This window comes from Carassius gibelio, chromosome A3, assembly GCF_023724105.1.
Source record: "Carassius gibelio isolate Cgi1373 ecotype wild population from Czech Republic chromosome A3, carGib1.2-hapl.c, whole genome shotgun sequence".
Taxonomy (NCBI): domain Eukaryota; kingdom Metazoa; phylum Chordata; class Actinopteri; order Cypriniformes; family Cyprinidae; genus Carassius; species Carassius gibelio.
The window spans coordinates 28,250,752-28,369,989 of record NC_068373.1 but is presented as its reverse complement, the minus strand read 5'-3'; the positions used below and the strand labels follow the sequence as shown (position 1 = coordinate 28,369,989).

Here is a 119,238-nt window from a genome sequence, read left to right as displayed (position 1 = left end):
TAAGTCATACTTCATTATTTTGCATTTCAATAAAACGGGAGCCAATACCAAATTTGTATTTAATACACTCACGCATTTACTCTGTCCGTTGTTTGCCAAGCCAACTCTCTTGCTTTAGCCGATGCAGCTGTATTGCTTCTTTTTAATATTATTGGCTTAAACTCCTCATAAGCATGCATTAAAACTTCCAACTCCGCCTCTGTGAAATACGCCGCTCTCTTTTTTCGCTTTGAGTTTCCATGGTGACTCGTGAGATCGGCGATCCATTGAAAATGTCTTTATACATGCACCGTGCACGCGCATTAACTCTGGGTAACCAGTCAGAGGTTGATTAAACTAACTCTTCTCAGGTGTTTTGGAACCGACATACTCATGGTATGCCTGTTTGGGGTAAATCAACCCAGAGGTTATAGTTTATCAAATGGTAAGTTAACCAAGCTTTCTGGAATACCCCAATGGACTACTATGAATGTAAACATGCGCGCACACACACACACACACTACATGTCTATACATACATTAATCTGCATGTAAATATACTGATTAGAATGTATTACAATGAAAACCAAGAAAAAACTATTAAATAATAAACAAAGAAAATGCAAATTATTTTATCAGGCTTTATTTTAAATATCTAAAGGTATTAATGTATGTGCTTTTTATTATTCTAATAGAAATATCAATGCTTAGGGTACACAATTTCTGCTGTAACTATTTCATGTGCTGGAACATAACACTTTATATATATATATATATATATATATATATATATATATATATATATATATATATATATATATATATATATATATATATTAATTTACACAAATTACCTTGGACCTGTTGGCTTATAGTAGTATTAAGACCACTGATCTACAGTAAATGTGATTTATAAAGACCACTGATCTACAATAAAATAAAATAATAATTGAGACAAAGAACGTTGTGTAGTGATTTATTTTTAATTTTTCTTAACATAATCAAAGGACTTTAAAAATCCTTAGACTGGCTTATATATTCAAATGCAGAGCTCAATGTTAGGGTTCAAAACTGTACTTGCCCAGCCAAAAATAAATACATAAACAAAAATAAAATTGCTATTGTTTTCTTTGTAAATAAACTGCTATCTAATTTCACAATTCCAATTTCAATACCACAATAAACACTAACTATTAAGTTCAAACATTAATGAAGACAAGTGAACAGTCGGTTATAAAATAAGAAAAAATGTTCATTAATAGCACCGTTTTTTCAGGTACAGATATTGCATAATCAAATGTAAAATACTTCACTTAACACACACACACACATACATATACACATATATACAGTACAGAGCAAAAGTTTGGACACACCTTCTCATTCAAAGAGTTTTCTTTATTTTCATGACTATGAAAATTGTAGATTCACACTGAAGGCATCAAGGGCTATTTGATCAAGAAGGAGAGTGATGGGGTGCTGCGCCAGATGACCTGGCCTCCACAGTCACCGGACCTGAACCCAATCCAGATGGTTTAGGGGTGAGCTGGACCGCAGACAGAAAGCAAAAGGGCCAACAAGTGCTAAGCATCTCTCGGGGAACTACTTCAAGACTGTTGAAGACCATTTCAGGTGACTACCTCATGAAGCTCATCAAGAGAATGCCAAGAGTGTGCAAAGCAGTAATCAAAGCAAAAGAAGAACCTACAATATGACATATTTTCAGTTGTTTCACACTTTTTTGTTATGTATATAATTCCATATATAATTCCACATGTGTTAATTCATAGTTTTGATGCCTTCATAGTCATGAACAGTGTTGGGCAAGTTACTTTTAAAAAGTAATTAGTTACAGTTACTAGTTACTTCTTCCAAAAAGTAACTAAATTAGTAACTCAGTTACAAATTTTTAAAGTAACTAGTTACTTAAGAAAGTAACTATTGCGTTACTTTCAAGCAAAATTAAATTTTAAATGCTCAAACGTGACCCCACCTCTACCCCTCTTTAAAGGAACTTAAAATACATGTGCATGTTCAATTATTTATGATAAATCTGAATATTATAATGAAATGGACACTTAATACAATACATTATTAACAGAAACATGAAACATTGTACACACATCTAAAAAAAAAAGTTGCTGTGGGACAAAGTGAGACTAGCCTCCAATCAAATGGCAAGTATGTAGATATTATGTTTATATAGTGGATCAATGCAAATAACACGATAGATTTTTGGGAACTTTTGATATTTCCTTTTATTGTTTCTTTAATTTCTTGAAGGAAAAAGTAATGTATATACTTCTATTTAGAGAAGGCTACTTTTGGATTATTTGGGCTCGTCGCCTTACCTGTCTCTCGTTGACTGACTGGCTTGTGTTGTTCGTTGTGTGTCCAGTCCTGTCCGATGATGGGTCGTTCGCGAATGAGCGTTAGTGATGATGGATCGACTCGTTCGCGAATGAGCTTTTGATGAGTCGTTCGCGATTCGCGAATGAGCCGACTCTAAGAGCCGGCTTTTTTAGTTGAACTTCGGGAGCTGGCTCGCATATCTGAAGAGCCAACTCTATTTTTTCAAATTTAGCCTATAGAAATTAAATAATTATGTAATAAAAATTGAAATATTATAGTCAAAGTCATTTAAAGAGCCGTTTGTGAGCCAAAGAACCGGCTCTTTTCAGTGAGCTGAGTCAAAAGAGCCGAATTCCCATCACTACTATGCGTGCTTTCGAAAACCCGCCCAACTCTACCTCTGATTGGCTTACAATGAAATTTTACTCTACCTCAGCCAATCGTCAGCATTTATGCGCTTGTCTCGTGCTCTGCCCACTAACCAAGGAAGAACAGTAAAAAAAAGTATTTGCCTCTCGCTCAGAGATCTAGTTGGTCTGATGAAAAACAAAAAAACAGCTTCATCATCAGTTATAGTAACGCGCCGCATTTTTTGGCAGTAACGGTAACGGCGTTATTAAGATGAGAAGAGTAATCAATTAGATTACTCGTTACTGGAAAAAGTAATGCCGTTAGTAACGCCGTTATTTATAACGCCGTTATTCCCATCACTGGTCATGAAAATGAAGAAAACTCTTTGAATGAGAAGGTCTGTCCTTTACATACATATATATCCTTGTTAAAGCTGTTATTCAAGAGCAGTGAGTTATTTCTCTTTGTCTTTTGTTCACATTAATGACACAGACCGACAGTAGGTATAAGGCTTCTGCCTGGCACCTTAAGGGATTTTTTTCTCAATTGATTATCCATTGATTATCCAGACCGGCCAAATTGAAATAATATATCTCACATAAATGCTGTAAATATAATGCAGTTTTCATTATAATAACAATTATTTAATGACAGGTGAAAATATAATAAATATGTACTACAGTGCACATATTTAGGAAAATATGGCTATTTTTCTCAACTAACCTGCTATGGTCTTTAAATGGCTTTCTTGAGGTTAATGTAATGTTCTGTGACATAATTGTTCTCCTGCTGTTTTGATTGATGACTGATTGATCGATATTATTTATGAGGCATATATACATTTCCAGGGCTCTCAAGTCTCACGCATTGGGCGTGAGACCCACGCATTTCAATCCGTTCACACGCTCACACGCCACACCTTGTTAGAATTATTAATAGTTGTGCTACCAAATATTATTTTGGAATCTGCGATACTTTTTTCAGGATTCTTCGATGTATAATTTTTTTTTAATGAACAGCGTTTATTCAAAATATAAATCTCTTCTAACAATATTAATCTTTGATATCACTTCTTATCAATTTAACACATCCTGAATAAAAGATTCTAAAATCTAATAAAGAATACAATTTCTTATAAAAAAAAGAAAGGATAAAAATTTACTCACCCCAAACTATTGAACTGTAGTGAATTTTGTTAGAAAATATTTATATTTTAAATAAATGCTCTTCTTTTTAACTTTTTATTCATCAAAGAATCCTGAAAAAAGTATTACAGCTTCCAAAATAATATTTATCAGAAAAACTGTTGATAATTCTAATAATAAATCATCATATTATTCAGATTTCTGAAGGTCATGTGACACTGAAGACTGGAGGAATGATGCTGAAAATACAACTGCACATCACATGAATAAATTACACTTTCATGTATATTAAAAAAGAAAAAATTTAATATTACACGTTTTCCAGTATTTTTGATCAAATAAATGCTGTCTTGATGAGTAAAATAAATTCCTGTAAAAAAAACATTAAAAATCATTCTCATCCCAAACTCTGACCGGTAGTGTGTGTGTGTGTGTGTGTGTGTGTGTGTGTGTGTGTATAAGCCCACTAACACATAGGAAAGGCAAGGCAAGTTTATTTATATAGCACATTTCATACACAATGGTAATTCAAAGTGCTTTACATAAAAGAAGGTAAAATAATCATAAACAGATATTATAACAAAAATAAAACAAGCAATTTTAAAACTTTTAAAATGACTAAAAAATTTACTTAATTACAATGAATTTAAAAACAGTTACAAAATTATTTTACATTAAAAAAAAACAGTGAAAATATAGTGCAATCAGTTCGGACATTGCACAGTGCTCATTCAATAAATGCACAGCTAAACAGATGAGTTTTGAGCCTACACTGTAAAAAAAAAATTTGTTGTTTCAACTTAAAAAAGTAAGTGTTCGTGCTGCCTTAAAATGTTAAGTTGTCTGAACTTAAATTGTGAAGTTGTCTTCACTTACGATTAAGTTGACAGAACTTAAAAAAACAAGTGCAATAGACATAATTTAAGTTGCCTGAACTTAAATTGTGAAGTTGTCTTTACTTACGATTTAGTTGACATGACTTAAAAAAAACAAGTGCAATAAACATCATTTAAGTTGCCTGAACTTAAATTGAGAAGTTGTCTTTACTTACGATTTAGTTGACATGACTTAAAAAAACAAGTGCAATAGACATAATTTAAGTTGCCTGAACTTAAATTGTGAAGTTGTCTTTACTTACGATTTAGTCGACATGACTTAAAAAAACAAGTGCAATAGACATAATTCAAGTTATCTGAACTTAAATTGTAAAGTTGCCTTAACTAAGAATAAAGCTGATAGGACTTTATAATACAAGTGCAATGAACATAAGTTTAGTGGACTTGAATTGTGAAGTTGTCTTAACTATGAAAAGCTGAATAGACTAAAGTGCTTAACATTTAAAATGACAAGTTGTCTTAGTGGAGGATAAATCACTTGGATTTTATTTTTCAATTAAAACCAGTTTATAAACTGTTACTTTAAACATACAGTGATGTACTGCATAAACAAAAAAAGCATAAAATACAGCGTAATGCTCTGCATGAATGACACAGTATTAAGCATAGTGCTGTACTGCATAAAACAGATGTACTGCACAAACATACAGTAATGTACATTAACAATACTGTATAAACAAAACAAGTGTCTAAATTCAAACAAGATATTTTTATAATAAAGGGTTAGTTCACCCAAATAGCAAATTTATGTAATTAATAACTTACCCTCATGTTGTTCCAAACCAGTAAGACATCTGTTTATCTTTGTAACACGGTTTAAGATATTTTATATTTAGTCTGAGAGCTCTCAGTCCCTCCATTGAAGCTGTGTGAACGGTATACTGTCCATGTCCAGAAAGGTAAGAAAAACATCATCAAAGTAGTCCATGTGACATCAGAGGGTCAGTTAGCATCGAAAATACATTTTGGTCCAAAAATAGCAAAAACGACGACTTTATTCAGCATTGTCTTCTCTTCCGTGTCTGTGTGAGAGAGAGAGTTCAAAACAAAGCAGTTTGTCATATCCGGTTTGCGAACGAATCATTCGATGTAACCGGATCTTTTTGAACCAATTCATTGATTCTAAACTGATTCTGTGCTAATTTTATGAGCGCGGGTAAACCGAAGGCTTGAATCAAGTGCAATCATCGCCAATGACGGCATTACGTCGAGCGCAAAAGAACCGGTGAACAATTTTCTTCAACCGGTTTATTGAATTGAACTGTATGAAAGAACTACTGGTGATCCGAAAACTGATGCAACCGGTTCTTCACTCGTGAACGAGTCAGTCTATTGTTCGTTATCTGGCTCGGCTCGGTGTTCATCTTCAGTTCTCTCTTCACAGCAGTTCAGTCAGTGTACTGTTTGAGTAAATGAATTAACACGTTAACAAAGTTGATAGCTTAAGTCATTTGTGGATTAATGCGTATAGGAGACGCAAACTGTTTAAAACGATTTGGTGAATTGGTTCAAAAAGATCCGGTTACATCGAATGATTTGTTCGCGAACCGGATATACACACTGCTTTGTTTTGAACTCTCTCACAACAGAAACGGATGATATTTTTCTTACCTTTCTGGACATGGACAGTAGACTGTACACACAGCTTCAATGGAGGGACTGAGAGCTCTCGGACTAAATCTAAAACATCTTAAACTGTGTCCTGAAGATAAACTGAGGTCTCACGGGTTTGGAACGACATGAGGGTGAGTTATTAATTACATAAATTTTTTATTTGGGTGAACTAACCCTTTAAGTTACATAAATTGTCACTGCATAAAGAACCACATTAAGAAAAAAAATCATTTAACATTCTTTGTTTTAAAACAACCAGAAATTCACCAATAAATCATGACCAAAAACAAAAAGGCACAGAACGTATACCTTTCAGTTAAAATGCTAAACAGTTTTGCGAAAGAGTCTATTTTTCAGTCCATGCACCGTCAAGGAACAGTGATCACCTCCAAGGTCAATTAAAATCTTCTGAATTACCTCAAATGTGTAGCGTAGTTTTTTGGGATAATCAATGTTAAGCGCAAAAATCAGTACGACTAGTTGAGCCACAGCATGAGGGAGGTCTTTGGCATCACTCAGGACAACTTGTTCCTCCACTACCACGTAGTAGTCAAAGGCATCATCTCCATCAGGCATTATGAGAATGCCCACATCCATTCCCACCATCACACCGTCTTCAATGTCAGTTTCCTACAGCAAGTATATTAAAACATTTACTGAGAATGTCAGTTATTTTATTGAAAGTATATAACACAATTTTTAGCCAAAACTTAAGTAATGAAAATATCTTAATTCTGAGACTCGGTCTTGTTTGTATTTTACCGTTATCTACATCAAATCATCCTACATAAATGTACAAAGATTCTATGAAAATATAACCCTGATATCTTTAATACTGACGAAGGCCTGAAATCACAGTGAAATTAATAGCTGAAATTCAACTTTGGCATTTATCTCATAATTACATTACAAAACTATAATACATTTCATAGACAGGGTCCTGATTAAACATACACAGAACATTATTTTAAGCAAAGGTATAATATTAACATGCAAGTCTACCTCAGCTGACTTGAAGAAATCTGATGGATCCTCGCCGAGGTAATGTGGAAGGCCTTGAAGAACAACGGCCCTTTTCATTGACATGGAATTCTTAAATAAAAGAAAAAAATGATTAGATTGATTTAGGGCAAGGCTGACAATGTAACTGCTTTATAACCATTATAGTGGAAAGCAGGGGTGCTGAAGCACCTGCTGGCATGTAGCCCATGAAAAAAAAAAAATGCGGGGTGCTGGTGGTGCAATGTTAAATAAACATTTTGTAACAAATTAATAATTATTGAATAAAATGGTGCTGTTAATTGTTGCCAAAGTGTATTTAAGAAAAACATTTATTATCACTATAACTATGCAGATTAAATACATAGTTTTTTTCTTTTGTCATTTCATTACACATAACTTTATGAACTATAATATGATTTCTTTGTAAGTGTAAATTTCTTCAGTTGTTACCAATTGCATGTCAATTGCTGTTTAATTAAACTGTTGAATTAATTAACGGTTTAATAAAAATAAAATTAAAAAAAGTTGACATGTTCAATTATTTCCCCCATGTTATATGTAAACTTCGATTTAACTCAAAGTTTACATGATGCAGCACGTCACTGATGTGAAAAAAAAATTGCAGCAATGCACAACACTAAAGATCACATTTTTAAAAATCTGTTCTTTTAAGTAAACTGTACATACATAGGCAGAAGAAGAGTAGGAGCCTGTGCACAGCCTTAAAAGCTGATATTTGGACACATTTTGGGTCTTATGATGATGGAGAGAAAAGGGAAAGGAACAGTGGACAGAAAATGACATGTTAGTTGATGCGTGACTCTATAGATCCAAACTTAAATAACCCAAACACATTTTAATTTGAAGCACACAACTAAAATACTCACATCACGGTCAATCTTGCATAGAAGACTTTTCAGTTCTGAAAATGCTGCTCAACTTGGCTCTAAACATCTGAAGGAACCTGGTTACATACTGATCCAACCCTGAGAAAAAAGACTTCATGAGGTCCTTAGATGTTAAGCGAGTGAACTCTGCTTCAATCTGTTAAAAGACATGACATTTACTTTTTTTGCATTTCATAAATTAAAATAGGTATGTGCTACATAAATTAATAGCAATGGCATTGAATAACTGCATTTATATAACTAACAATAATATAATTCCCTTAAAGTGGAGGCAGTGACCAATTTGTAAATGTGACAAATGTATAAACAATAATTCTAAAGTATTTTAGCTTCAGAAAGACTATTGTGACTAAAGAACTTAAGACATAGGGGTCTAAAGGTACACATTAATTTCGAACTGTTTCGGAATGGGCCTTACAGTTCATTGTACATGTGTGCCAAATGCAAACATTAGTTAGCAGTAAGCTTGTGTTGCATGCAGAACATACTTAAATTGTGTTTTCACATGGACATTAAGTAACGGACTGTATGTTTGTTTAGCAAAGATTCTAAAGTAATGGCTCACAAGAAAAAACGTGGAAATGTAGCAGAGTTCTAGGCAAACATGCACTAGATTGAAGTGTTTAACCGTTACACTTGCGTCTCACATCTTTTGCACAGTCTAGCAAGTTGGCATGACAATTTCTGTAAATCCCTCATGTCCCAAAAGCACGTCTTGAAACCATAGTATTTTGCACTATGCTTAGTGCTTTTCTGAACAGTTCCTGCGCGTTGCGCCTCGCCCCACCCATGGGATTCTCTAACGTGCTCGCCTGAAGACCAATCATTAAGGGAACACTTCAAGCATTGTGCATAAATTTATATTTACCAAGTCGCTACTCGTCGCTGCCCGACGCCGGCTCACATTGAAAATGAATGACTTCCGGCCACTTTGACGCTCTCGACGGTGGCGGTGTGGACACAGTTATTGATGAAGTCATATCGCCCTTTTTATATAAATGCTGTTTATCGCCTAGGCCTTCGTTAACATTTTATTACTCACCTTAAACTGCACTTAACAGATAAACAATCCCCAGAGCCAAGACAAGCACACACGAATTACCAAAACATATAGTGAGGCTGCCGCGTTAAATTGAGGAAATATCAGACGTTGCAGGTGCATTTTTAGTTCATCGTCTGTATAAAAAAAATAATAATAATAATAAAAAAAATATCTTTTCTATTCTATCTTTTAATATTGTTCCTATTATTTGTCTCTAATGAATTTAACTTATTTAAACGAAAAAAAAAAAAAATCTTCCCCCAAATTACCGATTGGTATATGTAAGGCGTTAAATGGCTTACAGATAATTTTCATTAAAATGTGTAACATTAGGACTACGTTAGTTGGCCTACTCACCCAAAACTGGTCAGGATGAAGCTCGAAGATTCAGTTAATACATTTAAAAGCAGGTTTCTGCTAACTCTAAAAGACTAACTTAACAGATAAACGCCGTTGACAATCGAGGGAAAAACTCAAGATTGGAGCAAGCACATGGAAGGGTAAACGTGAGAAAATGGCGATGGCTGAAAACAGACGTTCATCTTCTGACGTCATATATATCTTTTTTTTTATTAATTAATTAAATTTCTAACGACAGGAAGAAATGTTTGAAAGGGAATTATTTTGCCACTGTTTAAGAATGCGAACCGCCAAATAAGCACAAAGAAGAAGAAGAAGATTTTGCCAAGGAGTATTACATTTTCAATATGAAAAGCGTTAACGTCCCATGACTGGCTTACAAAGTTCAAATAATTTTTGAGCGCGAAACTGTTTAAGGCGTTGTTTATACTACAGATAGTTGATTACAGTTAATTAAAACAACATCTTAGAAGTGAGTACAGAAGCACTCAAAATAATTAAAAATCTTATAAATCTATTTCATGTAACGTAATCCAATATAAAACGTACCGTTCTGGTATTCACAATTATAAAAGATGATAACGTTACATATTAAACAGATTTTGGAGTAACTTAACATACTCACCTTACACTGACCAATATGAAGGTCCACGGCTCAGTTAACACGATGAAAATCTGGTTTGTACTGTCTGCCAAAACAAATTCGACGGTTAAACGACTCGGGTAACGTTAACGTTGTTTGAGGAGAAACTCCAGCAAGAACATCACAACATAAAATGAGAAAATGGCGGTGCTGCAGAACGACTCTTCTGGCTCATTCAGGAAAAATAATTTAAATTCTTTTTTTTTTCTTCTAATCAATGATACAATAAATTTGATCTAATTTCCACATACAGTATTACATTTTAAATATGAAAGTTGCATTATTTGTCTTATAATGGTCACATGAATTCATGCAAAACTGAAATAAGGCGGTGGTTGTTGTTGGATTATTATCTTTAAATTTATTAAAATCATATATTAGAAGCGCGTACATAAACGTTCAGAATATTTATGTCGATCAATATTCAAATCTATTATGTTAAACATTTTACATAAATTCACAGATATTTGGCATTAATTACCTCAAATTAATCAAGATGATGGTCTGTAGTTCAATTAAAACCAAATAAACAGGTTGCCTGTTTGCAAAACCGATTTTAACTTTAAAAGAGGAAGGTTTTAGATCCTGCAGACTAGAACAAGCATTGTTAAAGTGAGAAAATGGCGTTGCTGCAGAAGGACTTTCATCCTCTGAGGTCATCCGAAAATTATATATATAGAAAGTCATACATTTTAATCTTAAAATAGCTTAAAGATTACATTGATATTTACATTTTGCGGTTTATGGACATTATATTATCAATGGCAAGCATAGAAATATATAAAGTAAATGCATAAAAAATAATAACAATAAATAAAATAAAAAGTTGACAAATACAATTTTAAAATGTATCGATATCAAATATTAGTTAATATTAGTTTCCATTTGCACGTATTTGTATTTAAAGCTCAAATATTGGAAGCAGCTATGTTAACTGATATATCTAAGTTCAGTTGACTCATTATTTTAAGTCTGATAAGTTAAGCCAAGAAAAACTTAAATATTTGAGTCATCTCAATAAGTTCAATCCAAATAAGTTAACTTAACTCGAAATGTTAAGTTATGATAACTAATTGGCGCAATCATTTTTTACAGTGTAGATTTAAATGTGACTAGTGTTTTAGCACATCTGATCTCTTCTGGAATTTACCTGGATTATTTTAATTTAAGCCGTTTTGTAATTAATTCATTTATTTTATTGATTTGATTAACTATAATTTGCTTAAACATTATGATTTTGTATTTTTGTCTGTCTGATTGAATGCTTGTTAAAAAATAAATCAGACGTTACTCAATAGTTACTCAGTACTTGAGTAGTTTTTTCACCAAACACTTTTTTACTCTTACTCAAGTAATTATTTGGATGACTACTTTTTACTTTTACTTAAGTCGTATTAATCTGAAGTAAAAGTACTCCGAAAACGGTCGAATTCCTGGTATAAATCTGCAGCCTCCCAGTCAGTCTTTGGGTGCTCAAATTGTGGGGAAGCCATGTTACACTTCTGACACCATGTAAGACACTGGAGACAATAAAGACAGCGAGTGTAACTGCACGATAGTTGATTTTACTGCAGAGCACGGAACGGCAACTCAAGCTGATCTGTACAAAAATCGCAGGCGCCGACAACGTAACAGCGCGCTCTAGTGGCAACACAATACATTACAATTACATTTTCTTTTCATAATCATCTTTAAGAGTTCATGATCATTTCTGTTCAACTTTATTTCTCAGTTAATAAATCTGAATCAACAGAGTCGCGAACATGCTCCGAATTCCCGATCTGAATCAAAATCAACAATATATCCTAAAAGAGTTCTATTTTTTTTTTACAAAAACAATACATTTTACTGACCACAAACTTTTGAACTCTAGTGTTTATTGTTAGAAAAGTCTTCTATTTTAAATAAATGCTCTTCTTTTTAACTTTTCATTCATCAAAGAATCCTGAAAGAAGTATCACTGTTTCAGCAGCACAACTCTGATAATAAATCATCATTCAATATTATTCTGATTTCTGAAGATCATGTGACACTGAAGACTGGAGAAATGATGCTGGAAATCACAGAAATAAAATAGATTTGAATGTATATTAAAATAAAAATAATGTTGTTTTACTTCATAATAATATTTCACTTTTTTCCTGTATTTTTGATCAAATAAATGCAGTTTTGATGAGTAAACTCCTGTAAGAAAAAATAAATAAAAAAATACATAAAACATAAAAAATCATTCTGATCCCAAACTCTGACCCGTGTGTGTGTGTGTGTATGTGGCACTTAAACACACTAATCCCCATAATAATAAAGATGCTAAATACTCATCTGAGGAGGAAACTATGTTGCATCATAATCAAAGGATGTGTGACGTACACTAATTTCACTGATTTAGGGTAGAGTAAAAATATTTACTGTATTGCGCAAGTTAGTTCATACTTAGATATAATTTTATATGCAATATTACCTTTTCTTTTCATCATCATCTTTAAGAGTTCATGATAATTTATGTTCAACTTCATTTCTCAGTTGATTAATCCATCCAAAATTCATAAAACACAACACATGCAACTGAGGTACAAGAAGTATTGACATCCAAAAGTCATTGAAATCATTTAAAAATCCCATGGACAGGTTAAAAAAAAAAGCATCAGGTCAAATATTCATTTATCACGAATTAACTGTTTCACAAACACTTCCTGCTCCGAAGTGCCGATCTGAATCAACGGAGTCGCGAACAGGCTCCGAAGTGCCGATCTGAATCAACCGAGTCGCGAACAGGCTTTGAAGTGCCGATCTGAATCAACGGAGTCGCGAACAGACTCCGAAGTGCCGACCTGAATCAACCGAGTCTCGAAAAGGCTCAGAAGTACCGATCTGAATCAACGGAGTCGCGAACAGGCTCCGAAGTGCCGATCTGAATCAACCGAGTCGCGAACAAGCTCCGAAGTGCCGATCTGAATCAACCGAGTCTCGAAAAGGCTCAGAAGTACCGATCTGAATCAACGGAGTCGCGAACAGGTTTCGAAGTGCCGATCTGAATCAACGGAGTCGCGAACAGGCTCCGAAGTCCCGATCTGAATCAACAGAGTCGCGAACAGGCTCCGAAGTGCCGATCTGAATCAACAGAGTCGCGAACAGGCTCCGAAGTGCCGATCTGAATCAACCGAGTCGCGAAAAGCCTCCGAAGTGCCGATCTGAATCAAACGAGTCGCGAACATGCTTCGAAGTGCCGATGTGAATCAATGAGTTGCTAACAGGCTCCGAAGTAATAATTAAGAAAAATAAAAATAATTAAGAATGGTCTTTCTCTATATTATATTAACAGCCTAACTTTTAAAGAGCAATGCACCATAAGATCACATTTAAACTATAAAAACACTATGTATTATTATTTCAGCCTATATTAATAACCTCTTTGTATAAAAACAGAATACATTTCTTACCAAATTCATTCAACACGTTATTAAATCATAATTAGTTTTTAAACACTGACAGGAACTTTCAGAGCTGATTTCAAAATTACTGCGTTTATAAAACAACTCTATGAAAGACTCAGATCACGTATCTAAAAATAAATCGCTATAGTAAAAGAGAAATAATAAGAGGAGTGAAGTTTCCTACCGTTCTGCTGTGTTTGGTCATCACGCGCGTCTGCTGTTGACACGCGGCTATTGATAGTGATGCTACAGTCAAAAATCAGAAATAATTCAAACTTATCAAAATAAAATATATAAAATGACGGTTTCTATTATAATATCCTTTAAAATATCATTTATTTCTGTGATGTGCAGCTGTATTTTCAGCATCATTCCTCCAGTCTTCAGTGATCTGATCTTCAGAAATCATGAAAATATGATGATTTATTATTAGGATTATTAATAGTTGTGCTACCAAATATTATTTTGGAATCTTTGATACTTCTTTCAGGATTCTTCGATGTATAACATTTTTTAATGAACAGCGTTTATTCAAAATATAAATCTCTTCTAACAATATTAATCTTTGATATCACTTCTTATCAATTTAACACATCCTGAATAAAAGATTTTAAAATCTAATAAAGAATACAATTTCTTGTAAAAAAAAAAAGGATAAAAATTTACTGACCCCAAACCATTGAACTGTAGTGAAAATTGTTAGAAAATATTTATATTTTAAATAAATGCTCTTCTTTTTAACTTTTTATTCATCAAAGAATCCTGAAAAAGTATTACAGCTTCTAAAATAATATTTATCATAAAAACTGTTGATAATTCTAATAATAAATCATCATATTATTCAGATTTCTGAAGATCATGTGACACTGAAGACTGGAGGAATGATGCCGAAAATACAGCTGCACATCACATGAATAAATTACACTTTCATGTATATTAAAAAAGAAAAAAGTTAATAATATTTCACAATATTACACGTTTTCCAGTATTTTTTATCAAATAAATGCTGTCTTGATGAGTAAAATAAATTCCTGTAAAAAAACATTAAAAATCATTCTGATCCCAAACTCTGACCGGTAGTGTTTGTGTGTGTGTGTGTGTGTGTGTGTGTGTGTTTGTGTGTATAAGCCCACTAACACATAGGCAAGGCAAGGCAAGGCAAGGCAAGTTTATTTATATAGCACATTTCATACACAATGGTAATTCAAAGTGCTTTACATAAAAGAAAGTAAAATAATCATAAAGAAAAATTATAACAAAAATAAAACAAGCAATTTTAAAACTTTTAAAATGACTAAAAAATGTACTTAATTACAATGAATTTAAAAACAGTTACAAAAATATTTTACATTAAAAAAAAAACAGTGAAAATATAGTGCAATCAGTTCGGACATTGCACAGTACTCATTCAATAAATGCACAGCTAAACAGATGAGTTTTGAGCCTAGATTTAAATGTGACTAGTGTTTTAGCACATCTGATCTCTTCTGGAATTTACCTGGATTATTTTAATTTAAGCCGTTTTGTAATTAATTCATTTATTTTATTGATTTGATTAACTATAATTTGCTTAAACATTATGATTTTGTATTTTTGTCTGTCTGATTGAATGCTTGTTAAAAAATAAATCAGACGTTACTCAATAGTTACTCAGTACTTGAGTAGTTTTTTCACCAAACACTTTTTTACTCTTACTCAAGTAATTATTTGGATGACTACTTTTTACTTTTACTTAAGTCGTATTAATCTGAAGTAAAAGTACTCCGAAAACGGTCGAATTCCTGGTATAAATCTGCAGCCTCCCAGTCAGTCTTTGGGTGCTCAAATTGTGGGGAAGCCATGTTACACTTCTGACACCATGTAAGACACTGGAGACAATAAAGACAGCGAGTGTAACTGCACGATAGTTGATTTTACTGCAGAGCACGGAACGGCAACTCAAGCTGATCTGTACAAAAATCGCAGGCGCCGACAACGTAACAGCGCGCTCTAGTGGCAACACAATACATTACAATTACATTTTCTTTTCATAATCATCTTTAAGAGTTCATGATCATTTCTGTTCAACTTTATTTCTCAGTTAATAAATCTGAATCAACAGAGTCGCGAACATGCTCCGAATTCCCGATCTGAATCAAAATCAACAATATATCCTAAAAGAGTTCTATTTTTTTTTTTACAAAAACAATACATTTTACTGACCACAAACTTTTGAACTCTAGTGTTTATTGTTAGAAAAGTCTTCTATTTTAAATAAATGCTCTTCTTTTTAACTTTTCATTCATCAAAGAATCCTGAAAGAAGTATCACTGTTTCAGCAGCACAACTCTGATAATAAATCATCATTCAATATTATTCTGATTTCTGAAGATCATGTGACACTGAAGACTGGAGAAATGATGCTGGAAATCACAGAAATAAAATAGATTTGAATGTATATTAAAATAAAAATAATGTTGTTTTACTTCATAATAATATTTCACTTTTTTCCTGTATTTTTGATCAAATAAATGCAGTTTTGATGAGTAAACTCCTGTAAGAAAAAAAAAAAAAAAAAATACATAAAACATAAAAAATCATTCTGATCCCAAACTCTGACCCGTGTGTGTGTGTGTGTGTAGCACTTATACACACTAATCCCCATAATAATAAAGATGCTAAATACTCATCTGAGGAGGAAACCGTTGCATCATAATCAAAGGATGTGTGACGTACACTAATTTCACTGATTTAGGGTAGAGTAAAAATATTTACTGTATTGCGCAAGTTAGTTCATACTTAGATATAATTTTATATGCAATATTACCTTTTCTTTTCATCATCATCTTTAAGAGTTCATGATAATTTATGTTCAACTTCATTTCTCAGTTGATTAATCCAACCACAATTCATAAAACACAACACATGCAACTGAGGTACAAGAAGTATTGACATCCAAAAGTCATTGAAATCATTTAAAAATCCCATGGACAGGTTAAAAAAAAAGCATCAGGTCAAATATTCATTTATCACGAATTAACTGTTTCACAAACACTTCCTGCTCCGAAGTGCCGATCTGAATCAACGGAGTCGCGAACAGGCTCCGAAGTACCGATCTGAATCAACCGAGTCACGAACAGGCTCCGAAGTGCCGATCTGAATCAACGGAGTCACGAACAGGGTCCGAAGTGCCGATCTGAATCAACGGAGTCGCGAACAGGCTCCGAAGTGCCGATCTGAATCAACCGAGTCGCGAACAGGCTCCGAAGCATAGACAGTAAAAGAAATGGACACAGCGACCCCATTGGAACTCAATTGAGACAAGTGAAGCCCATTTTTAACGTTTTTTAGCACTTCCGTTTCTGACGCGCAGACTCAAACAAAGCTTGACGACGTCAGCAACCTGTCTGACAGATGTAAATCTTCTAGTAGCTGTGCGTGCAAACTGCCATCGTTAATCTTGCAGAGACGCTGAGCTTGAACGGGGAGTACTTTGTCGTGAGTGAGCAAGAGTAAGTATTCTGATTAATTATTTTGTATAGTATTATAAAACGTAACGCCAGTACGCCATATTAAGTTATTGCCTGCGAGCTTCTCCTCCTGTCTGTACGGTAATGCGACAGAGAGCCGAGTGGTTATGACGCAATCGTTAGCCTATTTTTTACAAAAACTGTTTATAAGGGGCCATAATGTAACATAGAAGGTAATGGAGACCTTTATACATTGTCGTGTATCTTTAGAAATAAATAATGGACAAACGGAGTCTTTAAATGCCTCAGATGTAAAGTTATTCGCTGTCAAAGTGACGCCAAAATGAATGGGAGTCAATGGGAATGCTAACGCAAGTGAAGTTCTGCTAAAAGATGGCAGCCCCCACCCGACTTCAACTTCCGGTCGAGTTCCTTGCCCCCTGCTCCGAAGTGCCGATCTGAATCAATGGAGTCGCGAACAGGCTCCGAAGTGCCGATCTGAATTAACCGAGTCACGAACAGGCTCCGAAGTGCCGATCTGAATCAACGGAGTCGCGAACAGGCTCCGAAGTGCCGATCTGAATCAACGGAGTCGCCAACAGGCTCAGAAGTGCCGATCTGAATCAACAGAGTCGCGAACAGGCTCCGAAGTGCCGATCTGAATCAACAGAGTCGCGAAAAGGCTCCGAAGTGCCGATCTGAATCAAACGAGTCGCGAACATGCTTCGAAGTGCCGATGTGAATCAACCGAGTCGCTAACAGGCTCCGAAGTCCCGTTCTGAAAACTTCGAGCAAAGAATTTAAAAAATACATTTATTTTAACATAGTAAAAATAATTAAGAATGGTCTTTCTCTATATTATATTAACAGCCTAACTTTTAACGAGCAATGCACCATAAGATCACATTTAAACTATAAAAAACACTATGTATTATTATTTCAGCCTATATTAATAACCTCTTTGTATAAAAACAGAATACATTTCTTACCAAATTCATTCAACACGTTATTAAATCATAATTAGTTTTTAAACACTGACAGGAACTTTCAGAGCTGATTTCAAAATTACTGCGTTTATAAAATAACTCTATGAAACACTCAGATCACGTATCTAAAAATAAATCGCTATAGTAAAAGAGAAATAATAAGAGGAGTGAAGTTTCCTACCGTTCTGCTGTGTTTGGTCATCACGCGCGTCTGCTGTCGACACGCGGCTATTGATAATGATGCTACAGTCAAAAATCAGTAATAATTCAAACTTATCAAAATAAAATATATAAAATAACGGTTTCTATTTTAATATCCTTTAAAATATCATTTATTTCTGTGATGTGCAGCTGTATTTTCAGCATCATTCCTCCAGTCTTCAGTGATCTGATCTTCAGAAATCATGAAAATATGATGATTTATTATTAGGATTATTAATAGTTGTGCTACCAAATATTATTTTGGAATCTGTGATACTTCTTTAAGGATTCTTCGATGTATAAATTTTTTTAATGAACAGCGTTTATTCAAAATATAAATCTCTTCTAACAATATTAATCTTTGATATCACTTCTTATCAATTTAACACATCCTGAATAAAAGATTTTAAAATCTAATAAAGAATACAATTTCTTGTAAAAAAAAAAAAAAGGATTAAAATTTACTGACCCCAAACCATTGAACTGTAGTGAAAATTGTTAGAAAATATTTATATTTTAAATAAATGCTCTTCTTTTTAACTTTTTATTCATCAAAGAATCCTGAAAAAAGTATTACAGCTTCTAAAATAATATTTATCAGAAAAACTGTTGATAATTCTAATAATAAATCATCATATTATTCAGATTTCTGAAGATCATGTGACACTGAAGACTGGAGGAATGATGCCGAAAATACAGCTGCACATCACATGAATAAATTACACTTTCATGTATATTAAAAAAGAAAAAGATTAATAATATTTCACAATATTACACGTTTTCCAGTATTTTTTATCAAATAAATGCTGTCTTGATGAGTAAAATAAATTCCTGTAAAAAAACATTAAAAATCATTCTGATCCCAAACTCTGACCGGTAGAGTGTGTGTGTGTGTGTGTGTGTGTGTGTGTGTGTGTATAAGCCCACTAACACATAGGCAAGGCAAGGCAAGTTTATTTATATAGCACATTTCATACACAATGGTAATTCAAAGTGCTTTACATAAAAGAAGGTAAAATAATCATAAAGAAAAATTATAACAAAAAATAAAACAAGCAATTTTAAAACTTTTAAAATGACTAAAAAATTTACTTAATTACAATGAATTTAAAAACAGTTACAAAAATATTTTACATAAAAAAAAAACAGTGAAAATATAGTGCAATCAGTTCGGACATTGCACAGTACTCATTCAATAAATGCACAGCTAAACAGATGAGTTTTGAGCCTAGATTTAAATGTGACTAGTGTTTTAGCACATCTGATCTCTTCTGGAATTTACCTGGATTATTTTAATTTAAGCCGTTTTGTAATTAATTCATTTATTTTATTGATTTGATTAACTATAATTTGCTTAAACATTATGATTTTCTATTTTTGTCTGTCTGATTGAATGCTTGTTAAAAAATAAATCAGACGTTACTCAATAGTTACTCAGTACTTGAGTAGTTTTTTCACCAAACACTTTTTTACTCTTACTCAAGTAATTATTTGGATGACTACTTTTTACTTTTACTTGAGTCGTATTATTCTGAAGTAAAAGTACTTTTACTTGAGTACAATTTTTGGCTACTCTACCCACCTCTGTTTCTCACCTTCAGCCCAGTTGAGCGTTTTGTAAATTTCTCTGCCTTGACCGCCTATCCACGTACCCAGCCAGCCGGCTTGCTGCTTTGCAGTTAGTTCGGATAGTGCTCCATCAAAAACAAACGTGACATGGCTCCGAAAACGGTCGAATTCCTGGTATAAATCTGCAGCCTCCCAGTCAGTCTTTGGGTGCTCAAATTGTGGGGAAGCCATGTTACACTTCTGACACCATGTAAGACACTGGAGACAATAAAGACAGCGAGTGTAACTGCACGATAGTTGATTTTACTGCAGAGCACGGAACGGCAACTCAAGCTGATCTGTACAAAAATCGCAGGCGCCGACAACGTAACAGCGCGCTCTAGTGGCAACACAATACATTACACTTACATTTTCTTTTCATCATCATCTTTAAGAGTTCATGATCATTTCTGTTCAACTTTATTTCTCAGTTAATAAATCTGAATCAACAGAGTCGCGAACATGCTCCGAATTCCCGATCTGAATCAAAATCAACAATATATCCTAAAAGAGTTCAATTTTTTTTTACAAAAACAATAAATTTTACTGACCACAAACTTTTGAACTCTAGTGTTTATTGTTAGAAAAGTCTTCTATTTTAAATAAATGCTCTTCTTTTTAACTTTTCATTCATCAAAGAATCCTGAAAGAAGTATCACTGTTTCAGCAGCACAACTCTGATAATAAATCATCATTTAATATTATTCTGATTTCTGAAGATCATGTGACACTGAAGACTGGAGAAATGATGCTGGAAATCACAGAAATAAAATAGATTTTAATGTATATTAAAATAAAAATAATGTTGTTTTACTTCATAATAATATTTCACTTTTTTCCTGTATTTTTGATCAAATAAATGCAGTTTTGATGAGTAAACTCCTGTAAGAAAAATAAAAATAAAAATACATAAAACATAAAAAATCATTCTGATCCCAAACTCTGACCCGTGTGTGTGTGTGTGTGTGTGTGTGTGTAGCACTTATACACACTAATCCCCATAATAATAAAGATGCTAAATACTCATCTGAGGAGGAAACTATGTTGCATCATAATCAAAGGATGTGTGACGTACACTATTCTGTAAACTGAGCCAAAAAAATTTCACTGATTTAGGGTAGAGTAAAAATATTTACTGTGTTGCGCAAGTAAGTTCATACTTAGATATAATTTTATATGCAATATTACCTTTTCTTTTCATCATCATCTTTAAGAGTTCATGATAATTTATGTTCAACTTCATTTCTCAGTTGATTAATCCAACCACAATTCATAAAACACAACACATGCAACTAAGGTACAAGAAGTATTGACATCCAAAAGTCATTGAAATCATTTAAAGATCCCATGGACAGGTTAAAAGAAAAGCATCAGGTCAAATATTCATTTATCACGAATTAACTGTTTCACAAACACTTCCTGCTCCGAAGTGCCGATTTGAATCAACGGAGTCGCGAACAGGCTCCGAAGTGCCGATCTGAATCAACGGAGTCACGAACAGGCTCCGAAGTGCCGATCTGAATCAACGGAGTCGCGAATAGGCTCCGAAGTGCCGATCTGAATCAACCGAGTCGCGAACAGGCTCCGAAGTGCCGATCTGAATCAACGGAGTCGCGAACAGGCTCAGAAGTGCCGATCTTAATCAACCGAGTCGCGAACAGGCTCCGAAGTGCCGATCTGAATCAACGGAGTCGCGAACAGGCTCCGAAGTGCCGATCTGAATCAACCGAGTCGCGAACAGGCTCCGAAGTGCCGATCTGAATCAACGGAGTCGCGAACAGGCTCCGAAGTGCCGATCTGAATCAACCGAGTCGCGAACAGACTCCGAAGTGCCGATCTGAATCAACGGAGTCGCGAACAGGCTCAGAAGTGCCGATCTGAATCAACGGAGTCGCGAACAGGCTCAGAAGTGCCGATCTGAATCAACCGAGTCGCGAACAGGCTCCGAAGTGCCGATCTGAATCAACGGAGTCGCGAACAGGCTCAGAAGTGCCGATCTGAATCAACCGAGTCGCGAACAGGCTCCGAAGTGCCGATCTGAATCAACGGAGTCGCGAACAGGCTCCGAAGTGCCGATCTGAATCAACCGAGTCGCGAACAGGCTCCGAAGTGCCGATCTGAATCAACGGAGTCGCGAACAGGCTCAGAAGTGCCGATCTGAATCAACCGAGTCGCGAACAGGCTCCGAAGTGCCGATCTGAATCAACGGAGTCGCGAACAGGCTCCGAAGTGCCGATCTGAATCAACCGAGTCGCGAACAGGCTCCGAAGTGCCGATCTGAATCAACGGAGTCGCGAACAGGCTCCGAAGTGCCGATCTGAATCAACGGAGTCGCGAACAGGCTCAGAAGTGCCGATCTGAATCAACGGAGTCGCGAACAGGCTCCGAAGTGCCGATCTGAATCAACAGAGTCGCGAAAAGGCTCCGAAGTGCCGATCTGAATCAAACGAGTCGCGAACATGCTTCGAAGTGCCGATGTGAATCAACCGAGTCGCTAACAGGCTCCGAAGTCCCGATTTGAAAACTTCGAGCAAAGAATTTAAAAAATACATTTATTTTAACATAGTAAAAATAATTAAGAATGGTCTTTCTCTATATTATATTAACAGCCTAACTTTTAACGAGCAATGCACCATAAGATCACATTTAAACTATAAAAAACACTATGTATTATTATTTCAGCCTATATTAATAACCTCTTTGTATAAAAACAGAATACATTTCTTACCAAATTCATTCAACACGTTATTAAATCATAATTAGTTTTTAAACACTGACAGGAACTTTCAGAGCTGATTTCAAAATTACTGCGTTTATAAAACAACTCTATGAAAGACTCAGATCACGTATCTAAAAATAAATCGCTATAGTAAAAGAGAAATAATAAGAGGAGTGAAGTTTCCTACCGTTCTGCTGTGTTTGGTCATCACGCGCGTCTGCTGTCGACACGCGGCTATTGATAATGATGCTATAGTCAAAAATCAGAAATAATTCAAACTTATCAAAATAAAATATATAAAATGACGGTTTCTATTATAATATCCTTTAAAATATCATTTATTTCTGTGATGTGCAGCTGTATTTTCAGCATCATTCCTCCAGTCTTCAGTGATCTGATCTTCAGAAATCATGAAAATATGATGATTTATTATTAGGATTATTAATAGTTGTGCTACCAAATATTATTTTGGAATCTGTGATACTTGTTTAAGGATTCTTCGATGTATAACATTTTTTAATGAACAGCGTTTATTCAAAATATAAATCTCTTCTAACAATATTAATCTTTGATATCACTTCTTATCAATTTAACACATCCTGAATAAAATATTTTAAAATCTAATAAAGAATACAATTTATTGTAAAAAAAAAAAAAGGATAAAAATTTACTGACCCCAAACCATTGAACTGTAGTGAAAATTGTTAGAAAATATTTATATTTTAAATAAATGCTCTTCTTTTTAACTTTTTATTCATCAAAGAATCCTGAAAAAAGTATTACAGCTTCCAAAATAGTATTTATCAGAAAAACTGTTGATAATTCTAATAATAAATCATCATATTATTCAGATTTCTGAAGATCATGTGACACTGAAGACTGGAGGAATGATGCCGAAAATACAGCTGCACATCACATGAATAAATTACACTTTCATGTATATTAAAAAAGAAAAAAATTAATAATATTTCACAATATTACACGTTTTCCAGTATTTTTTATCAAATAAATGCTGTCTTGATCAGTAAAATAAATTCCTGTAAAAAAAACATTAAAAATCATTCTGATCCCAAACTCTGACCGGTAGTGTGTGTGTGTGTGTGTGTGTGTGTGTGTGTGTGTGTGTGTGTGTGTGTGTGTATAAGCCCACAAACACATAGGCAAGGCAAGGCAAGTTTATTTATACAGCACATTTCATACACAATGGTAATTCAAAGTGCTTTACATAAAAGAAAGTAAAATAATCATAAAGAAAAATTATAACAAAAATAAAACAAGCAATTTTAAAACTTTTAAAATGACTAAAAAATTTACTTAATTACAATGAATTTAAAAACAGTTACAAAAATATTTGACATTAAATAAATGCACTTTGAGCCTAGATTTAAATGTGACTAGTGTTTTAGCACATCTGATCTCTTCTGGAATTTACCTGGATCATTTTAATTTAAGCTGTTTTGTGATTAATTCATTTATTTTATTGATTTGATTAAACTATAATTTGCTTAAACATTATTATTTTGTATTTTTGCCTGTCTGATTAAATGCTTGTTAAAAAATAAATCAGACGTTACTCAACAGTTACTCAGTACTTGAGTAGTTTTTTCACCAAGCACTTTTTTACTCTTACTCAAGTAATTATTTGGATGACTACTTTTTACTTTTACTTGAGTCGTATTATTCTGAAGTAAAAGTACGTTTACTTGAGTACAATTTTTGGCTACTCTACCCACCTCTGTTTCTCACCTTCAGCCCAGTTGAGCGTTTTGTAAATTTCTCTGCCTTGACCGCCTATCCACGTACCCAGCCAGCCGGCTTGCTGCTTTGCAGTTATTTCGGATAGTGCTCCATCAAAAACAAACGTGACATGGCTCCGAAAACGGTCGAATTCCTGGTATAAATCTGCAGTCTCCCAGTCAGTCTTTGGGTGCTCAAATTGTGGGGAAGCCATGTTACACTTCTGACACCATGTAAGACACTGGAGACAATAAAGACAGCGAGTGTAACTGCACGATAGTTGATTTTACTGCAGAGCACGGAACGGCAACTCAAGCTGATCTGTACAAAAATCGCAGGCGCCGACAACGTAACAGCGCGCTCTAGTGGCAACACAATACATTACAATTACAATTTCTTTTCATCATCATCTTTAAGAGTTCATGATCATTTCTGTTCAACTTCATTTCTCAGTTGATTAATCCATCCACAATTCATAAAAAACAACACATGCAACTGAGGTACAAGAATGACATCCAAAAGTCATTGAAATCATTTAAAAATCACATCGACAGGTTAAAACAAAAAAGCATCAGGTCAAATATTCATTTATCATGAATTAACGGTTTCACAAACACTTTCTGCAGTGGATCAGCATGCTCCGAAGTCCCGGTCTGAATCAAACGAGTCCCGAACGGCCTCCGAAGAGCCGATCTGAATCAATCGAGTCGCGATCAGGCTCCGAAGTGCCGATCTGAATCAATCGAGTCGCGAACATGCTCCGAAGTGCCGATCTGAAACAACGGAGTCGCGAACAGGCTCCGAAGTGCCGATCTGAATCAACCGAGTCGCGAACAGGCTCCGAAGTGCCGATCTGAATCAACGGAGTCGCTAACAGGCTCCGAAGTGCCGATCTGAATCAACCGAGTCGCGACCAGGCTCCGAAGTGCCGATCTGAATCAACCGAGTCGCAAACATCCGAAGTGCCGATCTGAATAAACCGAGTCGCAAACATGCTCCGAAGTGCCGATCTGAATAAACCGAGTCGCAAACATGCTCCGAAGTGCCGATCTGAATAAACCGAGTCGCAAACATGCTCCGAAGTGCAGATCTGAATTAACGGAGTCGCTAACAGGCTCCGAAGTCCCGATCTGAAAACTTCGACCAAAGAAAAAATAAATCCATTTTAATATAGTAAAACTAATTAAGAATGGTCTTTCTCTATATTATATTAACAGCCTAACTTTTAATGAGCAATGCACCATAAGATCACATTTAAACTATATAAAAAAAAACACTATTTATTATTATTTCAGACTATATTAATAACCTCTATGTCAGTTCGGAGTTCGGAGCGCGAATCATTTATGTTAACACATATGAATGTTTGAGTGTGAGTAATATGTGAGGTTTACCTTGCACAACAAAATCTCAAAGTAGCTATAGTTATGTTTATCACAGACCAGAATATGAGATGGTCCCCTCAAAAAACTTTATATTAATCAAAATTAATAATCATTATAACAACATCACAATGAGTTTATCATGATATTGCAGCTGGACTGACTATGAGGTGTTTTTCATTTCTAGGCTATTTACATCATGTAGTCAATGAGGCATCTAGGTATTTATATGTCTATGTCAGAAACAACCACAGTATATGCACCACAGTATGATGGGCAAAACCGGTCTCTCCAGTTATGTGTCCACTGGCACGAAAAAAATAAATAATAATTAGAAACCATCAGGCCTTCCTCTCGGGGGCACGCAGCCATTAACAGCTCATAAGAACAGACATGCATAACAATTACAATTATTAAAACAATCTATTTAAAACCAACCTCAGTTAAACTGTGTAGAGTAGCAGGTTAATTCAGATTATTTGCACCCAAGACACTCGCTGGCCTGATGTAAAATTTACCCTTGGTGTTTTGATTATTGAATTCACATAATTATATTACCTTTTTAATATTTTAATACACATAGGCTACATTTATAAAGTCAGAACACAACCCTGTGGCTTAGTAATCCATCTTTTGCTTTATGTTATTGATTTACGTGATCAGTCCATCTACTGATATAGTTAGGAATGAACATGATTTCCTGCTCATCTCAGATTAGGCAGAATACAGTATATAATATAATATAATATACACTCCCCTTAAGGATTATTATGAACACTATCCCCTAATACTGTGTTTGACCCCCTTTTGCCTTCAAGACTGCCTTAATTCTACATGGCATTGATTCAACATGGTGCTGAAAGCATTCTTTAGAAATGATGGCCTATATTGATAGCATAGCATCTTGAAGTTGATGGAGATTTGTGGGATGCACATCCAGGGGCATGAAGCTCCCGTTCCACCACATCCCAAAGATGCTCTATTGGGTTGAGATCTTGTGACTGTGGGGGCCATTTTAGTACGGTGAACTCAATGTCATGTTCAAGAAACCAATTTGAAATGATTCGAGCTTTGTGACATGGTGCATTATCCTGCTGGAAGTAGCCATCAGAGGATGGGTATATGGTGGTCATAAAGGGATGGACATGGTCAGAAACAATGCTCAGGAAGGCCGTGGCATTTAAACGATGCCCAATTGGCACTAAGGGGCCTAAAGTGTGCCAAGAAAACATCCCCCACACCATTACACCACCACCAGCAGCCTGCACAGTGGTAACAAGGCATGATGGATCCATGTTCTCATTCTGTTTACGCCAAATTCTGACTCTACCATATGAATGTCTCAACAGAAACAGAGACTCATCAGACCAGGCAACATTTTTCCAGTCTTCAACTGTCCAATTTTGGTGAGCTCGTGCAAATTGTAGCCTCTTTTTTCTATTTGTAGTGGAGATGAGTGGTACCCGGTGGGGTCTGCTGCTGTTGTAGCCCATCCGCCTCAAGGTTGTGCGTGTTGTGGCTTCACAAATGCTTTGCTGCATACCTCGGTTGTAACGAGTGGTTATTTCAGTCAAAGTTGCTCTTCTATCAGGATGAATCAGTCGGCCCATTCTCCTCTGACCTCTAGCATCAACAAGGCATTTTCACCCACAGGACTGCCGCATACTGGATGTTTTTCCCTTTTCACACCATTCTTTGTAAACCCTAGAAATGGTTGTGTGTGAAAATACCAGTAACTGAGCAGATTGTGAAAAACTCCGACCAGTCCGTCTGGCACCAAAATCAAAATTGCTTAAATCACCTTTCTTTCCCATTCTGACATTCAGTTTGTTGTTCAGGAGATTGTCTTGACCAGGACAACAACCCTAAATGCATTGAAGCAACTGCCATGTGATTGGTTGATTAGATAATTGCATTAATGAGAAATTGAGAGAATGATCACCTGAGTGCATTCCTCTAGACACACTTTATAATGTCAGTGAATTATTCAGAAATCACAAGTACTCTGCTTGGCATTGTTCATCAGACATTTCATCTTTAAGAAATGAAGATAATTTAAACCAAAGACAAAAAGCAAAACGAGTAGGGTCAGTTGGGAATCCCATTCACATGTTTATTTTCACATATATTTTTAATACTACATGGAATCATGTGCTTGAAGTTGGTACAAAAAAAGTACAAAACACTATAAAATAGATAAATATATAAATATATAACAACATCCTGCTACAGTTGGAAAAAGGTCTACATTTAAGATCATCTCACAAAAGTTTATCAGAAGAATGAGACAGAATATCATTAATCTTGTCATATATACAGTAACACCATCTCAGAAGTCAATGTGCATCAATAAACATCTCACAGAGAATGATAATTCAGATTAGAACATGTTTCATAGAAAAATACCAGTGAAAGAGAAACAAGAGAAGACCACATTAATATTATACATTCAACTCTGGATCCACTTTGGAGCTTATTCTAGCCAGGAACATAACCTGACCTTACAGTTAAAGTGAATATTTATATTTCTCAATACCCGTTTTGGTACTACAGTAAAAAATAATGTGACTTTGAAAGAAAAGTCAGCTATAAATAAAGACAAAGATTACATTAAATGAAATATGTTACATATTACATGGAAATTATTTAAATGCATACAAATATAAAAATAAATTGTATTTTTTGATCACTTCAAGTACCGTACTTGATTCACTTAAGAGTGGATATCAGCATAGTTTGACAACCATAAAAAACATACCACAATATCAATGGCACAACATCACAGATATAAAAATACATCCAGCTCTACCCGTGATAATGTGCACCAGTTTCTGCTGCTAATAGTTACACAGACAAAGAAATGGCCATCAGAAATGATTCATACCATGAAAACCTGCCCAACGAGAAAAGTTGAATCAGATCTTTAAAACAGTGCAGTTCAATGTTAGTTGATCTCTTCTTCTTGATGCTCCTCATTGTTCTCAGCTACGTTTCTCAGAGTTTCCATTTCATGGGATTCTCCAGTCTTCTGGGTCATATCTATTCTTGTATGATTTGTACCAGGAGTCCCATTATCTGTCGACATCTGCAATAAGAAGAAAACATGTATCTGAAACATTATTTATGTTACATCTTTCTATTTCTTTACTTTGTCCAGTTTAAAATGTCAGTGTATTTAAAATGATTGTATTAATAAACCAAATTCATATGTAATCATACAAACTCACCTGAGAAGCCTTCTGAGACTCCGTTCTGGCAGCTTTCCCTGAGATGTGAGAGAGAAAAGGATTTGAGGATCAGTCTCAACTGATCACCCTCACTACAAAACAGCACGATGGATGATTCATACATAGTGATAAAATCCACTTCAGGTCATACTCACAAACAGACAAAACCAGCAGTGTTACAGTAAAGAGCCACTCAGACGGAAGGACAACGATTCTCAAATCTCCCAGCAGACGCACACCATGAACTGTGGAAGGAGATTCGTTTTCAGCAAACAGTATGTTTTGATCCTACATGACTTAATGAATCTCGTTCAAATGTTTTGTTCTCTCACCTGCTTTCATTATCAGTTCTGTCATCAGTGCAGCCGAGTTCACTAAAACAAGACCAGCTGATCCATACAGGAACAATATCTTCCTCATGTGAAGCTCTGTAGGGCAGAGGGAAACATTTTTGTAGTTCATTAAGGAATTGTTTATGAGTGAACAAGCTAACAAATTCAGACTAATTATTCTTAGTTTGTCTGAAACTATTGCTGGGTATAATAAACCCCGGCAGAATCACAACACTCATCCAGACCTTGGGCTTTGTGGATGAGAATGAAACAGGAAGACTGAAAAATCAACAGATTAACAAGAAAGAAGCTGATCGGTACTTTACTCTGATAATTGACTGGAACATCAGAAAATGCAAGCACCCACAAGGCTTGAACAAATCCTGCCACACAGACCGGTCCTGCATCAACTGTAAATCAAAGAAAAGGTCTTTATTAAAAAGAAGCACAGTCTTATTTATTGCTCATTTTTATTTTAATTGTATCATTGTACACAATTTTTGTTTAAACTGTTTACATGTTGTCATATTTTCAATTTTAGAAATATATATTCATACCTTTTTCATTTCTCAAGAGCATAATGTAAAAATACAGCATTACTCCAGTCATCACAATCATCATCAGCCATATAAATTTATACAGACAATGTAGAACTGAAAAGACGAAAGAAACAGTGAAAACATGCTAAGAATAAAAATTATTAATAACTGAGTAAAACCAAAAACTGCTTGTGAAACAGCTGATACAGATGGAAACACTAATTTTCTATTTAATCATTTTTTACTTGTTATTGATGTACATACAAAGACAGAACCAGCTCTGAAACTTTTAGGTGTATATTCATCATTAGAGATTGACCGATATATAGTAGTACTACACTATAGTAGTGGTGCAACGGATCATCATTGATCCGTGATCCGTTCAGATCAATATCTTCGGTTCGGCACAAACGTCACCCGCGGATTGAATTATGAAAAAAAAAAAAAAAAGTTGCGCATGTTCAGTCCACACTCAGTGGTAATGCGAAGCGGTGGAGCTTAAACGCCCCGCGCCATTTTGGCTTCCCTGTCAGAAATAATGATGAAGGAAAGAGGTCAGAGTGAAAAGATTGTGCCAGATCTTTATGAACAGGAGAAGAAAAAAGTGGTGGATGAACTATCCCGAGCATTCGTTCACGTCTCGTTCTGCACATATCCAAATGTTTCCATATTCGCAGTTTATCTGAATGCTAAACTATAATATATATATATATATATATATATATATATATATATATATATATTTTTTTTTTTTATGTAAACTAGACGGAACAAATCATCCTATAAAAGCAGAGTGGACCGGTATAGGTGTATTTAAACTGACCAGTGTAACCTTTTATATGTTTGGTTGACTGGACTTTATTTTAATAATGAACAGACTGCGATTTAAGTTTGAAATTACAATGCACTTTAGATGTTCTGTGTCATTTATACCAAACACAAATGTTGCTAGTGTGTTTGCAGCACTACTGTTATTTATTTTTTATAAATTTATATTTTTATATTTTTCAGTTTAATTGATTTTTATTTCTAAAATTGTATTTATTTAAATTTATATTTAAGTTTACATTTATGTTCCAACACACACACACACACACATATACATATATATATATATATATATATATATATATATATATATATATATTACCCGTTTTGTATTTATTTAAATTTATATTTAAGTTTACATTTATGTTCCAACACATACATATATATATTTTACCCGTTTTATATATTTAATACTTGGTCAGTTTATTAATTTGTTTGGTTAACTTTGGATAATTTTTTTTTTTTTTCGGCTGACCCTGACCTCTAAACATCGGCATCAGCTATAGAAAAATCCATATCGGTCGATCTTACTTGAAAAAAAAAAAATGCATATAATTTATCTTTTATTGTACACCCATCGACAGATTAATTTCTTCAGATATAGAGCAAAATCTAATTTCTCATACTTACAGCGTTGAACTGCACTACGTCCAATACAAAAGAGATGAAGCAACCAATGAAGTACTGGAAGAGCCATAATGCTGAAGACTAAAAAAGAGAGAGTCAGATAGAGGAAAGACTTAAACTGTCACAATAACTGCATGACTGTCATCTTCTTTCATTTCTATTTATGGTGAAGTGTGTGTAAGAAGCAGACAGAGCTGAATCTTCCTCAAGCATGTCAGTTAATTCTCAATCAGTCTTTGCTCAAGTGTAAAGTGATTGCTCACCTGCACCGGAGGCAGAATGAGTGTAGAGCAGGAGGGAGAGCTGTAATGAAGGCAGCACTGAAAAGCCACAAGTATCCACAAACTTTTGAACTATACTGAACATCCTTCTGCACTTCTTTCCAGAGCATGACAGCACCTTCTCATTAGCTAACTCTATTAAAAACAAAATTATAAAAACAAATAAGTGAATTCAATAACTTACTGTATATCACCAATAAGCAAATGTCAAGTGATGCTTGTTTTGAACACATGTAAATAATCTTCCATGGACATACATCATCAAGAACAATTCTGTGAATTCATTTTTTGGTCAAGTAGTTGTGTAAATGATGGCAAAATTAATTTCAAATATTTTAAAAGGGTGAAATATGCAATTTGTACTAAATTGTTCTGAAATTAATTGTGAATAAAAACTCTGTTTTTTTTCTGTTTTCAAGAGTGCATTACTACAAGATGAGGATGATGGTTAATGCTCCATAATGGATGATCACTCACGTTTAATGAAGAGGAGACACATCAGGACAAGCAAACCAAAGCTGGATGAGCTGAAGACTGTGCTGATGTTTGGAAAATGTTCGGCTAAAAGTACTGACACAGATAGATATTGATTTATATAAATATTCAGTTCAACACATTACAATTAGCTTGCAGGATGAACAATAACCAATAACAAATACACTACTTCAGTACTATAACTGACAGACACTCAACACCCTTTGGAGTCATTTCAGAAACAATACAGCAACAAATAAAGGGACTTTATTTAAGAAAACTGCTTTAAATGTTTTGTATATTACTATAGTATATTTTACTGTTCTATGTTATATTTAAACTTAATCAACATGCACTGTAAAAAAAATAAATAATAATAATTAAAAAATAAACATTTTTTTTTCTCCATTGACTTTTTTGTTTTAACTTTTACTTAACCTCAAAAGTTAAGATATATATATTTTCTTCATAATTTGATCAATTCAAATACATTGGATAAATCAATTGGATAAACTAAGGATAAATTAAGTTTAGGTTTTTAGATTATTTACAGTCTAGATTTACCTGAATACATCACTGCCATGAATGCTGCATGATCGACATGTGAAATCATGATATACTTCAAGATTTTATCTGCAAGAAAAGTTGTAAAATCATGTAAAGTACTAAAACAAATAATAATAAAAAAATTGTTTAATCCTTTTAGTTTAATGTATATATATGACAAATCTCAGTAGACACAGGTATTATGTAGTTTCTGATTAGCAGAGTGTTACACAGCATTTTATAAAAAGAAAACCTACCTGGCAAAGCTGTGGCTAATGGTTTCACCCAAAACAACCTCAGAGGCCCCAGAACATAGAGCATACAGCAAGAGATGGTCTCATACAGAGAACCTGAAACACATTGGTTTTAGTGATGAAAAAGATCTCAGAAACGTACAAATATATTTAGTGTAATCATCTTAAATCAATTAATCAGTCTTTTCAATCTTTAGACAGAACTGAATAAAGTTGTACAGTCTATGCTAGATTTGCTGTAGATAAAGTCCTGATGAAATACCTTCAGTAACAGACCATATGATTGAAGCCAACAGCATAGTTATAGCCGGGCAGAGGAAAAGACAATCTTGAAGACACAGACTTCTGTCTACAGTGGAGATACATACAGATTCCAGTTAGAAATTACAATTATGTATAAATAATACTAATAATATTAATAATAACAACTGAATGCTTTTTTGAAGCCTATTTCTCCAAAAAATAAAATAAAATAAAAAAAAATAAAATCATACCTGTATTTCCTGTTGTGGAATAAACGAGCCAGGAGAGAAGTGCAGATCCAGACGCAACAATACAGAGAATCAACACAGTTATGTGTAGCCAAGAGAAACCTGTTAAACACACATCAGTTACACAGTAGTGTATGTAAGTTGACACTGAACGACTAACTGGATCCCAGGCACTGAATTCTGGGTAATATATTTTAAATCTCTGCTGCGGTTACACTTTAGAAAACAAGTTTTGATTAGGGTTCTATGTAGAGTGTTCTCCACTCAACTCAACAGGACATTTTGTGGCAAAAAAGTGCTACAGCAGCAAAGAACCTTTCTAGAGTAAAGAGGTAATTGGAAAAAAAAAATCCCTTGAGGACACTGGTTTACATTGGTCTTTTTGTCCATTTATCAAGTGATACAACGAAGTTTCCAAAATTATTGATTGTACAAAATTATTTTTATCAAAGAAACTTTTTTTCCTACATTATCATAAAATCCCTTTATGATGTATCCCTTTAGATTTAGGAATAAACATTTCTTCAAACAGTAAAGAAAATGTTCAAAGCACAAGCTTGTCTGGTTTACGCTATTTTCATATTTTCATATTCATCAGTTACTCACCCAGTCTCTCCAGTTCTACAGTTGCATTGGCTGAAAGTCCTCCAGCAAACACTTGACACATGTAAACTCCTTTATCCTCAGTTCTGACACTCTTCAGTCTGAGAGAGAAGTTTCCTTTGGGGATTTCAGCAGGGAAGAGCTCAACTCTGTCTCTGTATTGCTCATCTGATGAATCTGGTAAAGTCTTATTGTTTTGGAAGAGCAGAACCAGAATATCTCCATCTCCATCTGTTTTCCTCCATAAAATCTCTTCAATGTGTTCAGGTTTGATGTGAGAGTCTACAGAGCAGTTCAGAGTGACGTCCTCACCATCATGTGCAGATACAGACCGATCTGATCCTGATGCTAGCAAACGCTCTGAAAGAAAAACAGTAGAGATATTACACAATTAATTATAGCCTAGGTTTATTTTAAATTCTGATGTAGGATTGAAATGATTCACTCACCAACATCTTTTATTTCAACTAAAGTTTTGTCAGCGAGCTGCTGACTGTAAACTTTACATCTGTAAACCCCTTTGTCTTCAGCTGTCAGATCATCCAGACGAAGAGAGAAGTTTCCATGTTGAATCTGATCAGTGAAGAAATTAGCTCTGTGTTGATAATCTTTGTGCTGGACCTCTGGTCGACTCTCACCATCTTGATACATATGAACCAGAGCCTCTGAGTCTGTTCTTTTCCACACAACTTTCACTTTCTCTAAAGGCGTCTCAACATAACAAGGTAAAATGGCTGAACCTCTCAGCGAAACAAACAGAGGACCAGAGGGACCTCGAACCTTAAACCCCAGGGTATCTGCATGTTTGAGAGAGAAAAATAAATATAATCATTGTTAAAGATAAAAAAAAACACTATACCTAAATATAATTAGTAACATTAATTGTGTTACAATAGGCTAACAATTTTAGAAATACTGGTGTATATAGTATCAGCGCATTTAAGTCTTTAAGTGGTTAAAGGGGTCTTAATGAATTCTTGAGCCTATAAATTCTATCCCCAAAAGGACAGTGGAAAACATCTGATATCTCAAACGTACGACATCTTTTAACAACAACACAATCACGCGCTAGCAAAACCCGGAAATATGACGCAGAGGCATTTAAAACATTTAAACGTTAAATGGGCTAGTTGCATATCTCCGCCATCTTGGATTTCCGGTCTTGCGAGTGTGTGCGTAGGTATTTCCGGTTGTGCTTAAAGTCAGTGCAGAGAACCGGAGAAGTCCAAAGATTACCTTCTCTATGTTTACAGGATTTATAATATCACTTCATATGAAAATAAGATATACACTGCTATTATCACTACACTATAAATGTTAACTGAGCCAGTGGATTTGAAACCTGTGTATGTTTGGGTCCGGTGAATGAATTAAATACACTAATGTTCACTATTGTTCACGAGATGAAAGTTTACTCATGGTGTGTATACACAGCTATATAAGGCATTTTATCTTACCAAATATGTAAATGTACAAATCACTTATTTCTCGAAGATGTTTGCATTGTTATTATTATTTTTTTATATTAAATATTTACCTGGTTAGACGTGGGCTGCGATTTATCTTCAGAAGTATCCATTTCTCAATTGTACACATACATCAGTCTGTTTCATCGTTATTTTCACAACATATTTTATTATTTTACACAGTAAAAAATACGTGACTAATTTTAATATCTGTTTAATCTGATAATTAATGCAAAACAATTACAATATACATGGCTACTCCTAGACAGATAATGATTTATGCTGCAGATCTTTCACAAAACAAATAAACAGATAAAAACACACATGAATGCAAACAGCGATCTTTTATTTAAGGCAAACCTACCATTATTATATTAGGTTTAATTGTACAGTTAGTTATGTTATCAAATAAAGTTAATAAAACGCTTTATCAGAAATCTCTGTGCATCTTGTTTGACAGTCAGAAACATTTATCTTACATAACAGAACAAAACCAGCTCTTCTAAAATGAAAAGTATTGCATATTTGAGAGGTTTGTGTTTGAAAAAAGAAATCCATGTGGACCTGAACTGACGCTGATCCGCATAATCAACAGAAGAATAAAGCAATCTCCGCGTTGTATCTTGATGAATTTCCACACAGAGGTACGCAAAATATAGGGAGGATGTTTCCCCATGTTTTTGATATACCACTATCGGCTGTTCAATTTGAAAATCTTTAATTATATAAATCTAGCCAAGTTTCTTATGTAAGTTTCCCTTACAGTCAATGCGAGCGTCGCAAGACCGGAAATAAGTACGCACACTCGCGTCGCTGAAGCTCACCGGCGCCATCTTGTTCACCTAGCCCATTGTTCTCTTTAATGTTGAAATGTTAATAAAGGACACGTAATTACCGTGGAAAATGCATTTCGTTTTAAAATGCCATATGACTGTAAAGAGAGTGATGAAAAAATACAATATACATTTTAACAACCTGTTGCAGTGAATAAACAAATTATAGGTAACGTTACATACCGTCAGATATTACGAAGATGAGCATCAAAACACAATGAAAGAACATCTTAAAATGTTTTCTGAAGGAACTCCCATTAGGATAATATTTTGGTGTAAATGATAAAGAAATGACTAACGTTACTTTGGACCTAACTCGACGTAACTATTCTACTTTCTCTTTTGCAATCTGATGCAACCTGAGAAGGAGTGGCATAAAAGAGCAAAACAATGTCGCGTGATCACGAGGAAGTGTGATGTCAAAGAAAAGATCTGTGCAGCTTTTAAAAATGTTTTTAGTAAGATTAAAAAGTATCTTTAAAACTATGGCGTTATATTTTATTAGTCTATTACCACCAAAATAAATATAAACATAATTCTTTATATTGTATATCTGTGATGTTATTATATTGACAAAGTCATTACAATCGGTAACTTATAATATGGAACAACATTCGATTGACTTCAATTTTAGTCCATCTAGTGGTTCTAGTGGTTCCAATGTTATAGTGTTATAGTGGGTCATAAGAATGCCTTGTCTTCAGGAAGATCAGGCCGAGAAGATCTTTATGTTTATGAGGACACAAATGTTTGTATGACACAGGTATTACAATATGAAGGTGGTTTATGAGGACACATTCAAAAGTCTTAAAAAACCTACTAAATTAATTTTTTGATGAAAATCTAAAAATACACAATGTTTTCTGTGAGGGGTAGGTTTAGGTGTAGGGAGATAGAAAATACAGTTTTCAGTACAGTATAAAAACCAGAATGCATATGGAGAGTTCACGTAAACCACCAATCCTAACATGTGTGTGTGTGTGTGTGTGTGTGTGTGCGTGAGTGAGAGAGAGAGAGAGAGAGAGAGAGAGAGAGAGAGAGAGAGAGAGAGAGAGAGAGAGAGATCCTGGTATTCACTACAATAAGGGGACCAAAGTCCCCACAAACATAATAATACCAGTAAATTTTGAGCTCGTGGGGACTTTTAGGAAAACAGCTTATAGAATGAAGTTTTGGGTGAGTTTCAGGGTTAGGGGATAGAAAATACATTTTGTACAGTAGAAAACCCATTAGGCCTGAATGTCCCCATAAAACGTGGACACTAGTGTGTTTGTCTTCTCTACAACAGTATAAAAGCTGAGGAGGTGAGGAGAAATAAGACACAGATTCAGAACTGGATGGAGCTTCTGGCTTTTCATGTCATTCAGCACTTCACAGATCTTTACCATGGTACACCTGAACAGTAGACTATAACTGATAATTGATGCTGTTTGGACTATTGTAATAATTTACTGAAATCTGAAAACACTTTTCAAATAGTTATTTTATATAATCTGTGATGACATAAACAATTTTCCTTTAAATTCAGCAACATGAGTTAAAAAATGAAAGATTTTTTTTTGAAAAAGTATTTATGCAGATGGCAGACGTTTATATCCAAAGTGACTTGCATTACATTCATTGTGTACATATAACAGTTCATGCATCAAATGCTGTTGAGCTACAGAAATGAACACTGTTATGCAATTGCTTTTATTACTTTAGGGAAAATAAATGAAAAAGGGAGTTCTGGGTCCCTCTGTTGACCATCAACATTATTTCAATAAAATAAGCATGATCTTAAGAAGGCAGCATCATTTTTGTGCAGGGGTAGACTGTACCATATAGAAAATCTGGTTTCATTGCAGATTGTATATTATTGCACAGCTTTAATGAAGTTAGATAATATAGCAAATCATGCTGTATTACTAATGCTTTGCTAATGATTGCTTATTTTGTCGTGAGATTTAACTTATCACCCAAGTCTAAACTTGGAGATGTCCACCAAAGCAAAGACTAACTTTCCCATTAAGTTGAATATTCTCTGACTGTTTAAAACACCCAATGTTTTATTTATTTAGTTTTAAAAACATTTAAAATTGTGTGGACATACAGGAGACATTCTTTTAAAACATCTGATATCTCAAACGTACGACATCATTTAACAACAAAGGAGTCACGCGCTACCAAAACCGGAAATGTGACGCAGAAGACATTTAAAACATTTTAACGTTGAATTGTTCTCTTTAATGTTGAAATGTTAATAAAGGATACGTAATTACGGTGGAAAATGCATTTCGTTTTAAAATGTCATATGACTGTAAAGAGAGTGATGAAAAAATACAATATACATTTTAACAACCTGTTGCAGTGAATAAACAAATAATAGGTAACGTTACATACCGTCAGATATTACGAAGATGAGCATCAAAATACACTGAAAGAACATTTTAAAATGTATTCTGAAGAAACTCCCATTAGGAATATGATGATAAAAAAAAACTTCTACAATCGGACCTCACACAATGTGCCTAACTATTTTACTTTCTTTTTTGCAAACTAAAACAATCTGATGCAACCTGGAGAGAAAGAGTGGCATAAAAGAGCAAAACAATGTCGCGTGATCACGAAGGAAGTGTGATGTCAGCGAAAAGATCTGTGCAGTTTAAAAAAAATAAATAAAAATGTTTTTAGTAGGATTAAAAATCTTTCTAAAACTCATTTTAAACTGTGCCGTTAGATTTAAATGACTTTTAAACTATTACCACCAAAAGAAATACAAATATAATTCTTGATATTGTATGTACATCTGTGACATTATTGTATTGATAAGGTCATTACAAACAGTAACTTATTATATGGATTAACTTTTTTATTTTATTAAGGATTTTCAAATAATACAAACACTTAACAATCAAAACAATCAGACAAACACACAGACAAACAAAAAACAACAACAAAGTGCTGAGAATTAAATAACACATAAAAAATATTCATCTCCACCATCTTAATTCAAACAAAAATACGTCAGGAAAGGAAGAGCAAAAGCTCTCTTAAAATAAAAGTTCAGAGTTTTTGTTAAAAAAGAGTGAAGGGGTTCCCAAAGTCTCCTTAATTTGTCTGACTTGTGATTGGGATCATAAGTTATTTTCTCCAGAGGAAGAAAGGCAGACAGCTGGGATATCCACATCAACAGTTGGAAACTGGAGCGTAGACCACTTCAGTAGAATAAATTTTTTAGCCAAAAATAAGAGGACTGTACAAAGGTTTAGAATCAGAGTCAAAAAGATCCATAGGAGTGTCATTCAACAAATAAAGTGAAGGAGATGAAATAAAACATTTCCCTGTTATCTCCTGGGATGCAGAATGAACCCCTTTCCAGAATAGTTGAATGTGATATATGGATTAACATTTGATTGACTTAAATTTTAGTAAACTGAAAAAAGGTGTTGTTATCGAGCCATAGTGTTCTAGTAGTGGGTGATGGGAATGTCTTTAGAAAGATCAGGCCGAGAAGGTCTCCCTTTCGTATTACAGAAAGTCTCAGGCAAGAGAATTGTAAGCCACAAGAAATGGCCAATAGTGATATAATATGTTTAAAAGAAAGGTTCCCTTTGAAATGAACATTTAGCGTGCATTAGTGAAATGCCAATGACTTAGGAAAGTTCAGAGATTCATATATATGAGATGAGCACTTTATCTGAAGTATTATATTAGACAAAGAGCTCCCTCATATAGTTTATCAACATTTGACAAGTGTTTTGCAGGACTTTTTTCAGTTGTTGTGCATTTTAATTACAGTACTGAGCATACTCTTATCAGCAGAAATTGAAGAATAACTGAGGTGTGAGCTTGATGACTGCTATCACACGTACTGTCATAGTAATGTTAAAATTTTTTTTTCTGAATTCATTTAACCAACATTAGCAGCAGCCAGAGTCCAGAGATTGGAATGATGTTAAGAGAAAAGTAGAGCAGTATCCAGTATGTGATAACATAAAAACTCGTAAAAATGTGTGTGTCAACATGGCCAAAAACTTGCCTGTTGTCACATTGGAGTAGATAGTCAGAGAAGAATTGTGCACTGGTTTGGGTGGTTTATAAATTTGCATAATGGCATGAATGGTATGACACAGGTTTATTACAATATGGAGGTGGTTTATGAGGACACATTCAAAAGTCTTAAAAACATATTAAATGTTTTTTTTGAAAATCTAAAAATGCACAATGATTTCTGTGACGGGTAAGTTTAGGTGTAGGGCGATAGAAAATACAGTTAGATACATATAATACATATAATTGCTTTCTATGAATGTTAGTAGAAGAAAGTTGGTGCATAAATTAAAGAAAACCTTGCCAGAATGTTCTGAGAACAATCACTATTATCTGGGTATATAGCAAATTTCAGTTACTTGATAGTTTGCATCACTGCAATGTGAACTATCAGGATGATGTTGGTATGGATCCTCTGTCAGTTTGACCTTTCTCAAAGCCCTGCTTTTCTTCTTCTTCTTCCTGTATCTTCTGCTCAGATCATCCTGCACTTTATTTTACCATCTTTATAATGCCTTTTCTCCATCGATCTGTGGAAACTCATGAGACCGGGCCCTGCATTTCTCCCTCACATCACCAGAGGTCAACATCTCCCGTCCTCCCAGACGCCACACACCTGTCACTTATTACACCATCAGCTGTTCCTCATTGTCATGGACGATTTAAACACCACACTCCCTGGCTGAATTGTAATTGTAAATATAGCTGCAAGCAGCAATTACGGGGTTCAAGCACTTTAAGGACTTTGAGGTGGTCTTGGCCAACCTGGATGGCAGGGTTAGTGGGAGTGTGATGTATAACTAGTCCATGACAATGAGGAACAGATGAGGGTGTAATGAGTGACAGGTGTGTGGAGTCCGGGTGGTGACCTCTGCTGGTGAGAGGGAGAAATGCAGGACCCAGGCTCATGACAGATGTGTTGGCATGTATTTTACAATAATCAAAACATAATCCCTATGCTGACTTATTAGAGAGGATAATAAAAGTAAAATATTACTTTGATAATGCAGCTCTGATAAAAAGGGGTTGTTATTTTTAAACATAAAATTAATTATGCCATAAAAATCCATAATTATAAAATAAGTTGAATTAATGACAGAAAAAGTTGAAATTATGAGATACTAATTCATAAATAATCAAACATTACTTTGTAATAATTGTGACTTTTTTTCTCATAATTATTGAACTTATAAAATGAGTAGGCCTTCAAAATTGGATATGAGGCACCAAAAAAGTGGGCTCCATCAGTGTAAGAAACCAAAATCTTATTTTTTAATCCACATTGTCCAGATGAACACATTCCTGGTGCAAGGAGAGTGTGCATTTTAGATGCACATAACACTGCAAGTTTATGCACATTCATGAACAGTAGTTTGTTTTCATAGGCGTAGGGGTAATAAAAAGACCATAACATTTTGCAATTTATGATCCGTCACTTGGTTCAGCTGGGAATGATACCATGACACATTAATACACTTAAATGGTAATAATTTTGACTATTTATCTCATAAATTATAATTTTTTTCAATCAAATTTTATTTTCTCGTATCTTATGATTTGATAACTATGGCATAATTTAATTGTATTAACTTTTTCATTTTTTTTTTTACTTTAAGGGAAAAAAGTAAATCTAGTACTAATTACATAGTCAGATTTTTGACATTATTTTATAATTTTGACATTCATATCATAATTTAAACTTTTTATCTCATGTTGTCTCATCTCATAAAGTTAACCTCTTAATCTCATAAATAACTTTTTTTAAAATATCATATATGATTTACTAAGGCATCTTATTATGTGGTGGAAATGTACATCCATTCTTGTTGAATGAATAAATACATTTAAAAATAAAAGCAGAAAAGCTGTGTGAGTGATTCTTACGCAAACCAGCACATGGATCTTTCTTAAAAGTCTAAATATACATCCTCAGACGCATCCACTTTAGTCAATCAGCACCTCTGAAAGTCATCATTATGCTGTAAAATGTTCTCTGCCTCACAAATGTTTCTTGCCTTCCGGGGTTTGAGTTCAGTGTGTGACATTTATTAAAGCTACCTGGCCAAGCTACCACTTATGTAATTTGTGCAATTTCGTGTAAGTCTTAAGAAAGTGTCTGCAAGGATCACTGATGAAACTAGGCTTTCAGAGTCTCACAGACACAGAGACATCATAGCGTTCAAATTGAACATTAGTGAACAACATGCTCTCATAAAGCCTGCCAGTCACAAACCACACACATCAACCTGTTCATTACTGAAGAAAGAAACCGTTTTGAACTAAAACCTGACTTACTATCAGTTATCAGAAGAACATTTGCATTTCACTATGTATAAGGCAACCAAAAATGTCCATAGCTGTTTTTACAAAAAAAAGCACATTCTCAATACCAGCCATACAACAGAATCAGATGCATTGTTTTAATTTCGGACTACAGTAATTAAAGATCAAGCTTCTACCTTGAAAATGCTGAAAACCATTCAGAATGGGCACAGATTAAAATAATTACATTGCTTATGATCTTAACTGACATTGGAGCTATGTGAACTAATAAAAGAAAAGATAAAGCATTCCTCTTTAACCTCATTTGCTATAGGACTCTGCAGGTCTATATTGTGCACCTGAAATGCAGGAATACACACCCTTGTCAACCAGTAAAATATGCCTTTAAAGTACACAAGCAATAGAGTTTTTTAGTTTGGCGCACTGGGTCATTCATCCCGGCAGTAAAGATTTACAATTGAGCCATTTGACCCTTTTAAAAAAAGAATCACTGAAGAACTTATACAATGAGTAGGACTTCACAATTGGATATGAGGCACCAAAAAAGTTATTTGGGTTCCAAAGAAACCATAATCTTTTTCTGTAATGCATTAATTTTAGTACAAATTGCAAAGAGAATGTTCATTTTAGATGCACATAACACTGCAAGTTTATGCACATTCATGAACAGTAGTGTGTTTTCAAAGGGGTTATAAAACGACCATAACATTTTACAATTTATGATCTGTCACTTGGTTCAGCTGGGAATGATACCATGACACATTAATACACTTCCATATATCAATAAGTTCACCATCAGGGGCAGATCCATGCATGATTCGAAGCTTAGGTCAGGAAACAGACTTGTAAGTGCGTGTGACGTATATAGTCCTCTGCTTTTATTTGGTCCTGTATGCGCGGACGACCAGCCCAAACCATTTCAGCGCGCGCGCGCGAACAGAGCAACACCTCTCCACCTGAACCCAGCTGCATTAGTCAACCGATTTATGAAGGAAAACACTGCTAGTGTTTTTGGACATTTATTAGATGCTTAAAAACACATAGCTGTTTAAATAGTTGGCCCAATTTGGATGTTTTAGTCATACAAAGTTGTGTTTTCTCAAGAAAAAAGAAAAAAAAAAAGAAAAGAAAAGAGGATTGTTTGCTCACCGCAACATAACGCTTTATAGTGAACCCGTTTAAACAGGAGGATGAAGATGATGTGCTGGCTCCTGATGTTGGATCTTAGACAGAGACATCCAGTCATTCATCACTGAAACGGAGGAGAGTCTGATCAGTTAGTGAACGCGCTCCTGAAACCAGAGGACCATGCACTGCGTTTGAGGTAGGACTGTACACATACTTTCACTAAACAATGAGGGAACATATTCATAGTTTAATCTTGTGGCTTCGCATGACATTGCTGGTGGTCGTGTTATCAACATTGAATCCAGTCGATTTTTTTTTTTTCCTGAAAACTTTAGCTAATGCAACAGCATCATGTGCTTTGGTTGGTGTGACCATCTCAAACAACTGCAAGTAGAATTAGCATTTTGTTAATTTAAATATTGTAAACATTCTGTTAATTTGCGCATAAACTCTGTGAATTACAGTGCCATTTCCATATATTATCATATAATTATATTATTCTACAATTAAATATTTTATTCGATTCAGGCTATATCTCCTAATACAGAATTTCTGTCAGGAATTTCCATGGGCAATTTATTGGGCGCAACGTCTCGTGCATTGGAAGTTGTCATGGAATTATTATAAAGTTTCATATATATTTTGTACTAATTTACTGTGATCAATAATGCATTTATTATATGCAAAACTATAATAAAGTGACAATCCTTGCCATATTTTTGTCGACGTATCGCCGAATACGCGCTCGATAGTTACTCTATAAGCGAACGCGATTCACTGCGTGTCCAGTGAAAATTCGCGCGCTGAATCATTCATAGTTATGGAAGCGTTTGAAACCGTATACCTATAAACAAATTTGACCTTTTGAGAATTATTAGAAGATCAAACCAAATTGCAAAAAGAGATCTGCTCACCGGAGATGATTGATAAGCTGAGCAAGAGAGAACACGGGCTCGTCATTAAATAAACTGTCATATAAGCAATAGAAATAGAAGATGGAAAATTAGTGGATGTTCCGTGCACATCAACACAGCCTGTCACGGGCACGCACTTGTTTAATGAGAGCTCGAGGCGTAGAAGGCAAGTTAAATATTCACCGCAGCGGAGAAAATGCGACTGTTCAATAAGAATCAGTGTCCACTGAACTGTTTGTACTCATAACACTGACATCGTTACCCTTTATTTCGATTTATGGTTGGGCGCATTTCTGAGGGAGCGCTTTATTTGTGCAACACACTGTGTCGTTCTGCTCACTTTGCACGTCTCATAACCAGCGCGAGAACTTAAAGTCAAGGTCATGCAGAACACACACAGTTTAAACAATGATTTCATGCTTCATGGAACGACAATGCGATATGAATATGCATGTTTTTGAAACAATAAAATACCAGTTCACTGGAAAAAAAAAAAAAAAAAAAAAAAAATCCTTTCACTTTTAGTATTGGGAATAAAGGGTACTTGTCCAAAGTAGTATGGTATAAACTCTCTGAAAGGCAAGCCCTACACCAACTATGCACTCTATAAATAAATAAACGTTTTACCCCAAATAACCATTTTTTTATTTATTTATATTAACTATTCTGAATTGGGAAGGTATTGATATTTAATACTTAATATTTAATACAGAGTTGTTTAGTTCATTTTAAATATGACAATCTTGTTTTAAATACATTGTTAAGGCATTTCTATGCACTAAGAAAAATTATTATAAAAATTATAAAATTCCCCAAATTTTTTATATCCATATTGATTTTTGCCATATTTTGAATTCAGCATTGCATTGTGTTAAAGGAATGTCCAATAAACTTAGCAGACAATGTTAGATGAAATCATTATTCTATAGATTTTTATCCTTCAGTATGTGCATAAGAATCAAGCATGCAAGTTTAATTTCACATTTTAAAAGTCATGCTGCTGAGATAAAGCTCTATTTTGCATTCTCATTTTCTTCTTTTTAGGCCTTTGGTGACACAAAAATCAACGGTTCCTTGTCAAATCAGTGCCTGCATCCAAATATGGCGACCCAGGGGCCCACGTGCAACACCTCAATCCCAGACTATACAAACCAGTCCAATGAAACCACAAATTTTTCCCTTCAACAGAATGGGGACTCGATGTCCGAGGAAGACAGCACGAAGGTCCTGGCCGTAATCTACGTCGTGGTGTTCATCGTGGGTTTGACGGGAAACTCTCTGGCCATTTTCGTGGTCCTGCGCTACACCAAAATGAAGACGGTCACCAACATGTACATCTTAAACCTGGCAGTGGCCGACGAGCTGTACATCCTGGGAATTCCATTTCTCACCACCCACAACGTGCTCGGTTACTGGCCCTTTGGCAACTTCCTCTGTCGTATTGTGATGTGGGCAGACTCCATCAGTCAGTTTACCAGCACATTCTGTCTGACAGTAATGAGCATTGATCGCTATTTGGCTGTGGTGCATCCCATCCGCAGCACGAGGTGGCGGCGGCCCAGTGTTGCCAGGGTGATAAATAGCATGGTGTGGGCCCTGTCCTGTCTGCTGACACTGCCAGTCATCATTTACTGTGATGTTCAGCCGGAGCTCAACACCTGCAACCTGAGCTGGCCTGAACCGCGTGACATGTGGTCAACCGCTTTCATCCTCTACACCGCCATACTGGGTTTCTTCTGCCCACTTCTAATCATCTGCCTGTGTTACCTGCTCATTGTGATCAAGGTAAAGTCGGCTGGTGTACGAGCGGGACTCTCCAAACGCCGCAGTTCTGAGAAGAAAGTGACAAGAATGGTGGTGATCATCGTGGTGGTGTTCGCCCTCTGCTGGCTGCCGTTTTTCTTTCTTAACATCTTCAACCTGATCAGCACCCTCCCGGAGAACGGCCTCGTCTCCGGCATCTACTTTCTCACCGTCATCCTGACCTACGTCAACAGCTGCGCCAATCCGCTGCTCTACGGGTTTCTGTCGGACAACTTCAAGCGGAGCTTCAAGCAAGTGCTGTGCATCCACAGGGTCAACGGGGTCAGCGAGGTTCACCCTGTTCACGCCCGACTCAGCAGGTCCCAGCAGAATGAGCCCTTCTTCTCTCCAAGGAGCTCTGATTTCAACGAAAATGTGCAGAGCGGTCATGTAAGGGCCTTTCATTCTATATATTTTCATGACCAGGTTTATGAATCACGTGCTTAATTTGCAAAATACAAGACTGATGCTTAAAAAAGTTATAATAATTGAGGGGAACAATAGCAAGTGCACAGAGCCCAGACGCCACTGTAAACCAACATTTATTCATTTTAACAGTTATTATTGAGAGCATATGACTAAAGAGGGAAGGATGATCATCAGTTATGGTCATAAATGTCAGGCTTATCAGAACAAACAGCAGAGAACACCAGCAGTAGAACATCACTAAATCTTCTCGATTCAAACAGGTCTGACTCATCACACCTTAGTCATCAGATTATGAAACATTATCCTCCAAGAAGAGATACAGAACCATAAACACAAAACAACCAGGTGCATGTTCTTTTCTCAGGCCGCACCAAACACTCCAAGCATTCAGATTAGTGCACAGTTAGACGGCTGGGAAACATGGAAGCTCGAGCCTTTGAATGTTGGTGATTTATAGGGCCTTAATAAACAACATTTCTGAGAAATGGTCAGTATTGCATACGAAGGCATGATTTCACCTGGCTTTTCTGTACATATAAATCACTGTCAAGCTCCAGTATCCCTTACATTTTAAGACAGGTGTTATAGCCCAAATGAAAACACAAAAGGGTATATATCAAGAGTATTTATTTAAAGGCTTATTTGCATATTTTCTGTTAATTTAACATTGCCTGTCTTTACATTTTATTTTCATTCCACACATTATTTTCATTTCATATTGCTTTTCTTTTACAGTTTTTCTTTTCATTTTACATAACTTTTCTTTTACTCTTTTAGTGAGTTGTTGAACAAATTTGTTGCAGACTTTGCATTCTTTAAAAAAGTAAATACGCTGTCCCATTTATCCTGGTATTTACACAAGGGTTTTGGTTTTTTGGTAGGTGTGCCTTCACTCTCTATTGTAGCATCCCTCATCCGTCTCTGTTTTTCCTTGTTGTTGTTGTTTTTCCCGCGTTATAACTCATGTCATCTGACCTCACACACCCCTCGCGACAGGCTACTACAAGTGGCAGTTATCGCGAGACTAGTGATAGAGCTCAGATTGGGAATGTTTTTTTTATTATTATTTTATTAATAATGCAGGTTAAAAAAAAAAAAAAAAAAAAATTACAATACGGGAGATTTACGGGAAAATACTGATACGGGAGGACGGCGGGAAAGAAGGGTAAAATACGTAACTTTCCCGGCCAAAACGGGATACTTGACAGGTATGCATATATGCACATTAAAAGCAGATAAGAAGACAATTGAATACTTCTATTAAATCTGAACTGTTAAGGCTTTATTCTTTCTGTGGTTTTTGGTTTCTGAAATCCTACACCTATACCTCTTCCTTTACAGTCCATTGGTTTGGAGACCGAGGCCAGTGCCAAAACAGAAATCCACCAACTTGGACCAGAAGTGAGCAGCCAGTCCATATAAACGTTGACAGTTGGATGGGTTTCATTTTTATTTTTTACCTTTTTGTTCTGTTTGAGTCAGCTGTCCAATTAAGTCAATACGATTAATGGTAAAAAAATACGGCTTTAAAAAAAGTTCTTCTTGTCTATGCCTAGATCAAACACTCTCTGGAGCAGAAAGACAATACATTTTCATATAAATATCAATCTGTGATGAGAAGATATCAGTGATGTTATATATATATGACTGTAAATATGTATTATAATGGTATTTTGTTCAGCATAACTGAACGAACCTGGGAAACTGTTCATCCACGACCTTTGGACCAATCTGGAGAGAGGAAGTGGTTTCTGCTGTTACATTGTGATTTATCATTGGTCACTTGGTGGTGGTTCTGACTATTTTCACTCTCGAACAAGCTCTCATGGTGGATTTCTGGATTTCAATGCAGAGTGATACACAAAATCCCAGACTTACATTTCACCAGGGATTTGGTGGAAATTCCAAACAGCTGATTTATTACAGGCAGAATGTCTTATGATGGATGAAGATAGCTGCAGCTGAAGCAATGGTCAACACATCCTGAGAGCGGGAAGGAGCTGCACAGGCAGAAATCAACATGTTTTTCTTTAGTCGAGGTTGATATAATGTACCTGTATTATGTTACCTTTGTCTTTATGTTGTTTGTATCATTCCTAATAAACCTGAACTACAGGATTACAATACATTGCAAATCAAAACACGGGAGTCTTGTGATATTACTGTAGTTAAAGACATGCATGTTATTTGATTTATGTATACAGTAAACAATACTTTAAAGTTAATTGCTTTAAATAGAGGTCCAGGCAAAATGGTAGGAGGGGGTTAGTATATAAACAGAGCTAACCTTGCAAGGATAAAAAAGAAACAAACACCTAAATCTTTCTTGGTTTAAACAATAACATCTCATGACTTGTTTGAGCTGTTTTTTTTTTTTAAATCATGGAGAAACTGTTTTATTCTTGACTCACCTCAACATCATCTGATCCTATATTTGTGTCCAGAAGCAAAAGGTCAGACTTTTCCATACTTAATTGGCTTTAGATTTACAGAGACTGTACTCATTAATAGACACTTGTGTATATGGGCCAGTTTAGCCAATTTTCAACTATAGCCCCTGGCAGGTACAGTGAAAAACAGAGAGGCACGCAGAGGGGAGAGAACTCGAAACAAGATCAATATACAGACCGAGTGTTACATGGACAAGACAGAAAAATGATGTTTCTTTATCAGAACAAATTTGGAGTAATTCAGCATCAACGTCATGCAGAGTCCAAACAGCTGATAAAAATATCACAATAATCTACATGTAATCCACATCTCTCCAGTCCATCAATTAACATCTTGCAAAGTGAAAAGTTGCAAGTTTGAAAAAATAATTAAATACATGATTTTAAATTGAAGAAACCGCTTCTTGTTCAGAACTGTTTCCGCATGTAAATAGTGCTTGATCTGTGAATATTCATCTCCTGATTCAGATTTGAGGACACAAATTTTTCAATGAAGAAACAAATATTACAGATAATGTTAAAATGCCTTAAGGATAGATTAGTTTTTTCACTGCAGATGATCCATTGGTGAGCAAGTGATGGCATGCTATTTGACCAAATCTGGTCTGATAAAGTAACAAAGTCACTTTAAAAAGTTTTTTTTGTGTGAACTATTTCTTTAAGAGTGGCTCAGGAGATGTACTTTCTCAGACTAAAGAAATTGATTCCAATTGATACATTGTGTGTTTCTAAAAAAGCACACAGACCAGATCCCTTTCACTGCTTTTATTAAATACTATGCTGAAGTGTTTCAGAAAGAAAGAAAGAAAAAAGAAGGTTCAACAACTGCGAGCCATTTCTATTAAATGATTTCTGTTGCACTTTGGACTCTATGGGCCCTATCTTGCACCCAGCGCAATTGACTTTGTACACCGACGCATGTGTCATTCCTATTTTGCACCCGCGCAAAGCGCGCTTTTCCCTCCACAGAAGCACGTCGCTAAACTAGTGAATGAACTTGCGCTCCCTGGGCGGTTCAGCGCAAAAAAGGAGGCGTGTTCCGGCGCAAACGATCCCTGGTGCTATTTTGTTGTTCCATTAAACAATTGCGCCACTGACCAGAAAAAACCTAGTCTAAAGTCAGTGGCGCGTTGCGCGTTGTTCATTATGCTATTTTAAGGGCGCATGCTTGGCCATAATGTATAGCGTGCACAACGCGCATACACTTTGCTCATGTAATCTACACAGATGCAACAGTTATTTTTGCAAATCATAAATTGTTACACTAAAAAAATATTAACACATGAGATGACGGAAATCATTGTGGTGTGCCACGAAGATGTGAAAAAAATAGGCATAAAACTAGCTCACAAATTATTCAGGCTAATTATTCTCCCATCCCCATACAACACAACTTCTCTGTCTTTCACTGCTCTTACAAGAACATCAGTCTCCTCGGCTGTGAACCGCTCCTGGCGTGCGCCTGGTAAATACGCCATAATAATAGCAATCCATAATGGAACTTGCGCACCTGCTTTTAAAGGGAATGTTGGATGACGCTCTGATTGGTTTATTTCACGTTACGCCCAAACCACACCTATGAATAATGAAGCTACTTCAGACCAACCCACTTTAGATTTGCGCCGGGCGCAAGAGCCATTTATCCCGCCGGGAAAATAGCAACAGCGCCGAGACCCGCCCACAAAGTTACTTGCGCTTCGCGCTTTGACACTTGCGTTTCAGATCGTTAAAATAGGGCCCTATAACTCTACTGAAGGCATGCAAACCTATAAATCATAAAGTCTTTACAAGTGCACATTTTAATCTTCTCTTTTTTTCTTCCCTTCTCTTAAATGTTTCATAATGCCAAACAATGATCCTCAAAATCACTGTTTATTGTTCATATATCATCAACAGGCTCTGGAGGTTAGGTGTTTCTCTTTCTCTCTCTCTCTGGTCATATGCATTCTAGTGTTTGTTTTGAGTTCAGTCACTCATTTGCCACAAGCTTTGGTGGATTGGCTAAGTAAAAAAAAAAGCCAAAGCCTTGCCAAACCAGTTTGTAAGTTTAAACAGCGTGTCATTCCACTCTCTCTCTCTTTGTCAACATGACCCCCCACCACCTTTCTCTCAAATTTGCCGTCTCTACCTGTATTTACATGTTTACTGACAGTCCTTCTATCAGGGTGCAGGAGGTCACCAGTCCTTTTTTATATGTCCAAGCACAGGACAAGGCCCAGCATGCACTGAAAAAAGTGCTTTGAATTGAAACAGTTTACATTAATCCCACAAATCAGTAATTCAACATATTTTCTCCTTTTGGTTTTAGTACAATAAGTTTTCGTTTCCATACACTTCATGTAATTAAATAAATTTTTTGATGTGACCAAGTTAGTGATTTTATGTGTTCATGTGTTCATTTGCACATAACCCCCACAAGCCTGCTAACGTATATCACACAGGTGCATGCTAAATAGGCATTTCCTAACAATTAAATTAGAAAATGTCATACTGTTCATGTCGCCCCTCTCAGAAATACATGACATGACATTTACATTCAACGTTGAATTTACATTCAACATTCACTCTCCCCATTAAGCTGCATGCAAGGCATGCTGGGAGTTATAGATCCCCTGCCCCGGTCAGTTCAAAACCAAAACAATACACATAGTCCCAACACAAATTGATTCCCGTGGATTGAGAAATTAAGTTTAATTTAATTGACAAAAATGAAGAGTCGTGCTATACATTAGCATATTTTTATGGGAAAAAATACAAGTTTTTCAAGTGAGTTCAATTAAATGTTAATGTTTGTTTGTACCAGTGAACACCTGAGAAACACTAATAATAAAATAAAATAAAATAAAATATAAATTTATTTAGATGTAGTAAGAAAAAAGAAGAAGAAAAAAAATCGAAATAGGAGGATTTTCCTCTTACATAATCTCTGTGTGAGGTGTTGTTGTTGGTTAGTCCCATGGTGAGGTAATATGTGAATTAAGACTTGCTGAGTGAAGCAAAACAGTTGTAGACATGCAAACAGCCGAAGTCTAAGACTAAGAGAGACTGTGTTGTTCACACACCTAATGAATAAGTAGTCAATCTATTAGCAATGCACAAGATAAGAAAAGCTAGGAATAGTTTACTCAAAAATGAAAATCTTCAGAAATTTTACTCACCCTCAGGACATCTAAAGCATGTTTGTGAATTTGTTTCTTCATCAGATTTGGAGAAATTTAGCATTGCATCACTTGCTCACCAATGGATCCTCTGCAGTGAATGAGTCCAAACAGCTGATTAAGGTTTGTTTCTAAAAACATGCAGCTTCTTGCTTCACAAGATGGAGTACAACATGGACCGGTGCGGTGTGGGTTACTGTTTTATCTGTTTGGACTCTCATTCTGACGGCACCCATTCACTGCAGAGGATCTATTGGTGAGCAAGTGATGTAATGCTACATTTCTCCAAATCTGATTAAGAAACACATCCACATCTTGGATGGCCTGAAGGTGAGTGAATTTCACCCATTTTTATTTAAATTTTTGTGTGAACTATTCCTTCAAGCATGTTTAGGAATGATGAGTTAATGCAAACATAAAATGCTTGTTTTATTTGTCATGCTTGATTTTTAAGAATTTTTTTTACATGAAGAAAGGAAGAAAAATCTGAAGCTTACAGACACAGTAAGGCTGGTGAATTCAGACTCTCTTTAAAGTGGAGGAGGAAACGCCCTGCAAGAGAAAACTGTTTTGTCACCTGAACCCTCTTGCACACAAAGGCAGGTATGTGAGTGAAACAGCATTGCACAGACTCCTTTAAGTTCAGTTGTATTTAAATTGGCTAATTTGGTGTTAAGCCCCGCTGAAACAGCATTTTCAAGTTCCATTCAACATTTAAGACATTTTACCGTCCCTTCATTTCACTTGAGCAGAAATGGGACTGTAGGTTATTTTGGGAAGCTGTTAGTAAATTGCATTTGCCTGAATGGATTGAATCGGAAAACCAGTTGAGCCGTCTAGCAACTGGCCTTTCCCAAAATCACATTTGGCATTCATTCTCATGCTGGAGAATTCACCGTGAACTTTACCGAAAGGTCAGAAGACCGTATGTGTATGTGTCTCAGGTTTCTGTCTATTGTATACAACGTGATACTGACTCCACTAATCAAAGTAAAAGATCAAAGTGGTTTAAAGACCGTTTATGCAAATTGTTCTGAGAAAACTTAGCTATTTTCCAAGCAGTATTAGTACACATTAATAATAAAGTGGCAAATACCAGAAGGTCATAAATCAATATGCAGGTCCAGTGAGAGCTGTGGCACTTCCTGGAAACAATTTCCCCCTCAAAGGAAATAATCCTATTATACTTTGTCTGAACTATTTGGCCAGTGCATTAAGGTCTACATACAGGTGATTAAATTGTTACGGAAAATGACAGCTATAAATTCAGGGCTGGAAAGGTTTACAACAGAGCATTAGAGAAGCACAAAAAAGAACTAAATGACTGACTGCAGCAAGAGGTGGGCCCGGTTAAAATGATTTAATCCTGGACTGAATGGTCTGATGTGAAAAACAATGAACTGTTGAGTTTCCATCTCAACAAGAACTGAAAGATCATATGCCACTGTTTTTCCTCTCAAAAATGTATTCAAGCAAGCAAATGTGTTAACAAACAAAAGCAATTCTAAATATATGTCTGTTTACCACACTTACTATTTACACTGTAATGGAGTCTATACAAATGTAAGCAGAATAAAAATGTGTTTTATGTAAACATTACTGTCTTTCCATGAACTTGAATATGCAATATCAGTTTCATGTTTGTTTCGCTTGTAAGAAGTGTGATGCATTATAACCATTTTATCAATAATAAAAAAATATTATAATAATTCTGTGGCTTTCCTGTGGGCCTTTATATTATTAATAATTTAATTTAATTTAATTTAATTTAAGCTAAATATTTAATTAATAACTAATGCTTTTTAATTAAATAATTTAATTTAAGAATTTCAAGTATGCATTTAAATTAAATTAAATTAAATTAAATTAAATTAAATTAAATTAAATTAACTTTCTAGTGAACATTGTGAACATAAAAAAAGTAAACCTTGGAGGCTGACAGTAACTATCTGACAGTGACATCTAGTGGCCATCAAAAGATACATATACATAGACATAATGTACATAAACATACATAATACATAAACTGTAAATTAAAATATATTATATTTTGTTGTTTTGTATTGGCAATTTACTGGAAGATAAAGAATTGTAATTGTCAGTTACTGATTTAGTTTCCACAGTTACTCTTTATTTTAAGGACCACTTCTCACTATTAACAAGTTGCTTATTAGTATGCATATTATTAGTTGGCAGTTTATTAGTAAAGCACATAATGCATTATTCTGCATGACCATATTTTAGATCCCTTCATCTACCGCATACCTACATTTAACAACCACCTTACTATTAATAAGCAGCAAATTATGAGTTTGCGAGAAGACAATTAAAAAAAAAGAGTTTTTCAGTCTTATCTCTGACTTCACAACACAAAAATCATTTAAAATCATTCAAAGTGGAAGGGAAACAAAATATCTACATATCTACAAATATAGACTGATTATTCTCATCTGCTCATAGCACAGACATAATATTCATGCACATTATACAATACTGGTATAATACTGGAATAGTTAATGTCAAACAATGTGAATATTGTAAACAATATAAATTCTGTTTCATCTTAGAGTAGGCTTTGTAAAATGCCATGACAAGGCTGGAAAGCATTAATTATAGTAGACTATCTATCTAGATCTATCTATCTATCTAGATCTGCCGGTCGGTCGGTCGGTGAATGTCACTGGATGGTAAATGATATTGACATCAGTTTGGACAGCTGTTCCCCATCAGTTTTCCATCTTCAACAGTTTGTCTAAATTTACTGCTGGAGATCCTCATTTGACAGAAGTCGGTAAAAATTTAATCTGATATTCAGATGAACAACAATCATATGATATAGTTTAAATATTAGAAACATGATGACTGGGAAAGATGAAAGCAGTTCATCCAGGTGTAGCTTTTACTAAATCCTGACTGAAAAGATCCTCAGAGAGGAAGCGGAAAGGAAAGACGGTGTTAGTGAAGGTGGTTGTGAATGTGTGTTAGTTACAGGATCAGAGAATGACACTGTTCCTCTGTCACAGTCCAGATACACTCTCACACACTCAAGCTTCTGTTTAACAGAAACACCAGATGATATCATACAATACATACCTCACACACCAGACATCAGAGTCAAAGAAAATGCATGAACTGACATAGTTAAATGTGTATCTTCTTTTCATAAACTCAACTGAATTAAGTTCAGAGTACTCACAAGTGTTAGTTTTAAAACTTTGTTACCTAAATGGTTTAAGGCAATCAGTTTCCTCAAAAAGTTTGAGTTAACATAATTTGTAGTGTTTTTTAAGTCATTCTGTTAACTCATACGGTTTGAGTTACATGACTTGTTGGGTTTTAAGTTTTATTTAAACCACAGCTTCACCACAAAGGTGCAGGTCGAAGGACATATATATATATATGTTACATATATATATATATATGTTTATATATCATGAACTTGGAGACTCCAGTAGGAAGCACTCTCAACATGTATTATTATTGATCGGCACGGGCACACATGAATGATAGAAATTATGACTTTTCCCACTTCTGGTTCGTTTTGAATGTACATATATATTTTTGTATAGACTTTGGCACACATCTGTTTAACTTCAGCAATATTAGCTGAAACAGAAAATATGTGAACTTCATGCCACAGACTCAAAACATTTACTAAACACAAGATCAGCTCCTTCATATTTAACTAAATACTCACATTTTAATAACACACCACATTTACATAAAAGCTTTCAGTCTGATTATGACAAAAAAAAAATAAGAATCACAACTTTCAATAAACTTATGCTACAAAAATACAGCATGTTTTTACCTTTGAAATGATTTGGCAACAAACACAAAATTATTAAGTTATTTGTAACAGAATGTCACTAGATTTTCTGCTTTACGATCTAGTTTTCAGTCTCTGTTTGTTGGTTTTTACTGAAGAGGAACACTTTTGCAGACAGACAGAGCAGTCCGAGTACAGGATAAATGTTAAAGACTGTTTATCATGTCTGTGTCTGTGAAACATCAGGATCAGCTGCAGACAGATTCTTCATTTCACGAGTCTCTGGTGTATTCTGTTTAAAACAAGACGTTATTTGGTACAAATCATTACTTCACGCTAAAATGTCTAAGCTTATATTGCAGATCAGCCGATAAATAATATATAATTATTACATTACCATGAGCTGAACTCTTTGATGCGAGCTCTTCTGATTGTGTGTAGATCTGTATTTAGACAGAATTACAGATAAATGGATACATACACAGCTGAATGAACTGCATATATACACATACAGTACAAACTGTGTTGAATAAATTACTGAACTTACCCAGTTATACCAATCCTCCCTATGTGAGAGGAGACATTAATAAAATGTTAATAACTGACAATCATAATAATGAATCAAGTCAGAATCACAGCAAATAAATCATACTCTGTAAGTATTTTGTACAGATTCGATGGCTTTTTGGATCAAATGTTCCTAAAAACCTAAAAATGCATACAAATCCTACTAATGTTTCACTATTTGTAAAATAGTGCTCACTGCTGGGAAATTTGAAAGAATTTAATCTTTCTCTGTGACACTATACTGACACTTTTGCCTTGCATCATTGGTTTATTATCACAGTGCAAAAGCAAAATAATAATAAAAAAAATATATATAAATACAATTACAGTAAGCATGCATTTGTAAAATCAGCCAACACAAGACAAAAACACTTTCAGAAGGGAAGACAATGAATCTCATATCCTTCATGACATGCTCACCATTCCCTAAGAATTAAAAGAATAACAGAAGAGAAGAGAAAGAAACAAGACATTTGACAGCAAGTTGGTTAAGCAATATTTAATATTTGTCATATGTTATCCTGCTGTGCTCTGTTCATTTTAAGCATTTGTTTTTGCATTATATAAAATGGTGTGATGTTAAAAGATGTATATGATATATATAAATGACCATACACACATACACAAATGCACATATAAAAATATGGAAATACAAACATAATTATTTGCAGAAATGATAGATATTCACTTACGTGCTTTCAGGATCAGTTCTGCTGTCAGTGTAACAGAGTTCAACAAAACAAGACCAACTGCTCCAAACATGAACATGATTTCATTACAGAGAGGCACTAGAACACACAGATACAAAAAACAAACATCAAACAGAGTGTTTTATTTAACAGTCAATATTTAGTAGAATTTAGCAGTCAATAATTACATGTATTTGTTCCTTGTTGACTCGTCTCAGTCTGTCGTCGTCGTCTCTGAACTCTTGAATGTTCTGCCTCTGTTAAAACAAAACACAAATATGATTTGAAAGTCAAATGGATGAGCAGAGAATACGGATTAAGTAATAAAAAATACAGTGACAACATGTTTCTTATCTAAAAACAAACAAAAATTACCACTGTATTTACAGAAATCATTGCACTTTTAAGGTGATATATGGCAAAAACATTGGAAACACTTTATAATAACTGCGCAATATTAATCATTAGTTAAGCATTAAGAAACAGTTAATTCATCATTTATAAAGCATTAATAGAAATTAATAAGTAGTTTACAAATACAGATAAAAAATGCTTTACTGTTGATTTAAAAGCATATCTATAATGTATTTAATACTTGTTTTTTCATACTTTATTAATGATCAATTTATAATTTCTAAATGAAGTATAGCATTATTTACACACCAGTTATTAAGAAGTTGTCAGTGGTTCATAATATCACTTAGAAATTGTAAGTAAATGATTAATAAACTATTTAAATGTGCATTCATACATCTTATTATTCAGACATATAGTAATAGTTACTTAGAGTGTTAATAAATGGTTTATTAACATGTATTTCTACTGTAATTCAGGGTTAATTCAGGTAGCTATAATACATATGTAGTTGTTGGTTAACTATTTTTGTGAGCTCATCTGAAGTGATGACTAGTTATGCCTTGTAAAGCTTTTAGAAATGAGATTTAAAGGCTATTAATATTTCATATTTAAGACATATCACAGTTTTCAAATTTTTACATCTTAGTACCATATTGTCATGCTCTTTTATAATTATAGTATGGAGTAATAAAATACAATACAAGTCACAAGCATTGTAACGGTGATATGATAATACCTTTCAACATACGTTTCAGCACACGGTTTTCAAAGACCACGGTTATCTTTAGCACTTCGAGAAATAAAATTACAAAGATCCATTCCACGTTATCTGTAAATAAAAACAGCACCTGACATGTCTTACAATGTTTTGACACTTGTCAGTGACTTACAAAACAGCATTTCATATGTAATCATTCCCACAACAAATCTACCAAAAAAAATAAATAAATAATAATAATAATAATAAATAATAAAAAATAAAATAAAATAAAATAAAGATTAAATTAAATTAAATTAAATTAAATTAAATTAAATTAAATTAAATTAAATTAAATTAAATTAAATTAAATTAAATTAAATTAAATTAAATTAAATTAAGACAAAATACCTTTCTCCCAATCAAATATGACTAGATGAGCATAAATCACTAGAATGATATCCAGGAGTGTTATTATTATTGTCCCCAATATTGTCATCCATCTGTGGTGAAGACCTGTGAATGAGAAGATGACCTTCTACTTTAGCTTTCACAAATCACATACAAAAACTGAACTCAGATCTGACACGGATCAATTAAGAAAAGTCAGCATGAAATCAAAATGTAACTTTTATAAATGTTCTTAGTTAATGTTCTGCATGTTATTTTTTTTCACTCTGAACAATTAATTCACTCAGTTTTCACAAGACAACCAACAACCAATAGATAAAATCAAGTCATGTCCAGTATCTATCTATCTATCTATCTATCTATCTATCTATCTATCTATCTATCTATCTATCTATCTATCTATCTATCTATCTATCTATCTATCTATCTATCTATCTATCTATCTATCTATCTAAATATATGCTTTTCTGTCTGTCTATCTGTCTATCTGTCTGTCTGTCTGTCTGTCTGTCTGTCTGTCTATCTGTCTGTACACCCTGCAAACACCCAGAACACAAGCAATATAAATAATTATATCTGAAGTGTATTTTGCAGTACTTTATTTGGTTGTGTTGTGATCATTTGCAGTGCAGTAATTTGCAGGTGTTTTTTTTTCAATTTGCAGTGCATTTCTTTTTTTGGTTGTGTTGCAGCACACATGTTGTCAATTTGATGAAAGTGTTTTTCTTAAATTGCAGGTGTTTTTTCTTTTTGCATCTGTCATGCCACACACCTGGATCACGGAACATAACAACGATCAGAACGTACTTTAAAATGTACTTACATTTAAATCTTGCTTGCGGAAGAGATAAATGTGGTATACAGAACAGCATCGGTTGAACAAATACCACAATAAAAAACACTATCATGAGAAAATAGCAGTCCATTAGTTTCCCATTCAAACAAAACAGTCAATAATCTGTCATCACATCATATTATTGATCTGAATGTTTAAATGTTAAAATCACTGAAATAAGAGTCTCAGATTTGTTTTACTTGGGGATCTCTTATTGACTTAATTTACATAACAATCTACATGTCAAAGAGAAATTTATTAAAAAATATATATATATTTATTTTTTAAAATGTTTATTAATTATAAAGAGATCAATATTCAGGTGTTACCTAAAGAGGGAAATCCAAATATGAACATCAACTGGAAAAATTGGGAAAAGGACAAAAAAAATGACAACAAAAAAAATATAAAATCATCAAAGCCTATAAAAAGAAAGAATGAAAGCAAGTATGAAAAGAAGATTTTGATATACAGGATACAGACTAACATGATGTGGGATAACTGTGATCTGCTGATTGGTCAACTTTAATGTCTGCAGTCTTTTTGGGCTAAGTCACATGATGTTAAACACCATTTCTATTCTCATGACACTGGAAACATTTTTATCAGAGTGGACACGACAATTGTCAACTCAAGGCTAAAATTCATGCATCAAAACTTAACCTGCTGCAGCTTTGAATGCTTTTATAACTCATTTTCATGTTCAAGAAACCAGTCTGAGATGATTTGAGCTTTGTGACATGGTGCATTATCCTGCTGGAAGTAGCCATCAGAGGATGGATACACTGTAGTCATAAAGGGATGGACATGGTCAGAAACAATGCTCAGGTATGCTGTGGAATTTAAACGATGCTCAATTGGTACTAAATGGCCCAAAGTGTGCCAAGAAAATATCCCACACACCATTACACCACCAGCAGCCTGAAGTGTTTAGACGAGGCAATATGGATCCATGCTTTCATGTTCTTTATGCCAAATTCTGACCCTGTCATCTGAATGGCGCAGCAAAAAAAATTGAGTCTCATCAGACCAGGCACTGTTTTTCCAATCTTCTATTGTCCAATTCTGGTGATCCTGTGTGAACTTCCTGTTTCCTGTTCTTATCTGACAGGAGCAGCACCTGGGTTGGTCTTCTGCTGATGAAGCTCATCTGTTTCAGGATTCGACATGTTGTGTGTTCAGAGATGATATTCTGCATACCTTGGTTGTAACGAGTGGTTATTTGAGTTACTGTTCTTTTCTATCATCTCTAACCAGTCTACCCATTCTCCTCTGACATCAACAAGGCATTTTCATCCACACAACTGCTGCTCACTGGATATTTTCTCTTTTTCTGACCATGTAAACCCTAGAGATGGTTGTGTGAGAAAATCCCAGTAGATCAGCAGTTTTTGAAACACTCAGGCCAGCCCGTCTGGCACCAACAACCATTCCTCATTCAAAGTCACTTAAATCCCCTTTCTTCCTCATTCGGATGCTCGGTTTGAACTTCAGCAAGTCGTCTTCACCACATCTAGATGCCTAAATGCATTGAGTTGCTGTCATGTGATTGGCCGATTAGCAATTTGTGTTACCAAACAATTAAACAGGTGTACCTAATAAAGTGGCCAGTGAGTGTATATATTATCTATAGCTAATTTACATTTATCAATGTAATAAATCTGTGCTTACTTAGCCTGCCATTCTAATCAAACACAAACTCTTACCTTCACTCAGGAAGAGACTAGACAGCACAACAAATCCAAAGCATATTCCTGAGGATATACTGCTTTTATTGTTTGTATCATGTTCATGAATTTTCCAGCCATGAGCAAAAAAAACTTTAGAAACAGATAAAAAAAAAAAAAAAAAATGTCACACAAGATACATGATGTCCTGGGCAAGAACAAAACACATGGTGTACACATGGTGAACTGAATAGTGTTTGTCAATCAATTGTCATTGAAGCCATACTAACTTAATCTGAACCAGGGAAAGAGGAGATGACATCATATATACTATAATAATTAATGAAAGTTAGGGCAACATTATACATGCAATAAAGTATAAATTATAGAAGGATGTAATCTGATGATTTTGAAATGAAGAATGTATTAGACACTTGTGAGCTCTGTGTGTCTTTCAGTCAGTTTGAGTAATCAGGGTTGCTTCAGGATTCATGTTTACAGGATTTTAAAGACGGAGTGTGGTAAGATTTAATGACTGGATTCTGGACAAATCTACTGACGTTAGTAAAACAGGTAATATTTCATAAAGCATTTTATGTGTCAGAATAATTAATACGGTTTCTATTGTGTGAAATGTGGATTTACGCACCTGAATAAACAATGACTGTAAGAACAGTAAGTTCATGTGTTATTCTGAAAAACCTGACCCATGATTTATGATTGTCTGTGGAAAGAAAAGTTGATTTTTTTTAAGAGCACTAATGAACTGCAATTTTATTATATTATGTTAGTCCTGTCCTGATTGACTAAATTATGCTGTTTTCTGTTGACAGATATATCACATATTCTTATACGAAAACATGTTTGTGCATCACTGTGCAGATGACAAATGAATCCCACAGATACTTTAGAGCTAAATTGTTTAGACATACTTTCAAAAATAAAATAAATAAAACCATGTTAAATTTAAATACTTCTCAACATACTCACACTTTACACTTTACAAAAGCATATTTTTAGAACCTTGTTATTATTATTATTATTATTATTTTCTAAAAAAACTCATGGCTTTACTGAATGTAGTCTGCCACAAATATTTTCTACTGCTTATACTCTTCATTTTGGGTTAGGTCGGGGGTTGAACAAACTGTTAAAAAACTAAAACAATAATAAATAATTGCTCTTCAGTTGCTCTTTGATCCTTTGATCCTTTACTGTATTTAACTGCAATACAATTTATCACTAAAAATATTTTAATATTGTAATACTAAGACTTAATATGTTGCCAACAATATACATTTACTAATCTTCTTAAAAAAAAAAAAAAAAGAATAAACTTTAAATCCTAACATACCTTGATGATTCTTCAAATAGTGCAAAGCCCACATCAACATAACAGGCCTCAGAATACAAAGAGCACAGCAGGTGACCGTCTCATGCAGAGATCCTGGAACAGAATATTTAATTATGGACTTTAGATGATAAATGACAAAAACTGTGTGATAAAAAGTGTTGAAGAGTGCCATGATTAAATATTACACACAAACACAACACACCGACGTGTGAGTCAAGGATGAGAAAAATCTGTACATTATTATGAACAGAAGACAAACAAAATCTACCATATTATTAAGATTAAATTAATATTATTTAACACATTTACAAACATAACTAAGGACACTAAACTACTGCTCTCACCTTCAGTAAAGCCCCAAAGCATGAAGGCAAAGAACAGACAGATGTTTGGACAAAAGACCAGAGAAACCTGAAGATTCATGATTATGCTGCTGGTGACTGGAGAGCAGAATAAATCACAGTTAAATTAATAAAACACTGAAACATAGAGATTTAAATCATAAAAATAAGAACAATTAATAAGAACGAGCACAGTTCTACCAGTGTTTTTTGATCTGTAGTAGATCAGAGAGCAGAGCAGAAGCACAGCTCCAGATCCAGCAGCAAAACAGAAAAATAACACAGCTATGTGCCAAGAAGAGAAACCTGTGAAACACAAACATCAGGAATAACTGAATCAACTTGCTGTATTTAGTCATTGTTTCTTATAGAGAAATAATCAGGAGGTTTGCAATGTATTCTTTAAATTAATTACTAAAACTATCAGGAGCAGCTACTTTAATGTTAAAAGATATTGGTTCCTTTTAAATAGAAACTCTTTTAAGCTAGTATAAATATCAATAAATAGCAACTTATAAACACTCAAATGCAAATAACTAATGACACACAGGTTCATACCATATCAAAAGCAGAATATTCAAATGATTTTTGGGTAGAGTTAATAAAAATTGTCACAACAAATGTGTACATTTAAATTGAGTGGAAACAGACATAGTTTACTATTGGTTTTGTTTGTCGACTCACCCAGTCTTTCCAGTACCAGAGTTGCATTGGCTGAAAGTCCTCCAGCAAACACCTGACACATGTAAACTCCTTTATCCTCAGTTCTGACACTCTTCAGTCTGAGAGAGAAGTTTCCTTTGGGGATTTCAGCAGTGAAGAGCTCAACTCTGCCTCTGTATCGCTCATGTGATGAATCTGGTATAGTCTTATTGTTTTGGAAGAGCAGAACCAGAATATCTTCATCTCCATCTGTTCTTATCCATGAAACCTCTTCAATGTGTTCAGGTTTGATGTGAGAGTCTACAGAGCAGTTCAGAGTGACATCCTCACCATCACGTGCAGATACAGCCCGATCTGATCCTGATACTAGCAAACACTCTGAGAGAATAAAAATTATTTAAATTCCATTACACTAAATAAATACAATGTAATTTATATTTTCAACAGAATTCAGGTGACTCTCACTCACCATGTTTTATCTGAACCACAGTTTCTCCAGAATCCTGCTGACTGTGAACTCTACATGTGTATCGTCCCTCATCTTCAGCTCTCAGATTGTCCAGACGGAGAGAGAAGTTTCCATGTTGAATCTGATCAGTAAAGAAATGAGCTCTATCATGATAATCTTTGTGCTGGGCCTCTGGTCGACTCTCGCCATCTTGATACAGATGAACCAGAGTCTCTGAGTCTGTTCTTCTCCATTCCACCCTCAGATCCTTCATTAGCAAGTGTTCATCAACATAACAGGGCAAAACCACTGAAGATCCCAGAGGAGCAAACAGAGGAGCAGAGGAACCGTGCACAATGAATGCTGAAAACAGAGAGAGAAATGACAGCTTGTTTTACAATTTCTTTTTAATGTATATGGATGCAAACTTAGAGACTGAGATCATAGTGACATATAAAAGCATCTATGGTGGTGCTCCTTACAAAAAAAGATTATGAGATGATGTCAAATGTACTTTCACTTTCTTTTTGAAAACTTTGTAAAGCTGGTCAAATCATGTAACAAGGAAATACAACCTGAGTAAAACAGAATGCATCGTAGCAAACCAGAGAGGTAGTTTAAATCATTTTCTGTAAAGCTAAAGTACTAGTACAAGAACTTTAATTTCCATAACATACGGGCAATTTATAAGGGGTCTGGAATTGAGAAAGGTCGGAGTCTAATGAAACTTATCTGCTTTCTAACATTTTAGTTTACTAACATCATAAATTGCACATTATGCAAGGAGCAAAAATTCTGAAAATCTTCCACTATATGAAATGAGAAATACACCAGAATAAGAGCTGTGGATACAAATCTAAATCAACTGCTGAAAGCTAAAAACATCAAGCAGAATCATGTAGAAAATCATTAGTTAAACAGGAAAGATTCAGTTTAAGTTGCTCTTAATGTTAACACTACATTACAATTACTACACTAAAGATATCCATATGTAGGCACAAACTCATTTTAAGCACTTCAGCAGAAGCCTCTATAGCAAACAAACAAACAAACAAAAAAAGATCAAAACAAAATACTTTTTATTTCCAAAACATTAAATGATAATGTTGTAGAGATTAAAATGGAACATAATTAGTCATAAGATTTGTATGCTGTGTTATTTGAATAAAATAATCAGAGAAAATAATATACATACCTTCAGCTATTACTGGAATTATACCCACACATATACACATAAACAGGTCCATGTTCGTTTGAAATTAGAAATATTTATTTGGACTGTCAAAAGTTTGCTAGCGATAATGAGCATGAAGGTAATGTTTAAACCTGTATTTTTTTTTTCTTCTTGTGACTGACAAAGATTTTTGAACTGTGAAAATTCAGCTTATCCAGAAAAACCAGTTGGTTTGGAAGTACATCATGGAGAAAAAACAAATATGAAAAGCATCTGTAAAAAGAGCAATCTGAAACTGTACACAATTCGTAGATGATTTTAGAGCAGAAGTTTCACACTACATTAAAGTGTGTTCCTGAATTAGTCACATTCATCTGCTGCTGGATGCTTTACCACAAGTTTAGAACATATTTGCTTCTTAAAACAATCAGACCACTTTCTGTACATACAATATTCTGTACAATATAATTATAGGGGGAAGTGTGTTAAGTCTTCATGTAGGCAGTAGGCAAGAAGCACAAAACTGTATATTCCTCTTAGTAAACCAACCATCATGAACAAGCAGGATAACGTGCATGCACATGCTCTGCATATTTCTTACTCTTCTCACTTATTTCCTATGGATATATCTAACTCAAGAAGCTTGAGTGCCATCTACTGGTGCACTAATGTAAGGACATCACAAAAGGATACAGTTAATTTAAAGGGGTAATTCATTTAGTATCCCATGATGGCCTATAGCAGGGCATGTTGCCTTGACTATATAAGTGGTTAGGTAGGCTAAGACATTAAATAGTCTTTTGGTGTCTTTTCAGCTCAATTGAAACAGTAACAGAGATTCTGAGGTGTGTGTTCGATGAATACTTTACTGCCCATAGGCCTCAGGAAAGGATTGGTAAATAACAAAGTTAAAGAGAATTAACAAATCACAGACTCTAGATTTTATTGCCTTTTACGAAACATCCCAACTTTTTTTTTTTTTTTTTTTTTAGGGTCGTATTAGAATTTTTTTTTTTATGTTTTAATGTTCAGAAATCTTACTTTACTAAGTTTTGATCAATTTATTAAATGAAAACATCCCAATATTTTTCAGGTTTAAATTTACTCGCTAATCTCTCAAGGATAATCTTTGGTATCTGCATTAGTTTTGTTTGTTATCTGGCTCGGCTCTGTGTTTATCTTCAGTTCTCTCTTCACAGCAGTTTAGTCAGTGTACTGTTTGAGTAAATGAATTACTCCGGGATATTGGTTTGTTTGAACTCAGAGGGAGTGTCAAACACATTAAAAGAGTGAACAGCTAAAGTCATTTGTGGATTAATGTGTATTGGAGACGCGAACCGGTTTAAACGATTCAGTTCGATTTGGTGAACTATCTATCTATCTATCTATCTATCTATCTATCTATCTATCTATCTATCTATCTATCTATCTATCTATCTATCTATCTATCTATCTATCTATCTATCTATCTATCTATCTATCTATCTATCTATCTATCTAGACAGAAAGGCACATAAGGTGTGAAAATAGCCATACTAATACATATGAAGGCTATAAAAAATTCAAATTGTAAGATCACTGATCACTTCTTTTAGTAATTCTTTCAGCAACTAGTTTGTGAATGCAAAGAAATTCAAACAACTCTTGCACGCAGCAAATCTAATGGCACGGCAAGGCTCAAGAAAACCAAACGAATGCATATAAGCATGAAAACACAACCTCAGAGCACAAGAAGATCATCTATAGTCAATTTAACAAAAGTCAGTGATGTGAAGAAGCACAAAATAAATGACAAACCAGCCAAAAAGCAGATTACACACACTATGAAGTCATGTGTGATAGAGTCCTTCTGGAGAAAGTTCACTGCTACTATATATGCATTTCAACACTTAACCTAAATCAGGTCTGACTGATTGAATAAGTCTTTTCAGCAACCAAAAAATAATCTCAGAGATAGAAGTCATTATCGGAAGCATATTTGGTTTGAATCTGGTTTAAAATCTCCTCCCTTATTGCTTCCTTTCTTCACCCTCCTTTAGAACTCATTCACACCCATTTCTTCCGTTTCTGAACTCAGTTTCACCGGGTCTCCAAGGAAATACAACACCCAGCCTCAAATCTCACTGACCTCGTGTTTCTGTAGGTAAATTGATCTGGAAGCAGATTTAATCAGTGTGAGAGAGAGAAAGATGAAGCTCCAGAAGAGAGATATCTGTGAAAACTTATGTGGTTTTGAGTCAAGGCAATAAGATATAATCTAATGAGTTCACAGATAAGACAGTTAGGCTATATTCATTTCAATGATTCAGTGGTGCATTGTCAGTTATTCCTCATATAATTATACTCAGTTTTATGTTAAAATTAAAAATGCATTCAGTGGCTGAGATCTTTGTTTGTATATTGTTTGTGTGAATGGCAAAAGACTCATGAAGCTTATTAGTCTATAACATTGCCCTGCATCATATTTGCTGTATAAAATTCAATACATGTTTCTTACTCATTTTGTGGTGCTGATCCATCTAGTGCATCACACGTTTTCACAAAATATGATGCATTTCATAGCATTTGTAAAGAGAGGAAGTATTATAAATATAATAGTTTTGTTATTAGGGTCTCAACAACCTTTCTTAATTGCAAATGTAAACAAGGTAAAAAGTTATACGTCATATGTCTTCAGTTCCTGGTCTAGATGATGCGGTGGAAAATGAAGGTCTGTTTCCATGACCAGAAGGAAAATCAGTGCAAAATACTCCACAAACAGAGCATTTCCATGTTGGAACGACATTTGGATGGACGGTAGAGATTTGAATAAGTCATTTTTTTGCTGCTATTTGCATTGGGACTCAAGTTGTCCACACACCTAATGCGACAGTGAGCCTCATTTTCTGTGTGCTTCAGTTCAGTTTTATTTTTTAAGGAACTAAGAATGGATAACACCGGAGAAGCTGATATGGATGATCTGGAAACGGTTGAATATCTGGAGGATATGGAGGACATGGAGGATATAGAGGCTGTGAAAGCCACTGAAGCTCTTGAATCTGCTCCAGCTTACCCAGGGCATCCAGCAGATTACACAGGAAGAGAAATGACCCACAACCAAGGATACAATTCATCTCCATATCCCAATATTCAAATGGGATACACCTCATACCCAGAGCCGGGAGTTATTACAAACTTTCAGGGAGGTAAGTTTCTTTCGATAAACTGGGTTCATTTCATAACCCCTCATGTAGTACTGCAGTCACTCTGACCCAGAGATGATTTTTTAATAGGAGGATATGACAGCTTCTCCCCAAAAACGATATATATATTTTTTTACATTATGAGTCCCCCCCCCCCACCTTGTTACATTTGAGGTGTTACTGCTGACAAGAAATTGCTTGTAAATGTCTCATAATGCAATGTTTTTACCAGATATTGAATACATTAGACATAATATTTAATATATATTATATTTGTATAATTAAAATCATATATCACGCATTAAAATAATACTAATACAACCATGTCCCCTTATTGAGAAGAAAATAATCTGTGGTGTCTGTGAATAAAAGCCAGTTGTACACATAATAGATCTGAACTGAGTTTAAACACACACATTGTGGTAACTTATTATTATTCATGAGGAGGCGTGGCCATTACATTCTAAAAACAAGCACTTGATTCATCACTTGATCATATCAGACACACAAAAATGTGAACCTTCATGCTCTACTGATGTTAAAGACAAGTTCACACACTAAATCTAAAAACTGCTTTGTAATGTTTGAAATGTTGGCTTTTGTTGCGGAAATAGCTTTTAAGATCTGAATATGAAAGTCATCTTTTTCTTGTTTCTACTCTTACCTTCATACAGTATGTTGATGAGTAATGTCTAGTGAGAACAATATATATGACTTCATTGTTTTCTATGATTATTATAATCATGTCTTTTCACAAATTACCCTGTAATTTAAATTATCATTCTGGGCAGATGATATTCAAGCCCATTTTGACAAATGAGTTTTATTATTGATAAAATTAGGTAAACCAAATTTCATGTACTGTCAGTGACAACTTTGACTTTTTTGAAAATCTGTTTCTAAAGCTCCAAATCAAGGGATGTATCCTCAGGTTAACAGTAAGTTAAAGCTCCTTATGAATACTATATTAATTGCCAATCAGTGCACTGACAATCTTTATAAATGTTTTTCTAAAGGTCCAAACCCTGGGATGTATCCTCAAGCTAACAGTACGTTACAGTTCTTAACTATAAATCTCAAACAGTTATTTCAGTAGATAATATTAAAAATGACTGTCTATTATCAATGACTAATATCGGTGCAATAACACTCTTTATAAATCTTTTTTTTAGCTCCAAACCATGGGATGTATCCTAAAACTACCAGTAAGTTACAATTTTCAACTATTGAGCAAACCCAGTAGACAAGCATTCAAAAACATGATAGGTAAAAATTGATAGCATTGAATGCACTGTAAGTCACATCTGCTAAATGCATAAATTTAATTTTTTTAATTATGAAGTGATTGTATCTCTTCCCGAAGACTTACAGTAGATTAAACCACTTCATTCTGTGTGGAACTTTATGTGCCCTTATGACTTTTTTTTTTTTTTTTTTTTGGATCTTGTTTTGTTTACCTGTTTTTGTTTACATGTTTTGTTATTACTTAGTGTTTTGAAGATCAAAGTCTTATGTGTTTGGAACAACAAGTAAATGATGCCAGAATGTTCATTTTGGGGTGAACTAACCCTTTAATACTAATAAAACACTTCATTGGTTATATGAGGAATTCAACTTTATATCTCAGTCTTCCAAAAGCCATTATTCTGCCTTATATTCAAAAAATGACATATAAGGAAAAAAAATCAGCTTTTCATTTTATCTGGATCATGCATTGTGTTTCTGTGCATTACAGCTGTAACCACCACAGTGATGCACCCCAGCCTGCGTGATTTACCCGCTCAAACCATGTGCCCTCACTGTAAGCACCAGGTGATCACTATTACAGATCACTACTCCGGGCTCATGGCCTGGACGGCCTGTGGCTGCCTCGCCCTCATCGGGTAAAACTCCTCTTTACACCTTGATCATTTCATTGAACTTACTACACACTCTTGAAAATAGAAGATCTTTATTGGCATCAACTGTTCCATGAAGAACCTTTAACATCCATGGAACCTTTTCATTGCACAAAAGGTTCTTTATAGTAGAAAAATGTCTACCAAAATGTCAAGTTTAATTCAGTTGGTTACTTGTTGCTTCTTTGTTAAGTAATTGTAAATTATACTAGTGAGTTAAAAATTCTTCTATGCCAATTAAACATTTTTCAGTGTAGGATAGTTGAGAGTTTCAATGGGACATGTAAATGTACATAGAAAGTGATGCAAATCCTTTCCTTTTGTCTGACACTAATAAGCAGTAAGTGATAGTCTACAGGACAGACAGTGATCGACTGATCCTCATGTCTTCTTCGCAGGTGCTGGCCCTGTTGTCTAGCACCTTTCTGGATGGATTCATGTAAAGACGTGGAGCATCGCTGCCCAAACTGCAACAACATCTTGTCTTTCTACAAGCGTCTGTGATCTGGAATTAAACATGTACCTCTTGGTCTTTGATTTTAATGGGATCTAATAGGTTAATAAATTTTTTATTTTTTTTCAAATAATTATGCCACTATTACGACACATGTAGTAAGAATATATGGTAAGTACATTGTATGAAATATTTATGAATATGAAATATTGTATGAAATAGAATATTTAAAACTGTTGTAAAAACTTCTGTCAGAACTCTAAATGTAGATCACAGTTATGTCAGAGATGTTAGAGTATTAATATTTTAATGTATCTTTAATATGACAGAGTTTTGATGTCAGTCTGATGTTAAGGTCAAAAAATGTTTAACATTTTCAAGCTCTAATGCAACATTATATTACTATGGTAAATCATTCTACTAAACACATTTTATCCTCAACATTTCATAATTAGCCTCACTTAAATGAAGGCTTTCAGGGTTAACAGCTGCCATTATCATTAAATGAAGTTAGCTATGGTTTGAGAAATCAGACTTAGAATTTTGGAACAACTGTTTCAGTGAGGATTCATTTGTAAATCTTAATCTTATTTGTACATCATTTGCTCCTGTTATCTATTGACCGGTGACAATAATATGTCAGCAATGTAGTATCTAAAATCCATACTATAAAATGTAATAATATATAAATTATAATAATCAATCTAAAATATATCAATTATACAGCTGTGTGCCTGCAATCTGTACAAGAACCAATAGAGTGTGTAGTAGGCCACCTTAAAAATAGTTTCTGTCTGTCAAGTAATAAAATCACTAAAACTGAATTAATTATTAATCACTGAAATATGTATCTAATAATCTAAATAAAATTACAAAAGCACATAGCAAAATGACAAAAACTCAAAAAGAAAGCTGCTTGTAAATATTAATATATATGGCAATAGTAAATAACAAAAGCAAAGCAGCAACTCTTATATTAAACTGGGTTTGTACAAATGACACACATGCAAAGCACTGATTTTTCATTTAGCAATGCCATATTAAACCAGGTTTTGCTCAAATTCAGATACTTTAAAGAGTGTCCAAACTTGATCTTGAGACTTTCACATACTGAACTTACTTTCTTTAAAATAGCATGATGAGCCCAAAGTATGTATAGAGGACTACAAGCAAACAAGAATGTATTTCCTTTGCTTTGAAGCATGCAGCACACACAGACCATATATTTAATACAATTAAATAATTAACTTCAGTCTGTTGTGGTTCAAAAATCATAATAGGCAATATTGTGATTTCAGTTCTATTTCAATTAACTGACTGTCAAGAATGTATGTACTATTGCAAAATAAATGATTACGATTTCAATACTGGCTCTGTAGTAGAACTGTGTTAGTCTGGACTTTAAAATGAGCTTCACATCTTCAGCTTTGAATTTAACCTGCTGACTAAAAAGCCTTCAAATAACAAACTACGAGAATGATCAAAAAATCAAATATTGTATTTATTATCATCACTCTTCTATTTTCATTATTGCTCTGCCATTTTGGTAACCCATAAAACCATTATGATGGAAGGAGAAAAATAAAATGGCGGGGAGAGACTGTGGGCCCTATTTTAACGATCTGAAACGCAAGTGTCAAAGCGCGAAGCGCAAGTAACTTTGTGGGCGGGTCTAGGCGCTGTTGCTATTTTCCCGGCGGGATAAATGGCTCTTGCGCCCGGCGCAAATCTAAAATGGGTTGGTCTGAAGTAGCTTCATTATTCATAGGTGTGGTTTGGGCGTAACGTGAAATAAACCAATCAGAGCGTCATCCAACATTCCCTTTAAAAGCAGGTGCGCAAGTTCCATTATGGATTGCTATTATTATGGCGTATTTACCAGGCGCACGCCAGGAGCGGTTCACAGCCGAGGAGACTGATGTTCTTGTAAGAGCAGTGAAAGACAGAGAAGTTGTGTTGTATGGGGATGGGAGAAACCCACCCAAAATAGCGTCGGTTAAACAGGCGTGGGAGGAAATAGCCACAATTGTTTCATCGATTTTTTTTTTCCTGGTTCTTGACGGACAAACCAATTTGTCAGATGTCCTTATATACATATATGTCTTGCCACTATAGGGCAAACAGGTCTGATCCTTAATTACTACAATTAGCCTGAATAATTTGTAAGCAAGATTTCACAGTGATTTCCGTCATCTCATGTGTTAATATTTTTTTAGTGTAACAATTTATGATTTGCAAAAATAACTGTTGCATCTGTGTAGATTACATGAGCAAAGTGTATGCGCGTTGTGCACGCTATACATTATGGTCAAGCTTGCGCCCTTAAAATAGCATAATGAACAACGCGCAACGCGCCACTGACTTTAGACTAGGTTTTTTCTGGTCAGTGGCGCAATTGATTAATGGAACAGCAAAATAGCACCAGGGATTGTTTGCGCCGGAACACGCCTCCTTTTTTGCGCTGAACCGCCCAGGGAGCGCAAGTTCATTCACTAGTTTAGCGACGTGCTTCTGTGGAGGGAAAAGCGCGCTGTGCGCGGGTGCAAAATAGGAATGACACATACGTCGGTGTACAAAGTCAATTGCGCTGGGTGCAAGATAGGGCCCTGTGTGTGTTTGAGCCATAAGGGGAATGGTGGCCACTACTCTGCCGCTTGCAATACTAATTAATCAAACTGTCTCGGGCAGAGAGGTGTAGAAAGGCGTGAGGTGAGAGAGATTATTGTGCCAGCAGACTCACATTGCTAAACCGCATGAACCCAGTGAACCAGACTCACTGCGACTGAAGCCCAACGAGCTGAAGATGGAGCGCAGGTGGCATTAAAGCAGATAAACAGGAACGTTTAATGCCCTAACACACTTAAGAGGTACTGTATCCCAAGTGAGAACAACAAAGACTTCTAAGTTTCCCTATAGAAGATCCTTTCTGAACATATTTAAAATCTATACTTTTAAAAAATAAAAATTTTTCATCCGTATTGATGGTTAAAGATTATTTCTGTAGTTGTAAAGATTATTAGAATATTAAAAAGTTGTTAAAAAATGATTCTTTCAAGAACAGTTAAATGAAAGGTTCTCTGAGGAACAAAGAATGCTTCTTCTCTGGCATCCTTTTAGAACCTTTATTTGTTTTTTTGTTTTTTTTAAGTACACAGACAACAGCAACCTCTCACATTTTCAGAGGCTTTTGCTCTAGAAGTTATTCCTTTCATTTATTTTCTCCACACGGTTTTCAAAAAGTCCTACTTCTCCTGAGAAATATATTCCAGTAATCTGACGTGCCTCTCATAGAGAACAAATCTCCAAATGTGCTCAGATTTGCCATGACGAAATGTCAGAGATCTTAGTATGAACCCAAATACTTCTCATCAAATTTATGCACTATTTAAATTTCTTCAAAGAGTAAGTTGTAGTAACTCAATTAAACTGTCTGGTTAACTGGAATAGGAGAGTTTGTGGTGAACCAAGTAAACAAAATTAGAGGACAGTTACCACGGTACATTACAAAAGAAGTTCAGATTAAATTTTGGATTTGTAGAGGACATCACTAATTTCTGGTCTCATTTCTGATCTTGGTCCACTCTTCTTCCTGTAGTGGATTTCTTAGCCAAAACTTTGCAACCAAGGATTTTCCAGAGATTTTCAGTAGTGTTTAGATCAGGACTCTGGGCACGCCATTTCATTATTTCAGTGTTTTCAGCTTCAAGGAACTGCTTTACCTGTTTTGCATACAGAGACACAACTATACCCTGTTCACTGCTGAACTGATGAGCAATTCCAGCTGCAGTGCTGAACCGATTCCCCATTGAGATTCTCAGCATCATCCTGCCTTCTATTGCATTTGTCTCATGTGGACGACCAGCCTTTTTGGCAGTCTAGAATGGATTAGTGTCATCTTATAGACGCCCGCCATCTGGCAATCTCAGTAAAAAATTAGAGGAATGCTGCCAGTTAAACAGGGCTTGTCATACGATCAAGGAAATTAGTACCAGGTGCCAGATTAAGATTAACACCAATAACTTGGAGGTATCTTCAAAGTTTTTTATACTGCGCTTCGGAATACAATTATTTTATGAAATATGCTGTAAAAAACTGTCCTTCTACTCCTGTTAGGATAACTTAAAATAAGACAGTGTCCTTGAAATTTTTAGATTGTTCTTTAATTTTGATCTCCATATGGACAATGACTGCACTAATGCCAGTGACTTAGTATTCATGCTACTTGTTCATTAAGCGTTAAATAAGTCACATTTAGCCTGTTCTGTGACAGCTGTGGATTTGATTTTAAAAAGATCAAGTTAACTGGTTGCTGGCACACAAATCCACTAGTTTCAGCAACTTCATAATGTTTAATGTGTTTGTTACAAATGATTATAGGGGTCCTATTATGCTTAATCACAAAGAAACAGCAAAAAAAAAAAAAAAAAAAAAAAAAAAAAGGTAGAAAGGCTGATTTGGCATTTTCTTGCAAAACATGCTCAAATAATCTTTTGTTTACTTCTTCTTCTTCAATAAATAAATAAATAAATATTGTGTACTTCTGGCCAGATCTGAGGAAAAACATCTAAGGCAAAAGTACCTCAATCTGAACCGTTAAGTCTCCTAAGCTATGAAAGGTGAACATGTGAGAAATAAATGTTCGTCCAGGCGAGCTCACAGGTGTCCATGCATCTGCTGCAAATGTTCATTCAGACAGGTGCTGAGGGCTCACCACGGGGAACAGAAGGGGAAGGCGACCCTTCTGAATGATATCCCGTCAATGAACATCCATTTGTGTCTCCCGATTCAGAAAATGAATCACAGGAAAAGCTGGAGGGGGAGACATTCAGGGCTCTGTTTCGAGCTCCAAATCTGTCTGACAAACCCCACCGCACTTGTAGGAAAGACAAAAGCAAAAATGGCCCATTTGTCTTTCATTAGTGATGTTTGCCGAGTTAACCATCACTATCAATACTGCTCATAGCAAGAATTTGAACATAGCCAATTCAAGAAATATGCATTTTGCACCAATATACCAAGCTTGATTGGATGTGCAAGCTAAAATGTCAACAACAGAAGACATGTGAGGTGTCAAAACTTTATTATTATAAGTAAAAACATTATTTTTCATGCACTAGTCCATTTTGACAATTTGTGCTGTTTTGCTACCATAACTTGTCGTCTTTTCAGACTAGTGGAAAAATATCTAAAATGCACTTTTAAGTGTTTATTTTATAAAAATGTTTGTGTCTGTAAATTTAAATTACAATACATACCTTTAAAGGTAATTTATCAAATTAAGCTTTTTTAAACTTTAATTAATATATCAACAAAATGTAACACGAATTTTGAACCTGGCTTTATCAAACGTTCCGATTTTTGTTCTGGAATTCTATGCAAATTAGCACACATTAAATGAGATAATGTCATATTTGTGTCTATTGATTTCAAATGTAATACATATCTTTAAAGGAGGAAACTGAGTTTTTTTCTCAAAAATTACCTGTTAAATCTAAAAACTTTTAACTCTGATACAAACAAAATGAAAACAAAAAAGTAAGGATTTATTGAAGGCTTCTGTCCTGAACATTTATGCAAATTAGTGCATATTTACATAGATAATACCCGATTTGCATATTTACACATAACATTTCAGAAAACTTGTAATACAAATCAATTGTTTTAATCTACTGCGATTAAGGAACTGGATAAAGCTGATATCTATTCATTTTTTTATTATTATTTATTTATTTATACCATGTAGGGTCTTGAGTTAAGCATTGATTGGCTTATTTATTTTGCTTATACAACATATAGTTTAATATTTGCATGCAGTGTTGGGTGATAAGAAAGGAAGATAAGAAAGTAAAGTGAGGTGAGACAGAATATGGCATACAGTAAGGAAATGAAAGTGACCTGTCACTGCTCTCTTCCCTTTTTAATAAATAACACGTCCTCTTATTCCTCCATCCCTCACTCTATCTTTGATGTTAAACCGGACCTCGAAAACAAGGATCCTTTTAAAAAAAAAAGCCTTTCATGCCTGGCAAGTGTCAGATATAATCACTCTATAATAAAGCCTTATCATTTCATCCCTCAAAGTGTTGCATTGCTGGGGCCTCGCGTGTGGCCAGAGGGGCCCGTGGCTCAAAGAAAGCCCCCCGGGGGACATGAAACACTGCATACAGAGCTGCACTTTTTTAACTGTAACATCCTCACTTGTGGGAGGCAGTGACCTTTAGCTTGTTCCTTTCATAGAGAGGGATGAGGGGCAACACCGAGGTCTACTGCAACTGAAAACAACCACCACATGAAAACACACACACACACACAATACTAATACCTTCACATACTGTACTGTACTCGTGCTGAGATAATATTATGCATGACGGAAATGACATTCAGATCCAACTATCTATTAGCCTACTGCTTAAGGAGCCAAAGAACAAAGAAACTACAAGTGGTTATAAGACCAGAACTTCAAAATATGAGTCCAAAAACACAACACAAACATTTCAGCAAGCTCAATTCTCTATTTAGGCTCTCTAGTCTAGATGATGGTTTCAGAACCACATTCAATATCAGTCTGTGGGATTTTACACCTGCTACTGAATAACACTAGCAGGTAAATCATCCAGCCATTTCATTCTGAGGCAATCTGACCATCCAAACCGAGAGATATCAAGTTTAAGGGTTTGAAAATAAGATCTAATCAGAGGAGAGCACTGCAAAGTAAATAAAGCTGCTTCTATAACCTTGCGGCTCTGACCTCTTTAATGCCTCATTCTGAACACCATTAAAGCAGACGGTCTGATGTGAAAGACAACGGCAAATAGAAGAAGTGAGAGAAGAGATTAGTCAAAGATGAATGCAAATACAGCTTGTAATTAAGGGATAATGTGGACTTTGAGATAATATTTGCCTGCGATTAGATCTGATTTACAGACTTAAATTACATAAAAGTTTTACCTACTAGAGTTGCTTACGGTTTTCCCGTGTTGGGTTACTTTAACACTATTGCCCAATGTTGTAGTTTTTTAATCTGGGGTTAAAATGAGGGGGATAGGGGCATGATAGCTAGTTTTAATCAGCAATTGGGCTTGTCTTTTTCCGCAGACCTGGCAGCCCTGTTACTAACATTTCACAAATACTAAGCAACAACAGAATTTTCGTCCTTTCACACTGCACATGGCCCTTTTTTATTTTATTATTATTATTTTTTTTACTTCAGATAAAGCAATGTTACACATTTTTTAATTTCTGTTTGTCATAATTTGTCATAATTTTTTAACCCTTGTATTTGGGACATTATTTTGTTTATAGTTTGAAATAATGAGGTATTAGGGGACATTCACACCTAATAATGCTGCTTTGCAAATAAAAACGCGAGACACAGCATTCAAGAATGCTATTTTTTAAAAGAGCACAGAACAGAATGCCTAAAAATTATTTTCAGTGGTACAGTGTGAAACCTGAATACGCAGGATTAACAAACAGAATGAAGCATGGAAAAAAAGAACCCATAACACAGGGTTTAGAATGACTTGGGGTAAACATGCACATAAGAAAGCCTGTCAAATGCACTCGGTTTACTCTTTCTTTGAAGGTTTTGGTGCCCTACGCTCAGGTTCAGTAAATGTCAGCTTTACTCTGTTGTCTTGTTGTTTTGTAGTTTTGTAGATGCATCCTCAGATTAAGCAGTTTTTGTCCAAGGTGTTAAAACACTGTGTTTATTCAGTCACAGCTCTCACAGATCAAGGCTGCAGGGAGAGAGACGAGCAAGACAGATCCCGAGAGAGACAGAATACATTAAATAGTCATTAATATCGCACTAGCTAGCATTAAAGGGAGATGTGAGGAGATAAATGGTTTTATAAACACTTTTGAAGGTTTAGGGATTAAGGTTTGATGCTCCTCCTTTTTAATAAAGGGAAATAAAAGCTGTCAGCCTTCCTGAGGTTTTTGATGCTTTTGAAAGACTGGTATTAATGAGAGAAGCAGATGGGAAAGTGTTTGAAGTGCAAAGCTCGTCGTGATCATGTCACATGGAATCAACAAAACCGAGCTCTTAATTTCTCTCTGCATATTCATGGAGTGTTTTGCTTTTGAAATTGATATGTGAATCAGGAAGAGCCCTGGAAATCCCTAAATATGCACCGGCACAACCATGAGGAGGTTGAGGAATTGGTGTGCAGTTGCTATGTCTGACAAATGCCTAATGTGTCTTTTGAAACAACATCTCTGGTCACTGTCATGATGACGTTGCATTAAAGAAGACAAAGTCCCAACAAATGCAGGCTATGTGCTCAACTCATCATAGATATTCATTAAAATCCCAGTCATCTCACAATGCGAAACAAAAATCAATTCCATGAGTTCACATTATCTATCCATTTCTTTCTTTATTAATCAAGTAGTCCAGCAGGGGCTTGAAAAGCCTTCATTATTTACATTCACATCTATGCATTTGGCAAATGCGTTTATCCAAAGCAGGGATAGGCAACTGGCGGCAGTGTCATTTAGTACGACCCGCTGGATCATATTAGAAACAAATTATCAATTTTAAATCATTTGAAAATCAAGTCACGTTAAGATTGCTTTCAGTTTATGATGTTAATACTACCTCCAACCAGGAGAGGTCACTAGTTTCTAGCTGCTCCCCGTATTATTCTCAGCATAGTAGGACATGCACTGTAAACATACACTAACATTAGCAAATAGTAAATTAAAAACTGACAATGTAAACAGCATTTTCCAGTCAAGATAGTAAACAGATTATCTTTTTGTTTACCAAGTTCAAAGGGGTTTGGATTGTTTGGAAATCTGTATCTTATTTAAATCGCCATCACACCACTTGCCTCAGATTTCGAAGGTATAATTCATAGTCAGCAGAAGCTTTTTGCCAAATGCATTACAGAAACATTTGCACTGAACAATGTTCTTATTATGATTTACGTGGGTCCTTAAAACATTTTCAGTTAAATTGTTTACGTTTAAGGTCATGAAAACTCTTAAATGGTACAAAAATTCTTTGGGGACAGAAAGACAATAATTTGCTAAATGGATTAATATGATGATTAAACTTCAAAAGGCTACGAAACTTGAGTGCTGCGTGTCAGCTTTCTATTAGTCTAAGCCTCAGACTTCACATCCACGGACCATTGGCTGAACATCTGATGCATATGGCACACAAAAGTGGAAACGCTTCAGGAATTTCAGTCGTTATCGGATTGGTTGAATTCTACAGGATTTCCGCAATACGTGTGTGTCGCGTTCTTTAATGTTCCACCTGGAAACAAAGATACCATGGTGCCAAACCCCCTCACGAAAGAAGAAAGCCATTGTGTTTACAACTGTGACAATGAATGCTTATCTGGATAAACTAAATGCTGGATTTTCAAAAGTATGTGAAATATTTTATTTTAGTTCCTATCATAGAATTTTTTAAATATGTTGAAGAGTTTTACACACCGGTCTGTTATTGTGGCGACATTTCCACAGCTCGAAACATGACGATGAATGAAACGACCTGTGATTGGTTGTTTCACATGTCAGTCAAACAGCCTCATGGGTGGGACTTGTATAGACTGCAGTTACCGGGGAAACTTCTATATTTCTAGAGTTCCGAAAGTGAAACCTGCTGACAGAGAATGAATTCGCTTTTTCAATAAGTCCACCTGCTAATTTTGCTACATATTTTTAAATGTGAGCCAGTGGATCGACAAAAAGCTAATGCATTTTTAAAATCTAAAAAAATTATGACACTAATATATATTTATATGTTATTTTATAGAATAATTAATTGATAATAATTGTTTCAATTAATATAATAATTTATACTTTTGATCCCCTTTGCTTAAAAAATGTTTAAAGGCTGAAATGTGAAGTGCAAATCTTTTACATTTGTATCCAAAGTTAGCTTTACTTCCTGCCTCCTGAGATACTTTCATCTGATTGATGTTTGAAGGAAGCATAGATTTATCCTTTGCTGCCTTTAATAGCCCACAATCCTGTGTTCCATTCCATTGTTTGAGCTAAAACAATTAATAAAGATTTCATCCGAAAGTTGCATATGGTGGTCAGTTTGTGTGTAAAGGGTGTAAATGGTGGCTCATTAGGTTTTGCAGCAGAGCACAAGTATCACTCTCATTCTGACAGGTTCAGACACGTGTCTGTTTTTTGAGCGATTAAACTTGAGATATTGAGTGAGAAAGTCTTCACTCTGCTGAATCTTCACACTACTTTAACACAGTAACACTTTTTAGTTCAGATTCACCCACTTTTGTCCTATTCTACATGCAGGAATTCTAGTTTATTTCTATACTGAATCTTTTCAATCCACACCTTTTACTTACAAGGATGAACACAGCTGAAAGAGAGAGATGGCAGGGAACTGAAGCGCTATGTGTGAACTCCTTCACCCCTTTACCAAAATCAAACATCTAATTGAACAGTTATGCTATGCATACCAGGCTGCTATTAAAGCTTGTGATTGATTATTAATAAAAAAATGAACTCGTGCCATAAACGTGAAGCTTCATTAGAGTGATCCAATATGGTCCCATCTAGTGATTAATAGTCAAATCACTGTTAAATTAATAAATTCATACCAGTTATTATTATTTTTAAAGATCTGTTCTGCATTCAAAGAAGCAAGGGACATCAGTAAAGTAGATCACTGAGTGCAGAGCGTTTTGTGTGTGTGTGTGTGTGTGTGCTTTATAGCCTCAGGCCTGTGTGTGAGCTTGAGGAAAGACCTGCCATTCTGTCACTCTCAGTAATCAATGCAAGTCACTGAGCTATATTTTATTAAACCGCCGTATTCTCTCTATCACTTCACACTCATTTACTGGGCTGTAGGAAAATGACTTTACGAGAAGGACGGCATGGAGAAAATCAGGCATTCCCTTCCACGTCACACATATGACTGATCAAGTATGCTAAGTAAACAGGTGCCGCAGAAATGCACCCTGTGACCCATAGCAATGGAGAGCATGTGCTTTCCATCAATGTCATACAATCACTGCTGTGTTTGACTGGTATCTTAATGATTATTTATGCAAAAAGAATCATAGGAAATGAAGGTACTGTGAAATTGCTTTGAGCTTATGTTTTACAACAATAAGGTTATTAATATATGTTGAACATTTAACTTGTTGTTCATATAATTATTGTGTATCATTGATGCTATTACACTGTGCTAAAGACATAAATGAGTCCTCAAATCATGCATCATGTTGAGGAGAGGTGTGATGCAACTTTGTTGTGTGATCAGATTGCTCTTGTTCTAGGTGGACAGTAAAATGTGAAAAATACATATCTAGAAAAAAAGTACAGTAAAAAAATACATATAAAGAAATAAAAGTACAGTAAGGAACCACCCAGAAAACCCTAAAAATGCAAAGCACTGCACTGAAACCATATACTGTAGCATCACTCACACTTAGAAAAAGAAAAACTGAAACCTCAACATAATTCCAACATTATCGTTGTAAATAAACAAGAGGGCACAAACTAGATTTTTAATTTATAATAATAATAATATTTTTGTGAAGAAAAAAAACAATTTACATTTTTTTCAATAATTGCCTATCTCTACCTAATGTTTATTTTATGCAATTAAAATACTGGTATTCATATCGGTAAGAAAAAAATAAATAAAAAAGTAAAAATCTGCAAATTAACACAGCAAGTTAATCATTCTTGAAAAGTGGCATCGGGACATTAATTTGGTGATTACTGTACTGTACTGTGCTGTTCTGTAGCAGCAAATGTGAACTGTATCATTAAAACATAACATTAAATTACATAAAATATACCTGACAATAAAATGAGCAGTGAAAATCTCAAAATCTCTTACAATACATTTTAACATTTATATAATATATATATATATATATATATATATATATATATATATATATATATATATATATATATATATATATATATATATATATATATATATTTTTTTTTTTTTTTATAAAATAATTAAATAATTAATTTACTCATTTATATATATTTATATCTGATATCTGTTTCAGAAAGTACAACATTTTTAAACTGGTATCATACTCGTTTTAAAAAAAAGTGGTATCATTCATAATTATTATAAAAATATAAATTAAAATGAACAACAAAAGCATCCTAGATATTTTGTATTATTAATAATTGTTTAAATTATTGTTACTCGATGATACTGATTACCGATAACTGTATTTTCATTGCACTTGTATATATAAATAACATTGGATAGAAAGCAAAGAGTATGAAAACATCAGCTGGCTCAATTTTTTTAGTAGATAGATTTTCCTTTAGTCATTTTCATGATTTATTAAGCCTATTAAAATGTATTTTATGAGCTTCTGCTACTTTCAATTTTTCCTAATATAATGACAAAATTCACAAGTTGCCAAATGCAACCATGTCCCCCTGGTGCGGTGTGGACGTACTGTATGTGTTACTGGTGTGAACTAGTCGAGTCATGCTAGAGCTCTTATTTACATCTGGGTCGCCGAGTGTGTCAGCTCAGAAATTACCTCTCAGCGGTGTCAACACCAATCGTCTCGTCCTCACTTAACGCCTCTCGCTCTCCCTATATTCCCTTCCTTCACGCCCCCCTCCCCACCGTCACTTACTTTCACCCCTTTTGTGCTCATGTCAACCCCCCAAACACACACACCTCTCTCTCCCTCCCTCTCTCTCTCTCTCTCTCTCTCTCTCTCTCTCTCCATTTCTCCCATACACACTCTTCCTCACATCCTGCCTCTCTTCCCATCACATCGCTGGCTCCATCGCCTTTCATCGTCTGTGTCTCTCTGCTGCGCAGTCATCCTCCGGCTCCCACACGTGTCAGCTGGTTATTCCTCTGAATGTCCAGCGGTTTGGCTGTGGTTTGTCTCCTCTCTGGATCTTGAAGGAGAGCATAGAGGCCATGGAGCACAGTCACATCTTCACCGTGTTGTCCACCAACTCCAGTTCGTGGAGTCCTCGTGGTTGCCCTCTTGGACAGTTTCCCGTCATCTACTACAGTTCCTTGCTGTGCCTCGGCCTGCCTGGTAAGAAATATGCAAGAAAGATTTTCTGTATTAATAGTCTGACAATGCATGTGTTCATGCATGACTTTGTGTATTCATGACGTGCATGGGGTGAGATGAGTGCATTGTCCCTAATATTCACATTCGTACCCGTCAATACAGGTTTTTAACATTGAATCTTAAAATCTAGATTTTTTTTTTTTTTTTTTTTTGGATAAACCATGTTTTTATGCATAAATTTGTCTGTGCATATATGAAGTGCATAGGGGTGAGAGGAGTGCATTGTCCCAAAAATTCACATTTGTGGTTGATCAGTGCAGATTATTCATGCAGATTCTTAAAAGTTGTATTATTTAGTGCACAATGAAGTGCACAGGGCTGAGGCAAATGCATCATCCCCAGAATTCACATCAATGCAAGTTTTTCACTATGATATTATTTTTTTTGGTCCAACGTTATCTGGACTGTTTAGTGCACAATGGATGTTTTTTTATGCATAATTTTGCATATGAATGTGTGAAGAGCAAAGGGGTGAGAGAAGTGCATCACCCTAAAAATTCACACTTGTATCTGTAATGAAGGTTTTTCATCGAGATTCTTAAACTTATGATTATTTAGTGCACAATGCATGTTTTTTATCTGGATTTTTTTTTAATGTGCATTTGTGAAGTACAGTACATAAGATGAATGCATGGTTCCAAAAATGTACATCTGTGGTCAATCAGCACAGGTTTTTCAAGCAGATTCTTAAAATATTGATTAATTAGATACAATACGTTATTGCATGACTTTGTCTGTGTATTTATTATCGCACTTTGCTTTTGCTCCCACTTAATCTTGATTATATAGTAGCATCCTTGACCAAATGGTTTGTAACCTTGTGAGATACAACCATATTGGCATCAGAACTGAGGAAAAACACTGTTTCCAAAGGTCATCGATGACATTCAGTGTCTCACATTAAATATCAGCAAGAACAATTCCTGTTATTCCACAGATGCACAAATTAGATTCGGCTCTAACTGGAGTGACCTGGAGAGCAAGACCGATGATGCATTAGACGTCTTGAGTAGTCTTCATATTAATTGGCCTCAAGCTTAATATTCATCCTCCTGGACACTAAAATTACATTTTGTCCCTGCACAATTGGAGGTTGATTGCTCATTTATGACTAATGGTATTATTTGCAGGTGTGCTGAATGTTTTAGTCGAAGCTTCTCTTTCAGGTCGGACGCCATGTGGCACAGTTTCAGTGGAATGATTCGTAGTCAGATTGAGATAAATCGCCGTGCCCTTGAGCACAGCACTCAGCCTGAGCAGTTTACACAAATATTTTCATTTGCTTTAGAAGGCAGGCAGTCTTCCTGTTACTTGATTGCTAAATAGCAGCTTGAATGTCGACTCCGACACGGGTTGGTGGGACAAATAGGGATGTGATGAGATGAGATGAGATTTGAGTCTTTATTCAACACTGTGTGAAAGTCATCACACCTGGCAGTGATTTGAGTAGATGGAGGAGATAAAACAAGCAGAAACAGAGAGGAGGTGAAGAAGTAAAACCTCTTAAAGGCATTGTACACAGAAAGTGAGAAAAGCATAGATACCATATGGAAAGGGAATGAAAAAAGAGAGAGAGGCTGACTAAAAACAGGTGTGATTAAAGATGAAAGAGATGAAGAGTGATAGTTTTTGTTAGCAGTTGACGGATAACTATATATATACATACACACACACACACACACACACACACACACACACACATATATATATATATATATATATATATATATATAGATGTTGTTTAACAGTAGAAGTATAGCAGTAGGTATGTTGTGTGCAAATAATAAAATTAAATTACTTGTGCAGAGTTGGAACAGCTAAATACAGTAAATAGGCTTTTATGTCAAAAATTTTTCAACAATGTTCAGCTGTCAGTTAGAAGCTATTTAATTAGACACATGCCAACAGGGGCAGGTTGCTTGACATACTTTACCCAAAAAATAAAAAAAATAAAAATAAAGGCCAGATATTAAAACCAAAAAAAAATAAAAAATAATAAAAAACCTTGAATAACATATATAAGACACATTAATTTTAATTTATTACTGTGACATTTCATGTTGAACTTCACAGCTGTGAAGTGCATGGCATCTTGTTAAAATGAAATGTAAAGACTAAAAAAGAAAATAATAGTAGAATCCACATAAACCAGTGCGGCCGGATGAGCTCATGTCTGTTCGATTGATCGCTAGAGGTCGAGGCTCATTAAGGTCACTAATTGGAAGAGGTTGGTCTTATTTCATTGCCTTTTTCACACTGAAGGCTCGACTTTGAAGGACTGTTTGATTTATGTTTTTTGGTTCTGTTGAAGATGAAGGGTTTTCATCCAGAAGCTGACTATAACATCACCTTTGCAGGAAGGTCACAGATCCGCAGTAACGATCCTCTCACCGGCTCTACATCACCCTGGTGGTGTTATACTCCAGTTAAGAGGTAGAGCAAATGATTTTCAATTTAGGTAAATGATCCAGGGCGCTCTGAGAGCTCAACTTCTCGGAAAGGAAAGTGTTTGTGTCAGGACGATCAGCAAGTCAGGCCAAACTTTTAGGGTGAGAGTTTATGAACTCAGGGGAAAACTTTTTGCAAGCTTCACTGCAGTATCTTTTCAGATTTTGAGACACTGCTAAGATCTCTTCGCAAACTCTAGGAGAGACACATGTGAGTTTATTGGGGGCTCAATTCACCAACCATCATTGGTGAAATTGACTGATAAAAAATTTAGAAAATGTTTCAAAACTTCCAAAACAGTAAGGTCATGTGGCAACAATGTAGTATACTGTTTCAAATGGCTACTAAATACTGTATATACTACATTATGAAAAATAGCATGGAGAATGCAGTACTGTAAGCAATACTCTATTATTCTAGTCTGACACAGACGAGCATGTGGATTAAAAGCAAACTGAGCCATTACAATTTTCTGGGCCTCAGAATCCTGTACAAAGAGTCAAGTGAAATCAATATGCTTACGGTGTTGACCACAGCTAAATCGAAATGTCAGGAAATGTACAACCTCCAGGTCGCAAAGGATTCCTTTTGTTTGTCTAAATAAAGTACGTTCTCTGCGGGGCATCGGGAGAGATTAATCCAGTGAAAGAAAAACCACAAACAAAAGCTGAATGGACAGTGGAGATGAAAAAGAAGAATAAAGAGGATAAGGAAAGAAAAAAAAAGGAGCAGAGAGCTGGATTTGGTGAATCTGGATTTTATGTTGGATCGCAGTCTTAGTGACACTCTGATTCACATGAACACACTTAGATAAAGATGTCTGCGAGACTTAAAACTGATTCACACAATCGAGATCAGACACAATTTGTTAGAGACCACCAATAAGTTTAAGGCTCAAAACAAAACAAATGTTCACAATTAAACGAACACTCAACGTTACAATTATTAAGCCCCATTCACACCAAGAACGATAACAGTAAAGATAACGTTATCAGCATCCACACCAGCAAACAATATCATATGTTTATTCTAAGCACCTGTGCGTCTGCCCCTTTAAATTTTCAAGATCGTTATAGCAGGATGGATTCTGATTGGCTGTGATTTTGTCATTTATCAGCTGGAAAGAATTGTTCTGAAAATGATTTCAACTATATTGTTTCTCTGTGCCTTTATCGTTAGAGTTGTACTGTAATGTGGACTCCACTATTCTTTATACTGAGAATGATTTTTAGAAATATATCTTTATAGGCATAAGATCCTGTGGCTCAGTGATAGAGCATTGTGTAGCAGCGCAAAAGGTTGTGGGTTCGATTCCCGGAGAACACACATACATGGTAGAAAAAATATAGTCTGAATCTAAGCCGCTTAAAGTGTCTGCTAAATGTAATGTAAATGTAGTCATCATGGTTGGTGTGAACGGCCTTTGAGACTATTAAAAAAAAAAAAAACTTCTGAGACCAAAACTATTACCTAAAATGTGTAATGTAATAGATTACGAAAATAACTATAATAGTGTCATGTAATTTGGAATCAGTAACTAAAATTTGTAAATAATCTTCCCAACACTGGAAACTAAATTTCAAAAACGACATAATTTGATGCAAATGAGAGAGAAATGAGCTATTGAATTTCATTTAAAAAATATCATTACTATGTCTAGAAACAATCAATAGTAATGTGAAGAAGAAATCAAATAATTCAATTCAGTTGTAATAGAGTTCAGGCTGTTGTCACTGAATTTAGACACAAAAATAACCTTCATTGTCCTGTTTGTGATCCAGAACAAAAAATCATTGAGTTTGATGCTGGAAAGCTTGTTTTGTGCAGCCTGTAGGAAAGACAAATCTAAAATGAGATCTTAGTTGTTTCTTTAAGAAAGCAATGACATCAAAAGCAGACATTTGTCTCCTGAATCTAAGGATTTTCTCTTGCTAAAAAGAGTCCAGGTATCTCACACGAATTTCAGAAGAGCTCTCTCAAATGTGTTCGGATTTGCTAAGATGCCAAAGTTTGAGATTAAAGTCAAAGATCTTAAAATGAACTCAAACCCATCTCTTTAAATTCTCTCACAAAAAAAAAAAAAAAAAAAAAAATCATTTTATAGCTCAATCTAGGTCAAGGTTCTGTAGAATCTAATTTATATACCATTAACAGATAGAAAATCAAATTACAGAAATCAAAACATAATATTGACAAACGTGTACAAAAAAGTACAAAATTAACAGTAATAACCTAAAAGATAATCATTCTGAACCTGGTATATGCGTTCATCTTGTCTTCCTGCGGCGATACTAGGCACACACTTCATTGCAGCTGATTGAATCCTCATGAAACCGTTTTTCTGAGCAAGTGCCATTCACTTCTGCTACTTCTGTCTTTCTACCAGTAGGATGGGAAATGTAATGTGGTTAGAACAAATGTTATCGAAGCCAGACAGTTGAAGGCTCATCTCATTACTAAAATGGCCAATTCAAGGTTGTTTGCCGATCAAAAAACATGGCTGAAAACACATTCATGTGTCAGCTAACCTGCCTTTAAACACAACAGGTGAGGAGAGTTTATTTTTAATTTTGTTAAAACACAAAATAATGACGCTTCTCCTGAATTTGCCAAGTGGAGGATGCAGTTTATCTATGTATAGATTTTAGAATACATATTGTTAACTCATGATAATTAGCTAGCTAACTAGCTACCTGATGCTAACTTGAGGTAATATTTAAATGTAATGTCCAAAAAAAAAAAACACAAGATAGAAAATTCCCAACCACCTAGTTAGAATACATGTAATGGAAAAACTAAGCGGGGACGTATTCCCCACTCTACCCATGCAAAAATCACATTTATAAAAGAAAAAAAGTCAGAAAAAAGTCAAACAATTTAATCTGGATCGATATGAATTTACATAACCTCCACGGAAATAAGACACTCACTTGTGTCTTGATTTCCCTTATGAATTTCGCATGTTTAATCAACCACATTTAGCAGTGGTATTAAATAATGCAGCAAAACAAGATACATTTTCAGATTCACAGCTGTTATCCCTAACTGTTCAGTTCTTACATGGGGTATGGCAAGTCAGATTAGCACATCACATGTAGTAGGTCATTTGGTTATTTCATGCATACAGAAAATGTTAATGTTTCTGTAACTACATACTTCAAAATAAAAACTCCTTTAAGTCTCCTAAGCTATGAAAGACTAACCCCTGTGCACTAAAATGTTTGTGAGTTCAACCAAAAGATAGATGTCTTAGTTTGCATTTTTAATATCTGGGTGTGTGTGTTCTAAATATGTAAAACTTGCAACTTTTATTCAAACATGATGCAAATGAATCAATCAAACCTATCTCTGTCTGTCTCTCCATTTGTGTGTACGTCTTTAAGAGGATGCTGGTGTGCCTGAGATTGCCCGTGTTTATGCAAATGTGTATGTGTGAGTTTGAAGCTGGAGTCTTTGTAATTTGTAATCAGCTGATGTTCTGGAACTGTGAAGTGCGATTCTCCAGACTCCTGACTGGCATATGTAATCCAATTCCATCTTTATTAGCTGCACGAATGACTGTCAGACAGGCAGAGACACACCATGGGTGCAAAGCACTTTGAAGTTTTCAACCAGTATATCATTCCATGCAGCAGCCCATTGGATACAGCTAGGCCATGGTAGGAAATTTGCTGCAACTTTTGGTGAATTACTTTTTTAGGTTAACATATCGCAGAATATTTATTTTTTATAAGGCCTTATCCTCCATGCGTCCCCTACCTCTGTGTGAAATGATTTGGCTTAAATGAAGGCAATGCTTTTGTGTGCACGCTCTTTTTATCACAGTGAGAGGTCATGACAATTGCTGGTCATTTCTTCTGCCCGTACATCTCATGCTGGCTGTGCATGACCCACAAACAAAACTGGTTTGGATGAAAGCAAGGTAGTGAAAAGGTCTAGAAGAGGAAAGGGTGGATGCTAGAGGGTCTCTGCGTATCCTTGGGTCTTTTTTCTGGGTCATTGTGACATGGACGTAGAGCACTGCATAAGCACCAGCGATTGGATGAAGTGAACATGTTGCTGCTGCTTGTTCAGTTTTCACTGAAGGTCACAGTGAGAGCTGTGGAGGAAAACAGGCAGGCAGGAAGAAGAGGGACGACTTGAATGACAAAGTCTCAGAAGGTCAAGTTCTCTCATGCATTTGAATATGTGTTAACTTGAGTGTGCTTGTGTGTCAAAGTGTGAATGTGCATGTGTGTGAATTTGAGTGTGTATGTGTGGATGCATGCACCTGAATGTTAATGTACACATCTTAACACATATGAATGCATGCGTGCAAATGCTTCTGAATTGTGTATGATCTTTTGCATGTGGCTGTATGTGCATGCATGTGAATTTGATTGTGTGAATGTGTTAGTGTGTGTATGCATGTTAATATTTGTGCATGTATGGCAAGCCAAATTAACTTTTATTCATTCGCAGGATATGTATTCTTGATATCAACAATTCAATTTTCACTAGTAACAATGTTAATTCTTGATATCAACAATTACATTTCCACTAGTAACAATTAGAATTTTTGATATCAACAATTACATTTCAACTAGTAACAATGTAAATTCTTGATATCAACAATTACCTTTCCACTAGTAACAATGCTAATTCTTGATATCAGGAATTATATTTCAACTAGTAACAATGTTAATTCTTGATATCAATTATTTTTAACCTGGGAATGCCAATAGGCAAGCCAAATTAACTTTTATTCATTCGCAGGATATGTATTTTTGATATCAACAATTCAATTTTCACTAGTCAAAATGTTAATTCTTGATATCAGGAATTAGATTTCTACTAGTAACAATTGCTATTTTTGATATCAACAATTCAATTTCCACCAGTAACAATGTTAATTTTTGATATCAGGAATTAGATTTCTACTAGTAACAATTGCTATTTTTGATATCAACAATTCAATTTCCACTAGTAACAATGTTAATTCTTGATATCAGGAATTGTATTTTCACTAGTTAAATGTCACCATAGACTTCCATTCAAATTTAATTGTTGATATCAAGAATTGCTTTCTTACTAGTTGAAATTCCGATTTCACATATCAGAAATACAATTCTTACTAGTAAAGACCTTTATTTTTGATATCAGTAATCACATGGTTACTAGTACTAGACGTCGATTCTTGATATCAACAATTTAATTGTTGATATCAACAATTTAATTCTTGATATCAACAATTTAATTGTCACTAGTGACAATGTTCATTTCTGATATCATGAATGTGATTGTTACTAGTAAGAAAGCCATTTTAGATATCAGAAATTATATTGATATCAGAAATTATTTTTCAGATATCAAAAATAACAATTGTAACATGTTGAAATACATTTACTGATATCAAGAATTAACATTTCAACTAGTAACAACTAAATTGTTGATATCAAGAATTCACATTGTTACTAGTAACAAAGTAATTATTGATATCAACAAAGGCAGTTGATATCTGAAATCGTCCTTGCAACTAGTGAAAATAGAATTACTGATATCTTAAATAACATTTTAACTAGTAAAAATACTTTTACAGATATGTAGAAATGCCATTTTTACATGTAAGAATAGCTATGGTAATGAGATCATGAATATTAATGAGATTTTCGACACTCCTCCTTTTTCAGCATTTGCCAAAGATGGCAGAAGAACGTCCACGTGCAGAAACGGCTCCTCTTTTATTTATTTTTGTCAGTGAAACTTGAAAAATTATATTATGGCCGGATTCATTTGTAAAAAAAATTGTTAATTGTAAAAAAAAAAAAAAAAAAAAAAAAAAAACATTTATGCTGTTTCCTTTTATTGGCCACCAAGTCCTTCGGATAATTAAAAGAAAAGTGAACAAGGCATTAATTTAGTTTTATAAATAACTTCATGTCGCTTTTTCAGGTGTTTATTTTTGTTTTTATTACACTTTCTTCTGATACATCAAATAAAAAACAAATCTAAAGGAAAAAATATAACAGATAACAATGCATCATACAAACGGTTTACTGGACTTTTTTTTTTTTTTTTTTTTTTTGAATATCGTTGGCTACATTGAATGAGTCGTGTCCTAAAAGGAATAATTTTTTATATAACATGTTAACCGGTTCTTGAAGCATCGGTGGACAAGAGGAATGGTAAATATATGTATACTGTTATACAAGCTGTATACTCACTACTTTACATTGTAGCAAAGTATCATTTCTTCAGGTATTGTCATATTAAAAGCTATAATAATAATACGAAACGTGAGAGGTGTACTCAAAGCCAGTCAGGCCATCAGTCCCTACAATCTGTAATGCAAGACTCTAGAAAAAGAATAGCACTTATTTTTGTTACACCCACAATCTATACAGGTGTTCCGGTAATTCTTTAAAGTTAAAGTAATGCTCAGAACCGATTAAACAAGGTACAATTCACAATGACGGTGAGAAAAAAAAAAACATGTTTTATTAAAATAATCATTCTAAATAATTCATACATGACAAACAGCTGAAAACGATAATAAATACAAACACAACTGTATAAATAAAAGCGGAAAAAGATTAGAAACATGCACATCAGCACCACACTCTATTTAGCATAACACCGCCTGCAATAGGCTACTGGGTGAACTGGAATGTGGTAACATATTCCTAGTACACAGATTCCACATATTCCACATAGCCATTTCTCTCTAAATTGCTTTCGATATATAATCGAAAAAGTGTCTTAAATAAATGTTAAGTAATGTAACGTCATAAGTCTGATTGCAAATTTTAATCGATGTATTTCTAATGGATGCAATGCACACTAATGCTATTTAATTTGAAATTAAATGCCATCCAAAGGGTAACTTTCCGGAGCTCCTACAACTAGCCCTAACCTTACCCAATATCCATGTTATTTTTCACTTTTCGATAATTTCGTTGAGTTTTATTGAAAATACATGCCTTTCCGATGTGATACGGGACGTGAAAAGGATAAAGAAAGAGCTCGGCAAAAGGCGGAATCGAACCCAGGTCCGTCGCGTCAAAACGTACATGTTTGGCGCTTAACCATCTGCGCCACAGAAAACGATAATATTCCAATGTCTTTTAACACTTTTGACAAACACTACCCTACGTTTGTAGGTGGAGTCAAATCGTCCCTGTCGAAATAAAAACAAAATAATTATTAAAAATAGCCTACAGGAGCGTTTTATTTTCATAAGAGGGCAATCGAATGTGCCCATTCTCTTTTGTGCTCTGTATCTTGAAGTTTATCCGCCATAAACATTCATAAAAGGTTGCACTCGTCATTAAATTATGCACATATCCAAAAAGGAGTTCATTGCTATGCACATATCCAAAAAGGAATTCATGATAACTAAAATAACAATTTTTACTAGTGAAAATGTAATTTTAACATGTAACAATTAAGTTAAAGATATCAAGAATTATGTGTATTACTAGTTGCAATTTCATTTTTGATATGATAAACGCATTTTTGCATTTCTGATGACGTCATTTGTGATATCAAGAATACGTGTCGTTACTAGTGGAAATGTAATTGTTGATATCAACAATTCAATTGTTGATATCAAGAATTGACGTTGGTACTAGTAACGTGTGATTACTGATATCAAAAATAAAGGTCTTTACTAGTAAGAATTGTATTTCTGATATGTGAGATCGGAATTTCAACTAGTAAGAAAGTAATTATTGATATCAACAATTAAATTTGAATGGAAGTCTATGGAGGCATTTAACTAGTGAAAATACAATTCCTGATATCAAGAATTAACATTGTTACTAGTGGAAATTGAATTGTTGATATCAAGAATTAACATTGTTACTAGTGAAAATTGAATTGTTGATATCAAGAATTAACATTGTTACTAGTGGAAATTAAATTGTTGATATCAAAAATAGCAGTTGTTACTAGTAGAAATCTAATTCCTGATATCAAGAATCAACATTTTAACTAGTGAAAATCGAATTGTTGATATCAAGAATTAACATGGTTACTAGTGACAAATAAATTGTTGATATCAAGAATTAAATTGTTGATATCAAGAATTAAATTGTTGATATCAAGAATCGACGTCTGTACTAGTAACCACGTGATTACTGATATCAAAAATAAAGGAGATCATGAATATTAATGAGATTTTCCGACACCCCTCGTTCAAGCGTCAGCATTGGCCAAAGATGGCAGAAGAACGTCCACGTGCAGAAACGGCTCCTCCTTTATTTAATTTATTTTTTCGTTGAAACTTCAAAATTATATTATGGCTGGATTATTATTATTATTATTATTATTATTATAATTTTGTTTGTTAATTGTAAAAAAGTAAGTTGATGCTGTTTATTTTTATTGGCCACCAAGTCCTTCGGATACTTAAAAGGAAAATTGAACAAGGCATTCTTTTAGTTTTAAAAGTGTCTTTATGTCGTTTTTTCAGGCGTTTATTTTTGGTTTTATTACACTTTCCTCTAATACATCAAATAAAAAATAAAAAACAACCAAAAGGAAAAACATTAAAGGGGATAATGCATCATACAAACGTTTTACTGGACCTTTTTTTTTCTTTTCTTTTTTTATAATATCGCTGGCTACCTGAATGAGTCGTGTCCTAATATGCATTATGAAGCAGCGGTGGACAAGAGGAATGATAAAGTCTATTGAACCTCTTTCTCATGTCTGTCTCAGCCATTTCAATGTTATGAAAGCCCATGAAACCTTGGGCTTGGATTTCACCAGAGCATCACATGTTGCCACTGGAGTCCTCTTCCAGATCTTAGAGACCTTGTGCTCTTCCACCTTCCATTTGACGATGCCCATGCTTGACCAATCCATCACCTTTCACCTCAGCTTCTTTAGCAATGCAGTGGTCGTCTTGAAGGTGTGTTTGGGGTCGTTATCATGTTGGAATACTTCCCTGTGGCCCAGTCTCTAAAGGGAGGGGATCATGCTCTGCTTCAGTATTTCACAATACACGTTGGCATTCATGGTTCCCTCAGTGAACTGTATCATCTCCCCAGTACCGGCAGCACTCATGCAGCCCCAGACCATGACACTTCCACCACCATGCTTGACTGAAGGCAAGACACATTGTCTTTGTACTCCTCACCTGGTCGCCGCCACACGCTTGACACTATCTGAAGGGAATACGTTTATTTTGGTCTCATCAGATCACAGGACATGGTTCCAGTAATGTCTTTAGTCTGCTTGTCTTCAGCAGACTGTTTGCAGGCTTTCTTGTGCATCATCTTCAGAAGAGACTTCCTTCTGGGACGACAGCCCTGCAGACCAATCTGATGCAGTCTGAGCACTGACAGGCTGACCCCCCACCCCTTCAACCTCTGCAGCAATGCTGGCAGCACTCATACGTCTATTTCCCAAACACGACATCTGGATATGATGCTGAGCACGTGCACTCAACTTCTTTGGTTGACCATGGCGAGGCCTGTTCTGAGTGAAACCTATCCTGTTAAACCACCGTGCTGCAGCTCAGTTTCAGTGTCTTGGCGATGTTCTTATCGTCCACGTCATCTTTATGTAGAGCAACAATTCTTTTTTTCAGATCCTCAGAGAGTTCTTTGCCATGAGGTGCCGTGTTGAACTTCCAGTGACCAGTATGAGAGAGTGAGAGCTAGATTAACACACCTGCTCCCCATTCACACCTGAGATCTTGAAACACTAACGAGTCACATGACACCAGGGAGAGAAAATGGCTAATGGACCCAATTTGAAAATTTTCACTTAGGAGTGTACTCACTTTTGTGGCCGGCGCTTTAGACATTAATGGGTATGTGTTGAGTTATTTTGAAGGGACAGTAAATTTACACTGTTATGCAAGCTGTACACTCACTACTTTAAATTGTAGCAAAGTGTCATTTCTTCAGTGTTGTCACATGAAAAGGTATAATAAAATGTTTACAAAAATGTGAAGAGTGTACTGCACTTCTGTGAGATACTGTATATTTAATCAAGTTTGTTTTATTGGGGTAAATTATCTACAAGCTTTAAACATATTTCTATGCACACCAATAATATTAAACTACTGTCGCTACACTACGGTTATACACATTTATTGCATTTATTTTCAATTCAGCCAGAAACCTATGAGTTATGATGGATCATCAGTTATACTTCACAGACCACATTGCTACAACGAGCCAGTCCTGCAGATTTGCCTTATACAACATTAGGAAGATTAGACCCTTCCTGTCAGAGTAAGCCACAGAACTTCTTGTCAACTCTCCAGACTGGACTATGGTAATGTCCTCCTGGCTCTTCCTGCATGTACTATCAAGCCTTTGCAAATGATCCAGAATGCAGCAGAAAGGGTTGTCTTTAATGAGTCAAAAAAAGCTGACGTTACTCCTCTCCTCATCAAGTTACACTGGCTACCAGTAGCCGCTCGCATCAGATTCAAGGTACTGATGCTTGCCTACAAGACGACCACTGGCACGACACCAACATACCTAAACTCACTGGTTAAATCATATGTGCCCTCCAGAAGTTTGCACTCTGCAAGTGAACGACGCCTTGTGGTGCCATCCCAAAGAAATTCAAAATCACTCTCACGGACCTTTTCCTGGACTGTGCCCAGCTGGTGGAATGACCTCCCAATCTCAATTCGTACAGCTGAGTTTTTACTCATTTTCATGAAACATCTTAAGACTCATCTTTTTCACAAGCACTTAACCAACTAATACTAGCACTTTTCTTTCTTTTCATATTTAATATAAAAAAAAAAAACCTGGATATGCGTTCTGTACTAGACTAACTGAGACTTGTCATGGCACTTGTATACTGTTGTTGTTCTCTTGTTGACCTGACTGCTTCTATTGTTCTCATTTGTAAGTCGCTTTGGATAAAAGAGTCTGCAAAATTATTAAATGTAAATAAAACTGAAAAAGGCTTAGAAGAATCCTTAGAAATCTGAAAAATTAATACCACAGCCTTAATCTTTCAGTTGAATTGGCTGATAGTTTAGAGTTTGATTTTGCCAGGGGCTATTTGAATACAATGAATTATATTTACACTAAGTGAAAATAGCATATTTTATTAGCAATAGATTCTATTTACACTTTTTAATAAATATGAGTATTTTCTTACAGTAATAGTTTGATGCTGTTCGTGCTACTTAGTGCAAGTAGTGACCAATATGTGCACCTCATTATTGTTGTAGGCCACATTATAAAACAGTATAGGCTACAATAATAACATACTGAGAGTAAATTATAATTGTTATTTACAAATGATTAAATGGAAACCGTCCCTACAACTAGCCCTAGCCTTACACAATCTCCACGTTATTTTTCACTTTTCGATAATTTCGTTGAGTTTTATTGAAAATATATGCCTTTCGATGTGATAGGGGACGTGAAAAGGGTGAAGTAAAAAGCTCGGCAGAAGGCGGGATCGAACCCAGGTCTGTCGCCTCCAATAGCGATTGCTTCGCGCCCTACCACCTGCGCCACAATCATTGATCGCTTTTAGATGTCTTTTTGCAGTTTTGACAAACACTAACACGCGTTGGTAGGCGGAGTTAAATAGTCTCTGTCAAAATAAAATACAAATAATTATAAAAAATAACCTACAGAAGTGTTTAATTTTCATGAGAAGGCAATCGAATGTGCCCATTCTCTTTTGGGCTCTTTATTTTGTCGTTTATCAGCAATAAGCATTCATAAAGGGTTGCACTCGTCATTAAATTATGCACATATCCAAAAAGGAGTTCATTGATATGCACATATCCAAAAAGGAATTCATGATATCTAAAATAAAACTTTTTACAAGTGAAAATGTAATTTTAACATGTAACAATTAAGTGAAAGATATCAATAATTATGTGTATTACTTGTTGTAATTTCATTTTTGATATGATAAACGCATTTCTGCATTTCTGATGACGTCATTTTTGATATCAAGAATACGTGTCCTTACTAGTGAAAATGTAATTGTTGATATCAAGAATTAAATTGTTGATATCAAGAATTAAATTGTTGATATCAAGAATTAAATTGTTGATATCAAGAATCGACGTCAGTACTAGTAACCATGTGATTACTGATATCAAAAATAAAGGTCTTTACTGGTAAGAATTGTATTTCTGATATGTGAAATCGGAATTTCAACTAGTAAGAAAGCAATTCTTGATATCAACAATTAAATTTGAATGGAAGCCTATGGTGACATTTAACTAGTGAAAATACAATTCCTGATATCAAGAATTAACATTGTTACTAGTGGAAATTGAATTGTTGATATCAAAAATAGCAATTGTTACTAGTAGAAATCTAATTCCTGATATCAAAAATTAACATTGTTACTAGTGGAAATTGAATTATTGATATCAAGAATTAACATTTTTACTAGTGAAAATTGAATTGTTGATATCAAAAATAGCAATTATTACTAGTAGAAATCTAGCTCCTGATATCAAGAATCAACATTTTAACTAGTGAAAATCGAATTGTTGATATCAAGAATTAACATTGTTACTAGTGACAATTAAATTGTTGATATCAAGAATTTAATTTTTGATATCAAGAATCGACGTCTGTACTAGTAACCACGTGATTACTGATATCAAAAATAAAGGAGATCATGAATATTAATGAGATTTTCCGACACTCCTCGTTCTAGCATCATCATTGGCCAAAGATGGCAGAAGAACGTCCACTTGCAGAAACGGCTCCTCCTTTATTTATTTGATTTGTTGTTTTGAAACTTGAAAATTATATTGAGGCTGGATTCATTTTTGTAAATCGATGCTGTTTCTTTTTTTTTTGGCCACCAAGTCCTTCGGATAATTAAAAGGAAAAAATGAACAAGGCATTCATTTAGTTTTAAAAATAACTTCATGTCGTTTGTTCAGGGTTTTATTTTTGGTTTTATTACACTTTCTTCTAATAGCCTATATCAAATAAAAAAAATACATCCAAAAATAAAAACAGGTAATAATGCATCATACAAATATTTTACTGGACTTTATTATTATTATTATTTGGAATATCGTTGACATGAATGAGTCGTGTCCTAATAGGAATTATTTTTATATAACATGTTGTCCGGTTCTTGAAGCATCGGTGGACAAGAGGACTGGTAAATAAATTTACACTGTTATACAAGCTGTACACTTGTAGCAAAGTGTCATTTCTTCTGTAGATACTGTATATTTAATCAAGTTTGTTTTATTGGGGTAAATGATCTACAAGCATTTAACATATTTCTATGCACACTAATAACATTAAACTACTATTGCTACACTACAGTTATACACATTTATTGCATTTATTTTCAATAAATAAATCCTTATAATCTTGCTCCCTCTAGTGGATAAACGTAATATCACAGCCATCATCTTCCACTTGAAATTGGCTGATAGTTTAGAATTTGATTTTGGCAGGGGCTATTTGAATACAATGAATTATATTTACACTAAGTGAAAATAGCATATTTTATTAGCAATAGATTGTATTTACCTTATTTGATAATATGAGTATTTTCTTACAGTAATAGTAGTTTGATGCTGTTTGTGTTGCTTATTGCAAGTAGTGACCAATATGTGCACCTCATTATTGTATTAGGCTACATTATAAAACAGTATAGGCTACAATAATAACATATTGAGAGTAAATTATAATTGTTATTTACAAATGATTAAATGGAAACCTTCCCTACAATTAGCCCTAGCCTTACACAATATCCACGTTATTTTCCACTTTTCGATAATTTCGCTGAGTTTTATTGAAAATATATGCCTTTCGATGTGATAGGGGACGTGAAAAGGGTGAAGTAAAAAGCTCGGCAGAAGGCGGGATCGAACCCGGGTCTGTCGCCTCCAAAAGCAATTGCTTCGTGCTTTACCGTCTGCGCCACATTAACCGATAGGATAATGATGTCTTTTTGCACTTTTGACAAACATTAACACGCGTTGGTAGGCGGAGTTGAATATTCTCTGTCAAAATAAAATGAAAATAATTATTAAAAATAGCCTACAGGAGCATTTTATTTTCACGAGAGGGCAATCGAATGTGCCCATTCTCTGTTGGACTCTTTACCTTGTCGTCTATCCTCCATAAACATTCATAAAGGGTTGGACTCGTCATCAAATTATGCACATATCCAAAAAGGGGTTCATTGATATGCACATATCCAAAAAGGAATTAATGATATCTTAAATTACAATTTTTACTAGTGAAAATGCAATTTTAACATGTAAGAATTAAGTTACTGATATCAAGAATTAAGTGTATTACTAGTTGTAATTTCATTGTTGATATGATGAACTTATTTCTGCGAGTGATGACGTCATTGTTGATATCAAGAATACGTGTTGTTACTAGTGGAAATGTAATTGTTGATATCAAGAATTCAATTATTGATATCAACAATTAAATAGTTGTTATCAAGAATTAAATTGTTGATATCAACAATTCACATGTTTAAATGTTAAAACGGCGCCAAAACTATTACAGATATCAAAATGCATTTGTTACTAGTTACAATTCTAAATTCACATATCAGCTTTGTATTTCTTACTAGTAAAAATATAATTTTTGATATCAACAATGACATTTTTACTAGTAAAAATGTGAATTCTTGATATCAACAATTTAGTTGTTACTAGTTGAAATGTTAATTCTTGATATCAAAAATGTAATTGTTACTAGTGACACTGTTCATTTCTGATATCTGAAAATGTATTTCTGATATCAACAATTGGGAGGGTAATTTCTGATATCTAAAATGGCATTCTTACTAGTAACAATCACATTCATGATATCAGAAATGAACATTGGCACTAGTGACAATTAAATTGTTGATATCAAGAATTAAATTGTTGATATCAACAATTAAATTGTTGATATCAAGAATAGACGTCTTTACTAGTAACCATGTGATTACTGATATCAAAAATAAAGGTCTTTACTAGTAAGAATTGTATTTCTGATATGTGAAATCGGAATTTCAACTAGTAAGAAAGCAATTCTTGATATCAACAATTAAATTTGAATGGAAGCCTATGGTGACATTTAACTAGTGAAAATACAATTCCTGATATCAAGAATTAACATTGTTACTAGTGGAAATTGAATTGTTGATATCAAAAATAGCAATTGTTACTAGTAGAAATCTAATTCCTGATATCAAAAATTAACATTGTTACTAGTGAAAATGTAATTGTTGATATCAAAAATTCTAATTGTTACTAGTGGAAATGTAATTGTTGATATCAAGAATTAACATTGTTACTAGTAAAAATTGAATTGTTGATATCAAGAATACATATCCTGCGAATGAATAAAAGTTAATTTGGCTTGCCATAGTGCATGTGTGCAAATGTATCTAAATTGCAGTGCATGTCTGTGAACTTATTAATTTGACTACATGTATTTGCGTTTTTGCATGTGAATACACACGTGAACTTGTCTAAATGCACATGCTTTCAAATATGCTTGCATGTGTGTGAATGTGTGCATGTGAAATGGTGACTGTACATGGATGGTTATTTGAGTGTTTGCATGCGAAAGCATGTGCATGAAAATGAATGCATGTTTTTAATTAGCGCATGCAATGTTGTAAATGCACGTTAACGTGTGTGTGCATGTATGAATGTATGATTTTGCAGTAGGAAATGTGGAGCAGCTTTTGATTTTGCCTTCTCTAAATATTGTTACTATTTGTGGCACTGAAATTCCAGTGCAATATTGTATGACTCATTCTCTACACCCATAAGTTTAACAAAGATGCATTTTATCACCTGTAAGTGCCATTTATCTGCTAAGATTGACTTCAACACTCCCCCCCTCTCTCTCTTTCTTTCTTTTTCTGCTCTCTCCATTTCTTCTCATGTTCCACAGCAAACATCCTCACTGTGATCATCCTTTCTCAGCTGGTGCTGCGGCGACAGAAATCCTCCTATAACTACCTACTGGCCCTGGCTGTAGCCGACATCCTTGTCCTGTTGTTGATCGTGTTCGTGGACTTCTTGTTGGAGGACTTTATTCTCGGAGTGCCTCTGCCCCACTCGCTCAACAAAGCGGTGCAGGTGCTGGAGTTCTCCTCCATCCACACCTCCATCTGGATCACGGTTCCCCTGACTGTGGACCGTTACATCGCTGTGTGCCATCCGCTGCGCTACCACACCGTCTCCTACCCGGCCCGAACTCGCAAAGTGATCTTGGCGGTGTACGTTGGCTGCCTGATCACCAGCATCCCGTATTACTGGTGGCCGGAGCTGTGGCACGGCCTGCCGGGAACAAGTGCCAGTGGTCGCAGCAGCAGCGCAGGCCAGCATGTGTTGGTTTGGGTCCACTGTGCAACGGTTTACCTGCTCCCCTGCTCCGTGTTCTTCTCACTCAATGCCATCATTGTACGCAAGCTCCGTTGCCGCCGTAGCTGCTTCCGTCTGCGTGGCTACTCCACCGGAAAAACCACGGCCATCCTGCTGGCCATCACCTCAGTGTTCGCTGTGCTTTGGGCACCACGCACCCTCATGATCCTTTACCACCTTTACACAGCCCAACCGGCAATGCCTGGACCGGCCAGGCTGCTGCATTTGGTCACAGACGTGGCGAACATGCTGGCGCTGCTCAACACAGGTGTCAACTTCTTCCTGTACTGCTTCATCAGCAAACGTTTCCGCAGGATGGCTGGCATGGTGCTAAAGGCCCTTTTCCGGTGCAGGAAGCAGCAACCACCATTTTACACCAGTCACAATTTCTCCATCACCAGCAGCCCTTGGATCTCACCAGCCAACTCACACTGCATCAAGATGTTGGTGTACCAGTACGACAAGAACGGCAAACCAGTTTGCATATCCTCCTGAACGCCAGCTCGAGTCATGCCATTCCAATATAATGCTGGCTACTAAGTCAGGCGAGCTTGGGAAAAGTCCTTCCCGACTGAGCTGAGCTGAAGGCGGTGATCAGTTTGTTGGAAAGTGCCTCAACGAGAGATCCAGTGTCAGGTTCAGAGACATCTTAAGGCCAAAACATTGTGCTTTTTCTGGCAAAAAAAGAGGAGAGGTCATTAAGCGATAACATGCTAATGCCTTTCAGGATTTTAATGCAAAAAAAGACTCATCTCAAAGTAAAGAGAAATTTTAAAAGGCTCACATTCCAGGAAATGACTGTCCAATTAGACAAATATACATCTTGATGTGATTTAAAGAGTTTGTATCTAGTAGGGCTGGGCAATATATAAATATTTTTATTTTGAATATATATATATATATATATATATATATATATATATATATATATTGCTAAATTTTAAAATCTAATTTACAATGATCTCTTATATACATTGCATTTACACATTTTTAGTTTAATTCATTATGGAAGCCTGGTTCCGCCACAGAACAAAAAAAAATATCACAATTGTGGGATTCTTAATCGTAATCTGAGAAAAATCGCGATTCTGAGACAAAAGTTATTATTTTTTTTACCTCAGAATTGGACTTAAGAAGTCAGAATTGCAATATATAAACTTATATAAGAGAAAAAAAATTGATTTGGCAGATATAAACTTCAGTGGCAGTTCAGTTATTCAGCGGCAGAAATTGACTTTCTTGAGTGGTTACAATGCTCAATGCTGTTAAACATAAAAATTAGAAACCTTTGATATTTTTCACAAAGCACTTACACATGGCCATGGGAGCATTTAAAAGCCCACATAACAGTGGTCTTTTTTGTCTTATACAAACTAAACTTTTAATATTATCACTACATACAATATTCCCTACAATTTATCTTCAGCAGAGACACAGCGATAGTTTCTCCAATATTTGATGTATCGCCCAGCCCTTGTCTTTAGTATGGTTTCATTTGAATGCACACCAAAGCAACATTTTACAAGAAGACAAAGGGGATTCAAAGCTGGTGCCAACGAGATGTTACTGTATGTGACCCATCTTTCCCCGCTCACCTTCTCGGTGCAGAGACAGAGCACTCCCTCCCTTTGTGACATTAAAAAGCCATGCTGGCATTTTCCTTTATTATGCTGTCGGACTCCAAGGGCCGGTCGCAAACAACACAAGCTCTTATTAAAGAATCAAGCCTTTAGATATGATCAGTGCTGCAAACCTGCTTCTTTATTGCTGTCTGATGAAGAAGAATAACAAAAACACAAAGACTTCTGCTTCAGCAAAAAAAGCTTCTGGTGCAACTGACTGTTAAGTGTACAGTGAAAGCAAAAACAAAAAAAAACCTTTAGAGAGGAATCGTTCTTTATTAGTTAAATCAATATTCTAAACAGCGTCGACACTCATTGCTCAGTACATGAACAGATTTTCTATCACAGTGACAAACACTAAATAATTAAGACTTTTCAACGTCTACCATACACGTATACACACTCATTTATCCTTTGCTGGGCAGCCTCAAGAAAGAAAGAAAGCGAAAAAGAGAGCACTTTTCAAATCAAAAAATCAATTTCTGTCTCCAGAATGAGCTATGGGAGGAAACCCCATTCATTTATCTTCACTGCGGGGCGGTGTAACAGGCTGCCATCTGGAGTGCTGTAACTGTGCTGCATATATATTTAAACTATACATCGGGGAACATGTTCATAGATAAGCTAGACGACTTAAAAATGTATGATTTCTGTCTTAGACAAGGCTGTATTCACCTGTCTCATTACAGCAGGGCGAACTGTGAATGCTAAATGCTGTGCTGGTGGTGAAATGTAAAAAAAGTGTACAAATGTATTTATTATAAGACTGAAATGGTCACTTTCCATTACAGCGTCCATTTTCAAAACTGTGGCTTTTTTGTGGCCATGTCTGTAAGCCCTGAGGAGCAGTTTGAGGCACGTACACTTGCATACTCATTAAAGTTGATAGTTAATTTACATATTTAAAACGCTTGATCTTTCAATTCCAGGGTAACGGACAAAAAAATATGAACTTATGTTGTTTGCAAGGTCACACACTCTGTCCAGTAATGCCATTGATAGGAATGAGTGAATCCATTATAAAAAAAAAAAATGAATTTAAGTTTTAACAAACTCTGGCTCACTTCCATACACAGACTTAAACACTCAAATGAAACATGTGACTATTTTTCTATCTTATAAAATGTATAACATGAATGCAAACTGCGGTACTGGGTATATTACATAAAAATTACACGATGAAAACTGTAGTCAGTAATTTTAGATTACCTTTGACCTATCTTGCTTATTTAATTGGGATTATTGTTAAATAATTATTGAGAAATAAAATACGTGACCTATAATCAACATCATAAACAACATGCAAATGTGTTGTTAAATTATTGAAATATTAGCTTTGGGGATTTCAAGTTAATATTTTAGGTCAAAAAAGTTTGGGAATCCCTGCATAACATGAACAAACATTAATAAACATGAAAACAGTGATGACGAGGTCAAAGTCTTGCACATCTCAAATATTTTTTTGCCAATTAAACATCCGCAGTGTTTATTAACTTAAATAATTATTCACCTTATCAATTGTGGAATTGACTGCGAGGTACATAGCCATTCTATATTGTTATTAAAATAAGAATTAGGGAGAATCAATACATTTGTTGGGTAATACATAAAAAAATAATCTGATTATGAGCATTTTAAAACAATATAATTGCAAGTACATACATGTCAGTACATTTGCATTTCATTTCAAGGTTGTTGTTTTTTTTTTAAGTGTAATTATATGAAGTGTGTATAACAGTAATCAAAATGCTCTTAATATGCAGTTATTTTCTGGAGCAGCCTGTAATTATGCATATTGAATGTTCTTGCTGTTGTAATCAGTTACATTAATATGGACCCTGTAATGTAAAGTCTTACCAAATCTTAGTTTTTTTACTTGATGAGTAGAATGTTCTGGAAATAGGAGCCTGTTACTGATTTAGGTTAACCTGTATAACCTGTGAGATCTCTGTCATGTCAGTCAAATATAGGCAAAAGGCGTGTAATATTGAATGTTAGATATGTACAGAATACAAATGAAGCAAAATTATAGACTAGGATGTCAAGGTGCTGCTAAAGTGTCTGTACTGTATATCGTCCAAACTGATATTTCTTATTTCTTATTTGTTTCTACCATATTTGCCTCTGTCTTTTTCCACCTAGATTTTCTGCACGGATCATTCACTTTACAACATGAATTGCAAAAAATGACAAACTATAGATTCTGGAGTGGCAAATGTATCGTGACTCATGTCTGAATGTCACTGCATTAGATGGTTTGGTATTTTGTATAATGCAAAGAGGTTTGTACATTTTTAAGTGTGTCTTTTGTGTTCATATACTTTGTGAGGCCACTTGATGAAGGGCCAAACAGAAACCAATAATACGTGTTTTTATTTCCGGTATTCTTCTCTGAACAATCATAAAGCTGATGTCTTTTACTGCCAATGTATTGATATGACAGATCATTTAAAGCCACGATCAGACTTCATGCAAAAAAAATAACAAATAAAAGGGTAAGAAATATGTTTCCTGACTCTTTAATCAATTTGATAAGATCATGTCTGCATATGCAGCCTATTTTTGAGCACATATTTGAATGAGGATATTGTACATATTTAATTTGAGGCTGATAAGCTTTGATGTGTGTACTAGAATCAATGTATGTGATCAAATATGGAGCATATTTGCATTGTTTCCTGTACACAGCCATCTATTTTACAGTTTCTTTAAGATGTTTGGCTGATCAGCAGTGAATCTTAGGGCAAGTGAATGTATTGCGTATTTTCAGTGAATGTACTGTATGTTATGGAAAATAGCATGCAAGTTATTCCGATGTATATTTTCTCAATCAATAATGATAATACTGTTGGGCATGACAATTAAGCAGCTTGAAGTAGTTAATCCATCACTTTACATTAAACCTCATCTGCAGCTGAAAAGGCCCTCTTTTTTTTTGTCCGGGCACAATTCTCACTAGCGCTTTCTGTTGATTGTGCCTGACAGCCACAAGCTTGTGACCCAACATGCCTCATTACCCTTGACACATACGAGTCAATCTCCAGCAGGCCACAGATACAGAAGCTCATTTCCAAACGCGAGCGTCTGGGCTTGTCCGCCCCGGGGATCAGCTGCTGATAAAGTGCTGTTTTAATGTCCATGTTAATGGCTGAATAAAATGAAGAGGCACAGAAGTCCAGCTGAGCAGGTTTGGCTGTTTAGCTTCAGCACTTATAGCATGAACGTCACTGTATTTTATGTTTTCACCGGTGACCAATTACTCTGGAAGGCTCCTCAGAGCGTGAAACTGGCATATTTCCCCCCCCCAAGTATAAATCTTAATTAGACTTATGCATACCGATTCATATTAATGACCAACGCATCAAGTTTTGCCATGTTTGGGCTTCACATAAATGCCATGTGAGCAATGTTGCCTTCACATGCTATCAGAATGATCATAAATAAAGAGTTTTCGAAGCAGAAATTGGACATTAAATGGTCTCTAAAGTCATATTTACAACTGGTGAACATTTAAACCCTATTTTATCATATTTGATATGCACATTTCAAAGGCTGCTAAATGCTCAACATGAGCAAAACTGCTAAAAAACCTATTGCACAGTCTATTATATGCCTTGTGTTGTCTGAGTCTGATTGATGCTTTTTTAGTAGTAAAAGGCCTATTAGTATAGTAAAAATGTGCACGTTCAGATCATGCTTCACATATATTTTTTGCTAAAATATTTACAGATTTTTATAAAATTAACACAAGAATAACATTTATATTGATGAACATCAATACTTGATTGTCCATACAACAATTTTACATGGTAAACTGCATCAAATACGTCCATCAGGCTTTTGAGGAACATTTATTTGTTCATCCCACAATCTTTCTTGAATTGCATGGTTTTAAAACTACAAAGCTTTGATCATAAAACTAGCATTTAAATATCTTACAAAGACATGTTGGGAGATCTAGAGTTACGACTGATATTATCTGCTATACTGTTATAAAGATTGACTTACATTACAAGCTACAAGGATTTCATTTACAATTTTAGTGTAAATTATATATAAAATAAAATTTTCTATTTCAAATTTGAAATTAAATTACAGCTATATACAGCATCTGTACCAAACTGCATATTTTTGAGCCTCTGGTTATTTTTTTCCTCATTTTTCTGTATCATAATACAAGCCTGATGTATCAAATATAATAAACAAAAAGCATTTATATTTTCTAGAAAAGGTTCATTAAGGTATTCGGTTCATAAATATTTATTTTTCTGACTATGATGTCAGGCTTTAGAAGGTTACATTTCTTTTTACTTTAAGGAATAAAGACAAAGGTTTGAAACAACGTAAGGGTGAGAAAAATGACAGCCTGAGGATTTCAGTTGTTAAACTGGTTTATTGATTTTCCATTTTCAATCTTACATATCATCAGATTTTACAGGATTAGGTGATGTTCTTCAGAGATGAATTTTGTGGAACTGTAATAGTTTGTAATATCAAAAGCAATTTCGGTGAACAAATGTTAACATTTGGCTAAAAAAAAGTTTGCTCTTCTAACCCCTTGAACAAACCAGTAAAAAGCTGTATTTCTCAAAAAAAAAAAAAAAAAAAAAAATGGCGCATCAAGCACAAACACAAAACCAATAAAACAATTCACCCTAACGTCGATGTTATAAAACATGGCCTTCACATACAATCCTGAGGTACTAGAGAAAAGGAAAACATCTGGACTATTTATGTGTTGTTTTTAACTAAAATATGAGCAGGCCAAAAAGACAAGCCATGCGTGAGAATGCAGCGTCTTGCTAACGGGACGAGTTGGAACTGGAGCGGGAACGATGTCTCCTACGACCCGGAGACCTGGATCGGGAACGTCTTCTCACGGGTGAGCGGCGTCGAGGAGACCGAGACCTGGGAAAAGGACGACTGTCAGCTCTGTCAAAGATAAATCACACACAAACACACACACTCTAATTAACTGATAAGACACATAAAAGGCAGGAAGTCTGTCTTCCCTGTGAAGCATGAGGACGAATAAACAGAAATGCCATGTGAAAGGACAGTTATTCACAAACAGATGTGAAGAGTAGGGGTGTAACGGTTCACAAAATTCACGGTTCGGTTCGATACGATACACTGATGTCACGGTTCGGTTCGGTTCGATACGTTTTAGATACAGCAAAATGTAAAAACATCTCAACTTTTCAGAATGCCGCAAGCGCACCGCGGGTCATGTGACAAGAACCAACCAATCAGCTTCATCCTTTCCCGTAACAACGTTGAGAGCTCAGCCAAGATGAAGGAACAGCTGATCATAGTTGTATATGGATTGCAATTTTGAAATAAATTCAGTAGCAGAGCTACTGCAAGCGATTTTTAGAGCTGCAAATCCATTTATCCTTCGCTGAAATTTCCGCGTCTCATGGAGAGAGCACGTCATTGTTGCTTAGCAAAGACAGACGCCTCAGGAGAAAGACGCGCTTAGCGTTTTCCATGCGTTTTTAGGCACGATATGTGAACGGCCCCTAAGGCGCTCGCTCACTCAGCACGCGCTGAAGGCTCGTTGCAAAATGTCTAATGCATTTAACAGACCAGAAATATAAGATCCTAAAATAACCAACAGGTCTGGTGTTTGGGTTGGATTCCCTGTAAGCTATAGTGTCTAAATGCTGCAGGGATAGTTTGCTGCGTGCATGTTTCTCCTTTTTTTCGTCTTTTCCCAGATAGTACTGACGCATATATCCCAGATATTCCCGCTGGTTTTTTTTTTTTTTTTTTTTGTAATCCCGCTGGTGTACCCTGTCATGTTGCAGATGCGACATACCGTTGTTTTTTTATCCACCACTCTCTTGCCATCACCATTATAGCTTAAAGGGAATCCAAAGTGCACCCAAACACCAGACCTGTTGGTTATTGGAGGATCTTCTCATTTCTAGTCCTATTGGCTATTTTGCAACGAGCCTTCAGCGTGTACTGAGTGAGCGAGCGCCTGCTGAGTAGCCTAACATAAACATATAAGATGGTGTTTTTTTTCTTCTTCGGGAGTGTCAGGGGCGTTGCCTGTTACGTTGTTTGGGTTATTGGGCTACCTTGTTGAACGCATATCATTATATTTCTTTCTCTCTCTCTTTTTTTTTTTTTCAAATATAATTAATTACTCCAACGAACCGTTCGGTATACATAATGCGTACCGCGTACCGAACCGAAAGCGTCGTACCGAACGGTTCAATACGAATACGCGTATCGTTACACCCCTAGTGAAGAGAGGACTAAAATTGAATTTAGAGTATTGTGAGAGTATTGGGCACAGATTGGTTCGTATCGACCTGCACAGAAAACACAACATGCCAGCAGGACTAAAATGTATTAAATGCACCAACCTTCTCCTCATGCGAGGCGGCGTGCGGCGCCACATGGGCGGCGGCGGAGGCATTCGGCGCGGAGGGGACGGTCTTCTCGGGACTGGTCGTATCCTCTGGGCCAGGACAGCTGTGGCTGTGATTTCCTGACCGTCGATTTGACCTGAAGACAGCAAGAGAGTTAGAAACCCCATCTAGTGATCCAACTCACTGAACACTATGCTACTTAGCTTTATTATAACATTTAGTTTAATTCTTTACATTTTTTCTGATTTTACTTGAATGTCTACAGTTTTGGTCATTTTCTTTGGTCTTTGATGTTTTGCTTTAAATGTCTATTAGCAGGGTTTCTAAAGGTACACTGAAGACATTTTAAGAACAATTAAAAAAAAACTTAAAAACAAGATTAAAGGGAAATATATCAATACGTTTTGTTAAGTGTTAATGTTAAAAAGGATAACAATCAGTAATATTAGCAACACTTCAAAGTCCAACCAATTTTCATTCGCCTTTCAATAATTATATTGAATTATACACAAAAAAATAGCTTAGAATATAGAATAGAATCTTTTACGGTCCATTCTGATAAACTTTAATTTTATTCAGTTTCTCAAAACAAGACTTCAAATCATCAATTTTGCATCTCAAATTAAGACCCACAGAAACCCTTTTATTTTTAATAATTTCTATTTCACTATTAGTTTGCTATTTTAGTACGTCAGGTTAAACTGAAAATGAGAAATTATGCCTTGTTAACTAGCTAAAATAAAGTTTTTGTATCATTTTATTTCAAGTTTAATTTTTTATGGTTTTAGTTAATGATAACAACCCTGCAAGTGATTCAATTCAGTAGTTTGTTTATCCACACATACCTCCATCCATGTGTTTCAGGGCTTTCTGCGCGTCCTCTGGAGACTCATATTCCACATAAGCGTAACCCTTCGACAGATTCGGGTGTAAACGGTCCGGAGGCATGTCAATCATCTTGATCTTGCCATAAGTCGAAAAGATCTCTTGAATATGTTCCTAAGACAAGTGCCGAAGCAGATCAGCAAAAATCAATACAGCAGAGATGAGTACTGAAGAAAGAATAAGGACTGGTACATTTTAGTTTAAAACATCGTATGTCATTTATGAATATACATTTATGAATAATCCAGAATTGTGTAGCTTTATTTAGCACATAAACAGCTCTTAATCGAGTCCAGTTTTTTGTGTAGCCTGCTGAATTTGGATCATGGTATTCAGGTGCAACAAAATGTTTGCAAAAAGTAACACATGATATCTAAAATTTTGAATTATTTTATTTTTAATCATATTGGAATCAAAACAGGGAATCGATAATTAGAATCGGAATTGATAATATTCAAATAATACCCAAGCCTACATGAGACCACTGGATGGAAAAAAAAAATGCATGTAGTATCCTTAAGAAATGCTAAATAAAATGGCAACATACTTTTAATGTATTTATATTAACAAATTAAGCATGTTTAACTGCATTCGAATTGATGTTATGTCGTTATATTTCACTGGTATTTACTATACAAAGAGAACATTTATAATACACACAGAACATTGCTTGATCTTGAACCGTACCTTGGTTATGTTCCTGGTGAGTCTTCCCAGATGAAGTTTGGTGGGTTTGGGGCTCGGGCTCCTCCTCTTCCTCTCTTTATCATCAGTCCGTTTTTGTGATTTGGACCTGGTTAAAAGCAGTACGCTTTGTTTTCTTACCATTACCTATTTAACATCATTTGAATAAAGTGTTCGGGGTCAAAAAGCCCAGAACCTACTTTGATCGCGAGCGGCGCCGGTTATCGTGGCGCCGGCGGCTCGGACTGGGAGACCCGGAGGACCCGGAGGAACTGGACGAACGGGAGGAACTAGAGGACCCGGAGTGGCTGGAACCAGAAGAGGAGCTGGACCCGCTGGACGAGCCCGAGCTGGATCCAGAGCTGCTGCTGGAGCTGGAGCTGGATCTGAGGTCGAATGAGACACACTTGATTAAAAAAAGGTGAACGTATCTCATAACTAACATGAAGCCTGAGCTGCAGCCCGTCTGACCTGCTGCTGCTGCTGCCGGTGGATTTGCTGCGGCGCTTGCGGATCTTGTCTCGGCCGCGCTCCTTCTCCGCTCCCTCTTTCCCAGCAGTTTTCTCCTTCCCTCGTTCCCTGGGTTTGTCCTCTGAACGCTCTCTGCGCTTGGTCGGTGATGGAGCCCTGCGTCAACAAACAAATCTATGGAATCACATTCATTTAAAACAGCCTGTGCCTCCTAAACTAGTGAGCTGTCACACTCAGTGTACCATTGGTTTGACTCTTAACAGCTTTTTCCTGTTTAGACCACACCATGTGCTTGAGGGAAATAAGGACACTTATTTAAAACACTAAATATATACACTCTTACATAATGTGATTAATAAATGATGGAAATGATTAAACTTATTATTAATAACCACTATACGCACTACAAAAAGTGCATTAAATGTAACAATCTGAGATGACAAACAAACAGTTTGATTCCTAATGATGTAACAGCTGATTTTTTATTATGATATTGTTCATTATTACGGTTTACATTTTAGTCATTGAAAGTTGCATAAAATTGTTTGTTCTTTATAAAATTAGATTTAAGTATTGCATTGTAAGGTGTATATTATGCATTTATAAATGTATATTTTTCGTGCACAGTCATTTAGAGCAAAATGTTAAGATTATTACTAAGTTGCTAATTTATTATGAAGAATACCATGGCTCATGATTAAAAAAAAAAGATAGATAGATAGATAGATAGATAGATAGATAGACAGACAGATGGTAGATAGATAGATACCAACTTGTTTTTGTTTCAATGCAGCGCACTTCATATAAATCGAAAGCTGATAAAACAATCGCTTTAATTGAAATAAAATATTTAATAAAAAAAATACGTTATTCACCAAATACATTAAACGTGTACGTTACTTTAAGAAATGGACTGCATTAAAATCCCGGCCTTATAAGAAAAAAAATATATTTTATTATATATAAGTAATATGAATCCTTAACATTTGACGGCTTTGTTTATTTTTCTCAAGTCACGTTTATTGATTCAGTTTATTTCACGCGCTGAGCTAATGCTAATCCCGCTGAAATTGAACCGGATTGGGGAACATGTCGACAATTAATAATAATAAACGGTGCTAGTATATCTCTGCGTGCACTCAACCTCATATATTACACAAAAGTGGCTAAGTATTATAAATATTAATTAAAATAAAGACTCAAACTTACATGATGAATGAGCAGAGCGCGACACACTCAACGCCGAGCGTATCTAAGGTCGCGTCTTGTTGACGCTTGCGTGAGCACGCAGCCGTGACGATGTTGATCCTGCGACAGGCGCACGGAGGCGGGGCGTGTGTTAATGCAATGATCATAAAGTAAAGAAGTAATGTGCGCGTTACAACCATAGACTGTATAAAAACAAATACAACGAGACGTACTGTTGTTGTGTTGACATTATCAGACGCACGTTACGGATATACACGGATAAACTCTAATATGGAGCAGATCGTCGCTTTAAACATAAATAGCAGAAGAGCAAAGTCGCAGTAGGTGAGGAATGCTGGATTTCCATTGTGTTTTTAGTGCACTTCCCCATGCATTGTCGCTACATGGATGTAAACTTGCTTCAGCTCGCTTCTGGGTTTTTTTTTTTTTTAAGGGGCAGCTGGTCTAACCTTTGTTTTTATTTTTTATTATTATTTTTTTTTTAAGAAAACCTTAAACCAGTCTAAGGTGCTTAGCTGATCCTGGTGGTCTGTTTTCCTGGTGTTTGTCACCCTGGCAGACCAGATAGCATTACTGTTGGGAATATAAACAATAATTCAATATATAATAACAATATATATATATATATATATATATATATATATATATATATATATATATATATATATATATATATATATATTTTTTTTTTTTTTTTTTTAAGAAAACCGAAGGTGGTATTTTGGTATTGCATAGAAATGGTATTGGTATAGATTACAAAATGAAATGGAAATAATGAGTATAAAAATGATATAATATGTAATATAATTAGTGCTGTCAAACGATTAATCGCGATTAATCACTTCCAAAATAAATATTTTTGTTTGCAAAATACGTGCGTGTGTACTGTGTATATGTATTATGTTAATATAATAATTTCATTAATCATTTGACAGCGTTAAATGTGTGTGTGTGTGTGTGTGTATACAATCAACATATAATAATAAATTATATTTATCATCTAAATCCATTCAGAGTTGGTTTTGCGTGAGTGAGTGAGTGTGTGTGTGTATGTGTGTATGCAGACTCACACACACACACACACACACACACGTATTTTGTTATTTTATTCTAGCTTTATTCTAACGTTTTATGTCCATTAGCAATATATATATATATATATATATATATATATATATATATATATATATATATATATATATACACATACATACATACATACATGGAATTCTTAAAATTCATACATTTGTGGACATAGCCTTTCATTCTGAATCTGAACATAATTTTCTAGATGATATCACTTTTGTTTTTGACGTGATTTCAGGATCTGCTCGAACCAGCCGGCTGTTTAGCATCAGTGCTGTGGTCTCAGCATGGGCAGACTGGACGACGCAGCCAAGCGCAAGGTGGTGGAGCTGAGGGAGGCAGGTTTGAGCTTCCGTAAGATCAAAGCCGTGCTGGAGCTGGAGAACATCAAGGTGTCTGCGCAGGCCATCTATCTTTTCCTGAAGGAGTTTCAAGGGAAAGCTCGAAAGGAGGATGGAGCGGCTGTGAACAGCAGCAATCTGGTGCAAACGGCAGCCAGAGACTGTGCCAGCTCTGAGACGCGGCCGGCCGGCTGGAGTGATCAGCAGCTGAGGAACCTCCTCCGAGAGGCTTCTCGAGTCACTGCCTCCCAGCAGGCTGGATCGTCCTCGGATGCCAGAGGAGGACGGTCTTCCAGAACGGGTTCGGCAGGTGTTAGTGTGACACAAGGTGGGGAGAAAGATGAGGACATCCGGATTGTAAGTGTCACATCATTGGCACAGGGCGCTCAGCACGCTGGCGTCCAAGGGCCGCGTTCAGGACTGGGAACGGGAGCAATGAGTGCTGCTAATCATGTGAGACGGCGACACATACCTTCACCTGCCAATCCTGTGCTAGTGGCTCGTAAACGACTGCTGGATAAGGCTCTGCTCCACAGAGCACGGGTGGGTGGAGTCTACTAGCATATACATACACCACTGCTCAAACGATTGGCCTCAGTGAGGTATAAGATATATCAGCATGGATGCATTTAAATGTATTAAGAGTAACAGTAAAGACATTCATACTTTAATAAAAGTTTCTATTAAAACACAAAATGCTGTTCTTTGAACTTTTAATTCAGGGAATCATGGGAAATTTTTTTAACAGTTTTCAAAAAAAAAAATGAATTAGCAAAACTGTTCTCAACATTGATAATGATCAGAAATGTTTAATGATTTCTGAAGGATCATGTGATTCTGAAGACTAGAGTAATGCCTGTTAATAATTTGAATATTTTCATGATAATTAAGCACATTTCACCTCTAACTTTGATGACTATAATGCATAGAAGTTATTTCATAACAAAATTGTATTATTATTAGAAATTGTAATGTATTTGTGCATTATGGTATTAGTTTTTGAACATTTTTCAGTTATACATTTTTTTATTTTATTTCTTTATTATAATTCAAATCATATATTATATGACTGAATTACAGTCATCATTACATGGTAATATACTTCATTAAAAAAAGCGATGCAAAAAATCTATATATATTTATATATAATTCACAGAAGACATTTTCTGTTATATAATATTTATTTTCCTTTTTTTTTTACCTTTAATAACTTGCATGTGTTTTGTGAAGGTCAGAGACAGCGTTCCTCCGAGCGGCCCGCAGGTGTCGCTGTCAGTGAGACGAGACCCGTCCTCTTTCTCTGGGTCTGAAGGCAGAAAGCTTGCGTTACCTCAGACAGCTTCTTATGACCTGACTACAGCCAGACCTCCGAACATGGTGAGTTATCAAACATCTTCATCAGTCCAGTACGATTATTATTAGAGAACTGGTCACCCCAGTAAACCTGTCACCAGAGGAGAGATGTCATTAAAGAGTTATTTTGATTTGAAGAATACTAGAACACACAAAACAATGATGTAGGAATAAATCCTTTATAATGAACAACAGTGCAGTATTTCAAAAGTATTTGTACATTTAGATTTCATAGTGACTGTAAGTGTCCCACAACCAATATCCCGAATGATTTTACATTTATTTAATAAAATATAATAAAAAATGTCATGTTAATAATAATTATAATAATGGTTAAATTAATAAAGTATAATATATTATTAATATAATTATTCTCATCAGTATGGGCTTAGTACGGCTTAATACGATTTTTATTTCCCAGAGATCCTTGCACCAAGGAGCCAGTCCTCATAGGAGGTGGATTCACCAGCGGGTCAGCGTTCCCGTTCGCGCTCCTCAACACTCACCACGTGTCAGCATCCGCCTCCCTGCCCCATCTACTACCGGGACGACGTCCCAAAATCCAGCCCCCCCTGCACGGGTTCAAAACGTGAGCAACCAGCCCTCACCTCCTCCCCAGCGGAGCGGCCTGGACCCTGGAGCCGTGAGCAGCCTGCAGGAGCAGATCCAGCTGTTGGGCTCCGAGCTGAGAAGTTTGGGACTGGCGCTGAGGATGATGGTGGACCATCAGGGCCGACTGGAGAGAGAACAAGCCCAGCAGACTCAAGTCCAGAAGCAGATCCTCAGCACCCTGCAGAGTCTCGCATCCAAATTCGAGCCTCTGCAGTCCGCGTCTGCACCAACGTTACCCGTGTCTTGTTCCCTGGCCTCCTCTGCACCCTTCGGGCAGACTGCGACCGGTCAGGGCGCTTACGCTCAGTGCAGTCAAGCTCACACACGATACAATGAAATCCATGATTCTGGTCTGGAGAGCATTGATGTGTTTTCTCTAGACCAGCTCAGCCAGCCTACCATGAACGGGTTTCAGCAGTGCCCGACCTCCGGGGGACCCCCGTTCTCCCACGCTCAAGCGCGCACGCCGACTTTCACGCAAACATTCGCACCCAGTGCACTTCAGTACACTCAGCCGCACACAGACTCCTTCACAGGGATGGATAATAAATCAGCAGACAGGTCCTCCACCAGTGCAGACGGGTCGTTCCAGGCTCGTAGTCCTCCTAAACAGTCCTCTAGTCTTCCACTTTCACCCCACGAGCCCGAGCTGAACATCATTAAGGTGGAGAACGTCTGAGAAATAGCGGAAATCTGGATTTCACTGTATTTTATTGCACACAATCAAACAGTTTTAAACCATTACACTTTCCCCTGCTTTCCATTTGTGACCCTGGAGCACAAAACCAGTCTTAAGTGTCAGTTTTTCGAAATTGAGATTTATACATCACATAAAAGCTAAATAAATAAGCTTTCCATTGATGTATGGATTTTTGTTAGGATACCACAATATTTGGCCGAGATACAACTATTTGAAAAGCTGGAATCTGAGGGTGTAAAAATATTGAGAAAATCACCTTTTCAACCAAAGTTGTCCAAATGAAGTTCTTAGCAATGCATATTGCTAATAAAAATATATTTTTTGATATATTAATGGTACAAAATTTGCTAAATATTTTCACAGAATATGATCTTTACTTAACATCCTGGTGATTTTTTGGCATAAAAAAAAAAAAAAAAAAATCTAAACTTTTGACCCATGCAATGCATTTTTGGCTATTACTACAAATATACCACAGTGACCTAAGACTGAAGTTTTGTGATCCAGGGTCTCATTTAATTGTATACAGCAATTTTGCCTTTTTATATGAAAAGAAAATAAATATCAGTAGACATGGTTTGTCCTGTTATTTTTGTATTTTTAAATTTCTGTTGATTCTAGCACAGCATCAGACCACAGTATCAATACAAATGTGTCGTAAAATACTCATTGGTTAGGGAAATGAAAATCTGAAAACATCAATAGTTTGTTGGATTATTATTAATTAATTAATTAATTTAATTTTAGAGTTTAATTCAGGTATGGTCTATTTATAATATTTTATGCAGAAATGTGTTTTAGAAACATATATTTTATCATTAATGGTAAAAGGAATATATATAAAAAAATGCTTAGAAAAAAAGTAAGTATAAACAGTGCTGGTTTGTATTTAACCCAGTATTGTTTTTGAGTGTACAAGCCTATATAAGAAGTATTTGTGCTGTCGGGACACTATATTCTTCCATCATTCCTCTGTGCATTGCATATTTGTAAATGAAGAAAAGATAATCAGCT

At 35.2% G+C, this 119,238-nt stretch overlaps 7 protein-coding genes across 10 annotated transcripts; 4 read left to right on the top strand and 3 right to left on the bottom strand.

Moving 5' to 3' along the window:
- Window positions 1-27,891: 27,891 nt before the first annotated feature.
- LOC127955777 (uncharacterized) lies at window positions 27,892-36,676 on the bottom strand. The gene is made up of 16 exons (XM_052553487.1): window positions 36,493-36,676; window positions 34,460-34,807; window positions 34,014-34,370; window positions 33,411-33,509; window positions 33,179-33,265; window positions 32,920-33,012; window positions 32,681-32,749; window positions 32,120-32,212; window positions 31,625-31,777; window positions 31,365-31,442; window positions 29,925-30,020; window positions 29,694-29,777; window positions 29,368-29,463; window positions 29,191-29,280; window positions 29,036-29,073; window positions 27,892-28,893 (listed from the first exon to the last, which is right to left on the bottom strand). Exons 1-16 carry the CDS (start codon window positions 36,536-36,538, stop codon window positions 28,753-28,755), a joined length of 1,968 nt encoding a protein of 655 aa, XP_052409447.1. The 5' UTR covers window positions 36,539-36,676; the 3' UTR covers window positions 27,892-28,752.
- A 6,794-nt stretch (window positions 36,677-43,470) lies between these two features.
- LOC127955809 (somatostatin receptor type 5-like) lies at window positions 43,471-49,039 on the top strand. Its single transcript, XM_052553489.1, has 3 exons — window positions 43,471-43,948; window positions 45,711-46,859; window positions 48,240-49,039. The coding sequence occupies exons 2-3, from the start codon at window positions 45,768-45,770 to the stop codon at window positions 48,318-48,320; spliced, it is 1,173 nt and encodes a 390-aa protein (XP_052409449.1). The 5' UTR covers window positions 43,471-43,948; window positions 45,711-45,767; the 3' UTR covers window positions 48,321-49,039.
- A 12,773-nt stretch (window positions 49,040-61,812) lies between these two features.
- LOC127943220 (myelin-oligodendrocyte glycoprotein-like) lies at window positions 61,813-65,551 on the bottom strand. The gene is made up of 6 exons (XM_052539505.1): window positions 65,500-65,551; window positions 64,326-64,667; window positions 63,395-63,499; window positions 63,197-63,292; window positions 62,853-62,945; window positions 61,813-62,222 (listed from the first exon to the last, which is right to left on the bottom strand). Exons 1-6 carry the CDS (start codon window positions 65,549-65,551, stop codon window positions 62,140-62,142), a joined length of 771 nt encoding a protein of 256 aa, XP_052395465.1. The 3' UTR covers window positions 61,813-62,139.
- Window positions 65,552-68,308: 2,757 nt separating this feature from the next.
- Window positions 68,309-71,276, top strand: LOC127955935 (lipopolysaccharide-induced tumor necrosis factor-alpha factor homolog). The gene is made up of 6 exons (XM_052553607.1): window positions 68,309-68,663; window positions 69,566-69,598; window positions 69,677-69,709; window positions 69,833-69,865; window positions 70,396-70,543; window positions 70,957-71,276. Exons 1-6 carry the CDS (start codon window positions 68,405-68,407, stop codon window positions 71,060-71,062), a joined length of 612 nt encoding a protein of 203 aa, XP_052409567.1. The 5' UTR covers window positions 68,309-68,404; the 3' UTR covers window positions 71,063-71,276.
- A 12,572-nt stretch (window positions 71,277-83,848) lies between these two features.
- LOC127955825 (probable G-protein coupled receptor 139) lies at window positions 83,849-103,733 on the top strand. Of its 3 annotated transcripts, none has more exons than XM_052553492.1 (3): window positions 83,849-84,049; window positions 90,498-90,500; window positions 102,406-103,733. In XM_052553492.1, exons 1-3 carry the CDS (start codon window positions 83,926-83,928, stop codon window positions 103,371-103,373), a joined length of 1,095 nt encoding a protein of 364 aa, XP_052409452.1. In that variant the 5' UTR covers window positions 83,849-83,925; the 3' UTR covers window positions 103,374-103,733. The 3 variants fall into 3 exon arrangements, with proteins under 3 accessions (XP_052409452.1, XP_052409451.1, XP_052409450.1); XM_052553491.1 differs by lacking the exon at window positions 90,498-90,500 and adding an exon at window positions 85,851-85,853; XM_052553490.1 differs by lacking the exon at window positions 90,498-90,500.
- Window positions 103,734-108,873: 5,140 nt separating this feature from the next.
- Window positions 108,874-114,293, bottom strand: LOC127955861 (RNA-binding protein with serine-rich domain 1). Of its 2 annotated transcripts, none has more exons than XM_052553493.1 (7): window positions 114,133-114,293; window positions 112,924-113,079; window positions 112,653-112,838; window positions 112,456-112,561; window positions 111,729-111,882; window positions 110,878-111,019; window positions 108,874-109,432 (listed from the first exon to the last, which is right to left on the bottom strand). In XM_052553493.1, exons 1-7 carry the CDS (start codon window positions 114,276-114,278, stop codon window positions 109,303-109,305), a joined length of 1,020 nt encoding a protein of 339 aa, XP_052409453.1. In that variant the 5' UTR covers window positions 114,279-114,293; the 3' UTR covers window positions 108,874-109,302. The 2 variants fall into 2 exon arrangements, with proteins under 2 accessions (XP_052409453.1, XP_052409454.1); XM_052553494.1 differs by having other exon boundaries at window positions 108,874-109,408.
- LOC127955793 (uncharacterized) lies at window positions 114,254-118,801 on the top strand. Its single transcript, XM_052553488.1, has 4 exons — window positions 114,254-114,456; window positions 115,457-116,102; window positions 116,790-116,936; window positions 117,334-118,801. Exons 2-4 carry the CDS (start codon window positions 115,506-115,508, stop codon window positions 118,201-118,203), a joined length of 1,614 nt encoding a protein of 537 aa, XP_052409448.1. The 5' UTR covers window positions 114,254-114,456; window positions 115,457-115,505; the 3' UTR covers window positions 118,204-118,801.
- The last annotated feature ends 437 nt before the right edge of the window (window positions 118,802-119,238 follow it).

What these genes read in the sequence shown, in the direction of transcription:
- LOC127955793 (XM_052553488.1), top strand. Translation starts at nt 115,506, where the DNA reads ATGGGCAGACTGGACGACGCAGCCAAGCGCAAGGTGGTGGAGCTGAGG. An exon ending in CTCTGCTCCACAGAGCACGG is followed by an intron (nt 116,103 to 116,789) that starts GTGGGTGGAGTC and finishes TGTTTTGTGAAG; the next exon opens with GTCAGAGACAGCGTTCCTCC. An exon ending in CAGCCAGACCTCCGAACATG is followed by an intron (nt 116,937 to 117,333) that starts GTGAGTTATCAA and finishes TTTATTTCCCAG; the next exon opens with AGATCCTTGCACCAAGGAGC.
- LOC127955777 (XM_052553487.1), bottom strand. Translation starts at nt 36,538, where the DNA reads ATGTTCTTTCATTGTGTTTTGATGCTCATCTTCGTAATATCTGACG. An exon ending in CATGGCAGTGATGTATTCAG is followed by an intron (nt 32,213 to 32,680) that starts GTAAATCTAGAC and finishes TATCTGTGTCAG; the next exon opens with TACTTTTAGCCGAACATTTT. An exon ending in GCTCTTGAGAAATGAAAAAG is followed by an intron (nt 29,778 to 29,924) that starts GTATGAATATAT and finishes TTTGATTTACAG; the next exon opens with TTGATGCAGGACCGGTCTGT.
- LOC127943220 (XM_052539505.1), bottom strand. Translation starts at nt 65,551, where the DNA reads ATGGACCTGTTTATGTGTATATGTGTGGGTATAATTCCAGTAATAGCT. An exon ending in GCTTTGGGGCTTTACTGAAG is followed by an intron (nt 62,946 to 63,196) that starts GTGAGAGCAGTA and finishes ATTCTGTTCCAG; the next exon opens with GATCTCTGCATGAGACGGTC. An exon ending in CTATTTGAAGAATCATCAAG is followed by an intron (nt 62,223 to 62,852) that starts GTATGTTAGGAT and finishes TTCTTTCCACAG; the next exon opens with ACAATCATAAATCATGGGTC.
- LOC127955809 (XM_052553489.1), top strand. Translation starts at nt 45,768, where the DNA reads ATGGCGACCCAGGGGCCCACGTGCAACACCTCAATCCCAGACTATACA. An exon ending in AAAATGTGCAGAGCGGTCAT is followed by an intron (nt 46,860 to 48,239) that starts GTAAGGGCCTTT and finishes CTTCCTTTACAG; the next exon opens with TCCATTGGTTTGGAGACCGA.
- LOC127955861 (XM_052553493.1), bottom strand. Translation starts at nt 114,278, where the DNA reads ATGATCATTGCATTAACACACGCCCCGCCTCCGTGCGCCTGTCGCAGG. An exon ending in CGGCGCCGCTCGCGATCAAA is followed by an intron (nt 112,562 to 112,652) that starts GTAGGTTCTGGG and finishes GCTTTTAACCAG; the next exon opens with GTCCAAATCACAAAAACGGA. An exon ending in TCACCAGGAACATAACCAAG is followed by an intron (nt 111,883 to 112,455) that starts GTACGGTTCAAG and finishes CACTTGTCTTAG; the next exon opens with GAACATATTCAAGAGATCTT.
- LOC127955935 (XM_052553607.1), top strand. Translation starts at nt 68,405, where the DNA reads ATGGATAACACCGGAGAAGCTGATATGGATGATCTGGAAACGGTTGAA. An exon ending in GATGTATCCTCAGGTTAACA is followed by an intron (nt 69,599 to 69,676) that starts GTAAGTTAAAGC and finishes GTTTTTCTAAAG; the next exon opens with GTCCAAACCCTGGGATGTAT. An exon ending in GATGTATCCTAAAACTACCA is followed by an intron (nt 69,866 to 70,395) that starts GTAAGTTACAAT and finishes TGTGCATTACAG; the next exon opens with CTGTAACCACCACAGTGATG.
- LOC127955825 (XM_052553492.1), top strand. Translation starts at nt 83,926, where the DNA reads ATGGAGCACAGTCACATCTTCACCGTGTTGTCCACCAACTCCAGTTCG.